Below are 122,449 nucleotides of genomic sequence, written 5' to 3'. Positions count from 1 at the left end.
AAGTCTTGGGTGTGCCGTAACTAAGGAAACTAAGAGTGCCGTGGTTCTCCTACACTGAGGGACCTTGGGAGATGTTCTAGACGAGAGGGAAAAAAATAAAGTCAATGTCTATTACAAAATCTTAAACGTGTACATTCCAGCTATCTGACAATCATGAATTCTTTCTTTCTGTTTGTTGGAGGGCATGGCATCCAGGGCTTTCTATACAACTGGGGGTGAAAACACCCCATGCAACCCTGAGGCAGTGAGGACTATGGCTAAACGGGGCCTACTCATAAGCTTCCACACCACAGGGGCCCAGTCTCCTGTTTACGTAGACTGGCGGCCTGATTCTTCCTGGTTATGCAGAGTGGGCAGGGTCAGGAGACCAGTCAGAAGTCACGGAGAGAGAATGCCTTATGTCATGGATCTGCCTCCGACTTTGTTGTTGTTGCTGTTTTGGAATCGACTTTTGAGTGCGCAACGACGCGCAAAGCGAATATGCGTCTGTGCCTGTGGGCCTAATAGAGCGTGAGAAAGGGGTGACCCGTGTCACGTGCCCCTCGAGGACTTCGCACCAAGAGCGCTTTATGAATTATGAAAACAAGCCCTGCCTTACCATCTGTATCACTCAGTCATTTGCAGATGATAATTTGTTGTTGTCATATTTTCTGTAGGCAGTTTCTCTGCATTATTCATACTTGAGAAGAGGGGTCTTGTCTATACAGTGGCTCCCTTTGGGCACTGCTTCATGTAAAACATCCTCGCCCCCACAACGCAACCAGACAGTAATGCTGTCGCAGAAATGAGTTTTGGAGACATATGCACTTGAATATGAGCTAGGAAATTTGCCCTAGGCCCTTCATAAACTGAGGAATTCAGTAAAACAGAGTGCTCTTGTGATACATTTGGTAATATATTAGAAATAATACAAAAAGAAAAACGGTATTACCTTTGAGAATAAATGGCTTCTGAAAGGTAATGGTTCTAGAGAGCTCACTGACTTTCTTCAAGAGTTCAGCAAACCAAACAGGAAAATATAGATTTTTCACAAGTAAGAAAAGCTTTGGAGCGTCTAACAGAATCAAGACCTCACAGCGTAGCAATAACCGCTTCACTTCAAACAGGACGGTTACAAACAAGAGATGTTCAAGAGTGAAGACATAAAATCTATTGCCAACCAACGTGTTCCATGATTTGCTTCATCTCTCTCGATAAAAGCACATATAATGACACAAGCAGATTTGACACCTACTGTATATTTCACCATTGGTTTTGGGTAAATGGGGATTAGTGTGTTTTAGGTCAAGGGATGCTTAACAATGGCCCAGCCAGTTGCATAATCGAGTGTGATATTTGACCACAGAAAACACTGTCACACACCCAACTGTCAAGGGCATGAGAGTGGAACAAGAGCTAACACATGTCAACCTTTTTCATATTCATTTGAGCATCTTGTTTTTTAGTTTGAATTATTTTAATACCCACCCCCACCCCAACTAAATAGGCCAGTTACTTCTAGACTGATAGTGTGTTTCTCTTCAACAAAAGCATGACTTGGAATACCCTAGACAATGTTCAAGAGGCCTGGCCTATTACAGCCTATCCTGGGCATGACACTACTGAGGCGAGAGAGAACGGAACATGATGGGCAGTGTCCCTCCATCCTGTTCTCGTCTCTCTGATAGGACAGGGCGTGTCCTCCTCTCTGCTCTCTCCGTGTGCTGGTGTTGGGGGGGGGGGTACACTACCTTGTTCCAATCAGAGGTTAGCACTCCCCGTCCGACACCAGGAATATCATGGCCTCCTGTTTCCCGATGTCGGCCATGATGGTGGCCAGCTGGTTGAGGTTGCCGCTGTGGAAATGCTGCGTCTCCCACAGGTCCAGGATTACAGAGGTGGGGCTGGCTTTCGACGCAAAAAAACTCATGTGTCTGGAGAGGGTGAAGCAGAGAGAGGCTTCATATATTACAATCACATACTGGCAATCGAAATAATCTTTTGTTGTACTACCAAATCAGAATTGATAGAATGTGGGGTTTATTAAGTTATGCACATAGAGGATGCAGACTAAGTTTACTATGGTACATTATGCTTGCTGTTGGCTGTAATACACAGAGGAGGTTTTTGAGAAGACTGATTATGGTTTTGCTGCTTTTGCTACCTTAGATCAACAACCAGGAGACATCTTAATTGGAAAAGTAAGTTTATAAGCCCCCCCCCACACACACACACGTTGAAGACATCTGATATTAATTGAAACAATAGGTTTGGAGGTGATATAGTTCAATAAAACTGCCCCAGCTGTGGCAAGCACACATCTCGATTTCCCCAGGAACTGTCCCCCCTCTAGTTTTACAGGATGCAGTTGCTGTCCATTGCTGCTGTAGCACCTCTAAACCCTTAGGTAAGAAGTGTGCTATGAAAGTAACGATTGGTCGTCAAGGTACTAAAACACTCCCTGCTTCTCAATATATTCCCTAAAAAACAACATCAAATACCACTGGGTATGTCAAACCATTTTTCATTCAAATTTTGAAACTTCAAACTTCTAAAAGGCGGCATGTGCCCTAATCTTTTCATTGATGTTAAAAAAAGGGTCTTAATTCCACATAAATCCCATATGAAGACCCACACTTAAGTAGGAAGTGACCTTCTCCCTGCTTTGGACCTGAACCTTTTGGATCAAACCCAATCAATAAGAACAAAGCAGAGGCCCTGGCAGGCTGTTTATTTGATGTGGAGCGCAAGTCGATCCCACAGGTACCTGAAGGGGCTTGTTCGATCTAATGGCGTTTTTCTGTTCTCTTAACGTCTGGGGCTTTCAGTACTGTTATGAACAGCACATGTGACAGAGCACTGGGAAAGATTATAGCATGCTTGTGAGGGGTGTGGGTGTGTGTGTGTGTGGGGGGGGGGGGACAGACACGTACAGGGCAAAAAGGCACACAGTCCTTCAGTTTCACCTTGAGAACTGCTAGCAGCTAACTCAGCTGTATTGCTAACTCAGTACACTCATCCCAAAACACAGAAGCAACTGTAATATAGAGAGGTGTTAGCTAGAAAAAAAGGGGTCCAACTGCCAAAAAAGGGAGGAGAGCCTAAATATGCAATCACATTTGAGGGGAAAAAAAGGGATCTTTACAAACGGCACATATTCATCTCTCCTCCCAATTTCCAAGAAGGAGATGGTCGGAAATATTCAGTTTTTTTTCTAGCAAGAATATTCTGGTAAAAGGTGTTATCATATGAACAGCACAGTGCTGAGACCAGCCTCGGCCGTTCACAGCACTGCTCACGCTTCCCTCAGTGACGTGAACACGGAGGGAGAAAATCTGGCGTAAAGGTCCGTGGTATTTTGAGCCATATTGATTAGTCACGTTCACCTTCGACTACTTGTTCTTACATTTACACTCTGCCTCTCATTCTCTCTCTCACACACACCCCCCCCCCCCCCCCCCCCCCACACACACACACACAGAGTCTGAATGTCAAGGGACCTGTTCCATTTACAGTATAAATTGCTGTTAGGTTGTTTGAAAACACCACTGAAGCTGTTCCTTTAAAAGAACTTAATGAAAATCGATTTAAGTTGAGCAAAACATTGCTAATTGAACCTGTACTGCACCAATTCAATCTGTAATTAATTGGGGTAAATAAAGCTTATTGGACAAATGAAGTATACCTATTTGATTCCATTACATGGGGGAAGTTAAATTAGAGGATAATTGATCCCAATGTTCTGGCTCTGTCCTGGTAAAGGCAGTTTGGTCTGGATGATAAAGCAAGAGAACCCTTGGAGAGAGGCTGGTGAAGGAGACGGGCACAGACCCAAATAGCCCCCTCTAACGTCAGCCTGATGGACAGTTAGCTACCTGTCCACTTCCTGCCATTGGATTGAGCGAGGGAGGATGGAGGACGAACAGGTTTTTGTGTTCAGCACATTTCTGGGAGGCTGTTGGGCTGTCTAGTCTGAACATGGAACAGAAGGATGTATGGTCTGTTATAGAACGGTAGCATAACAGACTGTTGTATGATTTCATATCGCCTATTGTCCTGATAAAACCACAATTAATCAAGCTGTTACAACATAGTATTACGTAGGAACTGATAGAGAACTTAGTTCAGGAACAAGATGTCCGAGGTTAGATGATCAATCAAAAAGAAAGTATGAAAAAAGTATGACCTATAATTCTACATTTTAATTTGATGGAATTAATTCTTCTCAAACCATAACCAGAGTTTGTTATCTTAAACATCCTGATATTTTTGTCCAAGCAGAGTTAGTGTCTAGCGGGCTACCTGTCCAGTTTGAGTCTCTGGGCCAGCATCCTCCAGTCAGCTCCGTTGGGGCAGGGCGTGTCCAGGCTGCTGCAGATCTTCTGTCTGATGAGGTAGGGGATCTGGAAGGCACTAGGACCTGCCAGAGCAGTGGCGTTGGTGTCCAGCATCAGGAACTCCGAGTCCAGAGCTCTGCTGTCCTGCAGGGCCGGTTTAGAGGTTACACACCCACATACACGGTACACTCTTCACAGAACACCCACTGGCAGCTGGGGTGAAAGGTTGCGCAAGCGGCGGGCGTGTCTGAGGCGTTACCTTGGCGATGTTGAAGTCGAGGCTGAAGCTCTGGCCCTCCCCCTCCACCTGCCACACGCACAGCTGGCAGGTGAGCTGGCAGGTGGTCAGACTCAGACGCTCCAGAGAGAACGTGCAGTGCAGGTACCGCTGGGAGCCGTTCCAGATGTGGTAGAACGGGATCTCCTGCAGAATGGGCCGACACACACACACACATGAAATACGCACGCGTACATAAAAGAGGCATACACACACACGTACATAAAAGGCAAATACACACACACACACAGTGAGACCCTGTCGGGAACACACCATTACATGACCCCCAGCCAAGCACACATCCTCAGTGTGTTAGTGTGTTTGAGTCTGTACAGCTGAGCATGCAGACCCCTAGTCTCTCTGTGAGTGATGCATGTCTGCACACGTGACAGTCTGTCTACTACTGTCACACGTATCATCCACTCAGGAACTCGTTATTCCCTCTGTACGCACTCCCAGCACACGGCATTAAACGCGTTCATTCTTGAATCAAGACGCTGTAATGAACTGCAGTCAATGTATACTGTTAGTTGCCATGCACCTTATTTCCAATGTAATCTGCCCGTATGCGAGTGTAAGAGCAGTAGATCACAGTGGAGACCGCAGCACAGACTCCCTCTTTAACAAAAGACTAAGGCGCCTACCAGGGAATGTTTGAGAATGTATTCATGGTTAACAATTTCCACATCTCTCCCTGTTGCTCCATATTCATGTCTCATTTGCATATCCCATGAGAGTCCGAGAGGTAACTCTGACAAAACGAGGGTGTGACAATGGCTCACTCTGCCTCAAGTAAAAAAAAAAAAAAATGATTTCAGCAGAGAAAGAGAGCTGCAGTGCCGCCTCGTAGCCAGGTGGGGGCACTGTTACCCAGGCACACAGACCCAGGTAGGCCAGTAGAGAGTGAGGAAGAGCCAGGCAGCTTCAGGGGAAGGAAGGGCCATTTCTGACCGCACTGCTGCTATGGGAATAGCACTTCCAAATGAACAGGCACAGTCCAGAGGAATAAGCCTCTGTTCTAGGCACATTGTTGTCACACTGGCTTCCTGCCTAGCACAGACCGTGTGTGTTCTCTTTGGGGACCTGGTGTTCAATGCTCAGAGTTACAGCCAGCACAAACACCCCCCTCCCCCTCCCCAACACACACATATACTGTACACTATATCTCTCTTTCTGTTCCTCCTCTCTTCATCTCCCTCTCTCCCTCCCTGGGCTGTAGTGGGCGAGGCAGGTGTGGAGTACGGAGGGAAGGTGGGGAGGTGGAGAGGTTCCAAAGCCAGGTTGTGAAGTTCCACATATTAGCATACTGTTCTATATTTCATCTGAACTCCCTTTGAAAGATGGCCTCCTAGTATAATCAATCAGACTGGGGCTGGAGCAGGGGTCTGCTGCACACACACACACACACACGCAGGACTATTGTGCCAAGACCTCTGTGGTTATTAAGCAGACATTTCTGCAGTGACAGATGAAGAAAAAAAAAAAAAGAAATCCTTCATTTGAGTGAATCATAAAAATGATCAACTGAAGCTAAACTTCAAAAATCAAAACTGCTCAAATCCAGTCTGGGCTGTCAAGAGACCATAGTTCACTCATTACTTAGACATCAGCTTGTGTCATCATCTCAATGTCATTTCAATAATTCCTCGAGATATCTCCCCCTAAAACCTGCCATGACGGTGATGCGGGAGGCATCACTGGTAGACTACCACAGGCACCGACACCTGGAAACTCTGCTAACAAAAGATAAACAGCCTCCACAAATCTAATCTGGCATTTCTATTACAGAAAAGAAAATGCTGTAACAGCACATTTCCCCCCCACCCCCAACCGTCAGGGGCAGCACCCCAGGCCCAACACCAGCCCCCAGGGGCCAGACAGCACCCCCCCCCCCCCCCCCAAACTCACCTGGTAGCCAGCCAGCAGCTTGCTCCTCCAGTGGGCCAGGGGCATGTCGTGGATGGACAGGCGCAGGTTGTGGTAGCTGTCTCTGAAGAGCAGGATGTGAGGCTCGTCAATCAGGCGCCCGCCCAGCTGGCTCTCCATCTGCACCACCTCCTGATGAGACACGCAGCGGGGATCAGAGCGCCCACAGACACACACACACACTGGTGGGGGAATAGGCACGGTTTAGCATGAAGAGATATGTGTATGCTTGAAAACACATACACACGTACATGCACCGCTTAGGACGGTGAGATAGGGCCACAGTCACAGTCTCAACAATGCTTTAATGTCACCGCAAGGTTACTTCTCTGGCTCTTTATATATATATATATATGTGTGTGTGTGTGTGCGTGCCTAGCACCCATGAATTGCATTAGCATGCAAATACAGTGGGCAGGCAGGCAAGCAGGGCTACTACCTGTGCTGTGATGAAGTAAGTGAACAAGCCATTAGTCAACGGCTCATTGTTCCCGCATGGCGAATCTCCTTAATGCCATTTTTGTTTTCGTGCCAGGAGAGATTTGTAAATGCATGCTTAATATTTTAATCTCTGTGGGACTGGCTCAGCAGACCATTTGTTGCCGTCCGAATGACCATCTGGAATGGGCGGATAATATCCCCGGCATTCTCTTCTGATCGATCAATTTATTTTGATGCCGGCGCTTTGCGCCGAGGGGGCCCTTAAGATCAGCACCTCTGGTGGCGCCCCAACCCTGCCCCTGTGTGTGTGTACATCACAGGCAAACATTAAACCGAATACTAGATGTGGTAAAATTAGTATTTAAGGAGACCTTGAAAAACAAACCAAACTGTCCTTTTTTCTCTCTCAAACGGGAGAAGGAAAACGGCTACTGTGAGGAAGATCTATCAGTGAGAATGAGAGTGTGTGTGTGTATAGTCTATAACAACAATCCCAGGAGGGGGGAAGTGTGTATGGATAATGACCATATGTTGAATGCAGTGGTACGCGGGCGTGTTCGCCCATGGTGGGATGTGAGCGAAGACTCTAATTAAGACGGGAACAGCGGTGATTTCTATCTGCACGCCACAGATTCAATTTTCTGCACTCTTTCCCCGGTTTGGGCTAGACTGATTCCAATTACGCTGGAATGGAAGCTGGTAATTATCCATTTGGAATCTGGGCCTTGCTGTAGTATAGAGATCTCTATCACAGTGAGGGAGAGTATAGTTCATTATGACACCATGAATACCTAATCTGGATGTTTGGTTAGTGCATTCCACCCTGGTCATACAGAAGCCCACTCACTTCCTCTCAATAAACCTACTTTTTAATAACGTTCGTTTCGATTACTCCATCTTGTTATCACGTCTGTTCATCCCTCATACATCCAGAGTACCAGAGTATCAGTAACTCCTACTGCTGTACAGTACATGCATGTACAGCACAGGTGTACCAGGAGCTCCTAACTGTACAGTAGATGCATGTACAGCACAGGTGTACCAGGAGCTCCTAACTGTATAGTAGATGCATGTACAGCACAGGTGTACCAGGAGCTCCTAACTGTATAGTAGATGCATGTACAGCACAGGTGTACCAGGAGCTCCTAACTGTATAGTAGATGCATGTACAGTAGGCAGGAGCCCAGGAGGCCGCCCCCGGCCCACTTACCCAGAGAGAGAGGGGGGGGGGGGGGCTGAGGTCTAATGAGTTAATGACTAGGAGCAGAGCATCCTCCACAGGATTCACCCCCCGTCTATTATGTCTGATTCAGAGACAAAAGGCTACTTTACGGAGGCTAACTGGGGGGCTGGTTTAACACTGTTCTTAAGCACAATTATACGTATCCCAGATAAGCGTTGCAAATTGCCAGCGGTGGACTTTCATCGGGTTTCTGACCCATCAGCAGATCTGTCAGCCTGGTAATAAGAGACAGGCAGCACACTGCCAATTATCCCATTATCAACATCCACTAGCGTGAATACTGATCCATGGGGGGGATGGGGGGTTAGGAGGGGGGCTAACATGATAGGACAGGGACCACAACAAGCTGTACTACACGACACTCCGGGCCCCAGACCCAGGACCATGACAGAACCACGGGCCTGGAGGTGTCTGGGACAGGAGGGACCAGGAAAAGGAGAGAACAGGGGCAGGAGAGACCAGGGGCAGGAGAGACCAGGGGCAGGAGAGACCAGGGGCAGGAGACACCAGGGGCAGGAGAGACTAGGGGCAGGAGAGACCAGGGGCAGGAGAGACTAGGGGCAGGAGAGACCAGGGGCAGGAGACACCAGGGGCAGGAGACACCAGGGGCAGGAGAGACCAGGGGCAGGAGACACCAGGGGCAGGAGACACCAGGGACAGGAGAGATCAGGGGATGTGCTGTGGTAACAATCTCGTTGAGAAGGCTTTAATGCAGTATAGTAGTGAACAGCTTAGTGCGTGTACAAGTGTGTATCAGTGTGTCTGTACATGTGTGCATTAGTGAATGTGTGGGTGAATGTGTGTGTGTGTGTGTGTTTGTGTGTGTATCCGTTAGTTTGTGTCTGTGTGTGTATGGGGATGATTCCAGCATATGTTCTGGGCTGAGAGAGTAATGGCCCTCTTTACGCCCCATTATCCAGTTAACAGATGACAATGTTGGGACGCTAATAGATGAGAAGCTTAATATCCCTCTATTATTTACTCTATCAGTGAAAACAATGCAATGTTTGAATTACGATATCAAATCACGCATTAGTCAACAACTGAGAGAAATCACATTAGCCTTTTTTTTTGTATTGTTCCTTCGTTGAAAACGAGGACGGCATGTTTTTGGTGAGACTGACCCTCTAACAGGAGATCGTCAAGATGCATGAGATGGGCCAAACGTGTGAGTCGAGCTGGAGAAGACCCCCTTTGTTCTGACAGAATTAAAGATAGCCTGTGGTGTGTGTGAGGACTGTGAATTTCACATCAGCCAAGGCCAAGACCACCCCCTGATGTTCAATAAGGACGGGGAAAGCGAGGGAGGGAGAGATTAAAAAAAGGGAGAGAGCGGGAGCTGCTCAAGAAAATGAGAGAGAGAGAGAGAGAGGGGTGGGGGGGTGGGAGAGCAGCTTTAACATTTGCTTCTTCAGGTCACCAGAGTGCTGAGCTTTAGAAGGAGAGATAACAGGATTACCGCGACCATGGCCACAGTTTCCCCCTGCTCCCCCACTTTGCTCTGCACTCATCCTCCTATCCTCCCCAGCCCCTCCTGTCCTCGGGCTGGGCCCCTCAGAAGCAGCTCGGAGCTGGGGCTGTGTGACGGACCAGGTCTGGGCTCCGCTGGGGGAACCAGGGAACAGTCCCACAGTTAATCTCTCTGGGCTGGGGCTGACATAACGAGGTTAGCTACTGCACCAAACTCTTATACAACAACACACAGCAGGCCAGTAGACAGGGACATGCACCCCACCCTAACCATTTAAAGGCATTAGCTGTAAAGAAGCACTGAGAAAAATAGACAATACAGTTCAAAACACTGAACACTGCACTATGCTGCATGAGTCACTAGAAGGTCATAAACGTCATCACACAATACTCGGTATGCGTTGAGTTTCCAATGAATAACCCCTCTGCGGTAGCTGTAGGAGATCTATGACGGCCACTAAGTGTATAATCAGCTAATTAGCAATAGACATAAATCATGGGGAAGATGCTGAGAAGATACATGGGAACACAACTTCCCAGCACTTTAATAACCCCATAAACTCCCCTCTCACCCAGCCCCACCTGCCTCCGACACGTCCACACCAGACTAACCTCGCGTTCACATCCGCCCATCTGTTTCCACGCTTGCTCTGGGGCTGAAGAAAAAGAATGCATCCAGTATGTAAAGAGAGAGAGAGAGAGAGTTGTGGGTGGAGAGAGTGTCGTGGGTAGTGTGTTTGTCAAGGAGGATGTGACAGCACCCCCACACCACACACACACACACACACACCACACAGTCTCCATCAGTCTGAGCTCCAGTGGCCATGCCCGCTACACTCAACCCGGATTAATAACTACAAATAGCAGGCACTTGTCTGCCAGGATACAAATGAGCTGACTGTTTGCGAGGGAAAGATGCACATTCTGCTTGATAAATCCTCGTACCGACGAGACGAGGAGAGGGGGGAAGGAGGACGCGAGATGGGCTGAGGGGCAAGCGAAACATCTTATGAAAACAATTCTTCTTCAGCCGAGCTTTTTGACGGAGCTAAATGCCTTGTTGAACTTCCGTGGCAGCCATTCCAGGACGTGTGCCGTGGCACCTGCTGCAACGCATCTGTCTCACCTGGGGGGCCCTCTGCTCTTTCACTTGTTGATGGAGGGACACCTTTAGCGGTTACACGCTCCCTCCATCAACTGGGATGTTTTCTTTCCTTGATGCATTGAAGAGAACACTTCAAATCGTGGCTCTTTTGAGAAAAAAACCCCACAGTGAATAGCGACACACCACATAAAGCCGTATGCAAAGATAAGCTCCTCATTGGACGGGAAGTCTCACCGTGTTATTCTCTCATGCAGGATGATTCATAGTTTAAGGTCAGTAGGAACAATGGCAGTGCAGCGTAGCCGCAGAAGGCCTTACATTTTCTGCTGCGAGCAGCACCTTGCTTAAAGGTTCCTAGAACACGGTAATTAGTTATTAGCCTACAATCACCCACATATTTAGATATATTACCCTGGCACAGTATCTATCCATTTTTTCATATCCTTTTTCAGATGATGGCGGTTTTCTGGTCAAATGAATTCACAAAGGAGGATTTTGGGATGTGGAGGTGTGTCAGCGCGTGTAGGGGCTTAGTGTTTAACACAGAGGGCAACAGAGGACGGCCTATTAATCACATGTAATGGTAGATATATATGTTTTATGACAGGGAGTCCCACAATGAGCTGAAACAATTACCCTCATTACATGAATATTAATGAAAGCATGACTTCTGTAGTCAGAAATACAATGCAGAGAGTACAAAGGAAATTAATTGAAACATTTTCCCTCCAATTCAGTCCAAATGAGCCTTTGGGAATTTAATGGCCATTTAACATCACTTTAAACTCACTAGAATTAAAAACTATTATATTTCTGATGAATTACTCAACGGACGCCGCTTTTTTCCCTCCCTTCGGCAAGTCCTGGGAGTTCTGCTGTTCAGCGGAACCTCAAGAGCTCTTCAGAGTTTTACCCCAAACTTTGTAACTAGGACTGACAGAGGGAGGCTGGTTTGATCAAGAATCTGTACAGTACAGTGTCCTATTCTTCAAATGCAAACACACGTCCACACACACACACACGCGCACGTGCGCGCGCACACACGTGGGTGGACTTGTCACCAAGCTATTTTTGACCTGAGCTACTTTAATCTGTCCTTATTCTGGTCATCTAATTAACTTTGTTTAATACTGTCTCAGTGTTCAACTATTGCGTGTGGAATGAGAACTGCGGAAGCCTCAGTGTGCATTGGAGAAAATCGGAACAAAAATCGTCAATAACTCGAATACCACACTTATGTTGTGTACCCTTCATAAAGTCACCAGGTACAGCTTAATATCATATTCGGTTTCCCAAAGTCGTTTCCCAAATTCCCCCAGTGGGGCTTGGTATGTTCTGCATACCAGAGGGCTTAACGACATGGCTCTGAGACCAACACAGTGCTCACTGCTGCCAAGAGGGTTTGCAGGTGTTTACGCTCCTTTCAAAGAGACTGAACAACAGTGGAGCACTTCCTTAAATCTCTCTCTTTCTCTTTATTTCTCTCTTTCTGTCTCTCTCTCTCTCTCACACACGCACACTCCCAGGGAGGACGGCACCACGCTTGCCTCTGCTGTGTGGCGCCAGCCCTGGCCTGGCCAATCATAAGTGGGACACTCATTAAATATTAACTTAATTGGTCCCGGCAGAGCCAGCGACCATACGGCGGGCATCACACGGAAATGTCACGGTCTCCCCTGAGTCCCCACACACTTAGGATCAAAGACAATAACATTGGTTCTAATCTGCTTTAATTGGGAGATGAGAGATTGCACTTTGCCGTGTGTCCGCCGGCCTGGCTGGCTGGCTGGCTGGCTGGCTGGATGGATGGCTGGATGGATGGCTGGATGGCTGGCTGGCTGGCTGGATGGATGGCTGGATGGATGGCTGGAGGGCTGGCTGTATGGCTGGCTGGATGGCTGGCTGGATGATGAAGGAGAGTACGTCGGAGGACACTGACAGCCAGGGATGGCGCTGAGGAGTTCAGTGTCGAGCGTTGCACCACCACCACGCTACACGGCTCCAAAGCACAGCCCACAGGCAAGGCAGGAGAACACAGAACATCCCCTTTAAAACCCAGAGAGGTGCTTTTTCATTCTCTATCCCAGTTGGGAGGGGTGGGCTATTGCTGATTTGACATCCTGTCTGATAGGGGATGCCCTGAAGCACTCAATGTGAAACTGCAACAGAACTAACACGGGCTGGAGCTAGAACACACAGTATCCCTGAGGATGGGGTGTAAAACACCTTCAGCACAACACTACTGTACCACTACCACCAATCCGCTAATACACCACTGCTACACCACAATTAAGGCTAATGATAGCTACTGCAGTGGCAGTCTAATCATGAATAGCGCATTTTAAATATGGTGATTAGTGATTAGGCCAGACCTCTCCTGGGAAGTTTAATCTGTGTTTTGAGTGGTTAATGTAGCCACTAAATGAACTACTTCCCTCCGTAATGACACTGAAAGAGCAAAGTGGAGTCCAGATTACTAAGTAGCAGGGCTGCATCCTAAATCAACCACATGGAAAAAAACTACAAATCCCAGGAGATTCTGTGGCTGACCACAGAACCTGGTTGACTGAGAGACAAGGAGCTGATGTACTGTGGTAGGTAGGGGGAGATGGAGAATGTAGTCCACAAGCTTACTGTTGGTGGGTGTCGGCTTCCCTCGCTGATGAGTGTTCAATATAACTGCTTTGTCTGCTCAAGGCAAAGCAGAGGTCCTACTCACACAGGGTCAGACGCTCCCTCCAACTACACCAGCCTCATCACATCATACAGTATTCATATCCAGCAAAGAAGCTTGTTGACCTCACTACTTTAAGTTCTGAAGTTGTTATAGTTCTTCAAAGCTCAGCTCTGAATCACCAGCAAATAACTTTCCAAGACATGTCACCTTCTTCCTTTAAGAATAAAGGGAAGTTCAGCAACCTGCCTCTTCCCAGAGCACAGCTGCTGCCTGGGCCTGGTGGAGGACTGGAGGAGCGTGGGGGAGGCTCTGGGTGTAGGGGAGGAGGCTGGTTCCAGTCATTCACACCCCGCGCTGGAGCCTCTGCAGGGCTCTCATCTCGTCCTCGGCTCTCGGAATGTGTGAGCCCTAATTTCAGACTGAGGTGCCCACTCTCTGCCTTCCACCCCCCTTCCTCCTCCTCTCCCAGTAGCCCCAATCGCCGCTCTACAGCCCCTCCAGAAACCCTGGCACTGCCCCACTCCTCTGAGAGAGGGTCAGACACTCCTGTCGGCTGGAGTGGATTGGAGTGGGAGGCGCCACTTCTGGCAGACGGGGGTGACAGAGAAAAGTATTAAAATGGAGGACGGTGGGTGGGCGGGTGGAGGGGGGTGGGCAGCATGGGGTGCTGGGCGAAAGGCTCTCCTTTTAATTTACTAATTAACCATGCAAATGAAATCTTAACAGGCTGCTCAGAGGCAGGCCTCAGGGGAAGTAGACTGGCATTAGTGTTTGATTATACTCTGTCCACACAGAGAGAGAGAGAGAGAGAGAGAGAGAGAGAGAGAGAGAGAGAGAGAGAGAGAGAGCAAGGCGAGAGAGAGAGAGAGAGAGAGAGAGAGAGAGCAAGGCGAGAGAGCGGAGGAGGACAAATGGAGGAGAGGAATGGGGAATGTCTAGGCTCCTGACAGCGTGACACAAACACACACACACCATTTCATCCGGTCACCGAGCAGCCATATGCATTGTTACAGTACATTCCTACTGTACCAATCACACACTAGAACACTGCATATGATATATGGCATTTACCCTAGGCTTGTTTTGCTGCTTTGTGTTTGAGTGCTTTTGTCCCTGCTGAGAGATAGCCTGTGCTCTAGGACACAATGGCCAGCAAGCATCACCAGGGTGAATGCCACAAATAGACAAAAGATGCTGCGAGTCCTAGAAAACGTGAACAATTTCCAGCACTCAAGCAATCACTAGACCCTTGTGGAAAATACAACGCAAACATCCACTCTTGCCAAATCGCCCACACACTCCTCTCGTCCGTCCTCCCGACACACTCCTCTCCTCTCTCTTCCCTCCTCCCCACACACTCCTCTCTCCTCCCTCCTCCCCACACCCACCTCTCCTTTCCACCCCACCCCACACCTCCACTCCTCCCTGACCCTCCTCTCCCCTCGTCTTCTCTCCTCCTTACCTTGAAGACGTCCTGCGTGTCGTCCATGCAGTACACCCTGATGTTGTACTCCAGGGTGGAGCAGTAGGCATCGGAGAAGAGGACCAGGCGAAGGCGCTTGGCGGCGGCCATGTTGAGCGACTCGCCCACCAGGGCGAAGCGGCCCAGCTGCTCCGAGAACACCCGGCAGGTCTCCGCCTCCAGCTGGCAGTAGTAGGGGTCCGACGCCAGCTCCTCGCCCATCTGCAGCACGTCCTGGGATGGGGGACACGTAGGGGTCACAGGTCACAGGGGCGCAGGGGGTCAGGGGTCAGAGGCTCCTGTTCACCCCCCGCTGTGCGTGTTCATTTACAGTCCGTTTTAGGGTGCTCAAAATGGATGAGCACACCAGAATCCCTTTTAGCTCCAAACCATCACCTACACACACACACACTTCCCTACACACACACACACACACACACACACAGAACTACAGATCCTATAGAACACTGTCAATTTACTAAATAATTCATGAACAAGGTATTCAATTGACATGAAAGGAGACTCCGATAGTTTCCTGGCAAGAACAGATGTCTCTAAAAAAGAAAGAAAAGAGACACAGAAAATCCAGTACATATTGGATTATGGGGATTTTCGTCGGCCTTTAGGAATTTGTTCACAAATGTGGTAGGAACTTACTGCTTCATCCTCCAAATAACACAATTAGCAGAGGAAGGAGAATTGCCTGTTCCACAAAGCTGTGCAAGAACTACCTACATAGCCGACCCTTCCATTCCCTGGAGACCTAGAGGCACACTGGTGAGACAGCATGCTTCTGATTATGTCATCAAAAGTAGAACCTTACGAGGTATACAAAGATAAGACACAGAATTACAAGTAAAACCAATGTAAACCAACAATTCAAATAACCGTATACTTGAAAGTATCCTAAGTATTGTATATCAAATCAGACAATCCATAGTTACACTGCATGTGCTCTCTGATTTACCACAGAAACTGAGGGCAAAGTGAAAAACCAAGTTATGAGCAGTAATAGTAGATCTACAGTGTCTGAAGATGACACTGTTAGAAAAGATGTAACTGTTATCCTGACAGACGCATTGGGCCCAAGGTGATGATACATTCGCTAGAAGTCCTCCTCCCAGGTAAACTGAGTCGTTCTGTCCCTCCTGCCTAGTGCAGCTGCTAAACACCCCGCTCTTCCTACGATATCACTTCCTCTGGCAGGATCGACCCAATACTAGTCCTCATCAATGGAATTAGTAATGACACCGTTCATTTCCTATGCAACCACAATGAAGTCTGACTTTTTCATCATCTTAATATTTCTCGGACTGCACTGGAGTGAGGAGAGATCCACTGGCTCAATTACCCATCCGCTCAATATCCACATGCAATTCATTTCCCCATCTCCCAGCCACCCTCGCTCGCTCTCTCTTTCTCTGTTTATCTCTGTCCTTTACTCAGTGCTCTCCACCCCTCTACCCCCCCCCACACCTACCACTTTAATTCTTCTTCCTTTCTGAGATGAGATCTACCCTGTTTTACCAGCTCTATACACCTCCCATCTCTATCTCTCCCTCATGCATTTTCTATCTCGCTCTCGTCTCTTCTGTCCCTCTCTCTTTCTCTCTATCTTCTCCCCCGACCCCTCCCTTTCCCTCTCTCTGTCTGTCTGTTCTCTCGTTCCCAGGTCCACCTGCCCCCCCTAAGCCCCCACCTCCCTCCAGCGGTGGTGGGCCAGCCTGCCGGGCTATATTTGGTCCAGCTGATGATTAAAAGTGCTGGTCTAACCTCAGCCTCAGACAGGCCAATCCATCCCACAGACACCCCACCACCTCCCCACGCAGCAGGCTGAATAATTTATGCACAATATCGAACATGAAAGAGGACCTACTACCCCCTGTCTCTCCTCTAACACCCCCCAAGCCCCCCCCCCCCACACCTTCCACCCTCACCAACCGCAATCACCTTGCCTTGGTGTTCCGCTATTCCATCACCTTCCCAGTAACGAGAAAGCCCCCTCCCCCGTCCGCCACCCTAACTTCAAACCAAGACCCCCCCCCCCGAACCACAAAGCCCCCTTAAGTGATAGGGAGAGGGGCCATAGCAATAAACCTTGGTGTAGATTAGAGGCAGATTCACTGACACGGGGCCCCGCTTCGAGGCTCTCAGACGAAAAAACGGTTATGAGATATTCAGATGGAGCTAAGTGCTGCGGTGTAGGTGCTAAATGATATTCTCACTGAAATACTTGCAAGCCTGCTGCTATGGGATCAGAAGTGATAATGAATAGAACTTCTAAATAGAAGAGACACCTTGGAAATCTGGATTTTCTCAGTTAATCACCCTTCCATGCACCCATCCCATTCCTCCTCCCTCCGTCCGTCCGTCCATCCGCTCATCTATCTGTCCGTCCATCTGTCCATCCCTTGTGTACCAGGCTGGGGCAGGGCAGTCCCATCTCTCTCTCTGCAGTGTATTCCCCAGCTGCTGTGCAGCAGGGTTAATGTGTTCTCCATGGGCAGTCCCCGACCCACTCACCTCCCACACGCCCTCATAGTTCTGCTTCTTGAGGCGCACGGCCCAGTTGTCAGGGCTGGCGTCGGAGCAGTGGTCCATGGTCATGATGACGGGCCGGGTCAGAACCACCCCTGGGGGCCCACAGCTCACGATGGGGCTCAGCAGGGTCTGGCAGCCCGCCAAGGGTAACCTGGATGTGGACAGAGGGGCGGGAGGGCAGAAGGTCAGGGGGCGGTAGGCGGGACGGGAAGGGTGGGGGAGATGGATGAGAGGAGAGAAAAAGAGAGCCGAGACAGAAAAATGGAAGGCAACAAAAAGAAGAAAGCATGAGCATAAAAGTGCGAGATAGGGAATTTTGCCACCATCTGAATGCACCCTAGAAAGCAGAAAGCAATCAAGTGAATTCAAAACAATAACTCAACCTAGCTGCGGTGAAACGACATTATTCAGTACCATTTTACATATGCCTTCCTCTGAAAAGGCCACAGTCTCTGAGGAGGTAAACATGAAAACGGCAGAGCTCCAGCAACAGAAGCACCGCGCCGGCCGGCCGCAGGGCCAGGGAACAGGGCACGTCAGCGGGGCTGAGAGCCAGGGAGACGCACCTTAAATCCTCCTTCCTCTGGACCGTCAGGTAGATCTCGTAGATCTTCCCTCTGGGGATTGCCTCGGGAGGAATGAGCAGGCTGATTCCTAATGCAAATAACAGAGGAGGGAGAGACGGCAGGGCTCGTTTTGTTCTGTGGGAAACAGAGCTTTTATCATTCCACAAAGAGGACCCAGCCACACGCCCTAAACTGCGTGGATGGGGAAACAACAGCACATCCATCCTGAAGGTCAGAGAAACCCCTCCACCAGCTACACAGGCCGGTGTCTCTGTCTCCCCCTCCCTTCCCCCACAGTTAACAATTAGTGGAAACAAAAGGCCGTATCGAGACATCTTTTAAATGTCCTCTGCCCGCCGCATACTGTAGCAGATAATTGAGACAGAGGAACAGACCACTCAGAGGAAATTGCCATCCCCCTAGAGAGAAGGGAAATACACCTTAGAGAGCAGCTAGAGCTGGCTAAAAGCAGGCTGAGTGTCGCCATTTGTGTGGATGCTCATCGTACAATTATCCACTTTAAATCCCATTTAAGATTCAGATCAAACAGGGAAGACGGGGGGGGGGGGGGGGACTATCTGAAGTGCCATTGCACGGTTTGGTGATGCAAACATCCTCTGGAGTGCTGTTTCGAGTGTATGTGTTCTCAAAACAATGTATTGTGTTCATAAAACATGTCTGCCTGTGTCTGTTGACTTTAAGTGTCTGAATGAACCCTGGGAAAATGTGTGACTGGATATACGCAAGCTGTGTCTGGGACCAAGTGAGTAGATGAGTGCCCAGCTGCAGTCGGGCTTAAGGTAATCCATGCATGCAATAACCACCAAATGAGAAGGTGAGAAAATGAGAAATGAGAGAGAGATGTGGAGTAAGACAGATGAGTAAGACAGAGAGAGAGACAGAGAGAGAGAGAGAGACAGAGACAGAGAGTGAGTAAGGGTTAGGGTGGGGGGGGGTTAGTATGGCTTGCAGACCAGTACAGAAATCCACTCACCCTCCAGATACTGGCGCTAGTCGTGTTCTACCATCTGATTGCACTAATCAGGACGATGGCTAGAAACACAGGCCAGAACCTTGGCTTTCTGTTCCGTTATATAACCCCATCATTCAGCTAATGTGAAGCGGAGGAGAGAGCCGAGAGGAGGAGGGGACAGCAAAGCGGGGACAACCACGGAATACTTTTATCTTTTATCTGCAGAGGTCCTTATGCTCAATCTGGGCTCTTAACAGACAACCAAGGCTCGTCCTTAATGCCCCTGGCGTTGGCCATGAATCTGACCAGCCATGACAGAAAGAAGTGGTCTAATTGGGGTAATTTGTTCTGTGGTCTATTCTAGGAACGTAACCCTGTGTTCTCCAGCACTCTGATTCTCTCCTGGCAATTAGTGCTCTTGTTCATATGTCACTAATCATATATAAAAGTACCCTGCTTCTTACAATAATCCACTGTTCAGTATAAAGTAGATAATAGGACTGCTAGAGAATGGGTGATGGAAGTTAACGTGCACTCATATTTTGATGATTAGGGTACTGGAACATTTGCCCATTCACAAGCAGATTTATATTTACATGTCATCATATTCAAATGTATCAAACGGTACAATGGTTGTGTAGTCCATCTTTGGTGTAATAGGACGTGCGTTGGTTCTCTCTCTCTCGCTCTCTTTCATAGCTTCTTTTCCTCACATACACGCTCACACTCTCTCTTTCTCTCTCGCTCTCTTCTCTCTCTCTCCCCTCGTTTCAACCTCCTGTTCTCTGGCCCTTTGGGACCACTCACCGTGTCCCTGGCAGAGATAGGATCTAGTCTCAACATCATGATGAACCCACGGTCAGGCAGGCAGTTAAGGACCAGACTTAATTAGCGTGATCAGCTCCTGCCTTGGCCCAGGGACGGGATCGAGTTGCAACAGTCTTAGCTGAACCCATCATCAGTGTGAAACCACTAGAGCTGGGCCTAGCACAGGGCTGGCAGAGCACAGGGCTGGCCCAGCACAGGGCTGGCCCAGCACAGGGCTGGCCCAGCACAGGGCTGGCCCAGCACAGGGCTGGCCCAGCACAGGGCTGGCCTAGCACAGGGATGGCAGAGCACAGGGATGGCAGAGCACAGCGCTGGCCCAGCATAGGGCTGGCTTAGCACAGGGCTGGCCCAGCACAGTGCTGGCCCAGCACAGTGCTGGCCCAGCATAGGGCTGGCCGAGCTAAGAGGGACATCTTCCCAGAGAGGATGAAAACATGGCTAGGACTTTATTTTACTGCGTGCTTTGAGGCAATTCCATAATTTAATTCTTCCATCTCGTAATTACTACAGGAAAAAGAGCTATTTATTTAGTAACCGTTTATCTTTTTTTACTTGTATCTAGGTACCATTTCCTAGAGAGTAAAAAAACAACAAGCTTTAGGCAGTAATACTTGAGAGCCTGTGATTCATCCTATTATAATGTTCCGGTTAGGCCCATTTGTTATGCATGGAAGTAGTACACAAGCTCTCTGCAGTATCCTGTCTACCAGGGAAGCACCCACCTGTGTTGGGGAGGGTCAGGCGCCCCCCCAGGAAGTTGAACGTTCCGTAGGTGGCGTTAGCGACGTCGCGCGGCAGCGTTTTAAAGTAGGTCTGGGTGGACAGCCTGCTCATGAACTCAGCAGGGTCGGAGGTCAGCTTGCCGTTGTGCAGCGTGTGGGAGCCGTTGGGCAGGGGGTCCAGGAGAGGCCCGTTGGTCATGGAGAACTTGGCGGTGTTGTCGTGGCGTGAGCGCAGGGTACCTTGGTAACTGGTGGTGGTGGTGGTTAGGTCAGGCTGGATGGTAAGCAGATGGGAGTTCTCTATTAGAACAGAAACAGACAGGAGCACAAGTGAAGATCTCCAGCCATGGTGGTGGTGGTGGTTCCTACGCTGGCCAGACACTCAGAACATTGTGGGTAGAAGAGCAACTGGAAGCTGTCATTAGAAATACACAGCAATATGCATACACACACACACACACATACCAAGAAGCACACACAAACACAGACACACATACACAGATATACCCCCCTCCCACACACACACACATGTATATATATATATATATACACACACACATGCACACATGCACACAGACATACACACACACACACATATACATACATACACACAGACATACACACACACACACTCAGACAGACAGACAGTAATTTCATCCTAAGCCAGTCAATTATTTGCCTCTCTCATGCAACCACAATCAATTCCAAACAGAAGTCAGTGGAAGCTAAGCAGTCGCAGTTTAAAGAGGCTTTCTCATTGTGATTTGCAGACTCCACTTTCCACTGCTCGTAGTGACAGTACTTGGGGACAAAAGCAGACAGTTTTCACAGGGGCATCAAGCCCCACACACAGAACACTGACAACATAATGACACTAATGTGGAGGAAAACAAAAGTCAATTCCTACCCTATGCCAAAACACACTACCACACTGACACATTACTGTACCACATCAACAGACTCAACACACCCCCTATTCCGACACCCTACTCTACCACAGCGATACACTCAACACTACCACACCGACTGATCGAAACACCGCCACGACGCGACACCAACACAACATACCCTCAGAACACTCACACACACACACACACAGAGGGCGAGGCGGACGAGGAGGACAGAGGGAGGGTACCCGACGATGAGACAAGAGGTAGAACAAAGAACAGTATCCTACTGCTGCGAGGGGGGGGCGGCGGCCTGCCGTGGCGAGGCCGGGGCGCCCACACACCTGGCTTGCTGGGCTTGATGCCCATGGGCTGGAAGCCAGTGGTGAGGATGGACGAGTCGGCCACGTCGGCATCCAGGCCCTCCTTCTTGCGCCGGTAGACCAGGACCACCACGGTGAGCAGCAGGGTGAGGCAGAGGGCCACCGCCACCATGCCCACGTACAGAGCCACGTCCTCGGCCCCGCTCGCTGCTGGGGGCGGGGGGTTGGGGGGGGTAAGGGAGTCGGGAGGGGGAGAGACAGAGGAGAGATGGGTTACATTTGGGTAACGTTCCGTTTTTCTTTTCTTTTTTTTTGCAGTCATAGCAAGATGAAGGACTTTTCGATGCGTCAAATCTTATAACCAATTTACATAATTCAGACTCATCCACCACATATTTCCGAGTGAAGACAACTGGAACAATATCGGTTTTTGGGTCGTTTCATTGTTTACATCAGTCACATGGACATTCGACCATTGAACGTTTCTTCCTGGTTGTCACACTGTACACCAGACGAGGTAGAGGGCCCCCAAGGGCCCATCAATAGATAAGTGTTCCAGTTCTGTCCCTAGTAAGTCACACAGACATGTGCATTTCACCAGAAGCCCTGAAGACAACTCCCAGCATCCCCTGGCACTCCTGCTCAGTTCCTCAGTGGGACTGTAGAATTACACATCCACCCCAGACGAGAACAGGAGACAAAAGCAGGATTTGCTTACAAAGAACTTCAAAACTTTTTTATTGACGTGCTCTCGTTCTCTCTCTCTTTTTTTCAGTTTCCCTCTCTCCTTCTCTCCCTATCTCTCCCCCCCCCCCCCCCTCTCTCTCTGTGAGCCCCCGGCGTGGGGATAAGTGCTAAGCTAAGCCCTCACAAACAGCAGACTTATTCCTAGGCGTCTAATAAGAGGCTGGAGTTGGAGGCTGGGGAATGGGATTGTCCACGGCTGTCTCCGGGGCCGGGGCTGAGGGCTGCGGGAGGGGCTGCGGGAGACTCTCCTCACAGCGCCCTGGAGGACCGCCGCTGTCGCTGCCAAGCACGGAGGCGTATTTCTGTCTATTGAACGCTCACAGTCAATGTTGGGACAGATTCACCGTCACTCTGAGTGATGCACCAGTGTGTGTGTGAGAGAAAAAGAGGGAGAGGGTGAGGAAGAGAGCGTGCGAGAGAGAAAAGCGAGTGAGGAAGTGCAGAAGAGAGAGAGAGAGAGAGAGAGAGAGAGAGAGACAGAGAGAGACAGAAGGAGTGAGAAACACGTGTAAAAATGTTTAGAGGCCAATTCAAACGTGGCCATGATTAGACATGACATATTTTGGATGAATCCTTCCGTCACTAGCTGTTTGTTTCTGTTACAGTGTACAGCCTAACTTTATCTGTGGAAACTGTGTTCATAACCTTGGAAATGCACCAGCTTGACAAGTTTTAATTGGTGTTGATGAATCTGTGACTGAGAATGGTGGTATATAATTAGCAGAAAAACCAACACGTCTGAAGAAAAAAGGGAAAAAACGACATTCTCCAAGGGCACATCATTGTTTTTCTCATCCTCCTTTGCCATTTTTATCTTATGGGAGTCTTCTCAGTGGCCGTTAAAGGAAACACCAACATCTACATCTCACTTATGTCTTATCTAAGTAATGTGCTACCTTAAATAACAGGAACATGAAGCCAACCGTCACAGAGTTTTAATGACAAGACGTCGATTCAGAACGAGTTAGGAGAGACAAACACGGGTATTGACATCAGGTCATGAAAGCCTTTTATAAGTGACATGCTTATGGTATGGTTTACGGCCCCCTCCATAACAACCCCCCCCCCTCCCCCCACTGGATATTGAACAGTCCCAAACGTATAAGCTTGGAAAAACTCATCTGGAGCACGTACCCTAAGTGGTCGAGGCTATTTAGTCCCCTTCAGCTAATTGAAAGAACGCCCCAGAGGGGATTAATGAAGCGTATCTTCGTATTGTGTGTACGTTTTAGAGGTCCACTCGTAAAACAGCGACTTACTGTGACGTGAGCTAGAGAGTCAACAACAACCCATAGCAAGGAGATTGTGTCCCCTCCACATACACACACATACACTGCTGATAGCGTAAACATGGCCCTGGATGTCTCATGTTGTTTGCCGTCTAAGGGCATGCCAAAGGCACCTCACTGACCTAAGAGTGCAGAAACCTAATACCGCTCTCCGTCTCCTCCCCCCTTTCCCCACCTCTGTCTCTCCCTCCCCCTCTCTCTTCCTTAATCTGCAGGTCCCCCTGTTCCCCTCTCTCTTCCTTACTCTACAGGTCCCCCCCGTTCCAATGTTCCATCCTCAGTGTTTAACCGATCGCCGACTGTCTCAGTCTCTTTCCCTGTCTTTCCCTCACTCTCTTTCTCTCATCCGCCTGATCTCTCTTCTCTTTGCCCCCCTTCTTTCTCATTTGTTCTCTCTCTCCCTGTCTCTCTCTCTCTCATTCTCATTCTGCCTGTAATCTCTCCAGACTTATCTGAGCATTGCTACCTCTGGTTTTATCAGTCCCAGCAGGTGTGTCAGACGAGTGCTCGTCCATGCTAACCTGAGCCACGAGCAGACATCGGCCTGGGCCCCGCATGGCCCCACGTATCGATCTACACCGGAAGGGCCAACAATTGAACGAACGTCCGTCACGCTTTAATTGACACAGCTAATCAAGTTTTATAATTGGATGGCTCCTTTATTTCCCCTCCAACGCTTTCTCCCTCCCTGCCTCCCTCTCTCTCTCTCTATCTCCACATCTTTATCTCCATCTTTTACTCCCTCCCCCTCCATCTCTACCCCACCTCCATGTGCTTCTGCCCCTCTGCCTCATTCAATTATCTTTCTCTTCCACTCAACATAATTAGAAAAAACACATTCTGTCCCCCTATAAGTTCTCTGTGTCTCTCTCCCTCTCTTCCTGTGTCACCATGGTATCTTTATGCCTCTCACCCTGTGTCTCTTGACCTAGAATTGTCTTTCCCACTGTATCTCTCCCCATGTATCTCTCTCCCTGCGTCTCCCCACTATATCCCTGTTTCTCTCACCCCGTCTCTCTCACCCCGTCTCTCTCTCCCCGTCTCTCTCTCCCCGTCTCTCTCTCCCCGTCACTCTCTCCCCGTCACTCTCTCCCCGTCACTCTCTCCCCGTCACTCTCTCCCCGTCACTCTCTCCCCGTCACTCTCTCCCCGTCTCTCTCTCCCCGTCACTCTCTCCCCGGCTCTCTCTCCCCGTCTCTCTCTCCCCGTCTCTCTCACCCCGTCTCTCTCACCCCGTCTCTCTCACCCCGTCTCTCTCACCCCGTCTCTCTCTCACCCCGTCTCTCTCTCCCCGTCTCTCTCTCCCCGTCTCTCTCTCCCCTTCTCTCTCTCCCCGTCTCTCTCTCTCTGTCTCTCTCCCCGTCTCTCTCTCTCTCTGTGTCTCTCTCCCCGTCTCTCTCTCCCCGTCTCTCTCTCCCCGTCTCTCTCTCTCTGTCTCTCTCTCTGTCTCTCTCCCCGTCTCTCTCTCTCTGTCTCTCTCTCTGTCTCTCTCTCTGTCTCTCTCTCCCTGTCTCTCTCTCCCTGTCTCTCTCTCCCTGTCTCTCTCTCTGTCTCTCTCTCTGTCTCTCTCCCTGTCTCTCTCTCCCCGTCTCTCTCTCTCTGTCTCTCTCTCCCTGTCTCTCTCTCTCTGTCTCTCTCTCTGTCTCTCTCTCTGTCTCTCTCCCTGTCTCTCTCTCCCCGTCTCTCTCTCTCTGTCTCTCTCTCCCTGTCTCTCTCTCCCTGGCTCTCTCTCTCTGTCTCTCTCTCTGTCTCTCTCTCCCTGTCTCTCTCTCCCTGGCTCTCTCTCCCTGTCTCTCTCTCCCCGTCTCTCTCTCTCTGTCTCTCTCTCTGTCTCTCTCTCTGTCTCTCTCTCTGTCTCTCTCCCTGTCTCTCTCCCTGTCTCTCTCTCTCTGTCTCTCTCTCTCTGTCTCTCTCTCCCTGGCTCTCTCTCCCTGTCTCTCTCTCTCTGTCTCTCTCTCTGTCTCTCTCTCTGTCTCTCTCTCTGTCTCTCTCTCCCTGTGTCCCAACAGTCCTATTGAGCCTAGGAGGGGCTTCAGGGCAGGCTTATTATGAAATACTCAGACCAGAACACTCTCTGCTGACTCTGACTAAGGGGAGCTTGTCATAATCCCCGTCTTCACAGAACACCAAACGTCTACAAATCTGTAGACGTTTGGTGTTTCCATCTGTAGACGTTTGGGGTTTCCAAACGTCTCGAGTTTTCGAGTTGGAGCTGGTATTGTACCCAAGTCTGTGTGTCTATGGGTACTGTTACACCCCCTGAAATGCCACCCCTACCCCCCCCTTCCTCTGTTCCGCCCACGTTGATAAATAAAGGCTATGCAGCCTCCTGCGCCTCTCCCCTGGGCATTTATCAAGAAGCTGGAGAGTATATTTCATCCCATGGCCAGTCGCAGTCATTTCCCCAGAAGATGAATAACGTTGGAGTTCTTAAGGTCATGGAAATATGGCCAGTAAAACTCTCAAAGTGAACGTGACCATTACTGTCTCCACAATGCAGTCGTTTCATCCCCATGGACGTCACAATGAAATATAGTCCGGAAAATAAACGCTTGCTCGTATTTCAGCGGCGAGCCCATTACCACGCTCTGTTCCTCCAAACAAACCAACGATTAAACGCTAACAGCTCTGATGTCAAATTAGCAAGCCCATCGCCACATACGAAAACAGACACATAACAAATTTGTACTCAGACGGTACTTTGCATCATTTCTAATTTGCCCCAAATACAGTGTTTTGCAAATTGAACGTCTGACTCCGTTACTCAAATTTAGTCAAATAATTATTTTGATGTTGTCCTAATTTGACACGACCGTTAGGACAAGCCTCTTCTCCTCCACAATCCGCTAGGTGCCCTCCAACACCTGGCAGCCATTTTGGATTTGGCTCGGCGCCAAGTCGTTCATTATTTTCCAGCAGAGATTTCTGGGAGCTTTATCTTCGTGGCTTCTAAAACCCATCCAGCCTGGGCTAAGGGTTAGGAGATGAAGCACTTGGTATTTCCTGCAGCTTCTGCGAGAGATGGGCCCGGAACATTTTGGTAACAACCTCGCATTCTCACACACGCTAACTGAACAACAATACCCTGGTCTGACACGTGGTGTTTAATGAGAGAGTTTAGAGATACGTTTGTGGGATGCTAAGACTGAGGAAAGTCAAAGAGCCTGCATGCCTCACCCAATAATCACATCATTAAATCCCACAGGGAGCAATAATGAGGGCTTCTGTTTGAGAAGGACTTTCAGTTACAGTAATAGCTCGGAGACGAGACTGCTGACTGGACTAACCATGCTGATGTTTGGATCATTACAATATAGTACTTCACACAGCTATGGGATGGAAACTCTAGAACAGACTTCAGAGGGGCCAACACTGCGATCCACACTGTGTGTGTACGTGTGTATATGTGTGTGTGTGCGTGTTTATACTGATAGCATTTCTGTATGGGCGTGTCTTCACTGTGGGTAGATGCTAGTGACCTTTGATGATGGTCCGACTGAACTCACTGGATCACTGCTACACACACACACACACACACGCACCAGACGTCAACATCACAGTCCAGATGAAGCCCTCTTGGCATCCCATGCAGGGATGATGTCCGTCTGAGGGGGGATTCATAACGTCTTCATTAGCGCAGTGGGTGGAGTACACTATGCTCCGTCCCCACGAAACCACGTGTTCCGCAGACAAACGCCCCCTGATCACGCCAGCCCTACTCCGCTGGTCACGCGCCGTCACACAGAGATGCCTCGTCCCCCGGGCGGGGCCGGAGAGCGCCGGCGTGGCGGTGGCCTGCGTGGGGAACGCCAGTGCTCCCTCTTTCATGTCCATCTGGTGGCGGGGCGAGTCCCACGGTGCTGTGGTCCACCCAGCTGCCACCTCACAGCCTGGACACTGCTAATCCTGACAATATGGCTCCTGTTAAGAACCCAGGAGGAGGGCTGGCTTTGCTCGAGCCGAGGATGGGAAGTATTAAAAGCACACAGTCGCGGCACGTGCGAGATCACGTGCGCACACACGAGGATGGCGTGTACACGCACACATGAAAACGCGGGCGTACGCACGCACCGACATATTTACATTTTGTCATTTACATTTACGTGTAGTCATTAAGCAGACGCTCTTATCCAGAGCGAGCACATATGCGCCCGCCAGCACGCACGCGCACACACACACACAGACAGACACCTCCTGGGTGTATTTTTTCACGGATGATTTGACCTCAGCGTGGTGTGATATCTAATCTGCCAGATTATGTTTTATAATCCGACCAGAGAGACTGTCTAATTCTCCCCCCCCCCCCCTCCCCCTGGTGTTAATGACTTTCGAAAGGTCACAGGTGGAAGGAACATTCCTCCACCTTCCTCATACACCTCCTGTTCCACTGAGCACCACCTCCTGCTCCCGGACTCCCTGACAGACAGTCTTAGGTCACAGCTCCAGCTAAAGGAGCTGTGTTCTATTCCCTGTAGCATGCAGCACCTGTGTGTGTGTGTGTGTATCTAGTGATGCTACCTCAGCAGAACCCTAGCATGACATTGACTGCAAGACACTCAGCTGGTCCTGAACTGATACTGCTGGAGTACAGCACCGACGAGTCCCCAAGGTTGGTACTTACTCTGGGGGCACTGCTCGCTGGTGCAGTTGAGGGACTGGAGGTCGAGGCCCTGGCAGTCTTTGCCCCCCGTGCCAGGCGAGGGCTGGGTACACTCCCTGCTCCTCCACATGGAGCATTCCGCCCCGCACGCCGACCACTTGCTCCACTCACTCCAGCCTCCATCTACTGGACACACACACAGAGGACACAAGGTCAGGGAGGCGCACGCACGCACGCACGGACGGTGGCACACTCAGACCCACACACAAGCACGCACCCACACAGTCACATAAAGCCCATTCCAACATCCAGTGCGAGCGGGTTCATGAATCTGTTGTGCCTGATGGTGAAGAGTGAGGCAGACAGACAGACTGATCAAACACATGCGGAGCTGTCTCATACAAACAAGTAATAACCCGGCTAGAGAACCCGCCTAAAACACATTAAAACACAGTCAAGAGGCAGGAGGAGTCATCAAAGCAGGGCTGAATGTGCGAGGCTGTGGTTTCATACTGGGCTACAGTGATACATGGAACCCAGCAAATCATGTGGCTCATTCAAACATACTGACGACACATACACACACACACACAAAGACACACATACAAATACAATAACCATAGTGTGTCCTGTTGACGAGCGTAAACAAACTCCATCTGTCCCTGCTTGCCATGCTTGGCTCTCCACATGAAAATAGTGTGGGTTGTGAGACCCCTTCCACCCTGGGTTTAGCTGTATTCTGGAGGTGCTAGCGCCCAGATGTGTACACTCTCTGCATTCATCCCGTGAAAACCTACCAGTGCCTGCATTCCTCATTCACCTGTTGTTATGGAGACACACACAAATACGCTTTCCATCCCAACCTATGTTTAGCAGTTTAGGAGCATAGGTGTCGGACATTATAGAGAGGGTAGATTTAATAGCGTATGCTGTGAGCTAATGTCAGCAAACTAGAGAAAGAAAGAGAGAGAGAGAGAGAGAGAGAGAGAGAGAGAGAGAGAGAGAGAGAGAGAGAGAGAGAGAGAGAAAGAGAGAGAAAGAGAGAGAGACGGAAACAGAGAGAAAAAGAGAGATAAGGAGAGGGGAAAAGGAGAGCAAAAGAGAGAGAGAGGGAGGGAGGGAGGGAACAATAACGACATTGCACACAGCCAACTCTGATAGACCCTGCGGGATGATACCATTATAATAAACAACATGAACCAGATGATAATGAGTGTGCTAGCGCTCTGAGAAGTCCGGGCGCCAGGCGGGCGCCAGGCGGGCGCCAGGCGGGCGGGGAAATATGGCACCTGCCGAGTGTCCTGCAGAGACGGAGGCCATTTTGCGAAGGTGAGGGTAATAGTATGTGCAGCTGGCCGGGGGGGCCGGCTGGGAGTGATATTGGGAGTGACACGTTAGCTGGCCTGGGGAAGGTTAGCTGAGGGCTAATGGGAACATGCGGCGTAATGAGCTCTCAGGGGGGAGACAGCCTCGCTCTCCCAAGCGAGGGAGGGAGACTGACGTGAATCAGAGAGCCCGGAAACTCATACTGTAACACAGACAAACACACCTGCGTACACACTCTCGCAGCGAGGGGGGAAAATGCGTACATAAACACACAAACACACACACACACACACAAAGCCATGGAGGACTGCCCCCCGCTGACCCGAACCAAGATGCTTTAGTCCTCATTAATCCTGGCGTGTGTGCAGAGCGGGGGCCGTGATCCTGGAACGTGAGTTTGAACCCTGGAGGTCAAAGTTTGAGCTCAATAAAACATAAGTGGAGGTGTAGAGAGCAGGGGAGGGTCCAGGCTGCCTAACGGTATTACACTGTGGGGAGATAATTATGTTATTTAGGCTCCAGGTGTCTGCTGGGCTCTGGTCTGTCTTAATAGGCACGGAGGGAACAGGTGGAGAATATGCTTTCTGTAAATGAGAGGGCCCAAGAATGTGTGAACGTGAGCGAAAGAATGAATTGGTGTGCGAGCAGGTTTGCGGGTGAGTTGGTGTGCTTGACTGTGTTTACGCGTACGTGTGTGTCTGCGTGTGAGTGTGTGCGTGCGTGAGCGTGTGTGTGTGTGTGTAGGAGTTGCTGACACAGCTCTGGTCTCACTGCAGAACATTCCATTTGGCAGAGAGAGCAGAACCAATCAGATAATTGTCCTTGTTTGGCATTGAGTGGACTGGTCCAGGCGGCTGGGCCTATTATCCCAGGGATGAGTCTGATTGAATAGGGAATTACAGCCTAATGAATATATTATCATAGGTTTCACATCAACCCCCCCCCCCCTCCCCCCCCCCCTCTCCCCTCCCCCCCCCCGGTTTATCCAGACGAGTGAAACATGGAGATGAGATCAACATCTGGCTTGATGAGGTGACGGAACTTAAACTTGTCTTTACCGACACAAAGGCCAGTGGCCTGTGCATCAGCAGACAGGAGAGCTGGAGGCCTGTGCATCAGCAGACAGGAGAGCTGGAGGCCTGTGCATCAGTAGACAGGAGAGCTGGAGGCCTGTGCATCATCAGACAGGAGAGCTGGAGGCCTGTGCATCAGCAGACAGGAGAGCTGGAGGCCTGTGCATTAGCAGACAGGAGAGCTGGAGGCCTGTGCATTAGCAGACAGGAGAGCTGGAGGCCTGTGCATTAGCAGACAGGAGAGCTGGAGGCCTGTGCATCAGCAGACAGGAGAGCTGGAGGCCTGTGCATTAGCAGACAGGAGAGCTGGAGGCCTGTGCATCAGCAGACAGGAGAGCTGGAGGCCTGTGCATCAGCAGACAGGAGAGCTGGAGGCCTGTGCATCAGCAGACAGGAGAGCTGGAGGCCTGTGCATCAGCAGACAGGAGAGCTGGAGGCCTGTGCATCAGCAGACAGGAGAGCTGGAGGCACGCGGTTCGAAAGAAAGGATGCAATATTTCAAACAACGACAAGAAAGGAACCAGAAGTGGGGTTTTTTACCACTAAGTGATTGAAGAGAATATAAGTATATATAAGTATTCGAGGACTTGGAGAGGTATTGTGGATAATGACAGAAGGAGCTCTTCAAGTCAATGAAGTAGTTAGACTTAATGGACGGTCTCTGTTGAAGTTATTCTTACCCATGGCCACTTGTGCATGCGCGCACACACGCACACACACACACACACCTATTTAGAGGAAATAGATCTAAGACAGCTGTGTTTCCTTTGAAGGAAACACAGATGACTTCCAATCATTCAACACAACAGGGTTTAGTCATGGGCCTGGGGTTGGGAGAGGCGATGGAAATGGGGGGGGGACGGAGGGACGGAGACGACAACATAAAAGCCTAGTAGCAGTCCTGCTGTTCGGTCATGTTGTCAAGGACATAAGTAAAGTCGCCCACCTGCTCTTTACTGGACGGCAGGGGGCAGGAGGGTCCATCAGAGGTGGGTCCATACAGACACAGCAGACAGGCCTGGGAGTCCTGCAGACCCCTGCAGCTCCTCTGTCCTTCACACAACTCCGGGAGGAACACAATTACCTTAGAGACCAGCAGGTCTACTCTCTCCTCCTCCCCCTCCCCCACCACACACACACACACACGCGCGCGCACACATCCAGGCCCAAACACACACCTTTCACACAAACACAAATCGGTTCCGGGTGTGAACCTGAATGTTTCAGCCTGAACGGGCCAAAACCTGTTCTCTGTTTGACAGGAGCCTGATCCCCTGCAGCCCCATGTACTCCAGAAGCAGGTCTACAACAATCCTAACTAAAAGCTTTGGATCTGTGGGACGGCGTGATGGAGTGACACAAGCACGTGTACCGGCCGGACTCCGTCACGTCAGGGCTCTCAGGAGCTTCATCCTCAGAGCAGACCTGGTCCTGGGTGATACAGAACACAAACAGGCTGTGGAACATCCACTGCTGCTGGCCCTCCGCATGCTGGTCGCTGTCCTAATTTATTAATCCTAATTTGTTTACATCTTATCTATTTCCGACAGAGCTTTATCCATTCTGAGGGAAAACACTCTGAATATAAAAAAGCACAGAGGACTCAATCCAGTGTCATTTTAGACATTTCTCGACGGTGGCTTTGACGAGTACCGCGCACATATAAACACACAAACACACAGTCTTACGTACCAGTCTGCCAGCCTGAGTCTGTTTATTTTCTATCAGGCAAATCAATCTCCCCAGCTCCCCTGCAGGCCTCAGGGATGGTTACACTATTTAAATAATTCACACAAGTTAGACACCTCCTCAGGTTGTTTGTTAGTTATGGGATTACATTTGTTGTCCTCATTTCTCTGCTCTCATTGGACTGTTTGTTGGTTTAAGTCATGGGCAGAAATGCTAGTCTTCAATAGATGCCTAAGAAAACACGTTTTTATCGTAAACACACCGTACATCCGAATCATGATATATATATGTTAATGACAGCCATGAGCATACCGTTTGTAAGAAACTCCCCACTGCGCCGCGAACCTGCCAGCCCACCAGCCTGCTAGCCTGCCAGCTTGCTAGCCCTCCTAGCCACAGTATCTGTAGGAAGGGTTGGTGTGATCTCAGACTCAGCTCTGGCTGCCATTTAGTCATGGCTGTCTCCCTCGGCTGTGACCACAAGTCAATGTGGCGGCAAAGTCAATGGAGACAGGGATGGAGGAGGGAGGCAGGCCAAGAAAAGGCAGGAGAGAGGGATGGAGGAGAGGAGCAGGCCAAGAGGGAAGGCAGGAGAGAGAGATGGAGGAGAGGAGCAGGCCAGGAGGGAAGGCAGGAGAGAGAGATGGAGGAGAGGAGCAGGCCAGGAGGGAAGGCAGGAGAGAGAGATGGAGGAGAGGAGCAGGCCAGGAGGGAAGGCAGGAGAGAGAGATGGAGGAGAGGAGCAGGCCAGGAGGGAAGGCAGGAGAGAGAGATGGAGGAGAGGAGCAGGCCAGGAGGGAAGGCAGGAGAGAGAGATGACGTGAAGTGAAAGGACTGGAGTGGGAGTGTGTAAGGACATGTGCGGTTCATCTGGCTGGCTTCTTGTCTTGTCTGCCTAGCTGGCTGGCTGGAAAAATGCTCGACTTGGCTGGCGGGCTGTTTTTGCTCTCTGATTTCCTCTCCTGACAGTCTGTCTTCAGCGTCAGAACTCCCCGGGCCTCTCTCAGCATGGGGCCCATCTGATCCCACACCAGTACCTGCCAAAACTCTCTGAACTGCTCCAGTACGAACACTCAAGACTAAAATATGGACCGGACAATTTCCATCCATCTTCTGACAAGAACCTACAGTAGAGAATCCGACATGTCTGTCAGGGGCCGGCTATCACGCCGTCCCCCAGTCTAACAGACTGCTGGCTGGGTGTGGCTGCTACTTCTGTACAATACAGCATCTGCTGAATCGAGACGGAGAACGACAGCCATGAGTCTGGACAGCCACACAGCTGAGAGGGAAACTGAACATTGTTGTCCAACACAAGAATACATGGCCATAGGCACTGGGACACAAAGCTGTCTGTTGAAAATAGACATCAAATTATAGTCATTCCAAGTCCGGTTGATGTAGAATTCTTTTTTTGTCATTAATTAAATGCAGAACTCCGTTTCCCCCCTAAAGGGTGTTTGTGCAGTGAGTCTGCAGCAGTTTAGCATGGCTGTCAATACTGTTGAGACAAAACCAACAAGGCCTACAACCATGACTTAGACTTAGTGCTTGAAACATAAAATGGATACGAGAGAAGAGATTTTATGAAGAAATGTTATTCTAAAATTAGACACTCTGCAAAAACAAAGCTGTTTTTTTAAACAGCTTGGATGGAATCCACAATAATTCAGCTTGGATAATTAATGAATCTCGGAAACTAGACCACCAATTTATCATGCAATTTATGGTATGTGTGCAGTTACACCAACTGCACTCAAGCTACCGATAACTACCGATTTCTTACTATCGACCATCTCCCCCCCAAACGATGAGAGGTGTGGACCCCAGTAACCTGACTGTCACAACCCGCCAGGCCCAGTAATAATGCCCATTACAACCCTCAGCCCTCAGAGAGTTAAGAATGTTCTGTGCTACACTGAACATGTAATCCTGCCCAGGGTCGTCCTGCCTCTACAACCATTCTGTAAATGGAGATCTATACATGGAACCGCCGTCTTTTCTGATAAATCGGAGAGGATGTCATTTTTCATTTGAAGGGTTGCGGTTGTTGGGTTGTGTGTGTCTGTGGTTAGACTGAGGGTGGGTGGAGGGGGGTTGGCTCTGAGGGGTGCACCCAGGGGTAAACAACACAAACAAGGTGCCTCTTCTGATTAGAAAGCGCACCGCCACCTCCACCCATCCAGGCTGCCCCTGGTGGACCCGTGGATCCCTGGAAAAGACAGCTGGCTCTGTCTGACACCTCTACTAACCTCTTAGAGGAAATTAGAGAGAGCGAGAGAGAGAGCGAGAGAGAGGAAAACGAAAGGGAGGGGGAGAGAGCGCGGGAGAGAGCGGGAGATAAGATAGAAGAGAACGAGAGAGAGAGAGGCATAAAGAAAGAGAGAGAAAGAGAGAGAGAGAGAAGAGAGAGGCAGAGATGAGAAGAGAGGCACCTCCTGGCCCCTGTCAAGCCAACAAAAGAGCAGCTGGAGGTATGATGGAGGTCATGCCACCTCTATATCCCTCATCAAACGAGCACCAAAGAAAGTTGCGTCTCTCCACAAGTCTCTGCTCAGACGTCTCTCTAAGGGCACAGTGCAGTCAGTCTTAGTGTACCCTGAGGGTTCAAATTACACACCAACTCCAGGAGCGGGCCCCAGCACTAGTACAATAGACCAACCAGCGCTAATCTGCTTAGAAGCTCACCAAGATTACCCCCACGCGCCCCTCCCCTCCCAGGGGCGCACACCCTTGGGTACCCCTGTAATACCATAGTCCCCAGTCCTAATAACACCCCCATTTACCCAGAGATCCCTTCGCTCCTGCCCGGATTACTGCAGTCTGCTACTTACAGCTCTATTTTCTTCCAGGAGTTAGTTCGAGCCCCGTCTGACGCCAGGTGTTGTCTTTAGGTTACCTCTACACGAGAGCCCTGTGCAACACCACACCCGGGACGCAACGAGGGAGATAACCTCCGCTAGAGGCAAGGGGAGAGGAGGAAGAGAGGGTGAGGAGGGAGAGAGAGAGAAAGAGGAGAGGCTGGCACTGGCGGAGGTGTTGGGTTTCCCTCCTGGCTGTTTCCAGAGTGTGGGAGACGCTCCCCTGGTCAACCGGACGGCAGAAAGGCAGGCTGTGTCGGGCGACCGAACACACACGTCCTCCCACACCTTCCCAGTCTGAGCAGCCATCCCCCCCACCTCGTTCGCTCTCTTTTTGCCGTTCTCTTGCTTCCCCTCATCTCTCTTTTACTCCCTCCTCTGTTGCTCTCTGTACCGCCTACACGCCAGCCACTGGACGTTTCCCTCCCACCGCATCACTCTCTACCTCGCTTTTTTTTCTTCTCCTTCTCTTTTCATTTCATCCCTGCCTCCTTCCATCCCTTTCCACAATCCTTCTCCTTCCCTCCGTGTCCTCGGTTTATTCCACCCTCCCGCTCCTCCTTCCCTCACTCCGTCAGGAGGCTAATGCGGGGCCTGTATACGAGGCAGCCTTCCATCTCGGGCTCTGCCAGGGATCGATATCCTGTGCTCAGCATCAGGCACGCTGCTCAGCCTCCACACAGGGGAGACGGGATGGGAGACGAATCAAATACGCCTTAACTCCTCACGCGTAAAACCTGGCGCACAAGCTGGGCCATAATTCTGCTTTTTATTGCTCATATTTACAACATGGCTTGAGCACTATGCAATAACAGATGTACTCGCTGCCCTGACACAGTGTCCTGGGGATGTCTCTTTAAGGAGGCAGGTGAAATTGACATGTCTGCAGATGGGAGAGAGAGACATATGAATGAAGTCTAATGATACAGTACTTCATTAGCTATGAGGGTTGTTGTGAAGATTAAAGGTCTCTGTTGATGCCACTTCACTGAAGCCTGTTTAATCACACAGAAACTAGCTAATGCCCTGCCAAGTAAAATGACAAATCATCAGCATAATAATAAAAAAAGTCAAAAAATTGCAATCAAACTAAAACATGGACGAATGCTTCTAGCAGCTGATGCAAAAAAAAGAAGAAGAAGAATGGACAGCCACAAAAAGCGAAGCCACAGGAAACGGAGCGCCACAGGACAGGAAGTGACCTGGGAGTTACCTGGACAGGTGGCCGTGCAGGCGCTTTTCTGGACACTCTGGCCCTCGCAGGAAGTGCCTCCGTTCAGCGGGGCGGGGTTGGTGCAGCTCCGACTCCTCTTCTGCCAGCCACGCCCACAGGAAGCACTGCAGGCCGACCAGGTGGTCCAGGTCGACCAGCCTCCATTAACTGTCCACGCCACGAGAGGGAGGGATGACGGAGGGAGGGAGGGATGATGGAGGGAGGGATGATGGAGGGAGGGAGGGGGATGACGGAGGGAGGGAGGGAAGGATGACGGAGGTAGGAAAGGGAGGATGACAGAGGGAGGGAGGGAGGGAAGGATGACGGAGGGAGGGAAGGATGACAGAGGGAGGGATGATGGAGGGAGGGAGGGGGATGACGGAGGGAGGGAGGGATGACAGAGGGAGGGAGGGAAGGATGACAGAGGGAGGGATGATGGAGGGAGGGAGGGGGATGACGGAGGGATGACGGAGGGATGATGGAGGGAGGGAGGGAGGGGGATGACAGAGGGAGGGATGATGGAGGGAAGGAGGAAAGGATGACGGAGGGATGACGGAGGGATGACGGAGGGGGGGAGGGATGACGGAGGGAGGGATGATGGAGGGAGGGATGATGGAGGGAGGGGGATGACGGAGGGAGGGAGGGATGACGGAGTGAGGGATGACGGAGGGAGGGGGGACAGAGCAGTCAGGATTACCCGACATGCACCAATGAGAGAGGTGTGTTGCTAAAGTCATGGCGACGGTATAGACAGTAATGTGTACAAATCTCTCTCTCCCAGCACTGCAATTACACGACCAACAGCCAATAACAGGGTGCACTTCCTGTGTCTACATCAGAAACACAGTGTGAGCCAAAACAAAAATCACTTCCCTCAAGACAGGGTGTAAATTATTCAAGTTTTTCAAACTTTCATTTCTGATTTTAGGTAATCCCTAAAAGAATCTAAATCAAAAAGACCCCATTCTTCTACCATATAACAAATCCATCAAAAAAGAGAAAATCAATTTCCGACAAATAAGACTTTAACTACTTAACAGACTACTTAATAAATGCCAATCCACTTTAAAGCCGTCAGAGTAAAAAAGCTATCATTCATCTGCACGCTGCCAGGTAATTTCCTTGGCATTTCCCACCACAAAGTAAAGTCCTGACTCTACAGCCGCCCTGGTCCACCCACAGCACAGATCCATGTGTACCACAGTTCAGTCTCCCATCACAACCAGCCTCTGGTCTTTGGCCTGCTATTGCCACATAATTGACATAATTATATCCTGGCAGTTGATTGGATCAAATCAACGAGGTGAAGTTCTAATCAACAGTGTGCTCTATTTAGTCTCTGGGACAGGACTCCCAGCAACCAGAAATCTGCTACCAAATTACCTAATTTGTTGACTTGAACCATGGTTCTGTTCTCTTGACGTGGTACTGCCCTCCTCTCCACCCCCCCCCCCACCCCCCCTCTCTAATTTCCCCCTGTGCGTCCCCTGCGCTCTGCGCTGTGGCTGAATCATTTCCTTGCCCTCTGTGAGGGATTGATTGCCCACCATGGCGAGAGGTAAATTGCCAGGCGACTGAAGCGCCTGATTACCTCTTAGCACGGCCTCACCAGCCTCGCCAGTGTGGCTCATTAAAATACATCTCCGGATCTCGTCCCAGCTCCCCTTGGAGAAGACCGCCTGTTACTAGAGTTCAGCCCCGGCTTGGCTCACCCGGTTCTGATCGCCCAGCGGCTCGCAAAGAGGAAGTGTCGTCTGTCACAGAGGATACCTTAACGACAAAGTCATGACGGGTCTTCTGAATAGGATCCCTGAATCTGGGATTTTGTCACAATTAATGGAACCACAGAAATACATTGCACACCGCAGGTGTAGCGTAGGTTGGAAGAAACTGGGAGGCAAACGCCCGTTTCACGTCATTTGTCCCCAATTTCATGGCTCCAAGAGCGTGTATTGACTGATCGATGATTGACAGTCCAAAGAAAAGCATACCTTAAAGAGCAAATGTGATGGGCTCAACAATCATTTCTACTTCTGATTCTGTCAAGAACACCAACAAAAAACAATCACGGGGCAAGCTTTTCAATCACAGCACAAGAACATGTCAGCATGTGCTCTGTATTATCAGAGAGCAATCACTTCTCTGGCCTGTTCTTCGTCAAGGCTGATGGAATGGCAGTCCATTTGTCCCAGAGAGGAAACTGAACTACTCTGCATTAACCAGTTATTATTCTCGACCATTACCCGTGAACCTAGAAGAAATTGGCCAGCAAATATTTTTTTCATTCATACCCGTTTCCCCCCCCCAGTGATCCTGAACATAGACTATCTTTGATGGGGTGTACGACACAGCATGCACCCATTACTATATCCTCTCAGACAGGCTGGGTAAGCGAGGCAGACATAGTACCAGACTGTGCCTCTCTCCCCAGCGCACAGAGAAGCTTTCATGATGCTCTCCCCAGCGATTACCAGCTCCTGTTTGCTTGTAGCTGAGAATTAAGGCGGGCGCTAATGTATGCAAACGTTAGTACTGCCTGCTCCCTGGGAGTCTTGTGTGCTGGAAAATATGCTGTTCTTCTGCATTTTAATAAAGGTCAGTCTGCTTATCAAGCCAAGTCATTATTTACAGTTTGCTGTTAATTCAATTTCCTTTCACATCTTGCCTCTGGGTGGGGGATAGGGTGTGTGTGGGGCAGGGGGATCTAAGACCCAGGCTCTCCTCTCTGGGCTGTGTGGCCTCGTACGAGGGAGGGGACGTGGTGGACTTGTGTAGCCGCACCTTCCCCCTCTTCATGTAATGAGACAACTTGGGACAGACTTGGTTTTCCAATGTGGAGAAATCATGACTTTGCGGCCTTATTGTTCCATTGGTTTGAACGCAACAATATGTATCCACCGCCACATGTTGTAGAGAGAGGCTGACACCTTGACAGGCCAGTCAGGGTGACCGTCTGTGCCACAGTAAGGGTGAAGTCGTTTGTGAATGCAGGGTCAGAGTTGTGGCCATGCAAGCACAGCAAGGTCTCTCTACACAGGTCTGAGTGTTCTCTGCCTCGCCCAGAACAGGCTCCGACTCACTTGTTCCACTGTGTACAGAGCGCTGACTCATGCTTGCTGGTGACAGGAGAGGGGTCACCTACCGTAGACGAGGATGGTGGCGGAGGTGCTCTTGCGGCGGGCCACGATGTTCTTGGCCACGCAGGTGTAGTTGCCCGTGTCTGCCAGGCGGGCTTGTTTGATGATGAGATTATGGTCCGCCGTGATGAAAAAATTGGGGTCACTGGCCGGGTCGATCAGATCCTCGTTCCTCGTCCACTCCACCTGGAGACACGTTGCTATGGTCACTGCCTGCTTCAAGAGGATCAGGGTTCACCCAGTAGCTATGGGCGGCATACACTAACTGGCAGAGGCTGGGATGTGACTTTGTGCAGAAACAAGAGAGGCACGGATGAGAAGTTCCTCTAGAGAAGGAGGGGCGAACAAGACCACTGAAGGAGGGATGGCAGAGATAGAGAGAAAAAGAGAGATAAGGAGAGACAGCTATATGGTGGGAGGAAGAGGCAGAGGGAGAGGGATAGAGAGAGAGAGAGAAAGAATGAGAGAGAACTACAGCGAGGGAAAGAGGGAGAGCAGGAGACGGAGGAAGAGAGCGAGACAGAGAAGGAGGGGGGGGGGGGGAGTGCAAACACAGTCATGAATTATGGATGTGTCTCTCCCAGAGCAGGAGTTAGGCCTCGTGGCCAGGTCTGACTGATGTGACGAGCCGCTCTGATATATGGCCTCCCAAAGATGTAAAAGTGATCATAAATCAATGAGAGGAAATAATTGGAGGTATAATTCTTCTTTCCAGGGGTGGCCCCATCCCTTATATCATGACGATGACCCTACACGACTAAAGGTCAAGTTTTGCATCACTAGACCTGATAGTGGAGGTGCATTTTGTGGGAAATTAAGCTTGGGTTAGGGTACGACGATCATTGGTCTGTTCCCATGTCGGAATCGACCCTGTGTTCTGTGTGTCTAACCTCAGCCGGTGGTATGCCCTCCGGAGGATGGCAGTGGAGAAGCACTTCCTGGTCCAACGCCACCTCCTTCCCCATTGGCTCCTCCTCAAAGTTCTTCCTCAAGTCTGGACACCGTGAAAAGAAAACACAAACGAAACACGAATCAGACGCACTGAAATTTTCTCATTAAAATATGCAGGGACCGTATGCAAATACCCCTGATGTTATCTCATCACCAAAACATCACACAGCTTTTAAAACATGTTGTCAGTAGCTCTATGTGAGCAGATTCTGTTCTGAGGTCCGTATCTGTGGTGTGTTTTTTACAGTCTGCAGGCTGCTTCATGCTGGATGCCTGAATACTGCCAGAGGGCTCAGGCATCAAAACCAAAGCAACACATTATCTTGGTCCCTCCATCGCCAGCTTCCCTCCGCTCTCCTCTCTTCCCCTCTCCCCACAACATCTTCTCCCTGTCCCCAGCCCCAGCTTTAGCCCAAGCCCCAGCCTCAGACTGGGGGGGGGGGGGGGGGGGTATTTACCACTGTGTTTCCCTGTGCACAACAGTGTGAGATCTACCATTTATCAACAGCCCAAACTACGTTGTGGAAGCAATTACCACTTTATTTCAAGTGGGGTGGGCCTTGTGGGGGGGAACTAGGCATTGTGTTGTATGAATCAGACCAGTTGTTAGGGCAGCAGCTGTAGCATTGCTGGTAGCGTTCGGGCAACCTTGAGTCCTTTCACTTCCTGTTGTGACTCACAGCAACAACAAAAACAGCATGGCACCACACTGCCAACCAATGAGATTGCTGGGCTTCCTGAGACAGATTCTATAAAGCAGATGTTGGGCCTGTCCTGAGCAATCATGCTTAGAGAAACACTGAGATGAACAGATCGCTCCTTGACATTTAATTTAATTAAAGACGATATAATGGGACTTGAGGTGACGGAAGATCTAACAGTTCTGGAAGGCTCAAACGTGTGGGAGAGTGTGTGCACGCATGTGTGTGTGTGAGCGTGTGCATGTATGCGAGTGTGTCTGAACGTGCGCATGCCGTACACACGTGCACGTGCACGTGAAAGAGTGCCCTCATCCTACATGTGTGTGACTTTGTGAGGCACGCGTACAAGGTTGGCCGATGCGTTTTAGGAGCGCCAGGCATGTTCTGTTGAGACAGTGTTACGTTTAGCTGTCTAGAACTATGCATATTTATGCCTGAATTAATAGAGGCGGATGCTATAAAACTCGGATGCAAAATGGCTTCTCCTAATGAAGCCTTTGAGGCTGCGGCTGGGGAAGTCTCTCTGTGTTCCCTCGACAGATTTATGGCGGCGGCACAGTCATAAATTTCAATTCATTTTTTTTTTCATTTTTTATTCCAGCTATTTTCATCATAGGGCGTGTCACTGATATACTCTATCTACTGAGGATTTGCCCATGAAAACCCTAATTTAGTGTGCTCCTTTTCAGGACTGCCTCCTAGCAGATGTATTACCCCAGATCCCGGTCTGATCATTCTGCTTATCTGCGTTACCTCAGGAAGCCCATTTTAGCGGAATCTTAATCACATTATAACAGTGTGTGTCTTCAAATGCATCCTTGACTCTGTGGGCTGACTAGGTTCCCCTCCTTCAGGCTCCTTATCCTCATGACAGACTCTCACAACATCATAAACAACTGAACTAAACATGCGGTTCTTACATCGCTCTTGTAACAAGTGTGTGACAAGTTAGTCTATTTCTTGGTAGCAAAAAAGGAGTTTTCGTTCTTTGCTTACAGGCAATCCGCACATATGCTTTTTGGCTCTTCTGGGTTCCTGTAGTGCTCCAGGCCACACACTGGCACCAGTACTCATCCAGGCCGAAGATCTTCTCCACCTGCTGTCTGGTAATGTCGATCTTCACCTGCATGATAGGCAGCGCTGCAGAAAGGAAACAAGGGGCAAAAGTTAGCACTAACAGAAAACTTCCATCCAATCAAAACACCCCTCTAGACAATCACATAGTGAGCTTCCTCACAATTTAGCTTGTAAGTGGATAACGAGCAGCAGGAGGAGGAGTCTAAAGCTCCGGGAGAAGCTCACTGAACCCAAGCCGACGCTAGAGTCCTTCCTCTGCAGCACGGGGCCCACGCAAACAAGCAGAGTACCGTAATCAAATAACAACAGTGCTTGTTACCCGGGGAGAAGGAGAGGAACTGCCGGGAGCCATCGGGAGGGGGGTTCCGAGGGAGGTAATGTGGGCCTTTGTCACGGTCATTTGTGAGACAACAAGGGAATGAGAAACTTTCAGCGAACCAACAGCTTTTTTTCTCTTCCACAGGAGTATGTTCATCTCTGGAGGTGAATGTGTTGTGCTCTAACCTTAGAGGCACCTGGACAAACAGTGTTCATTACTGCCGAGCTGACAGAAGTCGACTAGCAAGAGTCTCTTGTTATGAGCACGAGTGGGAGGTACTACAGAAAACAGAAAGTCAGGCAAACAAAATGAACAGAGATAGATGTAGAGGTCTTGGAAAAAAAAGAATTAATAATAAAGAGATGAAAGATTATCGCAAAACTGTGTTGAAACTGGATGAACTGTTTTTTTCTTTCTTCTTTATTTAATCAAATCTAGTTCTACTGTTGTTTCATGTTCAGGAGACAGTTTTTCCACTGTCATTTTCTTCGCTCACCCTTCTCAGACCAGTGGTAGTTTTCCTGAACACTGACCTTGATCGTGGCCAAGTGTCCTACCTCCACTTCCACACACACAATCCCTACATAGCTCTCAAAACACACACACACACACACTTAACACACACACACACACACAGATACTCCTCACTTATGGAACGACAGCCGTGTTTTCACTAGGCTCTCTCTCAAACCCCTTCTCCTCTGCCTCCAGACCTTGGAGAGACTGAATGCTCAGACCCGACAGCGCGGGGCCACGCTCCCTCCCTACTCCACCCCGGCATCTCCTCCAAATTGACACACCGACGCGTCCACCCCGCCGGCTCTGTTGATCTTCATAGAGCCGGGGTCGCTCTCCTCTAACTGTCATTTAGCTGAAAGCACTTAGTGTCACTCTCCAGCGGCCCCTCAAGCCCCCTCTCTGTCCAGGACCCGTCGGGCTCAGGTTCCTGTAGGGAACTCATCCAGGAACTTGTGTTCTAAGTGGCAGCCATCAGACCGGTGAACCTATACCGCAATTACAGTCCTCTGCCGATGTAAACACGTGATGATACTGCCGATTTTCCTCCTGTCGAAATTGACGTTTTTTTTTTTTTTTTTTTTTTTTTTTTATCAAACAAATTTGGCATTTCAAAGCGAGTGGGGCTATGACATGACCCGACCCCCCCCCCCCCCCTCCCTCCTATCGTAGTTGCCGTCTTAATGGAGTAGCTACTCCCAGTCCTCCATAACCTGAACCCCCCCAGATCACATTAGTTGTCTAACATGGTCTAAATTCACAGAGCATTTAGGGCAACAGTGCTCCAAAACTGTAAAGTCGTATAAGCCTGACTCTTGTTAAGCAGAGGCTAGGTGTGAAATGACTAAAGATCTTTCTGGAGATGCAAAGCATGAGCAACAGTGGAGGAGGGTGAGAAATATGGAAGCACGCAATCTGACATTCTGATTGGCTGGCTGGGTAATTGCATTTGGCTTTCTTATCGCTTTTTCTCCTCATAATTACACTACCTGCATCCTGTCTACAACACCTTCCTGTAGCACTCTGAAACACTGTGATGACTCACTGTGTCCAATTTCACTCCAATTAATGAATGAGACAAAATACCATCTATTCCTGGGGTGTCACAGCAAAACAAACTGCACCATAGTTGTACAGCACTGAGAAAAAGTAATACAAATCATTTCAATTTGTCTCCTGGTTGTTTTTATTTTACCCTCACTGAACATTCAGGTACATGGAATCCTGATTCAAACTGTACTTTTTCTGAAGGTCACCTTCATATGTGGATTCCCCTCTGCACCACTACACAAAGATAAGTCTGGTATATACTGTATGTATTGATTCATGGAAGCCTACCTGTAATTGGAAATAGCTGGGCTTCACAAAGTGCCCTGACTACCCTGTGTTGCAATTCTGTCAGTATTGATTAAAGGGTCTGTCATGCTTGCATGGTATGTGACACAGAACCTGCCTGTGGGAATCTTAGGAGATTACACTCTAACCACCACAGCAACCATCTGACAGTGTCTACATCACAGCCCCTCTTAAGTAATTAAGAAGTTTTATGATTCACCCTCCACTGAGTGTGGAGTTTCAGCTCATCTCAGAATCAGCCCGTACTCCAAACTTCCCTGGGCGTCCGTGCAATATTCATGACCAGGGGAGCGACACCACTTTGAATTCTGGACTCAGACCGAGCCCCCTCTCTCATTTTTCATTCTGGTGCAATAGGTCAGCTGATGCGGCTTATGCACTGGCGAGCGCATGCTGCCGGGGTTACAGGACTCCATATGGAAATGAGAAGGGTTGACCTGGCAACACCCATCAACATACACACTTTCTCACATACACACATCTATCCAGACACATACACACACACACACGTGCTCCTCAATGCAATGATTGACGGTTAAAGTAAAAGAATCCCATTATTTGGCTATTTTGTTGGCAACTTATTTTATTCACTGCAACATTGTTGGTTATTTTCCCTAGCCCTGGGTAAAATGGAGATTTAGTTAAGGCACTGACGCTTAACTTACATGACCCTGTCAATCACACTATGGTGACTGAGACTCAGGGCTGGGGCTGGGACTAGGCTGGGGCTGGGACTAGGCCAGGGATGGAATAGAGGCTGGGACTTTTGTACACAACAATGCCACTGGAATGTTCTTACTACACTACCTCCTCTCTCAATGATGTGGCCAAGTCCCACAGAAGCTGTAACTGTGACAACTACTGATAGGAGTCTGGATGCTGCTCGTCTGTCTGTGGCATCCAGATGAACATTCACAGCTGCTCTCTATCTGAATGTATGAAGGGAACAGTCAGATTGCTGAATGCAGACTCTCACCTGCAGAGACCAGGGCACCCACACGGCGTGGGAAGGGAATCTGTTCTACATGTATTCTGTGTGTGTTTACAAATGTGTGTGCATATCTACATAGACTGTATGTAAATATATCCATCCGTGTGTGTGTGTGTGTGTGCACAGCCGTCTACAGATGTTCCTGGCAGCGTGTGTCCTGGGTGTGTGTACGTGTGTGTGTGTGTGTGTGTGTGTGTGTGTGTGTGAGGTCTGGGTGAAGACGCTCTGGAGTTCAGAGGGGCTCCACACACAGGGTAAACATCATTGGACTCAATCCTCCATGAGTCGATATCGGGCTCGTCTGAGACGAAGACTTTCTTTCTCTCTCTCTCACTCTTGTTTTCGCAGGCTTTGACCTCAATTCCGCAGGGGTCATTTGCTTATCAAAAGCAGGGACTGGAACTGGCAGGTTTGAATGTGTGTTCATTGTGACCAAGGAAATTCAATTAGGTTGCATCCCCACTGTGTGGTGCTGGGCTTCATGAGTGGATGAAGGGGGATTAGGGTTGGGACTGTACACCTGGGAACACGCCACGGAGAACAGAGTTCATGCTGTGTGTGGGGACAGAGACAGAAAACAACGGGCTCTGTCAGTCAGCAGACAGGGTGTGACTGTGCATCCTGTTTCCTGTTAGAATGGATCCGGTTTTCCTGTTAAGACTGTTTCCTGTTTGTCTCGATCCTGTTTCCTGTTTGATTGGATCCTGTTTGACTCGATCCTGTTTGGCTGTATTTGCTTCTTGTTCCACTATATCCTGTTTTCTCCTTAGGTTCATCTTCCTCATCTACGACCACGGTTATGACAAAAATAATGACCATAAAGTAACATAACATGAAGTGAATATCATTTTTCAAGTTGTTCTTTGCAGGTAGTTTGCATTCATAGGAAGGGCTAAGGATTTCCTAAGTGTGTGATCAATTTCTTTGCTATGGCAGGGTTGCAACTGATATAAAACCAATCAACGTAAAAAATATCCCCAAATGTAAATGACCCGGAATGGGCCACTGTGCCAAGGAGACCACTACGTTAGCACCAAGGACACAAGCAAATGAAAGCTACAACCTGCCAACTCTTCTCCATTAACATCCTAAATAGGTGGGTGATGAGTGGCCTCAGTTAGCTGACATTGAGGGATAGAGAGAGGGAGATACAGAGAAGAGAGAGAGGGAGAGTGAAAGCGGGGGAGAGAAGGAGAGAGAGGGTGGCAATATATGGTGTCATTATTACTGTCTCCAATCAGGAAGACTCTGGCCTTGTAGGTGACGCATGGCTCTATTAGAAAGAGAGAGAGAGAGAGAGGAGGAAGAGAGGGGGGCAGGCCGAGAGACCTTATTGTTGAACGTGCTGTGGGCCAGGGGCCCCTGCCAGCGAGGTCAAGCCTTAGTCACTAGGCCAGACTTTTGGGTCAAGGCCCTGCCTCTGGTTAGAACCAGCTTTCTGAAGCGGCCCTTTTGATTGAGCTGTCCATTCTCTACAATGGATGTGCCTAGCGAGGCCCCCAATGGTGCCCTGAATGTCGTTCTAGATTATTCATGGCTGACAAACAGGCAAGCAGGTACTGTGGCGCGCCAATCTATCCAGCTAGGTCCAGGCCAATGCCACTTCAAGGAGAGACAGGCAGTTGCTCTGTTTACAGATGCTGACTCTGTCTAAGAGACGAATGGAGGTAAGAATGCTGTGAAAGATGAAACACTGGTCAAGGAAACCAGAGAGACGAGGTACAAAAGGTGTCTTGTTGTGAGTCATGACATTTTGCTTGTTTAATGACTTGCTAATGGTCTTTGAGAAACAACTTTTTCCACTGGTATTTCAATTGCTTACTTGTAACTAAACCCGGTTGCGCAAAACGGTTATGCGTTGTTTACAGATGACTCAGTAATTCTCCACATATTGCAGTCAATTACAAGAATGAAATGTTGTTCTGGTGAAGGATGTGAGTCACACGGCAGCATGTGTTCTGTCAACACCTCAGTCGGGGGAGCAAATCCTTATTTTGCCGTCGCTCAGTCATCTTTATTAATTGTGATTTGCACAATCCTCCAAGCAGCAGAGAGTGAGACTTCTCTCTCTGACATTAGTCTCGGCAGTCACAACACCACACCACCCTGCTCTCACCATGCTACTCCCAGACAGGAAATCACAACAATAACAACAAGCATGTCAGACAAGGAGATCAAGACCAAACAAGTTTTTAGATGCACAGGTGTTTGTGGGGTTTAGAATGTGTAAATGAACTCATTGCAGAACTTCAGAATAGCTCTCAATAAACTCTGCATTTGCAATGTGTAAAGACCAACAGCCCTAACTAACATCCACCTATCGTTTGCCTGTAAAGAACAACACACAAAGGTTGACATTTCACTTTATTAACCTGGTGTTCCTTCCCTCCCCCCCATCCTTACGTCGTTCTCTCGTGAGGTTGCCTAACCTTTACTTTCACCTAACTGCACGCTTATCCTAATAAACAAATACGCCGCTTTCCCACAATCCCCCTGCTTGGTAATTACTCTTTATCTCCCAGCCTGACCCTGTGATTGGCAGGAGCCTGCCATGGGGCTCCAGGGTACGGGGACTGGAACCTCCGCCCAGACACCCCCTGCCCCCCCCCCCCCCCCCCCCCCCCCCCCGCGGGTCTTTATCTGGCCGACACACCTGCTCCTTCCTGGGACGCTGTCGGATGGGAGGCCTGGGAGCGTCTGTCTGGCTCCAGCTTCCATTACACCTCTCTGAGTGGGCGGATCTGATAGCATGTTAGCCACATGAAAGCAGTGATAATTTGCACGGGCTAACATGTTCTCCCTGGTTCTTCTCTAACACGGCCTCGGGCGCTGGAGTAAATAAGAAACCCTTCTCACAGGTAGAGAGGGGGGTAGGGGAGGGGGAACGAGGCACAAGTGGAGCTCCCATCTGGTCGGTGATTGCTTTGCACCATACAAATTGCATTAGGTTTTTTCCCCCTCCTCTCCCCCCCCCCCCTCTCCCCTCACCCTCCTCGCCCTCCCCCCCCCCCTCCTCACCAACAGTTGGTCCCTCTTGGCCCCCTGGACGGCAGAGCAGGGAAAGACGGCAGGCAGGGGTTTGAGCTAATCCGACGGAGGTGTGTGGGCGAATGTAAATATTCTGCACAACAAGAAGCAAGATTCTGAAAACAGCCTAAGGGAGTAGCCAGGCCAGGAAAGCCTTTACCCACAAACTTTACACAACTATTTTCCAGGCGTTTTGAGAGGCGTTCTGAGTTATTAGAATTCTCGTCTCACGGCATGTTTTCGCATTTCTATATAATGTTATATTTATGAGTGGCGGTATACACGTACGTTCACTCTCCAATATGGCCGTGTAGCTCTCATGCATACTTTAATAGGAGTGTCTGACTGTTTTGATTTCATCTTGGTGTCTGAGTATGTGTCTCTTTGTACAGCCAGACGGCCACAATGACTTGACTTCACACAAGGTGTTTTGAAGGTGCTTATCTAATTCCAAACCACATCATGTCGTACGTAAATGATTTGCGTTGTAGAAACGTCTTTCATGAGGTAGGTTCTAAAAGGCAGGTATTTCCTTTTCCATCCAGAGAGGGCTGTTGCTTCCTCCTCGGTCACAGAAATAACAGCACTTACTATGTCTCAACAGCGTGCACACACACACACACACACACCTCACACTGATGCCGTTGTCTACCTGACAAAAACGAGGGCTGTGATTTGGTTTGTTTGAGCACACAGAGATGTGATGGTGAATTGGCTCCTTGGGGCCACACTCGCGGAGCGTAGACTGTCAACTGGTGAGTTCCTGTGCCCATCAAGGAATCTCCACAGACTATTTAGCTGTCATGTCCCCATCCCTCCCGGAATCCCTATTTTTAAACCAATCTGAGTGGAGCAGGTGTTGATCGGCAACACCAACTCCCACTTTGGCGCCCGCCCGCCCTCCCTCCCCCCTCAGCGCTCAGTCACAGAAGAGGAATTTTCGTTCTTTGAGTGAGAGCACAGGAAGTTTGGAACAGGGTAATTACACAGCCAGTCAAAAAAAAGAAGAAAAAAAAAGCCACCATTGTATAACGATTCTAACAGTATGCGTGGCAGGTGGCCGGGCCAGCTGTCAGTCTGTACTGTTACTTTTGTTGATTCTTATCCTAAACACAAGACCCTATCCTTCAATTTCCTGGTTGTAGATGAAGAGCCGGGAGGACTGTTGGTATTTCATTTTGTAAAGCTGCTCATAAACTACAGTAGGACTGAGGATCAGTTTGTCCTCTCTCGGATCACACCTTCGATGTAATAATCTATGATGGTAAATATCACCAACAGACAGACAAACACGCATTCTGTACAGAGAATACACACAGACCCACACATATACATACATACATACACACACACACACACACACACCCACTCAAACAAATCAAATGTGGTGTGATTGCATTGATTATCTATCCGTCTCACAGTGGGGATTTTGTCCCTGAGAGGAAGAGAACGAGACGTGGCCAGTGTGAAAGGATCGGTGCAAACACAGAGCATTCCAACTTTCAACAAGAGCACAGCTTTTGTGCGAGTGACAAAACTGTAATTACTTTACAGAAAGCCCCGGTAGGGTCTGACGAGACATGGCCATCTGTGGGAGGACAAAGGCTCAACTTTTTTGCGAGGGTGATTGGAACCCCAACGTTGTTTGTTGACATACTATAATTTATTTTTTTCCTCTATTGTTCCGCTAATTGCTGAGGATTTTAGGGTCGGTTATAACTGCAGTTCGTGTCTGGCTAGCCAGAGGTGCTGACATATCTGTCTAATGGCCAAACACCTGTAGGGAAGGAAGGATGTTCCGCTTGTTTGCTGGCCTCAATCACTGCTGAGACAACCTGTTTAAAGAAAATGCTAGACAGCCTTATCAACTGGGGCATCTACTGCTGCTTTTGAAGGACAGGTTAATAAGTGTGGTTGTGTTGCTGTATGGCACTTTGAAGAGGAAAACCAGGAGGAAGTACCAACAGTCCTTCAGTTCAATTTCATGTCACCCTCATCACTCCCATGTTGTTAGGGGCAGGAATCTATCAAAGTACTATAGGGAAGGCGTGGGCTGGTTTTATACACACACAGAGACACACAAGCACGTACGCACACGCACACACACACACGACTGCGCTGACCTGCAGAAGAAGCCTAATGGAACGCGTTGGCAGATGTGTCACAGGAACAATTGACCTTGCCATCTGTTTTCCGGTGCCTCGTCGCCAAACCCCCCCCCCCCGCTCCTACCCCCATGTCTCGGACAGGATGAAATACAAGTCCCATTATGGGATGCAGCTAATAATGCATTATCAATTAGCCCCCTTCTCCAGTGATCGATGCAGAGCAGGTGGAACAAGGCCATTCCCTTCGTTTGGGACTATATTATCCTCATCAGCCTACTTCTCTTATTTCCACCTATTCATTACCGTCTGGCGAGCAGGACTATCGGCTTTGGCTTAAATTGTGTCTGGATTGTTCTTCGATATCCCATTAAAGATCATGTTTAATCACTGTTGAGGAATCCCACTGCCATTACGGGGACTCTTAACTTCTCAACCTGAATTTGTGTGAAATTTTAGTGACTACAAAATGAAGGGGAGTTATGCTCTTTGTTGTAGTGTTGAGAGAGAGAGAGGGAGAAAGAGAGAGAGAGAAAGATCAGAGGATGAAGGGAGAGGCTTCTGGCTACGAGATCCAAGTGTTGAAGTATTAAAATGTGCTCCTGACTAAGTCCGGCTTATCTCCACTCAGATCACACATCACTGATAAAATGCTCAAATCCCGGATTCGGTCAATCAGAAAAGACATATTTGACATAAATGAAATCTTGCCAGTGTCCAGAGACAAAGCCTTGGGACAATGGCGCCGTAAAAAATGATTGGTTCTATTTATGGGAATAATGGATAGAATAGATTTAACAGATTTACGGGGTACGTGGAATGTGGTATTTAGATTTCTTAGGATTGATGAGAGGACAGGGGATTGGGTTTTCCCAGGAGCGAGGAAGAGGTTACGTTCCTGCATTAAAGGTTAGGATTCATAGTGTAGGAGCCTGTGTGTGTGTGTGTGTGTGTGTGTGTACGCATAGTCTGAGTACTCGAAGTACAGACTATGAATCTGGAACAGCCCCAGGTGATCCTGTGCAGCACTTGATTATTCTGGTCCGTGCGTTGTTTTTCTTTGTTGCGCAGCTGTACGCAATCATTTCAATCAGCCTGAGAATCTAATCTCTGGTTGTCGTTGGAAGACGCTCGTCGACTTCTTTTCAAACATGTCGTGTGCAAAGTGTGTGCGGATTTTCCACCTGAAAGGGTTTCTCTGCAGTCAGAGGGGATATAAACCGCCCCCATCAACGCCAGATGATGAAACGTAAACACAATCAAATAAACCTCTCGTCTCAAATGCCAATCTCACCCCCCCCCACCCCCCTCTCAACACTTGTCTGATGGCCAATCATACAAGGGAAGAGCATCTCCTAATCTAATGCAAACACACTGTCAGCATCGATTTCCTCGGCACAGGATGCATCTATATATTTATTAGGGCCTCGCCTCTCATCTTCATGTCCTCGCTGTTTTCGATGAAGAGTGGGAGGGAAGCCTGGGGCGAGCTAGTGTGGGGGAGGGGAGAGGAGGCTGGACCGAGGCCACACCATGATGGAGTGGGGTTTAGGGAGGAGGGGGCAGTGCCTTTGAAGCAGCCACAGCCACACTATTGAGATAAGTTACTGAGGACAGGTAATGAGAACCAATAGACTCCTGGGGATGGATCAATAGCGGACATTGATACCCAGAGAGGAAGGACAAATTGCAACGTTTTTTTTCCCTTCCCTCTCTTGACAGTGAAGAGAGGAGAAGAGTGAAGGGGGGAGCTCCCAGAGCAACATGGGGGGGGGGGGGGGGAGAGGGGGGCAGTATTCACGCCAGTAGACAGAACCGTGGTGGAGTTCATGTCCAATACACTAGAGAAATATCCCCAGAGGTTAGGTCAGCGCTCTCTGGTCCAATTCACCACATGGGTCCTCAGAAAGCATGCCATTACCTGAAGCACCTAGCAGGCTCTCCACACGGATGTCCCTGTGCTCGCGTTGCAAGGTGCGCCTCGTTGTCACCATGTATCTCGGTGATCTATGAAGGGGTTTGAGGTTCTACACCTCCATCTGCCAAACTTGTTAACAAATCCATCGAGTGCCGCATGGATGCTGACGATGAGGACCACTCTGCCTTCCAGGGTGTCTGCACTCAGCACCAAGGACGCCGAGAGCCGGGCGTGACGGGGGAGAGCAGAACCCCAGGAAAGGCACTGGATAATCAGTTCTTCTCCCCTGTTGAATGTTCCTGTGTTCCGTAGCTATTGTTCTGCTATTAGAGTTCTGAGTGTTAATTCTATTCGCGGCTCCGTCTCCTCATTTACACAACAAAGAAAGGCGGAACGGCCTTGATTACAATCCCGACCGTCTGCAGAAAGCCAAGCAGAGAGTCGAGGCTGAGATATTACTAAAACCCTCTTGACTCTGATTGGCCAGACACATGTGGTGGGCCATGGCACACGCATCCTACAGGCGGTGGTTTACCAGGATAACAAGCAGCCCTCGTACCCCTGGCTCTCTACCAGAGGAGCAGGAACACAGAGATCCTGAACTCCCTCTGCCCGACACTTAAAAACTCTCAGAAGAAAGAGCCCCCAGAGAGAAGAGAGGGTTATTTTGGGGCCGAGAATTTTTTTCGTACCATTTCACACTGTATAAATTGTCAATCAATTTTTTTGTCAATTTTCGGGCATGTCTTCCAACTGTCGAATTCCCCTCCAAACGGACCTTGTTGTTATCTGCCAGTTTTTAGTGTTATAGAAGGCCTGGTTGCCTTGGAAACAGTTAAGAGTTTTGAGTCCACTGTGATGGGCAGGGCGAGAGGACACACAAACATTTGCACACGCGCGCGTGGCTGCATGTGTGACTACACACACACACACACACACACACACACACACACACACACACACACACACACACACACACACACACACACACACACACACACACACACACACACACACACACACACACACACACACACACACACACACACACACACACACACACACACACACACACACACACACACACACACACACACACACACACACACACACTCAAAGAAGCACACAAACGCATGCACTTGTAAACACGCGCGCACACAAACTCACAGCCCATAGAGGATCTGTCTAAGGCCTGTTCACGGAGGATGAGAGGCTTTAGACGAAGCCATCAGCAAACTCCTCTGGGCAGCGCTGACATTAAACAGCAGCGGCGTTGGAGAGATCGATGGGAGTACCTTGGAAAAGCTATACCGGCGGACATCCAGGCGTCCTTCATCTCTCCACGGCCCCAATATGACACATTCATCACAGCCGGGAGCCTGGGCCAGACTCATCCAGGGAGTCATGGAGAGGCCTTGGAAGCTCTCAGACATTCTACACAAGGGCTGGTGCTGCAGGAGCACAGAGATGCCCCGTGATGCCTTGGAGACGGCCATGAACCGTGCCTCAACCGCCTTTTTTTTTTTAATTTTATGGGAGACAAAACCCCCAGTCAGTCTTCAAGGTGGATTGTCGGAGTGGCAGTGGGAACGCCATGTTTCATTCACACAAAGGGTTATATTCTTTGAATGCAGACAACGCAGACAACGCATCGACACTTCTGTGCCCTGTGTCATGGAGTTAAAAAGGAGAAGAAAAAAAAAACAGTCGAGAGTTTTTGCTGACGTTCTAAAAGTGACACAAATGTTAAGTGTGTTCTATATTTGGGAATAGGAAGATAAAATATTAAGCGCAAACACTTTGTAAAAAAAAAAAAAAAAAAAATACTGAGAGCAGCACCGTGCGTTTGTTTATGCATCTCTGCTCATCCCTGCTCAACTTTAAACCCTCGGTTCTCACCTTATGCTGTTCCTCTGGGTGTGAGCACGCCCTTCTACTGTGGAATCATGGTCATGAGAGAGATTAAGAGAGTGTGTGTGTGAGTGTGTGTGTTTGTGTGAGCACACATCTTGTGTGTGCGCATCTGTGCATTCGTGTGTGTGCGTTCTTGCTTTCCCCCAAAGCTAGTCATTTTCGCATCGGTTGTTCACAATCATCTGTCAGGATGTGAATTGGAGGTTTGAAGTTACAGATCAGTTCTGAATCCCCAGCACGTCATTGACACGCGTGTTTTTCTGCCAGGCGGTCGACTGAGGCTCCGGAGAAAGGAAAACAAACAACCATTATGGGATGTGAGCGAGCAGGTTTCCACTGCAATGTCTGGGAGAAACTGACGTGCATATTATTAAGGTGACAAACAGATATGTGGATGAGTCAAGGGCTTGACAGACCACCATAATCACTCGGAAATAACTAATATGAGCTAGCGCACACAGAGGCACTTAAGGTGATATAATCACAGAGAGACAGATAGTAGGAGTAAACCAATGCTTCATGAATATCAAAACAAGGCTGCAGGTACTTGGCAGCCAAATAACATCCCAATCTCATCATGCACAAAGTAGGGACACAAACACACACACACACACACACACACAGGACTAACTGAGCTCCGGAGTACCTGTGGCAGGGTCGATGGTGCGTTCGATCAGGTGGTCGTCCTGATGCACCCACTCCCCGTTGCATTTGAAGTAGATCTGCGTGGCGGGGGTGGAGCGGCAGGTCAGGGTCACCGGCTTGTTCTTCACTATGTACTCGTCTTCCGGCTCCACCAGGAAGTGAGGTAACAGGTCCGAGAAGGCTGCAGGAAGGGTTGCCGTGGCAGTGTGCTCGGCACCTAGGAGGGGAAGGGGAATGGGGATGGGGGGGGGGGGCAAAGAAAGGACCAGTTTAACTCAGAGGAACAGAACCTTCTCTTGGGAATGAGTCGGAGGCAGCCTTCAACGGCTTCTTTTGTGTTGAACAAAGGGACACGACAGTCACATGGCCTCATTGCTACCATAGTAATAGTACCGGTGAACAAAGTACGTCTCGATCCCAATAGCCCTGTGAAGTACTGTACGTTAGTGTGGCCTTGGTCGATTCCAGCTCAACACAACGACGCACATTCACACACCCGTGCTGCCCTGAGGTCAGATTCAGGTGAGGATGGAAAGAGAAAGACAGGTCGGGGGTCGTCTCTTAATAACAGCCGAGCTGATGACTCACTGGTCATTAATCCGTTACTCTCTATCCACGAGACAGTGATCAGGCCTTTTCACCTAGTGGGATACAGTCCTCCACCCTAACCACCTGAGAGAGGCTGGAAAGGGGAGAGGCCTCAGTTGAATTGTCAGGGAGAGTCTGAAAGCGTTGCCGTCTCTGCAAACCCAGACCCTGAAAGGCGCAGCTGACATTTTTACACCGTAACAGCAGAGATGGACGTTATAGGAGGTAGATTCACATAAACCTTCACCTCCACAGTACAGAGTTGTAGCTCAAAGGTGCTTTATCCCTGATGAAGATCATAGTGGAGTACATGTGATCAAATAAAGACTGTCCACACCCCCCCCCCAACTGCCACTCGAGACCAGTAAATCTCCAAATAAACCGGTTTTAAAGCAGTGTAATATTAATTTACAAGCCTATAGTCCAATAAGGGAGACAGACGCGATCTTTACCACCTGCTATATACCTCCAGGACCCAGGACAGGCCTTGAGACCATACCTCATAACAGGACAGCAGGAGCTTCCACTGACCTCTCCTCTCTGCTCCTCTCCTGCTCTCTCACCCACTCTCCCTCTCCCTCGTTCTTTCTCTCTTTCTCTCTTTTCTCACTCACTCACTCTTTCCCTCCCCCTCTCTCTCTTCTCTGTCTCTCCCTCTCTCTATCCCTAAATGTCATGCTCTCTCTCTCCTTCTCAATGACTCTTTCCCTCCCCCCTCTCTACTCCCCGCCCCACTGCCCCCTCGATCTCTCTCCAGCTCATCTTGGCAGCTTACTAAAGCCCAGTCTGGGGATAAACAGCATCTCTGCACAGACGATATGATCTGCTGCTCCAGCGCCCCTGACGCACGCCGTCTCCACGTCTCCTCCTGTCTCCCCCGTCTCTCCCTCCCTCCGGGGTCTCTGCCCCTCGCTGGGTGCGGAGCGTCGCATCCAGGAGGGTGGGACACAGTGAGGCGCGCGGCGGCCGACACCGCTGAACCCTGCTAATGTATCTTGTACGTGTTTAACTCTTAATGAAAGCTAAATGTTCTGTGTCCAATGAAGGACATACATCACTGTGAGACGCGTACCTCTTCACCCCCACTTTTTGGCTCCACATTTTCTTGTAACAAAGTATTATCTGACAAGTGATGAAATATGTCATTAATACAGCAACTCCTGTCCCACAACAAATGGACAGTATGTCATTAAATACTGCTGAGCATGAGCATATTTATATAAGAGATGGGGGGGAGAAGAGAGAGAGAGAGAGAGAGAGAGAGAGAGAGAGAGAGAGAGAGAGAGAGAGAGAGAGAGAGAGAGAGAGAGAGAGAGAGAGAGAGAGAGAGAGAGAGAGAGAGAGAGAGAGAGAGAGAGAGAGAGACAGAGACAGAGACAGAGACAGAGACAGAGACAGAGACAGAGACAGAGACAGAGACAGAGACAGAGACAGAGACAGAGACAGAGACAGAGACAGAGAGAGAGAGAGAGAGAGAGGGGAAAGCACAGAGAATCTGAGAAAACAGTCCATAGTTGATATTTTCCTGTAATTGCTCAGACGGAGGGGTAAAACTTTGCAAGTGAAAATCTCAGCCTCTGCAGGTCAGAGGTCCAGGAAGTGTTCTGGTCCTCATGAAAGCTGCTCCTCCTAATGGCCCAACTCCTAGCCTGGTGACCGCAGCCATTATCCTGCCGCGCTGACCCCCCGTGCACCCTCCACACCGGCCTGCTAAAGCACGAAGGCTAAGCTCACCTCACACCTGTCAGGTTAATCATCTCACAGGAGGGACGGCCAACACAAGAGGACACGGTCGGAGAGAAACAACGAATTAGAAAGAGCGGTATCTCTCTTCCTATGCCGGTCCGTGGACCAGGCCCCGGGAGAGACGTCCCATGAAGAGGTCCTCAGAGGAGATCTGATCTCTGGTGAAAGACGCGCCATTTCTGTTGTCACCACCAGCTATATATTAATGTCTGTTTTACTACATGCATTTGAGGTTAATGAGGTTAAATGTGCGATTTCTTCTGAGAGGCATATTCATGTTTTATGGGACTGCATTCCAGTCACGCACAGCTTTATATGTAAGCCATAATGGAAGGTTGATGCTGAGTAAATTGGCTCACATTATTGTCATGACACACAATGTGCTTCAACGACACATAAAAAAACATGAGCAAACACACTTGTGCACGTGCACACACATGGCACGGACACACGGACACACACACCCGGCTGAATATCAGCCACTTAACTGACTCCTCACAGGTCAGTGCACAAATCAAATAGACACAGAGTAGCACTATGGGAATTGCATTAGAGACTCCTGTGTGTGATTGGCTGGGACCATGATTAATAGATCAAGGCTCTTGGCACATTGTTGGGACTGTGGGCACAGTACCCTCACACAACAACAGCACAATAATCCCTATCTTCAAGGTCTATCAGGAATAATATGTGATAACGGTCACGGAACCGAAGCAGAAATGCATATGGAGTGTGCAGGAGAAGAATCTCCTGAAGGTCATCGTTTTTTTCCCCCAGTTTATTCAAAAAATGAAAAAACAAAAATGCATGGGTTGTTTTTATCTCTGAGGCAGTCTAATAGGTGGTGACCTCGTCTGAGGCTGCAGCTGCTATTCTCCAGAGGAGACCCCAGTGGTCCTAAACACACACGCACACACACACAAACACACGTGGGAGTGCACCAGCTGTCAGTGTGTTGAACCGAGAGGTCCAAAAAATATGTGCTATACCAGCCCCCAGCCTTGTCCTTTCTATGTAAAGTATTCCGTAATACTCACACTACTAAGACTAACATATCTAAGTATTCCCTAATACTCACACACTACTAAGACTAACGGCTCTATGGGTATAAACATGATTGGGGGGGGCAACAGTGGATATTACCACCTCTCCCCCTAAAATGCACACAACACAATACTAAGTTGTCACTTTCAGTGTGTGGGGTGGATTATTCAATACACCAGTGTTTTAATGAGCGCAAAATGTATAAAGAAAATGCTTCTGTTTCCCTTTCATGGCCCTATCGCATTGCGTGACCTTTTGGAGCCAATTAAATGATTTTATCAGTGTCATGTCCCCTAAGGAAGGCATCATTGAGCAATCACCGGGCATCATTTACATCACAATGATGAACGGCAGCTATAACATGTTTTTTATGACACCATCAGCGCTTTACAATGTCTTCCTAAATTAATTCAATTAAAATTACCATCCGGAATATTAAACCATTTCATGTTCCACTGCCTCGACAACACAACCCCAAAAAAACCCTCTTCATCACAATTGATCAGTGCGGTGATACAGTAGACGTGCTCGTCTTTCAAGGTATTTTTCACTCCTTCGTTCATTTTGGGCTGAAGTCTTCCCACAGGGCAACCTGCCCTGCTATCCTCACAGTGTACACTTGGCACAAGATTTTTGGAAGTTGTGTTTCGGGAAAAATGGCAGTAACTGGGTAAGCCTTCATCAATATAGAGGCGGAGAACGATCAAACTGAGAGTTATCCGTGAACAGATATGGACAGGGAGAAAATGTGTTCACTGCAGCATAGTATGTAATTTTCCCTGGGGTTGACTGATGTATGTGTGCCCCCGGTTGACAAATATTTACTCCTCCACGTGTCTGGGATTAAGAACGAATCTTCCAGTGCAACAACCATCCTTCACTCCCACAGACAAGCACATATGCGCACACACACATTTCTCTTTCCCGCTCCCCGAAAAACTCAGAATGCACCGGTTTTCAAGCAAAGAGGGCATTTGGATGTCCCCCAGTCATTGACAGGCTGGATTGCTGACTGCTCCTGCCAGGTAAATGGGTGTTACTCCTCACCTGTGAATCATGCTGGGTGACTGCTCTTAAGAAAAGTGTGAGCCAAACTCTGTTAATAACACCTGCAAAGCACCTTTCACACATCATTCACAGGGATGAAGAGTGCAAAGACACGCGCTCTGCAGTACCCAATCAGAGGACTCGACAGAGGAGGGGAGGGGTATGTTAATGGTTGATAGGCACATACCATGTGGGCGATTATCACGGTCCTTCCGCTTGCATGAATAGGAAATTGGCTGCTAAGCATCGACTCTGATGCTGTGCTGTACGTCTCCGTGTGCATGTTAATTCACTCAGCCATTAACGTCGCCCTAGAGCCTTGTCGCTACGACGCCCTCCATTACAGACACTTAGAATGTGGAGTCGGATGCAGAAACGCACATTGCTCTGTGCGTCACACCAGGGAAATCAAGGTGAAAGTTAAAACAAACCAAAAACGAACGCTGTGAAAGAAATCAATAACTGCAGATAGGGCTGACGCAAATATCAATCTGGCGAGCAATGCCGTTTTCAGAGTGGAAACACACAAAGGATAAATCGGAGGGTGAAAGCACTAATGGCCTTGTTGCTGTTAAACTGATGTGTCTATCGTCTGTTCCCCTTTGTGCCGTTGTCACCTGTGTTGATGGTTTTTTTCGGCGTGTTGCTTCGTCTCAGCTGGAGAGAGGAAGGGGGAGGGCTGAGGAACTAAGAACGAGAGGTGTCAAAACCCTTCTTCGGGAAAAACTGCAGTGGCATTCACAACCTCCATCCCTCGCATTACCGAGCTATCGAGACAACTAAGGCAACTTGAGTTTTTTTCTTGTTTTTGTCTCGTGAAGAGAATGCCATTTTAGAACTCTTAGCACATTGCAGGAAAGTGTGTGAGACTGCAAAATGGCTGACAGGAAGCCAGACTGAGTGGCAGGAGGAACAATAGCGAGTCAGGCTGTTCGGGCTGGACTGACCGGGATGTGCTCATTATAGCCTGAGAGGCACAGATGACACGCTGTGAGGAGCGTACATGTCTTTGTTCATCTGCAGATGTCTTCCTAGGCCGGCCTGTTTCACGTCATCCATGCTTATTACACTCTCCTCAAGGACCATGTTTGTCCGCAATGGCTTCATCGCCGTTCACGGGTGTCGAGTCAGCCTCAATATCCTGGGTGCTTGGAAAGATGGAAAGGAGAATTTGCATACTGTGCTGTGCTGTATTTAGGCATATGACTTCATGTCGTATGGGAGATTTTATGGACTGGTGAATTAAGAATGTAGACATTTAGCTGGTTTATGTACAAGACCTTTGATCTGAGTCTCTCTGATGGAGCTCAAGAGCTTAAGAGTCTCAAACGAAAAATACATCATTTGGACCCAGCGGACGACAGCAATGAGGTTTCATTATTCGTTTCAAACGGGGTCCGCTATGAGTCTTTATCTCTATAAATTATTGCCCTTCCTTCAATACCGTGAGAATTTCAACAGGAAGAGGGAGGTTTATTCAGCAGAAGGAGTAAAACACTGGTGTGCATAACACTCATCAGAGCTGGGTCTGGCCTTGCCGCCAGTGGCAACACACTGTATAAAGCTTTCCTAACAAGGTCAAGATTCTCAGCTCTGGGAGAACCAGGGTCCCTCCTCTCAAAGTCCTTGGATATAACCGGCCAGTTAATTCATCTGGAGAGAGGAAACCATATACTTGAAGGATTCTACTGCACAGAACCCGCTTTAATGAACCTTGGCTTTCATTATTCCCCGGCTTGTATATTAACTGCTGACTCAAGTTACATGTGAATCAGTTTGGTTCCTACTAAACGGATCAGAACAACGTTTAGCCCAGGAATGCAGATCCCCAGCAGCATCTTCACATGGGTGGACCCGTGTGGGAGGACCTGTGTGGGAGGACTATCTAAAGAGCCATCGAGTCGCGCGCGGAGACGCCGGGCGACAGAGCGCCAGGCGTCCCAGAAGGCTTTGAGGATCCTGGCTCGTCCGTAGGCAGACACACGGTCCCCCCCCCTCCTTAGCATCCTGGGCACGCACACGCTGGAGGATTTGTCATCCCCGCACGCTTAGCCGGGAACGAGGTTAACCGAAAACGAGTTGATTACAGAAGCCGGGACAAGGGGGGAGAGCGAGAGCGGGAGAAAGCGGAAGAGAAGGAGAGACAGGGGGCGGTCTTAAATCTTTGAAATGGATGTTAGGAAATAAAGGGAGGAAGACGAGAGACAATTTGGATGACTATGTTAATCCTTTATCTAATTACCGGGTGTGCCCACAGCAAAAATGAAAGGTTTTCACACTGCGTATTTCACCACAATAGAACCTTGTGAACTTCCTTCTGGCTTGAAAACTTATTGAAAACACTTATGGGTTATTAAGTTAGGAGGAGGTTTGAAGCCATAAATCACAGACTGTCAGAACAATGCAAATGATATTCCAATTTATTTACTGTAGATTACAACTGCATGTTGCACCTATTAGAATTCATAAACATTTGAAATGACATGAATCTAATGAAGCTCTCGTTTTTTCTCAGATTGTCAAAGCTTCTTTTTAAAGCATATCATGTCTCCAATAAACTGTTCAGATGTGGCTGAGGAATGGCATGCATAGCAAAACAGCACGCAGCATGAGAATAAGTCAGCCATCCAGCAAACCCTCCTTCCCAGAATGACAAACTAGCAGAAGGGGAGAGTAACTGCTGATGTCTGCAAAATATAGCTAATGTTATTCAGCCCTTCTCTGAAGGCTTCTGACACCAAACACAGAACACGCGAGGCCCACTGCGACACTTGTCAACCGACTCACCTGCCTCACCTCCACTACACCCCCCCCCACACACACACACACACACACACACACATCCCACCAGGATCTCCCACCCCTCCTACCACCGTGGGCTAGGCCAGAGGAGTGGGAGATGTCTTGGGTTGACTAATTAGCGTGACAAAGAGAAGACGCACCTCAGCATCAAACACAAAACCACAGATATGATACCTAACAAGGCAGAGGACAAAGCAGCACCTGTTCAACTCTAATTACCTCAACACAATGGCGGTGTCAAGCTCCTCGTTGCCTCAAACCCTCGCTAGCTGACGCACCAAGCCAGCGTGTGCATATTCGATGTACACAGACCAGCATGGAAGCCTGTCACCTAAACAATGGTGGAGGGGGGGGGGGATTCTCAACAAAACACTGCCAGTGAATTTGTCTTTTTAAGGAGATAGCACCACAGTATCATGAGGTAGAAAGCGGCACATCTGTCTGTGAAATGCCTTCCCACAAAAGGTTTAATAGAGAATTGGCTTTACCCATTGGCTCCCATTGACAGGAGATAAGACAGCGGAGGATGTCATTGTCTGGGGCCTCAGTCTCTTCGTATCTTCCGCACTAAACTCCCATTTCAGACATCAAACACCATGCCCATTGAGCATCAACATAGAGATATGGGTGAGGGCTTCCAACACACACGCTGAGCTGTCAATATAGGCCAGACTTGCCATCCAAAAAACATCTCTTTTTGCCTATGAAGTCACTTGAAAAATGTGTGACGGGGGCGTTTATCAAAAGACAAAATGCTTTTAACACAAATGTCACATGTCGGAAGGATGGCAGAGGCTGTGATTCACGTGCAGCGAACCTGAGAGAGAAATGGAGGCCCGGTTTATGTAGATAAGAGGGAAGCTGTCTACAGATGAAAGACAAAGCTGGTCATCTGATATGAGTTCCCCTCTAAAGCAAACGAAGGCATATCTGACCACGGCGCTGCTGCAGCAGCAGCGGGGGAAACTCATTTCAACCCGGGCAGCGTTCGGATTATTCTCTCCACCTTTTAACGTCCCTGACGTCAGACTGAGATGAGGGAGAGAAAGTAGACTTCACAATCAATGAATACAAATCAGTTTGGGAGGAACACATCTTTTATTACACACCCCCCCCCCCCGAAGGAAAAAATCGTTGGGTTATTCAACCCCATAGAACTTCAGATCTGACATGGCCTTTGTGTGGGAGTGAGTGCACTGTACTTTTTGCCTTTGTTACATTATGTAAATGCGTTGCCTGAACCCGACAGTGAGGATTGTGTCTACAGCGGTGGCTCCAGCTAATGACTGACAACCATGCTGGCCTTGACAGAATGATAATCTCCGTATTGAGCTTTAACCGAGGGAACATTGACTTCCCTGGCACAGTCAATCCCAAGCCTTGGCTGAGGTAATTACTTCCAACTCACAAATGTGTGATCTTAATAGATCCATTGGTAGTCACGCAGGCTATCCTAAATAACTCCTTATTACCAAGTAATGCACTTGCACGATGGAACAATCAAACTGAACCCACTCTCAACGACAGCGGTTGCCCTCAATGATAAACATCATCATGCCTATTAAGAATGTGGACATTGCCTTACACAAGGGCTCAATGAAAGTTTGGCGATACACATTTCTTTTTGTTCTTTGATAAAAGAAGGGGAGGAAAACATCTACGGCGCGCAAAATGCAAAAGTAGTGCAGGAAAGACCACAGAGTGCTTAAATCACGCTGCTGTAAATGATTAATGTCACTCGAGGTCTCTGCTGACCAATGTTCCTGCCCCACTCAGCTCGAGTACAACCTGTTTTCTTACCTGCGGTGAGTGAACTCAGGTAGCCAGCATTATTCCATTGGCCTCTACATCCACCTTCTACATCCCCCCCCCCCCCCCCCCCCCCATTCTACTTTCCTTTCCCCCTGCCCCATCATGTGGAGCTCTGATATTGTGTAAAAGAGACGGGTGTAGAGCCCTCCTATGAATACTAAACAAAACACTTTCCCTTCCTTTTAAGAAGGAATCTTTATTCATAATGATGGCTGTACACAGCTAGAGACACCAGTGACTCGGTACTGTGGTCTACATCCTGATGCTGCCTTTCTTCCGGTTACAGTCCTAAGACTGTAACTGCAGTTTTTTCCCTAAGAATATCACCAAATGTTACCTTTGGAATGCCAAGGGAGTCTTTAATTGGAGGCAGAGACGAGAGGCTTTGTGTGCGAGCGAGCGAGCGAGCGAGCGAGCGAGAGAGAGAGAGAGAGAGAGAGAGAGAGAGAGAGAGAGAGAGAGAGAGCAAACTCCAGTTGTGCGGTGTGTACTGAGGGCTCCTGACTCACGGAGGGCCCAGGAGCAGGCAGCGTCTGTGCCAGCGGCCCGCTGCAGACGCTCATGCTGCTTTATAGGCCTTGATGACGCTCTGACAGCAGGTGGAGGCGAGGCGGGACAGGCAGTAATAACACCTCACCACAAATTGGGGGAGAAGACAAGCCCAGTCTGATAACAAGGGAGCGCCCCTCCTCGCAGGGAGGGGGTGAGGATGTATCTCTCCTACCTGCCCTCCCTCTAGCTGTCTCTTCCTCCCATGTACACCGGGACAACTTTATCTGAATCCTTTTTTATTTAATATATATATATATTTTTTCTTTCTTCTTCCACACAGACATTTTAACATGGCTAACTATTTATTTTTCTCCTGTTCGAAGCTGTCACATCAGTGATGTGTAATTTATGGCGGCGGCAGAGGCTAACTCTCCCAACAGGATGATTTTTCAAAGACGAACACACCAACTGGGAAGAAAATGGCTGTCAAAGCGGTGGTGGATAGTTGTGTGTTGAGATGTAAATAGCTCTACAAAAGACGGCTACATATGCTGCTAAAGATTCTAACTGTTTACATCAAGTAAACAGGTTGAACCAATTATACTGTACCACAAATAAATTAAGTAAAAAATGATGGAGGTGTTAAAATAATTTATTTATGGGATTCAAAAGGGTCAAAAAGCACGTATTTTTCTTTTATTATTAGATTATATTATTGGGCCACTGGCTTGTCATTTAATTACAGTTGTTTAAGTATTTAAGGGTTTCAGCTTGGTTTTGAAGACAAGACTAAAAACGCAAAAGTGGTGGTGTTGGATTTACAAACGATTCTACTCTGAACAAAGTGGCTTGAAGTCAGATTAGGATGGCAATTTATTTTTCTGCCGAGGAACTAATTCGGGAGAGTGCGTGTTTCTGGGCAGGCCTTGTCAGCCATCACACAAAACAGCACCACAGACCGCGCCGTGCCTCGCTCTTCAGCAGGGGGCCTCACACCCAGCGATGGCGTCCTCCAGCACGCCCTCCCTCCAGCTTGATTAAGTTCTCACAGTACGCCCAGATTGATTCACACCCACAACACATTGTGAGCGTTCAGAGACAGAAAGGTCTGCTTGAGTGACTGACAGACACACAGAACGAGACACATAATGAGTCCCAATCTGTGCAGTAACAAGAACTCTGAAGCCAAGCTGAGACAGGCGGCACACACAAAACACAGAGGAAAATTGAATTTGCCATCACACTGGTCAGCTTCAATCTCGCCGCCCATGTAGGCTATAGAGAAGTAAGTGGGTTACAGCCCTGGTGCACAATACATACATTCTCACCATCGAGCCACCCGGAAAATCTCCCCATTGTGGCAGCAATGTGGCCCGTGTGGCGCGTATGACAAACTTATAGTGGGATCAAATGTGGCACGTTCGCTTTGTTACCCTGACACAGCCAATAAGTCCTTCTACTCGACCCGTGTTTTGCAAGGGGAACAACAGGGGGCTGGACTTGAGACAGAGTGGGCACTTCCCTTTCATTCTCTCTCCTTCCCTCTCCTTCCCTCTCCTTCCCTCTCATTCACTCCAGATGCCATAAAACAGCCATGCCTTGCTGTGCTCTCCACATCACTGGGGCAGTAATAGTCTCCCGTCCGACTCAATAGCCTGCACGAACAATGGCAACACATTAGGTGACCGCCAATAAATGTAAAGGAAAAAATACATAGAAATAAAACTAATCTGGTTGAGTGCCTTCATGAGAAACACACCTGCAGGATAGTAACCCTTGGAGAAGGAGGGTACAGGGCGGAGGGAGGCGGACGTAGCCCAAGCCTGTGAGGGGATGGAGGGAAGTGTTCTGAAAGGAGGGCGGATTATAAAAAAATAATAAAAAAATAATGAAATCTGTATATTGGCTTTGTTCTTGCTTGTTCGCAAAAGGGAGAAAGAGAACCCCGGTGACCGTCTGCAATTAGATGGGTTATTTTCTCCTGAAAATAACTAGCATGGGTCTGAAAACAACTAGGCTCAGTCTGAAGGCGTTTGATCGGTGCTCGGCTAATTGAGTGGTACTCAAGGCTACATCTACAGCTCACGCCTTTGAAAAGCAAAGCAGGGTCACAGCCCCGATCTGGGCAGGAGAGACAAGGGGAGTATGCCCTAACAGGCCCGGTTCTGGGGGGGAAGGGGGGAGGAGGAGGAGAAGAACAGTGGTGCGGATGAGACGTGTTCCAGTGACAATTCACAGTCCTGAAGCGGGAAGCAACCCTCAGATGAAACATGGTGAGAAAACTCTAGCTCTGACAGCCACTTACGGCTGGCAGCCATGACATCCCCCTCGGCCCTGAGTATTGGGGGGGGGGAATGGATTTTGAAGTAAAAATAACGTGCCAGTTCCTCCAGCAAAGCTGGGACACAGTCGTCGACAGAGAGAAGACATGGGTGAAGGCAAAAGGCTTTAATCACAACACTACATTACTGTACATTTCTCATGGAGAACAGATCGTTTATTTTTCCAGTATGCTTCATGTGTGTAGTCACAGAATGTTAGTCACCAAAACAAAGAATTAGAACTATATTCAGATGAAAGAGATCAATTTATTAGACGCTGTTCCAATCAAAGAAATCCAAATATTTTTGCATACGTTTTTATAATGCACATTAAGACAATGTTCCCTTTGCCAGATGTCAAGAGTTCTTGTGTCTGTTTAGTAGAAGGCTCGTCTCTGTATGTCACAATGTAAGTCACCATCTGGTGCAAAGTTTGTAATTCACGGACAAGGCCATCAAAAATCATTTCACGCTCAGTATTGTCTGCTTTGGAGAAGTAATTAAAACCACATCTGTCTTAAATGAACTGTAGGAATGATCTTCTACAGAATCGGTGTGTGCATATTGTTTTTAGAATACGATGGTAGCAGTTTTCTAACCCTGAGTCGGCAGAATGCTATATGAACTGGAGTAGAATCTTTACAATCAGGATCCTAAACAGAATACATCTTCACCATGGAGCATAACATTTGCTGAGTTAACAGAGTCTGATTACTTACAAACTCATGTTATGAAATTTATAATGCATTTAGATACATTTATGTGCTCACAAAAACAAATCACATTTCCTCCAGTATCTGGCCAACATCTTAGGCTCCGCAAATGATCATGCTGCGTTATACGCACTGGATTTATGTCAACAAAACAAGATGGAGCAAGTGACCATTCACAAGTAAAAGTCTGTATTGATATTGATCTCTCACCAGTCCGGCAGAGATTTTCTGTTGACATTCAAGAACAAAGTGCCTACGGACAAGACCTCTCTCGGAAATCCATAGTGTGCGAGGATATTAAAAGAGGCCCCTTCACGAGTCATTATGAGCAGAGAAGGCCCCTGTCCCATGGCCCCAGGATGTTTTCCATCACCACCCAGACCAGCTGTCCTCTCCTCCCTTGCAGTCTGAGCTCGGGCAGTGTGTCTCCTGATGAAAGAAGCCGCTTGGTTTTTTGTTATGAAGGATCATGGTTCTGATGGCCACTGGCACCTCCAACTCTGCCCCAACTCTATTTAACCCCTGTCTTCTGCTTTCTCTTCTTTTTTTCTCTCTCTACAGAGGAAGGACAGATTGCTTGCTATTTTTTCTCTCACCTGGGCTTGGGCTGGGCTCCTGACACCTGCTAGCGGAGTGTGGTTTGGTGTTCCCCGTGTCAGCTAACGTATGGCCCTGTTGATGTGCTGTGACTGGGCCGTGCCGATACTACCCAGCATGCATTAGGGCCAGCTGCTGGGTCTCATCTGTCTGTGCATGTGCCCATATCGCCCCAGACAGACCGCAAACACGAGCCGCTCCAGACCTCGCTACCACGCTCCTTCTACCCACCCCGTCATTCCTCTCGCTCTCTGGACCTGGAGACGAATGTAAAAAGTACCCACTTTAATTGACTCCTAGACAATGGCTGGCGGAGGAAGAAGAAAGTTGAGGTAATTGCAGTCTTGATTACGTACGTGTCCCCCGCTGTAAACTAATCTCACATTTCAAAATCTGTCTGTTGTCACATTGAAGTGGCCTGTTTGATCCCATTACTAAACTACAGAACAGGAACAATCAAACAAATTAGCCGCCTGACTCACGCGTGCTGATTACGAGGCATCAGATTGTGATTGTGTGAAAACAAAAAGAACGGGCGACGATAAACACACCCACCCACGCAGGCGTCCCCTCCATGGGTGGATCGTCACCTGAGCGATTAGCCGTGCTTGCCTTTGGCGGCCCTGGCTGGCCGGAGGAAGCCAGCCTGGACCCCTGCCCTGCGGAGCGAGATGAACGAGACGCCCTTTTCAAAGTTTGAGGCCCTCGAAAACCCGTGAAAGGTCCGGTCACGCCCCTGCCCACGTGAATGATCACTCTGCACCTCCCCGGTAATGTGCTGCGGATGATGTATCAGGTCACATTTATTAGCACTCCGCTACCACCTGGATGGGAGCAGCAAGACGCCCATTAATAAAGAGCCGAAGCTGAGCTCTGGACCCCGGCACAGGCCTGCTTCTGCAGAGGCCTTCACACACAAGCAGATAGGGAACACCACAGAGAGACTAATTGGCACAAATTGGAACCCTGGCCGGTCTCTTATCCCAACCCCCCACCCACCCACAACTGTAAATCACTTTTTTATTTTCCTCATTAGCGCCAGGAGAGCAATGCTAATGTCGTTTCCTGGTGCTGAGCAGTTGGAGGGCAACTCGGACACGGCGGTGGTTTAAATATTTGGTCACAAACAACATTTCCAGTACGCAAAACCATGTTGCCATGCTGCCATCCACGTTGCCATGAATCTAGCTTAGCCACCAGATCAAACAAAGCTGTTCTGATCATGTTTATGGGTTGAGGATGGCCTTGTGTGTGGCATGTTTCAATGTGGGCGGTGATTTCAAGTTGTCTCAAGGGCCTTCTTAACAAAACCTCTCACTTTGTGTGTGGGAATTGTCACATTGAGGTATGAGGTGAATGTATCAGATTTATTTGTCCTTCCCTTTCATCAAGTAGAAGAAAAAGCCATCACCAGTCGAATGGCCCTATCACCCGTGTTTCACACAGACCTCTAGCACATGCTGCTTGCCATTCCATGAGATAAGCAGCACGCCCATTTAATATAGTAATATGGGATTAAAAACTGGCCAAGCTGTGAGGTTGTTTAAATGGTGTGGTATTAAAGACCCATAACATGACATCACTTATCTGGCAAATGACTTCAAAGTCCAATGACAGCGGCTTTCCAAAATACATGCCAAATGACTGACTTAGGAGTCATTTAGGATAATGGTGACTGTTTGTCACAGGAGATATCCGCAATCAATGTGTTTTAGACCCATCAGCCTCCAAAAGATGTGTGCGTGTTTTTGAAATGGGATGGAAATTGATGTTATATTGGCATGCTATCGGGGAACATGTAGTTAAACCAAACATTGCTCTCTCTCACACTCTCACTGCCCCCCCCCTCCCTCTCCACCTCTCCCGAGACAGAACCTCCCATCCTACCACACCTCATTCTGATCCTCTTGAAGCTTTTACAGCACTGCATTCTACAACAAGGTAATCAGGAGACTAAAACGATGCAACAGATCACGCAAAGAATGTGTGTGTGTGTCGGCATGCGTCTTTGTAACAATGTGCGACTGCGTTTGTGTATCTGTGTTGAGAGGTAGCAACACAAATCAATTTGAATCCATCTTCCACACAGAAATGACTTATTTGTCCAATCCATTACACTGTGTTCCATTCTATTTTCAAAGGCCCCAGAATTCCCATGCTGCTTGATTGAAACCACTGCCACTGGGGAAAGCTACACACCACTCGGAAGGGGCACAACTCTGAAAGCGAGGAAATCATTGATTTTTAGCAGGAAACCATCAAGCCAAATCTGGGTAAATGAGAGTGTGAGATGGTGAATAGTCTATTGCAGCAGGCTATTCAGCTGCCCTGGTATTCTTCTAAAGAGGAGCCTGGGCACCCAACTATGCTGAAGGCTGTGGTAGTGGAAAAGGAACAATTGTTCTATTTAAGAAACAGCAAGAAGATATTTTTTCCCAACCAAAAACATTGAGTGGTTGTGTATATTCATCCTATTGTGTATTCCATGCCGAAGGTTTGCACCATAAAAAATAAGCGTCTTTGATGTTTGTTTGATTAAAAATATCTTGAGCCTAATCCCCCATATGAATTGTTTGAAAATCCAAACTTGAATCCACAGACTTGTTTAATACTAAGCTTCAAGCTCAAAGTCTTCTCGGGGTGCGTAACTCAGTATGTATTACACGCTTTGCTTCCTGGGTGGAGAATTAACCAATTAACAAATAACGCAGGGACAATGCTGCCACAAGTTCCGAACCATTAGAGGGAAGAACCTGTCTCTCCATAAGACTGAAACCCTCACATTGTATACACAGAAAGGTCACACAGTCTTATCTTCCATTTTGAACCATAATATCAGTAGTGATGTTAACTGTTACCTTTAGAGTGTGACAGCTTCAAGTGGCCTGATATCAAATGAAGCTACTGCACCACGTGTCAAGATTTGTGTCCAGAATTGGCTAATTAATCATGAGAATTAATATTTCATCAATTGCAAAAGCTACAGTAAACATGAGGGAAAGGGATTCATCAGTTGTGATTACTATGAATACCTGTCTTGGGAAGAGGCTTGGTAATGTTGAACAGGAGATAAATATTGACACAGGAAGAACTCTCTGGTAGAGCTCTCTTGTAGAAAATGTCCTTGTTGTGGGAATGTGTTTTTTTTTCTTTGGTGGTTGGAGTGCTCGAGATGATAATGTCTCTCATGTTGATGGCTCTCCAGAACTGCTGGGATTATGATGGAGCTTTATGGAAGGTGTGTGGGTGTGTGTGGATGCGTGTGTGCGCTTGTTTAGTTGTTGTGTGCATATATCAAAAGAACATAGAGAAAGTGTGTGAGAGTGAGACACACAAGAAAGAGAGAGAGTGGGAGAGAGAGAGAGAGAGGTTAACTTTAATTGTAGAACATTATATCATCATCCCAGTTACTGTGAACAGCAATGGCATTAAGCTATAACCCAATATTATTTATATTGGCTAGAACTTATATATTTGTGAACAAAATATAACATACTAAACACCAAGCAGATGTACTTGAATTTCAGCAGCTGAATTTCAAGCATGAAGTAGACACACATTGTAGCAGTATAACTATAAAAACAATCACATTTTCAATTTAGTCAGAGAAAAAACTATTTAGTCAGAGAAAAAAACAAAATACGAAAATTGGACGGTTAATTTCAAGCCCAGCAACAATCTGCGAGGCCTGGAGAGTTGCAACCTTTACTGTTACTCATCAAAAGAGATGCTTCATGATACATTTAAAATGTTGTCATACCAACCTCAATTCAAGATCTTTCTTGTTTTCCAGATTGCATGTTAAAGTAGCTGAATGCAAACAAAAGACATGTTAAGCCTGTTATAGTGTCCCAGTTTGTCTGAAACATTTATGTAGCTCTGTTGGGCTTTAACATTTTGAGATTTCACACCTTATTGAGTTGGCTGGCCCAGGGCTACTTGTTAGCCAGCTAGCATGGACCTGAGCCAGACGCCCGGCAGGGGAATCAGAGGAAACATCTGCCTGTAACGACCACACATAAAGCCCATACACAGCCCTGCTAGCGTGAGATACACAGTAAATCAAGAAGTCTTAAGGTATTCCGACCTACTCAAGAGGAGACCCAGGGAATTCATTTACAGCACACTAAACCGAAGGCTCCTCAATCCAGATCTCTACTGTATGGTTTACATCTAGATATACGCAGTCAGAAACCAGGCTCAGGTACCACTAGTGTGTGCGTGTGTCCTAAGCATCTTAAGTTAAAGTGATAAGCAGTGGTAGCGCTGCACTGCTTCTCCACAGACTGCCTCCAACCATCGCAGGGGGAATTCATTGCTCTTTCCGACTGTCAAGAAGGAAGAGGAAGGGGGGGGAGTGTATTTAAAGGATTCTCAGAGCCTCTAATGCTATTTATTACATCTCCTGTGCTCCAGCGAGGAGTGGCTACATGTAATGGTAGCCATAGATCTTTTGGTCTGGAGACAACCAATCAAGATGGATCCCTGTTCCACAACGTGGCTCGAGCGTGAGTGAATCCTGTTGACCGAGGGACATTATTTAACATGGGCCCGGATTGACGCTAAGGAGCATTAGGTCCCAGGGTTGTTAAAGCGCTTGTCACACTCCAAAGGCATCCATCTGCACAATGTCGGTTACAATCAATAGATAAGGAATCGTCTGCGATGGAAACCAGCGTGGGGCATTACTCACTCTCTCCAATCCCTGAGAAGCCCCTGCACCCCTCAGGAGAAAAAGCAAAGACCCCCCCCCTTGATCCTGGGGAGACTTATCTTTCAGCAGAGCCTGATGATATTGATAGGCCCCAGCAAAGAGCACCTTATCGCTCACAATCACTCAAACAGGGTTGCCCTGTTTTCGGTGTGTTGTTGCATTTTCACAGTTCTCAATTATTTTCCCATGAGGCAGATTCAACGCCAAACCGAAGCTGAAAACCCTAAATGGATATATCTTGCTTTCTTGCTTTCTCTGAATGACAATGTTCTGTGATCCACACTGTGACACAATCGGTGCTCTGTCTGAAGTACTGTAGGCCAAGCATGGTCTTGTGAAAACAGCCGATCTACAATATTGCTCCAAACTGCATGAAACGTGCAGCGCAGAAAACATGTGGACATGGTCAAGCTTTATAGCTTTTTCTTTGTGTGGAGAGGAAACTTCTTAAGAGTAAATGGGCCGAGCGCTATCTCGAAAAACAACACCAAGACGTGGACTGAAGAATCAAAGCAGGGATATAAAGCGTCTCATATGCGAACATGACAGTTGGCTAATGTGCATTACTGCCTGTGAACGACTGAGGGCCTGCATGCGCTGCATACTAACACCCTCTCAGGAGAACAGGTCACAACACTCCTACTACAGTAGATGACACTGGCTGCCATTTCAAACCATGACCAAATCTACTGACAGTCTGACACGCTACAGGAATTCAATCAATACTCTACGCCGTGTCTCGTTCCTATGCACAAGGTTCACCACCCGTACACACGCCTCTTTAATAGCGGCTGTGTTTATGTAAAATGGAGTGCAGTTGTACACGCGCATATTGTTTTCTTGCTTAGTTTAGCAAGGAATTGTGTCTGGTGCTGTAAATCACTTCAGTTCCATGACGGAGCCTGGAATTCCTGCTGTGATTTCTTTACACGAACATGGATCACATCCTGGTCGAGGCATGATACACGCACCCATTTATTTCCGGAAGAACCAACAGACGATGGAGATTCTCTCGAAGAAAATTGAATATTTAATTTCCTGTTTAAGTGGATTACGGAGGCATCATGTAAAAATGCTCTCAATTATTCATGAGGATGCCGGGGAGGAGGGAGGGAGAGGACGACAGGCATTGCTGCAAAACAAGTCTCAATCTTTTCGCCTCAAGTGTTTGTGTAGAAGAAAACACTTTAAAGTTTCATTTATCAGTCAGTAATTGCTCTGTTTTCAGGAAAGGAACAAGAGTAATTAAGTTGAGTGAATGCTAGTTAATGAGTGGAAGTACAGTGCAGAGTCTTCCACTATTCTACGGTTCATGGTTCTGACGCTTGCGGTCAGTTGGAAACACAATGCAGTTGCACTTTCCAGATAACACTTTTCATAACAAAACAACCTAATCTCACAATAAAATAATGTCAACGATAAAAAGGGTGCTAAGGTTAAGTATGAACTTTGACAAACAAAAATGTTCTGTACAATGTGAGTTTCTTTGTTTTGTCGTTAGATATATTGTCACCTTTCAGAGTGTTGTATCTCACACTTTGCATGTGAATACTGGAGACCAGCCCAGAAACACCAATAAATCATATCACCATTGTTTCTGCTTTACCTACAGTAATATGAAGAGATCTTCATGTCATTCTTCAAAACGTCACCGACCTAAATCCACTCAGCAACTCGATAATAAACACAAACCCAGTTTTGGAAGAACATAAACATCAGATTTCAGTAGAATGTAATAACTGAAGAAAAGGGCTGAGGTTGTGGTATACAGCACCATGAAACTGATTAGAAGAGGCTGAAGGGATGAAGGGATGAAAAGATGGGATAACAAAAGATGGACCCATCTACTTACTGAGGTAAGATGACAGGTCATAAAAACACCAGCACTTCGAGGGCTCCACAAAACAAAACAAACCCTCTGTTTAAGAGGATGACTTTCAGACTAATGCCTTTTGTACCTCAGGAATAAAAAAGAGAGAGCTGGAGAAACACGTATGGATTAGATCTCTTGAAGTCACAATCAGAGTCTCAAATTGCTATCTGGCCAGCCCAATTTGTCAGATTCAGTAGAAAAGCATCATTCTGACAGAAGATATTGATTTGCAGATGGTCCTGCTCTAAATATCTTCCCATTGTGATCGGCCTGGTACAAAGGCTGCCCTCTGGATAAGCACACTGCTCTGCTCAATAATCTCTCAGCAAAATGCTCTCCGGCCAATTTACAGTAGTTTTTTTTATTTCTTCAATGCTGCATCAATGTTGTTCTGTAGAGCTATTGTGCCTGGACTCGACAGTCATCTGATCCTCCCAGCAAGGCTTTTGAGATTGAAACAAGGAGGTCTGGAATGGAGTCTTTGTGTAACACATGACCTAATCTCAGAGAGGCTACGGGTCCTGCAAGTGGCCTCACCCCATCTCTCTCTCTCTCTCTCTCTCTCTCTCTCTCTCTCTGTGTCACACACACCTCCCCTTACTCCATTACTAGGTTCTGGCTACCATGGGTCTTATTTCCATACATTGGTGAGATTCGATTACTCGCCATTTTCCAGCTCATTAATGAAGAGTTATGCCGCATTTGTAATGAATGTGTCCAGGTTGAAACGTGATCGAGTTTCCGGCTCCACTGAGTGCTTTTAGATGATTGCTTTCACCTCTGTGGCTGGTTTTACTGGTGTGGCAGGAGGAAGCCACTGAGCTCGAAAAACAGAACAAATAGGAATTCTTTTACATGATTAAGGAACCGTTTCTTTTTTTAAATACAAATCTGAAGTAATTTGTGATGCTCTGAGCGATGACATTTTGAGTGATGAAATTAGGAGGAAACGTGCAGGGTGGTGAAGTAGCTATTTGCCAAGGATCTAGAATTTCATCACAGGAGAAACTGTAGTCCCACAAGCCAAAACCGTCCTTTCAGGGCGAGTTTGCCACACAAAGTATTGAGTTGGCCAATCCCTGATGTGTTTCGGCAAACACGCTCCAGCTGGGTATTGTAACTTTAGAAATATGTAACTCTATCATGGCATCGCTCTTTCTCTGTGCTCTTAGCAGGGGGGCTCCGATCCACAAACATCCAGATGATGAATTCAAGCCTTGCATAATGGTTCCTGATGTTGCATCAGAAACCAACAAGAGCCCTAAACAGCCCAAACAGACACACATTCAGTCAGTCTTTTCACTCTGAAATCTGTGGGCATTCATCCCCAGCAGATGTGGTGGTCCTTTCATATCAAAAACATCCACCGCAGGTTGGCTATCAATGCTGACACGGTTGGCATCCTTGCTCTCTTTGTCTGTCATTCGGGCATGTTTGTATCTAACGTGTCATTAGAACCTTAATCAGAACGGCACATGATAGCAGATTTTTTACTTTAGGATGAAGTATTACTTTCAAGGCTCAACACGACGATGCAAGACATCCGAAAGTTGAACTAGGACTCACTTTTCTTCCACATTGCGTGTTTTTTCCTCGCTTTCATGTTTACCATGCAGTGTGGTAAAACATTGGTGAAAAAGAAACTTACCAGGCTATGTTTGGTTGAAGAAAAAAGGAGGGCCTGTTTATCAGTTGAGGATTTTATAGATCTCAGAAGAACCACGAGCACACCGAGTACCACAAGTACTGAGGAGGCTTCCAAATCACTTCCCTTTGAGAACAGAACGCATGCATATCTGCCTAATTTATATGTACAAAAACGATTATCTTGTCAAAATGTGTGTGGTGTCCGTAACATACTCTCGTTTTCAAATGTATTACCAGCAATGGACTTACAAGTCGTGTTTACACAGAACGGAAAAGCCCTGAAGATGACAGCTCAAAAGCTCTTTCCGTGTAAGGGAAGAGGCTCAAGAACTTTAATGAAGTATGGAGTTTAAAAGCCTTTAGAAATATTACAGTTACAAACTTGTTTTGAAAAATATGTACTTCCATGCTGCTGCCACTCCCCCCTCCCCTCCAAACTTCATTTTCATCCATGCCCAGTTGTGTCATGAACATGGCAGCACCAACAGCAAATGGACTGATTAAACAGCTCTTTCCCAGCATAGAACGATAATGAGCTGGATTGGAAAATAGGTCAAGAATGTAGGGACTTGGCTGCTCCTGTTATACTTAACCCTGACAGTGTCAACTCCCAGTCTGTATAACCCCAATCCAGGCTCCAAGGTATCTTTCTCTCTCTCTCTCTCTTCTGCTCCCTCTCTCTTCCACCCTGTCTCCCTATCTCTCCATGTCTGTTAAAAGCTCCCAGCTAGTGCTCGGAGCCATAATTTATTCCTAAACCCATGAAAGGATTCGTCAGCATTACAATGCTCAGAGACCATCACTATTGGTAAATATGTCAAGTGCGTCCGTGACAGACCGCCCCCCAAAATAACACCGGTCTATTCTATTACCACCGTCACGTCCTCCTCCCTTCTCACTTCTAAAAGCCCAGTGAGTGTGGGGCCCTGCAGTGTGAAAGATCCTGTGTGTGGGGATGACAGTGAGGTGAGATAGTGAAGAGGTGTTGGCATTCCTCATGAGGAAGTGTGGAAATGTGCAGAGCGGAGAGCATTAGAGATTCCCTGCTGGGCCAACGGATGGGTGCCGAAGGAGGGATAGATGGGGAGAGAGAGAGAGAGAAAGAGAGAGAGGGAGAGCTCTGGGATGCTGTGTGGAAAGTGACCTCTGAGCGGAGGACAGAAACAGAAAGAGGAAGGCAGTGAGGATGGAGGAGAGGATGGAGGTCCACAGGGAGCAGGAGGGAGAGGGAAGCAGTGGTGGGTCACCTTCTCTGGAGGGAGCAGCTGTGAACATCCAGCCCCAGGGAGGAGGGTCAGGCACTGAGGCTCACAGTCTTAGAGACCGAAGCCCAGCTCTCCCCTCCTCTTCCTGCCTTCACCCTGCCCAGGTCTGCAATAACACAGCCAATTAGGAAGCCCCAGAGAGAAGCGCGCACACAGTCTCACAGTCGCCTCGCGCTGACTTGGCAACCAGGATAATAGCTCAGGAGAGTCCCTTTCAGTTGAGCATGGAGAACGCCTGCAATTACCACCGAATATCTCCATTCTCTGGCTACTTCATGCCAAAACTGGTGAGGGGAGTCTCAAAGTGCAGCTTATGCATCCCAGGTGCACACTAACCTAACGCCCCTAAAAGGAACTGTCCTACCATCCATGTTCTGTGTTATTTGCATAGGATTCTCTTTAATTCACCTGACCACATGATGGCAGCACTTAATGGCATGGCACCTCTCAGGGGAGGCACTCCTCACCGATGCTCTTAACGTTACCTCCATCTTTCATTCTTCTGGCTTGGTAGGCAAATGCATGGACAGGATTTGTCAATAAATGGACAAATGGAATAAACTGACTTTCATGATCCATGCAGTCGAAGAAGTGTTGAAGATTGCCCCCTCCCACCCCCTTCCTGATTGTCTGGTGGGTCACAGTGGTCCTCTCCTTCACTTGGCCCCCAAGGCAGGAAACCTCATTAAATACCAAAACTGAACACACTCTTCCCACGCAGGTCCTGACACTAATGACCATGTTTATTATTCTCCACTATATTCATGCTGCTGTTCCAGTAGTTGGTTTCAATTCTTTTCAGCATTTAAGAGAACACGGTCTAAAATGACTGAGGCCGCGAACTGTAAACGTTGACTTATTCTCCTTTCACGGGCGGCCAAGCTTTGGACAGACAGCTATGGGTTCCAGCATAGCTGTCATCTCATAGATTTGAAATCCCTCTCGATCGATTGCACTAAAAGCTCTAATCTGATTGTTAAAAGAGCTGATTTGACAAAGCTGTTATCAGACTGATTTAAGCACCAATCAATACTGCATTATGTGTGGTTGTCCTTTTTTTTACGTGGTTGATGCAAGTTTTCCCAAGGACGCACTGAGTGGCGTTGTTCACCCCCAAAGCCGTTCTCCTTGTTCAGAACCACACATAAAAAAAGGATGAAGGATGCACAAACACACACCCTGCACAGCACAGTAAGTACTGAGCCCAGCTCTGATTATCTTTCGTATAAACAAAGAAAATATAATAACAATGCATATATTACTGCTGAAGTGGAGAAAAACCATTTCAAGTCATCTGCTTGTTGATGTTCCGCTGACAAGCCAGGAGTGCATCGACAGACTCCGAAACCCCCGTCTCCGATCTTGAGTCGCTGTCGTATTCTGTTGGAGTTGTGCAGCGATCTGTGTCGTTTCACTAAAGCAAGGGGGATCATCTTTCAGAGAAAGACGGGGAATGTGCCGAGATGAGTAGATTCTCTCCTCTGCCTCACTCCATCTTTTCATGCACTTTGGTATTCATGAGGCAAATGCATTCAACATTAGGAGAGAGGAATTGATTGCCAGCAGCTGAAGACTCATCTTGTAGGGACTGCATGGACGCCAACAGTGAAACCAGGAGAATCTTCAGCCCGGCCATGTTTCCAGTGGTCCAAGAGGAAAGCTACCTACACGCCACAGACCGTACAGCAATCTGTGGTCTTAAGCACCAACGTTCCCTTGACTGGAGATCAAAACCCAGACCTGAAGGCTAAACAAGGTTCATTATCAGCCACAACACACAAAGTAGAACTTCTTTCATGCTTTTCCGCTAGCATCTTAGCAATTCCCGGAATTTTGCAACCCTGATCGGGCGTCCAAGTCCTGGCCAGACACACAGGCAGGACTGTGATCGGTGATCCGGGGTTCTATGCAGAGGAAACCCTTGTGAGCACAGGGAGAACTCCGAGCACTGACCAGTGCCCTAAGCGGGGAAACGATACGAGGACCTTCCTGCTGTGAGTCCCACCGTACCACACCAAAGTACTGCTAGCATCTTGGCACCAGCAGCATGCTTTATCTGCTAGCATCTTAGCAACAGAAGCATGCTTTCCCTACTAGCATCTTAGCAACAGCCACAGCACCATCATCAGTAGTGTTTGTTGAGGGCAGGACTAGGGCTAAAGTCAGCTTCAGGCTCCACATCATGCCTGGGCAGTGATGGCCAATTAGGTCCCTCAGTGATGAGACTGGGCCGGGGAGCAATTAGGAGTGTAGAGGAGCCAGCTCATTACCAGACCCATTCCATCATTGTTCTGTGGAAGCTGGAACTGCAGCTTTAGGATTCCAGCGATGCCTATTAAAAGACACAGGGTGGTGTCAAAGTCTAGTAAAGGTGTAATGTGTTGGTTAGCTATAGCAGGACGAACAATCAGATTCTCAGGCAGTTCGGCCGCGTCCGTTACGTGTGGTTTTTCATTTGACATTCAGTGTTCTCCCCGTCAGAGAGAGGTTATGTCAATAGGATGCTTCTAAACAATGTATGAGTTGACACCTGCTGATGTTTCAGAAGCGATAGTGTCGTTTGACGGACAGTGTGCTGCTCCTCGTATTGATCTGGTACCGTCGCAGCGAGTTTACTCTGGTATGAGGATACAATCAAGTTTAAACACAGTTTCACAGGAAACAGACAGGCTGCTTTCACAGATGGCCAACTCAGATATTGCAAATTCGACGGTGAGGTACTAGAAGACCACAAGGAAATAATGATCATCTGTAAAAAAATAGGTGACATTCAAAATAAGTCCAAAAGAGGTAAATTAGTATTCATATCTCAGACATGAAAGAGCAAACAATAGAACTGCATTTCAATCATCCACTGTACCAAATTCAACTTTGTAGACATAACGATATGGCTTCGTCCTTCAGGACGATCCTGATGAGAAAAGCATTTTTTCTGATGTTTGATATGATATGTTTTGAGAGAAAACTCATTGCCATGGATTTTCTAATCAGCAAGACAAGAATTCTCATCAGGAGGGACAATAACATCAACAAGAATACAGTTAGCTTTTCATATCTGACAGCATCTCTGCGTTAACAGCTCACAAAGTGAGAACAAAAAAACAGATTTTTTTTTTTGTCCTGGAAGTGATATTTACGTTGTTTGTCTCCAATTATGGAAGTGTTAAGTAGCTATATGTTACTGAGATAACTGCAAGTAGCAGCAACTACTGTAAATATTGAGATATTGGGTACAGGAAATCACATTCTTTTTCCTCACATGGCTTCCGTGAAAGTATATTGGGAGGCATTTGCAACTCCACTCAGGCAAATGTCCTCATTTAGGATTTGGGAAGCCATCCCATATCAGTTGCTGAGTGAAGAAGCTGTTGTAGCTAAATGAATAAGATACCGGAGAGCTTCATTAGGCCTATTCTGAAGCCTGCTGGGTTACTCCCCACCGCCGCACCCACCATGCCAGCCCCCCAAGCCAACCCTCCTCCAACTCCCCTGGTTGGCACCAAGGGGCAGGTGGCACTAAGTACTAACCATATGGCATCCGCCGCAAGAATAACAGTGAAGGATTTGCTGTTTGAGGCATTGATGCTGCAGCTCGATGGAGATCAATGATGGGCACTTATCACCTGAGGATGAGGATGAGGGGTAGGTGTGTGTGTGTGTGTGTGTGCGTGCAATATGTCTGTGTTGCCTGTATGGTGCAGTCTGCTGAGCATCATATTTCTGTGTCTTGTTCCATCCAGGTTGCATCCACTGCAAATCAGTTCACAAGGGTCTGACTCCAACCCATCTTTTATCCCGCACAATCAACGCTCCGCACAACTCAGATCAAACCTGTTTCACCAAAGTCTAAACTAAAGGACTGGCAGTGTGAAAGAAACATTGTTTTTCCAAGCCTGTTTACCCGGCTGGTCTGGAACGCCAGAGTGATAAGCAAGCTCTTATGGAAGAGAGACCTATCCAACGACTTTCCGAACATTGATACAGTGTGTTATCAACCACTGCCTAGATAGCCCTTTCGGAATACTATAATCCCTCTACGAATTAAGGGTTTCCAAATATGCAAACTTGATCGTACATCGAGACAGCTCATCCAGAAAGAAAGGAAGCCCATTGCTGCATTCACTTTCAGCAGAGGTGAGCAAACACTGATAAAACTGAGTAACAGTTATGCCTGCATACATCCCTGGCACAGACGGGCTGTGGAGCCGGTGACTGGAGACGGGGACAAGCTAGACGGATGACGATTCCCCACAACCCGGTGTGACATTGGAAACCTTTTTTGGGGGAATCATAACCACCCCAGCATCCGTCTGACAGGGATGTCACAACCGAGACACTCCGTGTCGCCTACATCTTTTGGAACGCAGAGTTGATGTCAGGAATGCAATATTTATCCTGTAAGTGTCGCACACTCGCAGTCTCTCCCTCTCTCTCCCTTTACCTCTTTAGTCGTTAATTCTTTAACATCACAGATGCTCAAGTACCTCTCTCTCTTTCTCTCCCTCTCCCTCTCCTTGCCAAGGTATCAGAATCTCAGGAAAACAGACCTCCACCCCCAGGTCTCCATGTGGGTGGGGATATTCAGACAGGGCTGAATGGAGCAGGCAGCAGCAGGGGCCCACAGTGTGCCCACGTGTTGGTTGAACCACCTCACACACAGCGTTACCCTGGCACCCCCTCCCTTTGCCACACAATCTCTCCTGCCCCCGCCCCCCCCGCGCGCCAGCCCAAGGATAATTACGCCGCACCTAAAACGCACGGTTGCGAGGCTCTCACTCTTTCATCCAGACATTTTCGGGGAGGCAGAGCGTGAACAGCCATCGTGTAATTTCCCCCTCGATGACACATGCCAGCTCTGAATGATCTCGACGGTGTTCTCACCTGCCCCCTCGCTTCCCGCGCTCAATTGTTCCAATTCGGCATGCAGATGTCGCATCCCTCCGCCCTCCCCTCGTGTCGCAGGGGTGCCATTCGATGTGCACCTGCACTCTGCCGGCGTGCAGTGGGCATAACCGAGCGCAGGATGTCTGCTCCGGGTCCTGACGCCTCTCAGATTTACATTCCATTAGGCTGCTTGATTGCGTCCACCTGGCCTTGCGACCCCTTCACCCAGCCCTGCCTTTGCTCTGGCCATCTGTAGAGGGACGGCTTGGGCCCATTGACTGAAACTAGGAGTGATGATCTACGCTGATATACAGGCATTCACCGTGTCTCTGCAGCCTCGCTCTCTCTCTCTCTCTTTTTATTCAATCCTTTTGTCTTTCTCTAACGTCTTTCTCCTTCTAAATGGTCTTTCTCTGCCCGTCCTCCACCTCCTCTGGTCGACTGGTCATGCACTATCAGATGCATCGTCTTCGATTCACCATCACCGCATCTGTGTCTCCTCCCTGCTCGGTCTGTCTCACTTTATGAAACCTTATCCTGCCCCCTCCGCCCCTCCATCCTCCCACCCCTTAAACCACCTCAATCTCACTTCTCTCGTACCATTTCAGTTGTGTCTGCTTAGTGTCTTCTGCGGTTGTTTGTGCCCTTCTACTAAGCTACAACAATGTCGCTATAATCTGCATCTGAGTGAACTCAGTGGGGTATTCCTATGAGAGGTAAGGGGCCTGGTAAAAAAGGATTTCAACAAAAAGTTGTTCAAAGCACCAAAAGCTCACAAAAGTTACAGCTTCGGTTTTGAGTCATGTTTGATACTTTGACCGAGTTTCCAAAAAAAAAAAAGACAACACCACGCACTTCACAGAGATGAAACGCAATGGAGCTCAGATCCTTTCATTGTTACTCCAAAATGAAATGTGAAAGACGACGCGAAGAGTTGACAAATGGAAGGTTTTATCTATGAAAGCTCGATGCAATACTTTGGGTTTGTGTCCCCCTTCCTTACTAGCTCTCACTGCTGCATCGTGTGGCCAACTGATTTTGACCCAAGTCCAACATTTAGGCCATACAATACCTGCCTATTATGAGTATTTGGATAGAATGAACAAAGATTATCCGCACATTAAACTATTATTCTATCTTGTAATTCAACAATAGTTACAAGGCCTTTAGTGGCCAAATTGTCAGATTGTGATGGAAAGCATACCAATAGGAAACCGTTGCGCTAATCCGTCCTGAGAACAGGTGGGGATTTGTGCATTCAAGAATATCAGAACAGAGCCCAAGCCAGCGCATACTCTCTGTTCTGCATTCCTCCATTCCAAAACAGATTGTTTTCCCTCCTCTTGCCTTCCAACTAAACAGTTATTTGGCTGAACAGACGGTTGTTTCAAAAGACGACAACTGTTCCATCATTTCTGACTGCCCTTGCATGAAAGCTGCGGAGGAAACACAAAAGGGAAAAGTTGATGGCAGTTCACTGTTGTTAACCTCCAGAAACTTTAACTGCTAAATTATAAAAATGACTTGAATAATGGAGAAAAGGTCCTTCCGCTCTTTCTTTGGTCACATTCACACGGTATCTCTATTATGCAGAGTGTGAAAAACAAAGACCTCATCAAAGTTAATTTTGTAGGTATTGAACCTTTTCAGCATCTATTGTGTCTGTGGGACAAATCTGTATGTCGCTACGTGCGTATGTGTTACAAGATAAACAAAGAACGAATCCTTGTTTGGTATGTTAAATATTTCGACATCCACCCTCTGCCCTTTAAAAAACTAACTCAACAGACCATTGCAGGAAGAGTGTGAATAGCTTTCAAGCTCCATATTGACTGCTAAGAAATCTGTTCTTCAAATCTTCAATCAACAGAACCACCAATGGACACTGCATAACATAATTATCAAGGTCCTAACATGGCCCAGTAGGGTAAGTCTATAAGGTACAAGTAATCCTGATATTTTGTGAAATGTGGCAAATTAATTCCTGAGTGACTACATGAACGGTATAATAATCTTGAATTAATCAAATTAGTTTATTACCGGATATTTTTTTCCGCTTGACATATGCTCTTCTAATTCAGAAGTGACTGTCTCAAAATAGAGGTTAATTAAAATAATTAACTTGATACAGGAGCAATTCATCATTGTTACATAATCTTACTCAGTACAAAATGAGTAACTTGCAGCTTTTGTTGAGTTACATTTTTATTTATATTGGGAACCCGCAAAGACTGTGGCTCGAGATACCGCAGACTGCGGCCTGTGTTCAGAAGGGTTTTATTTTATTACTTGTATTATTATTTTTATTGATTTTATGTAAAGTACCTTGAGCTGCATAAACTGTACTCAATTTTGGGTCAAAATTGAGGACAAAGAGAATATTTGTCAAAGTTTGTTCTTCACACAGATGACTAAGGAAGAGGACATGCGTTGGTCAGGGTCAAGATGACTCACTGTCAAACACAAGAAATAAGCCCACTGATTAATTCATGCTAAGAAGACTGAGGGTGAACCACCAGCATTGACTGATGTTAGGCCTAATTCAAGGGGCCATGAAAATCAAAATCATAGAGGCTCACCTTGGCCTCATAATAGCTTTAAGCTCAAACCCTTGAACAGGTTCCAGCAGCTCAGGGCAGCTCCGTTGAGGCCCCTGATCCTGGTTTCCCCTGATCCTGGTTTCCCCTGATCCTGGTTTCCCCTGATCCTGGTTTCCCCTGATCCTGGTTTCCCCTGATCCTGGTTTCCCCTGATCCTGGTTTCCCCTGATCCTGGTTTCCCCTGATCCTGGTTTCCCCTGATCCTGGTTTCCCCTGATCCTGGTTTCCCCTGATCCTGGTTTCCCCTGATCCTGGTTTCCCCTGATCCTGGTTTCCCCTGATCCTGGTTTCCCCTGATCCTGGTTTCCCCTGATCCTGGTTTCCCCTGATCCTGGTTTCCCCTGATCCTGGTTTCCCCTGATCCTGGTTTCCCCTGATCCTGGTTTCCCCTGATCCTGGTTTCCCCTGATCCTGGTTTCCCCTGGCTGCGACAGGTGTGCTGCTGGCCGGGAGACCGGGGGTAAATGTTTGCGTACAGAGGGCGAGCCCAACCGCGACTCAAAGCCTGCGAGCGCCTCTGATTTACGAGGTAACATTTACTACCTATTGAGCTAAATTACACAAGAGAAGGAGCCCAATACGCAAACAAGCCAGCCATTTTGAGTTGAAGATAAAGATGGAAGATGTTATGACGTTATACGTTATTGGGTACTGTAAGGGTGAGATTTATGACTTTATATGATGTGTGCATATAATGCATAAAACTAAAGGGCTAAATTAAAACAACACCTGATATGCGGTGCTCTCCTGTGTGACAGCGTCATTTCTATCAAATGGCATCACTCACATCACGTCAAGCTGTCCTCTAAGTAATTGCATGACCAGGGAAGACACAGGACTGTGAACATCCATCAATAAATCAATACACTCTCAAAGAATATGACTTAGTAATCCTATGATTTAATCGCTGAAGGCAATTTGAGGTGAGAGGTACAATTCATCTAGATATGAGCATTTTACGGTTTGAGGTAAAAACGTATTTCCAGTGTTTGGAGTCGAGGGCTGAGCAGTTGGAACTGAACATCGTCAGCTCTGCATGACGTACCGACAAGCCCTTCCACAAAACATTCACGGAAAACGAAATGACTTGTGCATACATTGTGAAGTACTTGAAATTACCGAGGCCAGTGAAAGTAATCACAACGCCGACGCACCTTTGATATTTCGGAAAGTGGCTATTTGAACTTAAAAACAGACAAGGCATCCTATCATTTGACTGGTAATTTTCCATTACCATCTAAAGCAGGAAAAAGGCCCTGCTTCTGATCCTTGGACTGATTGAAATATGCTGCTCATTAGTGTCTATTCACAGAATTCATGAATCACAGCATGTCAGAGACTGACGGCTCACCTGTAAAATGGCTCCACTCATTAAAAGACAGATAGCTATTATAATTTTTTTTGCTGAATTCATTACCTGTTCAATTGTACTACCACCTAGATGGAATCACTTTATTTCTACCCTTTACAAATATATATATTACGTGGGAAATGAGTGTATTGAAATGATTTGACATATTCAATCTCAACTACTGAACCTTTCACTTAATACGTGAATTTTATGTTGACGGTTAGCATCAATCTGTCAAAGGACTTGAATGAAGCAAGGAAATCTGTCCAAAAGAATACAAAGGACATACAATCACAGTCATGTTACTCCTGAAAGCTGGTGGAGAGAGTCCGCCAGGAACAAATGCCTGGATGAGTTTGTTGAATAACTGTTATTCCCTTATCAGCATACCAACTATACCCTTATTTAGACAGCTGAACAGGACAATAACCACGGCACAAAGTCACGGAAAGATGTACTTCCTGTCATTCGGACGACTTCCTCTTCCCTGAGTGGTTCGCTGACCCATTTCCTTTTGGTGTTTAAACCAACCCGGTAAACACCCAGTTTTCTTCAGTCTCATCATGATTCTGATGCGAGCGTCCTCTCTCCCCCTCCTTCCCCTCCTAGTTCTCCACTGTATATCTAGCGTGAGACCGAGTCAAACACTATTCAAAATAACTTTTCTTCAGCACGTTGAATGGAGAAGTCTTGAGAAGGGAAAGTGATAGTGCAGCAGCTTGATGGGGGGGATGACGGCAGGTTCAAGGTGGCAACAGAAAGAGGAGTGAGAGATTTATGCCAGACGTGTGTTGACTGACAAAGAAGCTTCTCAGCGCTCTGCAGGAGACCAGTCTAAAATCTCCTCATACATTTTATATTAATGCCAGAGATAACCAAGGTTGTTTCCCTCAACCCAAGGATCCAGTATCTCCCAAGTTCATTTAACACATCCGAAATCATGTTGAAGCTCCAGGGTTTTTTTTTTTTTTTACGTTCTTAATCTCTCCAAAACTCGCTAGATGAGAATATGTTTATTCCTGAGTGGAACTGATGAGATTCCTGCAGTGCAGCTAGCCTGTGTAGAAGCCTGGTTACAGGATGAAAAGGCTGCTACGGTTAGAACTTTCTCCTGTGCACCTGTAGGTACTGTAACCTTGCCATTTCACCAGATAATAAGATGAGCTGCTAAAGTGAGGAGGAGAAGACGTCTGATCTCGCTCCAGAGTTCACTCAGTTTTAGTTTGTACCTCCGGTATCGGGATTTCAGCAAGATAACAAGTCAGACACAAAAAATGTTTTCTCTTCCATGGAATGTGAGAGCTGACTGTCAAAGAAATGTGTGCTTTGTACAGGAGACAAGGAGAGAGGTGGACTTGTGGAATGTGGGAGCTACAGAAGCAGCTGCCGTCAATGTACATCAACTGTGTCACTTTCTGACAGCAGTAACATGCAAGGTTTGTACCTGGTAGCATCACGCCTTGTCTATTTAAAGGCCCTGTGAAGCTTTCTCCTCCACTGAATTCCAATGACACACACTATAGGATTCAGCAAGACATATGAAGTGGGTAATATATCATATATAAAGCTATATGTGAAGACTGTGGTGTAATAGCAACTCTCTAAGAGCATAATACTGTTAATATCATAATTGTGGAATAATTAATAATAATATCAAACTTGAAATGTTCCATGCCGTGTCCTCTGGGTAGCCCTACAGTATCAGTCATTAGCTCTGATTTAGTTTTCCAAGGAACGAGTCATACATTTTAATACATTTTGGTAATACAGCTATTTTATTAAGCAATCAATGAATATTTACATTTTACTATGGGTAAATTGCCTACTCCTCACCAAATTGATATAAAATTGATAATTGCTTTTTAAAATGTTTAAATTGCTATCCTGGAAATGTGTAGCCTACAGGCCTATTTCTTTTTTTTTCTTTTTTTACTGAAAAAGCTTGCAATAAAGGGCAACTTGAGATCAATATCCACACAAACAGTGTATACTGCTTGAAATACAACATGAGGTTTGACATCAACAGCTTACTTTGTGTTCTCAGTCAAAATGGTCGCTTCCTCATTCTCAGAATGCTGAAACTGGAAAACATGGCTCCCAGCAAGAAAGGAGCAGAAGCAGTTTTTTTGATCCCTGCTTGAGCTCCACTCTTCACTTTCTAGTCACAGGATGCAAGAGCAGATGTCTGGCATTTAACAGCCATGAAAAACAGTAGAGAACATTCTTGGGAGAGTGACAGTGCCTTTGTTCTTAAACAGGGCTGTTTCAGTTGTCAAATAAACACACCAACAGACACACATTCTAAAATCTGTTTTTCCCGCCACACACAAATGACTCAGACACACGCACAATTAAAAACCTCAGGAGACAAGAGTCTGATTGTTTATCTGTGTCGAGGCATACAGAATTGGAATCCAGCGCCACGGATAAGACATCAATCTTCCTCAGTGGGTCACGTAAATAATCTGATTACGAACAGAATCATTTCCCCTTCAGAATGGTTTTATCTGCTCGTTCCATGGCTCATCACCAGATAACTCTGAAGGCACTTGGCACAAGATGGCTGCCAGCCTCGGCCCTGTGTCACAGCAGCGTCACCGGTGTATCTCACATGGAATGAGGTCATAGTCACTCTAACAAACTTTCTGTTCCACAGCGTGTGTTTGTGGTTTGTGTACCACAAACACACGCAGACACAGTTCAGAACATGACGAAAAGGGGCTAGACAAAGTATATTCTTTTAACCAAAGAAGAAAAGCCTTTCGATAAAAAAACGTCAAAAACTATCAATATTAAAAAGAACACACGCAGTCCAACAACATTTCATTGCATTATTTAACGTACAATTTTGTAAAGGAACCAGAAGAATGTTCGGAAGTCTCATAGGTAAACACTTTATATAAACAAAGTAGGCTCTCTCTGATGCTGACGTCTGTGAACTGATCTGACCCGTGGAACACATGGGTGTATCTGACAGGGGTTTGAGGAGGCTGTTGTGTTTCTCGTCTGACCCAACAGCTGAGCACATCAAAAGCTTCATTCAGAAGACCACCACAGCGACAAAGCCAGTCTCTTGAGACACCAGATGAAAGGACTCATTTGGTAACAGTGTTGCCTGAGGGACACTTGTCTCAATTCAAATAAGGTCAAAACGAGAACAGTCTCAGACAGCAGTATGTGATAAGATACTAGCTAAGATAAGGGCAACATAAGCCCTCATTCTCCCCTTTAAACATGAATTATGAGCTGGATCCTCGTACATGAGACTATGCCTCTTATTGCCATTTACCTCCAATGAAGAGAACATGAATCACTAGAATAACACAATAACGATACATAAATAAGTGATGAAAGCAATAAAGCAGAAAATGCAAAAGTTGGGCTTATCAGACCAAAGGAGGAGCCGAATGTTTCCTCTGCTGGTGCTGTGATAAGAAAACCAGACATCAATGGGGGGAAAAAATACACACAAAACCATAAATCACCGTAGATGTAAAGCTAACATACAAGTGCTTTTGTGTTTACGCTTTATACAGTGGGCAATCTCTGCTCTGAAGCTTTATCAGCAATACTGTGCGGGGCGGTGGTTTCAGAACCGGAACCCAGGCCTCAACCTTGAGTTAGACTCCAAAGACTCTTACATCGTCACAACATCAACTGCCGTATGAAGTCACAAATATTGCCAGCAAATATGGCTTGTGAAATGACTATGGCATTTAACATTCATCACACCTTTTGACATAACATGGCGAGAATGTGGCAAAAAGACGACGATGGAATAAATGACTCAGGGTGCGTGTGAGATGGGTGCATGTCCTACCAACGATGCAGGGAGAGAGAGAGACCTATACCCAGTTACAGTAATGGAAAAAGGTGTGATTCCATCAGCTTAATGCCACCTGTCCACACAGAGGGGAGAGGAATGAAGGATTACAGCAACACTACTGTCCATCAACTGTGTGCTCGAGCCCATCCATATTGGAGAAGTCTTCTAGCTCAGGACGAGAGGGGTGGATCGCTAGACTTCTGTCTCAGGGTAATCCCATCATTTTGATCAATCTCTGAGGTTAAGGGGCGATTCAGTTATAGACAGAGAAATGTATGGGCATCTGAGACTTTTCTCCGGCTTCTGAAGCACCCATGGTGACCACGCATTGTGGAATCTAAAACATGATAAACTAGCATTACCGGTTCAAATTCACAACCAAGTGACAAACTTAACGGCATATTTAAGCAAATATTCCTTGAAATTCTCATGTATTCACTTTAACAGCTTAGAAGTCAAGACCCCCACACATAGGACTGCCAGGTCCATAAGCTGCTTACCTCTACCTCTAGTAGCGACCAGAGACTGAAAGATGATTCAATGATTCAATAAGTGCAGCCCTCAGAAAGATCATACCTTCCGGTATTTCACCGCTGCAAAGTCTGGGCAGAGATTGAAATCCACTATGACACACTGGACAGCTGCTGTTGGCTGGGGACATGCCAGAGAGGTGGATTAGGACCCAGTGCCCAAACGTATCCCGACGTTGCCGAGTCGTTGGGCTGACAGGCCTCAGGAGCAAGGGACGGGAGAAGGGACACGGGACGTTAGAGCATCACTCATCGTTGCTCTGGACCCAACCTCTGCTCAAGTATGAAAACATAACTGTAATGAAACTCCTATCGATTGGAGTCTCTTCCTTTTAGACAAATTGCACTCTTTTCTCTGCCTCGCAGCCGCGTGAAAGGCAAATGCTGTAAAAAGGCAAAGATGAACCCCCTAAGGACGTTGTTACTGATGCTCCATCATGGCTGAGGCACCTCAAGGAATCCCTCAACACAATCTATTTCTCGTCCTCCCAAATCGCCTTTTCAGAGCTTCAAGTATCTAGACGGCCATAATAAACATGATTATTTATCCTTGTATGGCCAAGTGCAGTTGACAAGACAGGTTTTTCCACCTGTAAAGTATGTAATGCATCAGCCACAGCAACAGATATTAATTCAACACGTAGCTCATTATAACAGCATTGTTCAGGCAGGGCGTCTATATTTCCTCTACATACTGTATTCCTCAATACCTCTGAAAAACAAACCAATGATCTGTAAAAGCCTTGATAGCTGAAAACAAATATGATGGAAACCTCTTAAGGTCTATTCAGCTATCGGTGGTCATTAGGAGAAGGGCACAGGGAAGGGGATCTATTATAAGCAATTAGAACACAGCCAGATAGAGTGAGAGGAGACAATGCAGAGGGTACAAGCATGTGAGGGCTAGACAGACACCCTGCGTGTATAGCCATCTACCCTGTGTGCAGTTCGGCAGCATTTCTAAATTAAAGATAGGGAGATAACGCTGCCGCGATCGCTGGCTGGTATCTGCGAGCACCAGGGAAGTAATGAGACTGGGAGGGACATACATCACCCTAGCATCTAGGGGTCAAGGATCTCTCCAATAAAGTTATAGCAGTTATGTCTGGTCTTCCCTTCCATTAACTGTTGCCGTTTTGGTGGTGAGGAGGTGGCAGGGCAAATGGAAACAATGATGTTGATGCCAGTAGTGACGCTCTCATAACTTAATTTGTGTGACAGTTACTCCTACAGTACCTTCTATATGTCATTTAGCTATTAAACAACAACATTTTACGGTGCATACAGTACTGAATATATTGATATTTACACATTCACCGCCAACAGTTCCTCTCTGATGAGTTATTTGTCATATTTTTTACACCAGATCATGGCCAACTACGTCAAAAAAAATGAACAAGAATATCCCAACTCATACCGCTGTGCTACCAAATGCTCACAGGGAAAAACAAGTTGAATAGTCTTGTTGTTAGTCTGTGCGTGTGTGGGAGTGCTGTGTGAACACTTCTGTTCTCCTCCACTAGAACTTCTAACTTTCAGTTGGCTTTCCTCTGAGCGGCTCTCTCAATATATGAAAAAGAAAGGCAACATAGTCCACCTGCAGAGAATGAGGGATCGGTTAAAACGATGTCCGCACAGAAACATCACTAACATACTGAGAGCGGAGATATAAAGACCAGCCAATATCCTCTTCCCGCAGTGTGTTAGGATGAAACAGTGATCACAAGCAGGAATTGGATAACTATAGAACATCCCCTGTCTAGTCAGCTGGAGGGGGGAGGAGGAGGGGGGCTATACAGGGGATGAGGATGGAACCACGTTCTCTGAAAACATGCTACGATTGAGCACAATAAAGCCAAACAGATTATTTTTTCAATCATTTGAAAAATAAACCAGCTAAACAGGAAAGGCAGCTTTGACTCCAATAGCCAGATATATCAGCGATAAGTGGTATTCAATTGAAAAATAAAGTTGACCCCGGAGAGAGGATGGAGTGAGGTTGTAGCGAGGATGGGGTGAGGGTGGAGCGAGGCAGGAGAGAGGCTAGGGCGAGGGTGGTGTAAGGCTGATTCCGATCAACTAATCAGTAGGCACTAGGCAGTTTATCTTGCAGGTGCGTTCCCTCGAGCAGAGCCGTGTCCCCTAAGACCCCCAGGCCTTGCGTTCCCAAGCTAGCCGTGTTGTGACAGGGCATGTCCCAGGGAGGGTGGTACTGTGACCTTGCTGGTACAGGGGAAAGCCCAAACCATGAGACTAGGTAGAATGACATGAGCCATGGAGGTCTTTACTATGAGGACATTGTTTAAACGGTGCCAACTTACATCTGGCTAATAACAGACATATTGGCAAAATAATTGCATTTCACACATTTCTCCATAGGGACTAAGTCCACACAATTCAAAAACGACCCAGTTCCACATGAGGCTAGGTTGTCTACTGTAGCAACAACAAGCAAGCAGTCATACTTTAACATGGGCTTGAAGCATATGCATGAAATATTAATGGTTAGACCCATTCTGCCTTAGTTGACAATTAAACAACCCATTACTATCAATCATTTTACCCAGTTAGTATGGAGGCTTATATGCCTCTCAACTAATGAGACACAACTGTAATGAAACAACTTTGGCAAATGAGCTTGTCTTTTAATCCAATTAGCTTTGGATGTCACATCCATTGCAAATTAAAGCACAGAAATATCATTAGCTTTGCTAGCAAATAGATGGAGGCCCACCAAGGTAATGGAGTGTTTCGTCTTTGACTATATGAGGGCTTCATGGCTTCATAATAAGGTTCTGTGATTTTCTTTTAATTCACCTTATCGTTTATCAAATTCCGAAAGTTAAAAAGACCCATTTATTCCGACATGCCTTTTCGTAACTTTTTTTGACTGTGGACATCCAGTAACATGAAATACAGAGGTACCCTAGTGTACATTCTGTTTAAGTTAAATTAATTCAGAAAAAGATATGAGATATAAGAAATGATACTGAACAGTACTGTATAAATACATTATATCTTACAGGAGATCACAAGGGAAATCCATTCAGCTCCGTCAGACAAATTAACTTGATTTGCATAGCCTCGAGGATATTACAAAATGTGTTTTTTTCCATTTGTTTTGCTTTGTACACATAGCCCCTACCTTCCTCACCTTTTGGATTTTCAGCCTGATGAATTAAACAACAGCAGACAAAATATGCGGTCATGGCTCCTCCGGTATTTGATTCCCCTCAGCTTAGCCTAGCTTAGCCCAGCCTGGCTTCATTAGCCAAATACATGAAAGGATTGACCTTGTCCCAGATGTGTGTGTGACCCAGCTTGCTTGGTGTTTGAGTGTGTGTGTGTGTGTTCTGTCCTTTTCAGAGTGTATTATTGTATGTGATAGAAGAGAACCGGGGGCTTAGCAGCAAGCACACCAACCCATAATTGTTCCTTGGCTCATATCTGTCATCGTGCTTCTGACTGTGGCCACTGCCACACATCTCAGTGAAAACACCAACTAAAGCCTGCAGCTCTAATGGACCTCCTCTCTCTCTCAACATCTTTCTCTTAAGACTAGCCTTTGTTCCTCCAAGCTCAATCTGGGGACACCATTAGTGGGGAGGGAGACAGTGATGCTTAGTGACAGCCAATGACTTTTCTGGTCAAGAGAGCGCCCCGGAGCCATAAGAGTGTCACCCTCCCCCTCCCCGCTGTGACTGGATACAGCCCGTTCACCTTTGTTCTAGCTATCTCAAAGGCAGACAGCTAATTGTGTGACAGAGGTCGAGGTAGGGAGCAGACTCGACAGTCTGAGTCGTGCCACTGTGTAAAGCCGCCTGCCTGACTTGTCAAACATACTGTACTGCTGGAATCTTGTGAACAAAAATTGGGAAGGGGAGGAACTCTTCTTTCTGCTGGAAGTGGCATTTTTCTTTTTTGCCGTTGTGACTATTGTCATCAAATTTAGGGCCGAGCTCAAATTCATGCAGAAATACAGCAAAATGTTGCCGCGTCTGGGTGGGGTGATAACAGAGACAACATGGCCTGTGTGGAGTTGATAAGTCAGACTCAGTATAAATCAAACACCTTCTGGTGGGTGGAATCACTTGTACAGTTGCTGGGCGTCATCACATGTTGAGAGAGGATAGAGGAATTCACTACAAAAATGCACCATGCTTCAGTGCTCCATAATGCTACCAGTCAAAATTTTGTGTACGGTAGCTAACTTATACCAACATGTCACTGATGAGTGGGCTTGTTTAACCTTGTTACAGTGACGTCAACGCTGTTGTTTGTGGTGCAATACTTGCATTTAATTTCATGTTCTGGCTTGTATTCTAACACAGCACTCTCCAATGCTCAGACCAATGTGGACTGACTAATGAACAACAAACAACATATCTCAAAGCTACAGTGTGTAGAAAACAACCCAGACCCCTCTATAGGTGGTTAATGGATTCACTTGGCCGCTTCCTAGTTCTGGGACAATGGGTCCCAGTGTTTGCTTTGGGTTTTGGCAGGCTTCACTGGGCTGTTGAGCAGCATGCATCCAAACTGGCTCCCACCAAGTGGCAGACTATCTACACTGGTTGAGCTCTGACATGCATTCAATGTTAAGTATCTGAAGAACGAGGAAAAAAAGAACAGTTTACCATAACGGCACTTTAGTTTCTAAAAACAAGATCCAAACAAAAGGTGAGATTCTGTGTTATCCATCCAAAGGCTAAAAACAAGCTACTCCATACGTCTATTTGGCTCTATAAATACCTTATGGCATTAACTATTTTCTGTAAGGGGGTGCCGCAGAAGCTGTGGTGCAAAAACAGACATGACACAGGAGCCAAATCTTCTTTCTGAGTGCTCCTCTCGCAAGCTCCCAGTGCCCCTGCACTAATGCACACGGACGGCTAATGTATGCCATTGATTAAAGTAATATAATCTAACAGGTACAACTTTCTTGTTAAAGGAAGACTGGAGCCCGCCCAGGCTAAAGAAAAGGGCCGCTGGGACAGATTGGCAGACGGTTATCCAGTAAAGAAATTATATGCTTTCTTATACATCGGGGCTGGTTTTTGTACATTTTCATCTTCTCCCCTTTTGAACACGACTGGGACAAATCCTTTTTTTACAAATCTGGACTGAGAGTTGGAGACTTTAAGGCAGAAAGCTCAATGTTCAAAGAACCATTTTCTTGCAGCAAATGAACCTCTCAAAATGATTACCCAGTTCTCGCATTCTAAGGTCTTGCGTCTACAGACATACAGCTGCATTTTTCATCCAGTCAAGCTACTTTGATTATTCTTTTTTTATTTTTTATAGTTTTTTCCCCCAGCTGTCACCTCCGAGACCCATTGCCATGACAGCTCTTTAGAACCATTTCAAAAATGTGTTCTGGGAGGAGAATGAAAGATAATAATTGGATAGAATTTGTTTCAGCCTTGATGTGTGAGGTCCCAATCCTGTGTCACAATATGGAACAGTGAACGATCTAGCGTCAAAGATGCTCCCAATTTATGTTTCTCCTTGTTGACACCTAGTCACTTCCAGGTATTGTGGACAGAGGGGAGTCAGTGTTGTGGTCCAAAGTCTGAATCGAGGAACGCACAGAGATAGGAAATTGTGATGATTCCCAAGGAGAAAGACTTCAAAATCATACAATCAATCGAGAACCGTACCAAGAAAGCGTTACAACAGAACATTATAAACAAGTCACGTCCAAATCTTTCAGCCGGGGTGTGTCATTGTCATGAGTGTGGTAGGAGACTCTTCACAGTCCTCCTCACAGTCCAGTGTGTATATCTGGTCCCAGAGACATCTCTGGAAAGAACCAAGGCAGATCAGCGGCTCTGGTTTAGGAGCTGTGCCTTTATGCACGCTTTTGTTGGTGTGTCTTTTATTGATTACCTATAAAACCCTTTCAAGTCTGTTTACAATACGCAGTGGCATATATAACACCAGATAATTTAGACGTGCTTTAACACTGTATGTATGATGTCAAACACAAAAGGCTTTCAAAAGGGACACTGTCCAGAGTCAATAACTGAATAGACGTTAAACTAAACAGTGAATGTGTACAGTCTTCAGAAGCGAAGGTGTTATGTTAAAAATAATGATCTTTAGGCCGGTTTCTCTGTGGATAATCTGACTAGTTGCTGAAATACAGCATTTAATAACAACAAAGAAAAGAAACACCCAAAATCTTTTACCAATCAATTGATCCAAAACAATCAATACTTGGATAAAAGCGTCTGCTAAATGAATAAATGTAAATGTAAATGTAAATACAAAAACATCACCTCAAATCAAGACTCGAAATTATCTAACCCTTGAAGAGTCCAGTTGTTGTAAAAAATTCAGAAGTTTTGGCATCTTATTTTTCCCTTTTCTACTTTTTGATGTTTTGAAATGTTATGTTTCGAATTTGAACACCTGCATTTGAACACAAGCAAATGTTTCTAAAAAAGCCGAAAAATGATATAAGGGCCTCCAAAAACCCTAAAGGAAAAGGCACTTAGTAAAAGGGTCGACTCCCATTGCTGCCAATGTTATCATTACTCATTCTAAAAGCGTGAGGACTTGAATGTGTTTCTGTGGGCCCCGTACTCCTGGCCTCGCCAAGAAAATCTGCTTCTTTGCTTTAAGCTGAGAATCTGTAATGTTCAGTCCCCATTTCCAACCAAGGCGGCTTTATGTGAGGAAAACAGTAACAGAGGAGGGGGGGCATTCTAAGACTGGGGGCGGGTGGGGTGGGGTGGGGGATTCTACTGCTGATCGGGGGTTTGGCTTGGTGCTGTTGCCGTTTTTGTATTCTAAACCATGGAGCAACACAGGAACATTCTGGAAGGGTGGGGACTCTAGGCTTTCTTTTGCTGGTTTAAGTCCCAACGTGCAAAACAAGCTGAGGTGTAGAGGTGAAATTAAATCCAGAAGGGGGAACAGACCTTAGATCCACAATGTCAACATGGCACAAACCTTTAATCTGAGTTTTACAACAAAATCTGTTTTCCCAAAATAAAATAAAGCAAACAGAACCATGGTGTATTAATGTTAAATAATTAACCAGCTATAGCAGCTAAATATAACATTCCAGGCTCCCGTCGCCCAACACGCCCAACATGGTTTCTGGGGTAAAGAGTGAGCTAAGATGCTGAATTGTGTTGACTCAGTTGAATTGCTTGCCCAAGGCATGAGTGTCTGGACACATGCACATAATGATGAAAGGTCACTGTGCCTCCCGTCTTGTCAACAAAATCGCTTTGAGAGAACAGAATCCAGGCCCCCTCTAAGCCACACATCTCTCAAATACCCTTGCCAGTCAAGCACCAGCAAGCCGTCTGGATAGCCTTAGGTCATTTCTAATTATGTGTTGCAGCATGAGTAATGGCAATGAAGCTAAAAAGTAGCTCTAGTTGTTTTGCTAGAGCAGTTTGTCAGTGTTTTACACACACAAAAAAAATAGTATAATAATTGATGAGTCATGATGCATTGTATTTTTGGGGAAGGAGAAGCTGACCAAAGAACATTGGCAAGTACACACACACACACACACACACACACACACACACTCTCTTAATCTTCTTTACTCTCTCACTCTCTCTCCCCTCTCACTCTCTCTCCTCCTCTCTCACTCTCTGCTTGAGGAACAATCAATCAGATTGCTCAAGGTCATTCCCCAAGATTAGACAAAAATTCATATCCACCACTATGCTCGGCAATCACTGTGGTTTGAGAGGAGTAATGCATTAGAGCAAATATATTCAACATTCATATTAGCCCATTTCACCATATTGATTTGACAAAAAGATAATAAATCATTGTTACAGCGTAACATTTGAACACTCTCAGTTTCACAGAATGTTAAGATGTTATTTTTCTCTTAGATGGAATTTCTAAATTCATCCCAGTTAGGCTGGCTCATCCAGTGATGACAGAGACCCAGCTGTATCAATCCTCATCCCGTGAGTCATCTTCTGTAGGCAATTGATGAACAATAAATCAATGGCTCATCAATCAGACATTCAATACATAGTTTCCTTTATTGTTCTACCCAAAGAACAGTTGCCTTGCAGCTTCCGGTTAAACTCATCCCTAATCACCGCCGTCATCTTCAGGACCCCTCAGTCCCCTATGATGAGGAGGTAGAGACTCTCCCACATCGCTCCCTGGTGGCTACCCTGAGAAACGATTAATCCGGGCTGTTCCGTCATGCATTCAGATGAGCAGCGTGTTACTGCCACCTGGGCCAAAAGAAAGGCCAGGAGAGGACCCAGAGGAGCGGGCACGAGCCCCGCGATGAGCTGAGCCAGGACACCTCCGGGGGCCTAAGCACTTCCTCTGGCATAGATTGATGGCCAATTAACCAGTAGCAGAAAAGTATTGACGATCAGGGGGGGGGGGGGGGGGGGGGGACAGGAAGGACCCTTAAACATGATGGCGGGGAGCGGGGGGGAAAGAGCGCTGCATTCATGAGGACACTCCCGATCTCCAGCAGCATCCATCCATCACTCTACAATTATCCATCATTTAATGCCCCTCTCAGAGAACACATTTGTCTGCAGATGTGCAAAATAGACAGTTCATCTCCTGATATAAAAGGTGGTAAGCCACTGGAGCAAAGAGTCAGGCGTTATTGTATAATACCACAAATAATAACGGCCATAAGGATAATATACAGCCATGTGATTCATCCACATTTAGAGCATTTGACCTAATGCTTCCTGGTATTAGGACAGTAAGCACCTCTTCAGTCTGATTAGATGTTGATGTGGCAGCTTAAAGTTAAAAGCACCTTAGCCAGCGTGTTTCCTACCTCCCTGCAAGTCTGACCTTTGACCTCAGGACAATCAACTCTGTCCTCCACGTGTACATGTAGCCCTCCTCCTCCCCCCTCCTCCCTGCCCCTCCGGTTGGACAGTGCAGATGGGCTCAAGGTCAGCATGATGTGGGCTCTCCATGAACAGAGAGACACTCTCCCTGTGGGAGAGAAGCTTCTAGAACAGCCTCCAGAGAAGGCAAGCCCTCAACTCCACATGCTCATTTACATTTAGTCATTTAGCATTTAGCAGATGCTCTTATCCAGAGCATCCTGAATTATCATTGAAGATTCAAGGCTGATTGGCTGATTGGTTGACTGGTTGCTGTGGGCACCGCACGTTAGCAACAGTAGAAGGCTGATGGAGCACAGAGGGCAGTCTTCAAGCCAATGACGCTGGCTCAGAAGGTTTTATTTTTTTATTATAGCCTTATAGTTAAAGGTCAGGGTTAGGAGATAGGATAATCTTCTCCTGGGTCAGTAGTTAAGGTTATCTACCTTGCTGGAGTAGAGGCCATGCCCACTGCAGGAGGCAAATCGTCCCAGCTCAGCTCCTGCACACAGGCCTGAATCATAGAAATGGGGTAATTGAAACAAAAGGGCAGATTTTGACAGAGATATAGTGGCTTTGCGGAGCCTCTGCACTGACTGCAGAAAATAACACCTCCCACCACCTCCTCCCCCCCCCCCCCCGGTTCATCCTCCATAGGTCCACCCTGCCTCCGGCTGGATGCCCTTCCCTCTCTTCTCAAGAACTCCATTTGCAAATGATGGGGTGAGAGTGGGCATATTAAGCCTTCCAGGAGATAAGGAGCGTGGACATTTGTCATCAAATGAAGCGTGTTCCTCCGTCGCTTATAGCTGACCTGTGTTGACATGCACCGTTTGCCTTGTGTGCATTTATGCCAAACCATTGTCAATGCCTCTATTAATCAAAGTACCACTAAAGTTATTGTCGTGTATTTGCATTTTGCATACACACATTACTATTGAACTACTATACGAAATTCTATTGAACATCTTGATTATTTTAAGAAACTGAGTGAGATGACCAGAGGATTGAAGCAATTTGTCCAGACAACAAATCATGTGTGAAAAATGTACCATCTTTCTTTTCCACTTTTAATTCAGCAAGCACTACGAGATCCCAAATAAGCATGTGTTCTCTCCAGAGTACGACAATCTTTTTAATTCTTTCCTCGCTTTCATTTTTTCCCAAAGTGTAATTTCCCCCGCATGCTGCTTACTGCAGTTGTGCATCATGCTAATTCACTGGGCTGGTATCAGGGGTTAAGGAAATAAATAATTTTATGTTAAACTGTATTCCCTTTGTGAGCAAGTCTTCACTTCCCATGCATCATTTGAATTCATCTCTCGCAACTGGGGAACAAAAAAATAAAGATGTGTGTGTGTGTGTAGGGGGGGGGGGGGGTCTCTGCCATGTGAAACACCATGCCCTGCAACACCATGCCCTGACTTGCCAGGGATTATCCATGTGACAGAGAAGAAATGGTTCTAAATTATTTTGACCAGGAGGCATTTTCCCTCCTAATAAATTATGTTCATGCCATTTTATTCTCCCCTTATCTCATTAGTTACTGAGTCAATGGAGGTACACAAAACTGTTCATTAGTGAGTACAGTTTGAGAGCAAAACCTTGTGTTGATTCAAGTATAATCAGGTTAGAGACCAACAAAGACCCAAGTCACAGGAGACACGGCCTGTGCTCAGTGATTAACAGCAGAACTAAAACATTACATTATTGTACTCAGGCTTTTCGCTGGTTGTGTCGTATTGACTGTCTCCTCTCCTCATCACAAGCTCGTAACCCTAAGGATATTGCTCTGAGGCAATTGTTCACACCAGTAGAATGCAGACTGATATGAAATCCCAAGTTCCCTTACTGAACCAGACAACGGTTGTCTGGCAACTCTCTCAATGGGCAAAATAAAACAAAGGTAAATCCAGAATATTCTCTGAGTGTGCATGGAGAGCTGGGTTTGTGATGAGGAGAATATTCTCCGTACAGTGAAAGGACCACATAGAAAAATAACATTCTGAGGTCTGCGGGCAGACACACACACACACTACACAAAACTATCAAATGTATTTACTTAAAAATATATACATAAATAACCCCCCAACACACACACTGAAGTAATCCAGTCCTTTGTCTTCAGACTAAATGCACATTCTACCAACCTTGGTTTACCCATTCAGACATATCACTCACAACACAGTGAAAACCAAGCACCCCGTTGCCTCAAATTTAGACTGACAGGTCTACCTTTATCCCTGAATTATGTTTCCTGGCAAGGAAACATTTAAAAGAACAAGACAGCTTTTGATACTAACAAAGTCCGAGTCAGCATCTTCCCTACATACAGTATGGTTGCATGCCTTGTGTGATCTCCAACCAGGCTGTCCCTGACATGATATAAAATGAGCTGGCTCCAGAACTATCGTCTAATCCATTTTTGGAACTCACCCCATTCAGTACGAGCAGCTTGTGAGTTCTTACAGGAGCCTATAGCCCTACACGTGTTGGCTGCTTTAGCTGCGCTAATTCCATGCTGAAAAATAGTATATGAGAAACAGGTGCCAAATATCAATCAAACACCATCAATTTCAGCATATCATAAAAAGGGATATTTACTTAGCTTAAAATACAGTCCCTGGTGCAGGAATGTTTACTTAATCTTAATTAATTCATAATTATTCACTAATTAATACAAAAGCAAATCCTTTTTAATTCATCATCTCATGTATTTTGGGTGTCCTGGAGCAAGAGAAGCAATTACACAACTTTTAACATGTTTGTATTTTGTCCACAGCCTGGGAAACAGTCAGGGAAACAATCATGGGGCAAATTAAGTGTGGAATTCCTTAATGTGGTGAGGACACTCAGTAGAAGCTTCCAGCACAGTCGCATGGTGGGGAGCGTGCAAGGCGTACCACCAACATTTTCCACAAATTTACAGAGCCACGGATTTAAACGATGTTTATGTTTACATTTCAATGTGAATGATTGCATTTCATCTACCAGGTAAATTGTACACATTCATCAAAGCATTGGCCTGTAGTTCACTGGATTTTCATCTAATGCATAAAATGCAAAGTTTAACTCAATTTGTGGCTTGATAAGGAATCAGTTGACAGCTTTTTCCATTTGTTGTATCATCTGGGACATTATACAAGAGACCTAGGATTTCATAGTGTTGGAATGATTCTTGCAGAATGAATGTTATTTCTTTCAAGACTAAAAGATAAACAATTGTCTATCTGTCTGGTAACTCTTCAAATAAATATTGAACATTGACATTCAACGATTATTGTTAAATAGATATACAACTGTAAGCCTAATTATTCAATTAGAACATTGCAGCCTAAACCCATACAGTATATTCAGGGAGTTGATACACAGCTTCACTTATCCTGCCATATTTCACGCCCTCGTCTTCTTCTTTAGAGTTGTTGATTGTCTTGTGCATCGAAGCACATTTGCATGCAATTTAAACTACAGCCTTTGGGCTACACCGTTAAATCAGTAGCTCATCAGCAAGAATAGGTCGTCTACCAACTCCGTAAAGCTGTCAGAATACTGCGAATGCAGCAAGAACGGGTCGCCGGCCACAAGAAACGTGCTTTCGGATGCTGCTGCTCATCGCCAGCGTAGCACATTTCCATTCACGGGAATGCTGCTTACAAGCTTACAAAGGGTTTAACACATTTTTGCTGCGGTGCTTGAAGGACAGCAGCGCTTATGTTAAAGATCATGCAAGCATGCCAATTTGTGTTCGTTAAAAGCATGTGATGTTTCCAAAACACAATCTGTTTATTTAACATATTTGTTTAACTTTTATAATTAAGTCACCATTCATTTAAAGAGGCAATGAACGATTGTACCGAGGCACATTAGCTTGAGATCACTCAATTTACTACTCGTGCAAAAAAAAAACACTTTCGCTGTTCAATACCAGCGTGTCCGCGGAACTATCAAGGTTGCATAGAACTGCCCTGAATGACACGATTTAAGATAATCGTTGAAGCCTAAATTCGATACATTAAGGCTAATAAAGGACAGTAACGACTATTGCGCACAAACGAATTGGTCAAACGTGACCCGATATAACTTCTCTGATTAGCCTATCCAGCTGTATCACATTGGTCGTCAGAAACTGTCATATGTTTTATTTTGACTGAACATTTAAGGCCTTAAATACATATCTAAATAAATATGAAGGTAAATTGAGGCACGGCCACAAGCAAATGTACGTTTAACTTACCAATGCAGGTAAAGCTTGCAAAGAGAAGCCAGGGCATCACGAGGGTGGCACCGAGTCTGCAGCGGACAAAGGGCCCCAGGTGTAAGGGCATCATGTTTGTATTACTTCTCCGTTTAAGTTTCAAGATTAAATAAGCACTTATAGACTATTTCTGAGTCCGAAAGATTTCTTGAGTCGTTTAAAGAGCCGTTTCTAAGCGCCTCTACGTTAAAGTCCTTCCTCAGCACGCATCTTCCTCCAGTAACCTGGCCATTGGTATCCCCGTCGCGCGTCTTCGTTGCTCAGAAACAACGCATCACAGGTGTGGTAAATAAAGGAGCCGTTGCCTCGGTCTTTCTGTCTTGTGTTCCTGTATCTTTCCAAAGCCGTTTTCCCGTTTAGAACTCTGTGACGTGCCAGCGTCCGGCGCTTTGTGTACCACTGTACCGCCTGTCGGTTATCCTCCTGTAAAAGAATACCTGCTCCCGAAATGAAAATTGTGTAAATTAGCATTAGAGAAAGAACATCTGCTTGCACGGCAATGCAGGAGTGAGTAGTCGGAGAGCCGCACAACAAACTGAGTGCCAAAACCAGGACCGGAGTTTGCGTCTGTGTCGGAATGGAGTGAGAGAGTCGATCCTTATCAGTTTCTTTCTGATCATGCATGCAGAGAGCCCAAGTTTGGACTGAAAATGTGCGTTGTTGCGTTGCTTTCACTTATTCATGTCCTGTTTTTTAGTTACCATCTTAAATAATAACTGTCAAGCCTGACTTGATATCCTATAGGTTGCATGTTTTGTGCAATTCCATCCACTCCGCCGAGACATCCTTAACAAGCCAATTCAGGTGATCTATATATGTACACAATGTATGGGAAAGATGTTAAGGTGTGCAACATGGATCAAAGCAGTGATTTGCATGCAGATATATGTTCATTTGGATGATGTATACAGTATGTACTGTTCATAGAGGACTCATATCGATGATTAACAGACATGATCAGGCTTCCAATACAGAGTTCTGATTCTAAGAAGCGCTATGTTTATCCTACATTCTAAAACCGCGTTCCGTAAGAACACAGGCATTTGCAAGCTACCTTGTCGTGTCTTTAAAATGTTTTATCTGCAGCTACAGCAGTTTATTGTTAACTTCTTAGTTTACTCTTTGGATTAAGACTTTGTTATATGTGCACTCCCACGTACAGTAATGAATCAGTATAACCTGAAGAAACAGGTTCACAATTTTTACAGCTAATTATGTTCTTTGTACAGAGAGATAAGAGACAGAACCTCGCTATTGTAACAAACTCATTAAGACCTCTCGTTGTCTAGCACAGCATGAGAAAGGTCAAAATAACATCCATTTGGATGACAGTGGTAAATAACACACACGCACACACACACACACACACACACACACACACACACACACACACACACACACACACACACACACACACACACACACACACACACACACACTGAATCCCACCACCACCACCATTTATGATCATCTTCCATTTGCCCCAGGATGGGAGAGGGATGGGAAGATAAACAGCCACACACTTTTCTGCATCATGTGGGAAGAATAGTATGACTCAGTCTACTGTAAGTCACCAGTGAGGTGGTTTATAAGGAGCTGTGTTTTGTTCTCCTAATCCACTCAATGTCAATTCAAACAGTAGTTGAAACCGGACTGGGTTCTTTTCGAATCTTCCTTTTCATTAGACAGTGGGTCTGAAGTGTCTTTGCACACAGATAAGATATCTAAGCTAATCAGATTTAAGTGCAGGCTCTGAGGATTTGTTTGAGTTTCTGTGAATAGGTGGTATATTCGTTTGATTTCTGTTGAATCTGAATATTTGGTGATTTTCCATTGTGTTGTTGCTTTGCCTGAGATTTGAGGACAGCTGGCAGGTCCCAGAGTAGTCGGTTTTGTTTGCTGAAACAAGGCAAGATGGTGTGTGTTGAGACGTAGAAGATAATGTGTTCTTCCAGAGCTTTCCTTGTTATTGACACAAACAATCCCATCATGTGAGGAGCTAGGCCGGGAGCTCACTGTCCTAAATTTCCTCCAGCACTCACTACCAATGAAGACTCATAGCCCTCTAGGGAGTTGACGCATACTGTTGTTCATCGATTTGTGGTGTTGTAATTAATTTGCTCCCCGTCACTAATTTGAGTTACAATACCCGGAGATTTAAAACAGCTTGTTCATCTGCAATTAATCACATATCTTACAAATAACCTCAATTTCTCTCCTACTGTCTTGAATAATTCACCACTGTCATGACTCTCCAGTCTACAGTTAATGATCTATAAACATAAAGAAAACATGAGGCTCATTTGTATGTCAAACGCTACAAATTTCTGTTCTCCCCCCCCACACACACTCTCTTTTCACCTCCCTCTGACAAACTGAGCAATTATGGCAAGTTAACGTATTCAAGCCATAAAAGACAAATGATTCGCTGGGTCAATAATCTTCGACCCGAAGAAGGTGTCCGGTTTGAAATTAATATTATTTTTGTTTACAAACAACCGCGTGGGTCCCTTGAGGGAGCTGCACTGCAACGGTCTGTCTGCAGCCTAGATCAGGAGAAAGAGTATCAACTTCCTCCAGGACCACAGACTCACAGCCTGCTGGTTTGTTTATATCAAATTAAACTACAATGCCACTCCAGAGGGATATAATTGACCACAGTCTGAGATTGAATGACTCTAAAGATCTTAATAAGCCATCAGTGGATTTCATATTACATTGCAAACCGCTTATGAGGCTGCAGACCAAGGAGGTGGAGGAGTTTGAAATTTGCATGGCACAGCATTTTTGTAATTAATTATCAAAGGAAAATACTCTATGATGATCAATAGATTTAATGAATTTTTTAAAATGGGAATAGAAAAAATTAATTAGAGTCCCATAAACCTCGGTGATATACAAAGTAGATATTGATTACCGGTACTAGGTAAGAATGCTGGAAAATCAGCCTCTCCTAGATACTTCACAACAGCAGGTTCTCCCATCTAAACATAAACAGCTACTGTTACACAGCATTTTGGGGTCGGAACTGGGAACATCTGATCAAGGGAAGATCCTCATAATGCACGTGCAGTATTATTAGTGGATGACTTCCACCCTGTAGAATTACACCCAATGGGAGCAAAAGTGCTTAACACCATACTTTACAGAGATAGAAAGACATGCATGTCATACAACGGTTTGGACTTTGTGAAATTCAATTAGTCCACGAGTGGAAACCAATCATCGTCCGAGTGATATCACCATCGATTGTCAGTGCAGTTGGATTTGATTGAGTGGGAGTGAGAAAAGGAACAAAAGACAGAAAGTTTCAAAGACAAAAAATTGGGAGAGAAAGATAGGCATTGTTAAAGAAAGAGAGACAAGGATGGGAGTGATATTGAAATAGAGTGAGAGTGAAAGAGAGATAGAAACAGAGAAAGAGAGACCAGAAGAGAGAGAGAGATGAAGGGGGCAGTGAGAGTCTCTCATCTCAGCAACACAGACTGCTGATGAAGCTTAACTGCAATATCCTCGCACTTCAGCTCTGATGATTTCTCAATTTTACAGATATGACCTGAGAATATAGTTTGATGAAAATGTAAAATGGAATTACCACCAAATCAAACCACCAATATGAAATCGGCAGCATCTTATTCCACCACTATAAATCAAACCCCAAAAATGTTTAGGACAGTATTACTTGCTAAAGAAGTGGCTAATGTTTTCCACCTTTTGTAGTGTTCAATTACTGGAGTCATATATTATAAATATGGGGATAAATATATGTACACACTTTGATCACCTGTGGTTGTTTCTCCTCTCTCTCTCTCTCTCTCTCTCTCTCTCTCTCTCTCTCTCTCTCTCTCTCTCTCTCTCTCTCTCTCTCTCTCTCTCTCTCTCTCTCTCTCTCTCTCTCTCTCTCTCTCTCTCTCTCTCTCTCTCTCTTTATGTATGACTCACTACCTGTCTCTCTCCCTCCTTAACATAGTGGGCCTTTCTCTGGGTACTGGGTCGATTGAGAGAGTTGGGATTTTGGGCATGGGTGCCCAATGAAAACACCTCTATCCTCCATTCCAAAGAAGTTACTGTAAATGAGGAACGCAAACAATTTATTCATTGAATGTGTTTCCATCCAAAATGTATTTTATTTATACTAAAATACTTCTTGAATGGCATACATTATGATGATTTCATTCCCCCCCAGTCATGTGGTCATAAATACATTTGCATTCGACCAGTGAAAGTAGACTAACTTCCAACTTGTCCAGCTCATTGCATACCATCTAAGCAGTTCAACTCAGTGTGTTGACGACTCATCACTTACAGACTCTTGTTGTTCATCCAAGAAGCATCAATCAACTGTGAAGGTTAAAGATATTAATGGAGGGGAAATGCATCATGAAATAAAGGAGATGTGAAGTACTGTTAACTTCAGGTGACTCATATTTTCAATAACAGAAGGCAATGTTGAAGTTCTGTTTTCTTTTCTTTTTTCCATTTTGTTCTTGTTTACCACCCTGAATATCAACTGGGAATATAACTATTTGTAAAAACAAAACAAAAAAACAACAACAAAGAAACTCAAACATACAGTAAACTTTACAGTATACATTTGCTTTGTTATAGTGGAAGCATGTTTGTGGATATATATCTGTTATAGATGAAGCACGTTTAGTATATGCTCATTTCTCTAGAGTTAGCTCTTTAAAACACTTCCTACCATTCCCCAAGCAACCCTTTCCACACACGCACACACTTTTATTCATCAAATTTGTTTTCCTGATCTCAGTTTCCTTAACCGACAAGCCTTTGTTGTTTTGAATGTCACATTGTGTAAAGCAGGGAGAGGTCCTTGAATGATGTTGAATGTTTTACGACTCAGCTGTGGCGTCTGACTTGTTCAGAGGGAGACAGAGCTGCCTTTTCCCACCACACACTCTTCACCTTCATCTGACAGGCTGTAAAAAATAATAATCTTGCTAACACTACATTTAATTTTCACATCTAATGAAGGATTCAATTATCACTGCAGATATGCTTGCCCGTGTTCAACTTCTCGCTCAGAGATCCTTCTAGAACTATTGGAGAAGGGTGTGAATATGCCTCAACGTTGATAGTTGGCTGCTGTTTTCTGTGGCTAGCTCCATCGATGGAAGAAACGTTGGGACCCAAAAGGCTCTTTGGGGACAGACTAGGATATTATGAACATAATAACCTTTTGACTCAGTGGTCTCAAAACCTAGTGTGCCTTACAGGACAGAAGGTGTCATGTGACGGAGATGAGCATGTGTCATTTCTACTGAATACTGTAAAGAAAAACCCTACCATCTGACATTTGACATGGACATAGATACTGTTGCTTTGGCAATGGAAATAGATGGATTGTTCTGTCAAAGACCTTTCATTGTTCAATGACACTTTCATTAATTAGCCACAGAGAGTGTAATGCATTTTGTATTCCCAAACTGAGTTTTGTCTGCAAATCAGTTGGAAGACAGCATCAATAGAAACATTAAACATATAATGTAATAGTCTGAGTATACAAAACAACAATATCATTGTATAGTCTATATACTCATCAAAAACGAATGACCAAATAATAATAACATCAACTGGAACACATGAATGTTTTTAAATCTGTGTCATACCTCATCCTCTGTGGGCAGGGGGTCCTGTTTGTTTGTCTTACCACGTTCTCAGAAATGTGTCAGAATGGTTTCGACATAGAGACCAATCTGAAGGTAAGTGCACATATTGTTCACCCCACACACATCCTGCTCATTCAATTCGGGGAAATTGCTCAGCTTCAAAAAAGGTTGTCATTATTTTGTCACTCAGTGTCCCATGTGACATTTATAGAAAATAACTTCACCAGCTTGAAGAAACACCACAAAGTAAATCTGAACTCATGAGGGGGGGGGTTCTTCCACTTGAAAACTTGCACACAAAAAAACATGAGGAAGTGAAAAGTCTATATTTAATATGAAAAAAAATTCAATTTAAATTCCATTTGATTCCAAGGATCATTTGAAACTTGTTTTAATGAATGGGTAATGAGTGCAAGAGAGCCTTGACTAGATGTTATCTTTCAAATGAACGGCAATTTAACGTGTGTGTATGTTGGTGCTGGGTGGAGGGGGTGGGGGTGCAGGAGGAGGTGGTCGGGGAGTAAGACTGAAGGGTTCATCAGCACGTGTTGAGAATGAAAGGTGTTTAAAGTCAATTTGTAGTTTTGTGCTCATGAATGTTGGGATTCTTATGTACAGGGTCTGGTAGAAGCAGATATATCAAGGTGTTCATATTGAATCTGCACAAAGCTTAATCAAGCAGGATGAAAAGATATCTCAGGGACACACACAAAGTGGCCCATCTCTCAATTCAAAATATTTGCTTCAGGATTGAAGATGTACTGAATTAGAAGGAAGTGCCTGAGCTTTACTTTACTGCGAACAATAAAGTAGACAGGTTTTTCAGTGGTAAATAATGATCTCCCGTTGCACCTCTTCTCTGTGACAATATTCAGTCTTGCAGCTATATGCAAAGTGTTGGAATAATAAATGAGAATATGGAGATAACATGATTCATGGCTGCCATTCAAATATATGGTTTTACATTCGTTTTTGTCATATTTTTCACAAAACTAATGTTTGCACACTACTTTGAATTAATTCATTATTAATTATTGGATGTGTCTGAGGAGGAAGTAGAAAACAGCTACATAATCAGCCATCATAGCACGGTTTGAAAGACAAGGAAACAGATGCCCAAAACCTTTCAAATCAGCAAATATTTCAAAGATTGTTCCTTAGGCTTTTTATATTAGAAGTTGAAACAATCACACAAAATAAAGATGGCAAAAACAGTTCCAAAAGCCACAACTGCCGTTCTCTGAGAAGCCCTATTATCTTCTATCTCCTGAACCCCTCCATCAGCAGGAACTGCCTCGCCCGCGCTCGGCGTACTATCACCACATACAAAGACAGATGTGGGCTCAAAAATGTCATCTGCCTAAAACAACCCGAGGCATTAAACTGTACATACTTTCTTCGTCTCAAAACATGAATAAGAAGAACACATCTCACCTGTGATCAACAGTAAACACATTAATGGTTGTTCTGACAATGAGGATCAGCATAGAACAAACAGGATCTTCAAGAGGTGTGTTATTAATTCTAAATCGTACAGCTGACTAGGTTGTGTATCAGTGAGAATGTCTGTGTCACATAGTTAAACCCCCGGCAGCTATCGAGCTTGTGGGTATCATCCATAGCCCGCAAACAGAGCTGAAATTGATGAATGATGCAGCTTGAAAGGACTTGTTTGGAGTTCACTGAGACGATCCGTCCCAAATAGATTTTGAGGATCACATGTCAGCAGGATACAGAGATACTCTTACTGGAGCAAGGTTGTGTGTGTCAGAGAAATTGTATCCAGCTTCCTGGCGAGGTTCATTTATCTCCCCGAGGCCCTGTATTCCTTTATAGGACTTGTAAAGTCAAAAGGAGTGTTAACAAATTAGGACAATAGCTAGGAGGCGCAGGAGGAGATGTGTTCAACTGTATTCCGAATGTGGTTGAGATGGAGGAACCAACACAGGCATTGTACATACTACATCTGAAACTTAAATAGCACAAAACGTGTTGGTCTACTACAGCAGTGAGAGTTGCTGAGTGGTGTGAGATAGTTAGTAATGTGGGTAGGTCAGTAGTGTGGGTGGTCAGTTGTGTGGGTAGGTCAGTGGTGTAAGTTGGTTAGTAATGTGGGTGGTCAGTAGTGTGGGTGGTCAGTAGTGTGGATAGGTCAGTGGTGGACCTCACTTTAATGCTCTGTTGATCATATTGGTGCAGTGACCCTGTTACATTCCTCTACAGAGGCAAAGGTCACGACACTGAATAAAGTGCAGAAAGAGGATAGACAAAGACTTCCTGGACTAGATTTGTGTAGTCCTCTTGTGGTCTGCTGCCATACAAGGAACACAAACCTTTCCCCTCACTGGGAACCATATCCATCACAAAGTAAGGAGATACAGTAAAGAGATGAAAAGATAGAACTCTTGTCTGCTGTGCTGCGGGTGTGGAACAGACATTGTTTTTACCCTAGATGAACCTAGAAATGTCTGGAATCGAGCTGAGTAGCTCCCACATGCCATTTGGAGTTATTTTACTGGCCAGAGTTTAGGTGAGAATGTTTAGAGTGTTACATACTGAGGCATCCACAACATCCATAACCAAAGCATAAATGCTTTTACTCATTTCCAGCAATGGCCGGTGAAAGCCAAAATGCACCTGAGACCAGGAGAGAACACAAGGTCTTCAATCACCGGGCTCTACAGTTTAAGGACAGGTCTCAGTCTATTACAACCAATATGTGCCACTTAACAGCTAATTTACAACCCATCTGTGTAGCATTCCTGTCAGCCGCATAGCCTATTGTAAATCATAACTTTGTTGTTTGTGTTTTATGGTTCCACAGTCCAACTTAAGCCAAATTTCATCTTTATTTGCTGTTTCTCTGGGATCTCTGTATTTGCTTATTGGTTTGAATGTCAGTGTGGTTTGAGCACACTGACTGAAATGATCTCAAAGACATACTGTACATGATTTAGACGATGCAGAATGTTATGGCATATCATTGAATTACACATAATAGTATACAATGGCATGACCTTTGTTTTTCTCTTCCATAGTCACAGAAGAGGGTCTGTTTGAGTGTCAGGATGATAACCTCGAAACGCAGCGAGCAGAAAACACAGAGTGACTGTTCGGTAATGCACAGAGGATCTTCAAACAGCTTCAGAAACTCTACTCCTCTGTGTACTCTCTGCCCACATCACTCCAGGGCACGGAAATCATCACAGCGGCTGTTCTTAAAAATCTGTCTTTTGTCTTGGTGTGTTTCAACTAAATAGATAACATGTAATATCCTTATTTAGTCAAATAGCCTAAGGAATTGAGTGAGGGAAGAAAGAGCTAAAAACTTGTTACATCCACCACAACACACTGAGAGCGCTTTTAATGAAATTCTATGTTCTGGCTAGAGAAACAACCCCTGTGTCCTGGTGAACCTCTGGTTCCCGACCAAGAATAACCTCTGTGTTCTCAAGTTAATATCAATTAATATTTAGTGAGGACTGTGGAGGATGGCAGTAGTGTAGGCTGCATTATCATAAACATTCTCCGTTCATCTCAGCGCGGGTGCTCTGTGGTCTCTTTATGGTTTTCGTGAGGTCAGTTGATTGTTTCCCAAGATAGACAGCACACTGGAGCTCAATCAACCTGCTGCCTCCCAATGATATTGTGTAATACATGGGATCAGTACAGTAGGTGCTTCAAGTATCTGGTAGACACATAATCACACATCTTTTACCGCTCATGGAACATGTACAGCATGTTTCCGTCTCCTTTCAAGCACAGGTCATTAGCTTTGGTAAGGGACTCTCATGATAAAGATGTACTGTTTACAGCAAGTCTGAGTTCGGATCATCGTTAGCTTACCGCTAACGATTTGACCTACTTCATACCCAGTGGGACTGGTTTGCATTTGCTGATGAAGCCAAAGAAGAAAGCATTGCTAACTGTGGGGAAATGATACCGGCCTTTGAAAAACTAATACAAAGAGTAAACAAGTTGTAATGGTTATGTTCATGAATAGAAAACCTAGAAAAGGCCTGACGAAAATGATACGATTTTGAGATGATAGACACAAATATAGACGCTTATGGTTGGCTATTTTGTTAGATAAACCATCAGCATAATATTTAAAAAATACAACACATAAAAAAAAAATCCTGATTTGTGTGGAAATATTCTCCACAGATTACTGTGTGGGAATTTCACAAATATTAGAACCGCACGGTATCCGGTTTTCAATTTATACAAAAAATAGCAACAAAGCCAAAATGCTAACAAACAGAAACCCCCATGCAGTAGAAAATAAACAGCCCCAGGCCTGGTGAAGAGACTCAGGCCCAGATTGGAGAGGATGTGAGCTTTCCCTAATGGCTGCCCAATCTGCTGGTACCTGTCCCTGATGAGCTCTCCTCAGTTTTACACTAGACTGCGTACATGCACACACACACACACACAAATGCATACACACACACAGCAGATTGTTTTTGTTTCAGATGCATGATTATTTGATTAATTGTGGAAATAGTCAATAAAACTAACCAACTAATTTTGAACATGCCGTCAGCTGTGCTAGACCCTAAATGGACATTGTGTTTCAAGTAGACAGGATGTCCTAAAAGACTGACATAAATATTCTGAACTAAATGGAAATTCTTCCTTTCCTGTGTGCCGTGTGTGCCAAGCTTTACATCATGCAATGAAGACGAATGACTGTGACTGAAACCCAGAAGATCAAAGACATTCTGGTTTACATGGAAGGGATATTACTCTGCTTTGAGCTTTGCACGGTGCCCTGAAAATGATGTCCCTAAACACACTTCTGGAAATTATCTACTAGGAAAGCAAACTTTACGAGTCAATACGACCCCACTGACCAGAGCGGAGAACCTTGAATCACTCGGACTTCGGTCTTTCTTCGGTCAAACGTGTCTTCAAGAATTCAGGAAATTAGCCACTATACCAGGTAAAACAACAGTCCTCCAGACTAAAGGTTAAAAAAGTACTCCTGACTCATTTCTTCCAATAAGCCCCTGAAGTTTCAGCTTTACGCAGTGCTGACCTTTCAAATGTGCCTAAAAGAAATGACACCTACAAATGAATACATCTCCAATAACAGATTTTAAAGGAAATTTAATACGAGGGAGGGAATACCGAGAGGAGAATCTCACGCAGCAAAGATGGCATACATTACAGTTGAACATGGAAGCTCTCCTCTCATTTCAGTAATTGACGTGTTTTGGAGTGTAGGTTTTTCCACGCCTCAAAGCATTTAACGTTTGTGTCAGTCTCTCCGCTGCCAGGGCGCAGGAGGTTACGGAGACGTGCCACAGACGTTGGACTGGAAGCTCTTTGCTATTGAGCTAATAAATGATGCAGAATTTAGCCAACAAACATGAATAGAAACGGCAGAGAGGAGATGAGAGGAGTACCATCAACTCTGGATGAAGTACCATCCAGTAGAGACATGTATAAAATTCAGAGGTTTCTTAAGAGATTTTTGACCTTTTTCTTTCTTGCCGCTCGTTTAATTTTGAAGACAGGAGAGGTCTCCAGCAACTCTCTGGAATTGTCTCATCTTCTTTGCTCTCTAGCACACGATACACACACAGCCTTTGAGAAGAGCAGTGTTCAGAGAGAAACTTGACAAATCTGTATGCCAGGGCAGGCTTCCTTCACCTGGGAATACTAGCCTCCACAGAATGCACTTGTTCAAATCTGGATGAGCCACCCCCACCACCAACAACTTCAATCTGTTGGGTTGGAGGGAGGGGGGCAATGCTTTCAGCAGAGTACGGGCTCAAGATGAGTTATGATCATCACACACATGTACATACACATAAAGCAGCGGGCCTCATAGACAGAGCCCTGTAGGGCGTTGAGAGTGGAAGTCTACACTGGGGGTCTCATTAAACCCCCCCCCACACACACACACACCTCCCCCCCCTCACACACACACCTCCCTGGTGAATCAACAGGAAAACACAGTAAACTACGTACTTAGACAGCTGAAACATGGGGAGCTGTTTTTCACTCCAACTTGTATTATTTGACAGTAGCTCCTGGGATGCCATTCCTCTTCCACCACCATTCCAGAGTGTTCTCTGTAGGAGCCGGGAGTTGAGGGCGCCTTGGAACCTTGGGACATGTCTAGGAATCGTGTCTGTAGTTCTGCTTATGCCATGCATCGGCAACATTCTCTATAAGAGAATATATACAGTACTGTGTGTCAATATATAGCATGTGTCAAGATAATGTTCTATTATTAGGCAATGATAACACTTACTCTTTAGTGCACACAATTTACGATGGTAGTGCATAGCAATACCTATTGTTACTCAGATATGAGTATGTAATTAAATGGTTCCTAAGGGATTTCTTAGCAATAACTTAATTAGTGTGCACTTATGGTCAAAGTTCTACAGAATAATTTTACCCGTGTTTACCTGTGTTAGCACATTAGTTCTACGCTCTATCCCACAACACAACCATCTCAAAGTGCACTTACAGTACAAATTGAAATGTCTCTCCTCAGAATCTGTTCTTGTTTTCTAAATTGTTCCTGGCGGATGCAAAACAACCAAACAACACATCTCTCTTTCTTTGCCCTCTCAATGTTTTTTTTTTTAAGTGAAAGAGATAGTTAAACACTATCATTAGTCCTGATCCTAGGCATGGAGACTTTAGAGCTGAGGCTCTGAGAACAACAAACAGAGATGGATTCATGTTGACTGGACGTGGTATTATTGCTGCTTCCTCTGTTGAAGCCAAACACCTGGTCAAATGTTCCCCTGCCAAGATCATAGATGACACAATCTGACAGAGTTTGCAATGACAGACATTACATTCTAGTGACCATCACGTGCAGCACTCTAGTGATTATTCAACAGAAAGATAGGGAAACAAACAAATACTCATTACCATAAACAATTGACTCTACCAGAAATTGTGCTTTGTAATGTATTTATGTTGGTTTCAGTTTTGTAAAACAAAGAAACAGAGGAAACCTCTTTCTGGATGGCTTTGTTTGCTATCCACTGATACAGTCTTGATCCCACACAAAACAGTGATGTAAATAATAAAAAATGATATTCCTCCTGGCAATCCCGCAGACTGTCACCAGCATGTGTTACTATAAAATATTATGACAGCTGAACACAAAATGCTCTGTAGAGTCCCAGCTCTTTGAAACCTCCCTAGGTCCTTCTCTGGATGAGAGGCACAGGGACTCATTGATAGATCCCAACCCACTGCTCCTTCTCTCCCACTCTATGATAATGAGTTCTCATTCACCTGCTCTTCAGTAATGGCGCTGTGGCTCCAGGTGCAGAGCGGCTGTCCTGTCATACCTCAGCAGCCCTTCCTCAGCACACAGCTCCCCTCCAGCTGGGTGTGTGTACACTTTGGAGTCAAGATGGTGTGTTCAGGAGCCCCCGTATTGGATCAGACATGGAGCATGTAGCTCAGGCAGGAATGTGCCGATCCCTCCTGTCTGAGTGTAACGTGTCGGAGATGCTTAGACTAGCTCCTCACCATCTGCAGATGACAGCTGTGGATATTTGAGGCTTGGCCATATTGTCTTTCTGGACTGATAGGCAACAGAGTGGAGAATGTTTGGGGATTAGAATTTGTTTTGGTTACGTCTAGACATCAATGTAGGTGTTGCTTCAAAGTTTGGTTGCTTCAGGATGAAGGCGAAAGGGACTTATAATGTTCCGTCATGCCTAGCTGACCGTGGGTCTGGATGAATCATAACCCTGAAATGTACCGATGAGTTAGCATTAAAAGCTGGTGAGTGTGCTCTTTCCTATGCATTTCTAAAGATACACCGCCCAGAAACAGCATTAATACAATTTCACAAATGCTCGGGGAAGTATGTATGGTACATCCTTGACTTGCATTTGGACCCAGGCAATCAATAGGAACAGAATTATGAAGCAGTGAAGCGAGGGATTTTAATCTGGGACTAAATATCCAGCAGTGGATCAGTCTCAGACAATTTCATACCTCCAGAGCCCTTCATGAAATATGGATTAGGTGGAAGAGGAGAGGATTATGAAAAATAAAGGCATTTCTCCCAAACCTCCCTCTTCAATGGAGGCCAGATGAAAAGTTTTCAGATAATGGGAAGCTGGAGGATTTTTCATGAGTTTGCATACAAGATGTACCATCTCCCAGAGGCTTCGTTTGGGCACTGGTTTAATTAGAGGGACCCCCTGGTAGGATGGCTTTCAACACTGACAGTGGATTTCCTGAAAATGACCAGATTCTCTCCGTTTTTTCCTCTCTCTATTTCTCTCTTTGTGGGATGTATCATGATCATTGCCTCTGATGAGCATGGGTTTTGTAGAAAGAAAAAAGAGCTGAGATGTGAGGAAGTGAAAAGGGGATGTCACAAGAAGATCATTAACACTAATACCTCCATTTGCTCCTTTTATTTACCTTGAACTTCCATCAGTAGAATCAGGAGAGCGACAGCAAATGAGAAGCTCAGTTGAACCAGGGGTGTAGCCACGGGTAGGCCTGGGTAGGCATAGGCCTACCCGATTTGTTCTAAGGCCTACCAAAAAACGAAAATATATCAAAAAAATTATGCACCGGGTGCACATCGCAAAGTAAATAAGTAAAAAAAACTGAAAAGATGCCTATCCATATCTTTCTAGGCCTACCCAAAACGATGATCTGGCTACGCCCCTGAGTTGAACAGCAACCAAAACATACTGTTCCAAACATTGTATTTGTGTCCCGGAGTGTTTTCATTTGAAATTCTCCAGGAATCTTGGATCTGGTTGTTTTGATAATATTGGGTTCTGAAAACAATCTTGCCCGTGCCTGACCCCACCCACTCCGGCTGCCCACTTCCCACATGTGCCTTCCAGGGAATCAAAACCACTTCTGCATCCCCTGTGTTCAGTATAGAAACCAGAGATGGTCAACAGGGAGATGACAGGAAATTCGACCAGCACTTCAAAACATCAATGTGATGGCAGACATATTTTCAATGTTAATTTTGTCAGATTGTCCTCATATAGGTCAAATAATAATAGCCCCAAACACGTCATACCTTATTTGGACTCTCTTGACAAAACTGAATTAAATGATATTCATTTATATCTCCTCTAAATGGGGTAGATTTCTATATGGTAAATATAAATAATGATGATAGATTTAGACACTGTCTAGACCCCTTAAAAACCTCATTTATTGTTGCTTCTCTGAATGTGGATCCTAGATTGTCTTCATGGAGAAATAAGCTTGATATCTTTCATCAGGGAATTTAACATGGAACATTACAAGATTGTGGGTGCAGATAACGGAAAGGACAGACTGGAGCACTGATAAGCATGATGTTAGTTAAAGGTCTTATGATATTTCAGGGAAGCTATACGTGATTTTGTGTACTCTCTCTCTCTCTCTCTCTTTCTCTCTCTCTCTCTCTCTCTCTCTCTCTCTCTCTCTCTCTCTCTCTCTCTATCTCCCTCCCTCCCTCCCTCCCTCTCCCTCTCTCTCTCTCTCTCTCTCTCTCTCTCTCTCTCTTAGTCTCTCTCTTTCTCTCTCTCTCCTACCCTGCGTCTTCCCTCCAGCACCATGAGGAAAATGTGGTGGGTGATAGTCTTTCAGATAATTAAATCTTAACTTATTCCAGAAACAAAGATTTCCACCCCATCTACAGCCCCATGTTTGTATTGACATCTTATCTGTATCTGATCTCGGGAATCTACATACAAACAGTGGAACCAATGAATAGAAATAGGGTGCATGGTTATTTATACGAAACACAAAGCCGACCAATACAGTGTAGCTGTAGGAATACACTCTGCCCTGAAGACTGGCAATAAATTATACTCAACGGTGCTGAATGAATATTTGGGGGGTTCGTCTGCAGGCATTTAGATCATGTGCACAATGATAGGAACAGCAGTGCTCCCTCTTTTACAGTTATTTTGTTTATCGTGCACGGGGAACACTCTTTAAAGGCCCACTATCTTTTCAGGTTGTTTATGTACCATGAATGGACTTTACTTATCTTAGTGAGGATATGTACATCCTGGTTTAATCCCCACATATTCATAAAAAAGATTTAACATATGATTATTCTGTATAGGACACTTAAAAATGCATACTTGGATTGAGTATGATCCTTCAATACTATAATGCTTACCTCAACTATCAACAAGTACTACCAGGAACATTGTGGGATCTAATGGATCTAATGACTACATTCCTAAATGTCTCTGCAGTAATCTCCAAGGCCTAAATAGCCTCATGAATCAGTGATTAAGACCGGCTGATGTTGAAGATGTAGGCTCTAATGTTTGCTTATGTGAGAGATAAGTCACCTAAACAGGTTAGCATTTCAGATGGAGGGTTTCTAAATGAGCCGTGCACTGTTAATTAAACTCATTATACCCGATATCTCTATTTACAAAAAAACTAATACAAATTTATGTGCGGTACAAAGATGCTTGACTCAGGTCACTCGGTTCCAGGTTGCCTCTCAGTAGTAGTAATAAAAACAACAAAGGAGGAACTAAATCACAGGACACTTCTCTTCTTTATCGTCGTGACATCAAATGGTGACTCAGTAACTGGCTAATTTGACCATATTTTCCAAACGTCAATATGTTTCAGGCAGCTTTGTCCCCAGAGTTTTATCTTTGTAGTCTTGTCTGCTATGCTATGCTTTATGGTGTATGCAGTTACACAGTACTGTGCTATTGTAAAAGCAGTCTCTGAGATTAGTGCTGTCAGTGCTGACTTGAAGCCAGACATCATTTGTTACACTTGTAGTTTCCCGTGTATTCGAAAATATATAAACACAGCATGTCCACTAAATACATCATTCAGCCCCTTTCAAGGGATTTATTCATGATATACAAGTAAGTCATACACAAAATGTGTTTTTACACTGCTTCAACAAAACAGACTTGATTTCAGGGACCAGGGTGTTGAGAAACTAGGTTACAAACATAGAAAAACTATATTTTCTTTACTTTAGCAAAGGCAATTCAGAGCTTGTCAGTAGTGCATAAAAATGCCCTTGATGAAAAATTGTACAGTACACAACTATGGACCCAGCTGTGATGAGAACTCCCCTGACCTTAATTAGCTCTGTTCATGCCATCACATGAACCCATTAAAGTGACTTTAAAGCATATCCATTTCATTTCCCGCCATTTGTCGACACCCCTGCACTGGGTAATGACAGTTGAAGCAGGGGAGGAGGCAGTCTGGGTTCTGAGCTACGGGTCACCACACAAAGACAACGTTCCAGACACTCTCCCTGTCTACTCTGCCCTGCCGATGGTTTGCAATCAGTGGCTGAGATTTCTCTGAAAGGCATCAGGGTTCTTTTGAAAATGCCTCCATCAAGGATACTTGTTAATTAGATTCATTTATGAGTTGGTTCTTCAATATTCATGAGGATTAAACACACGACACTCCAATTAGTTAAATATTAATGTGTGTTTGTTTGTCTTCTTTGTATCTCCATTTCCGAAACTCAGACTTCCTCTGTAGATATGAGGGCGAGGAGACACAAAGAGAGAGAGAGAAGGGGGGGGGGGGACTGACAAGACAGAGAGAAAGAGGTAGGGAGAACGCTAATATTAGAGTTGGTAATACTTCAAATGGAAATTCCTCCCTCCAAGCATGGTGAGCCAACAGGGAGTGGTGGACCATTGCCTCTCAGGAAGTACACTTCAGCCACAATAACATTTCACCCTTTCTCCCATCCATCAGCACCTACGAGAGAGGCTAACGGTCAACTTTGTTTTTGTGAACACTTAGGGTTGTCAAGGAAACAATCCTCTTGTACAGAACAGATACAACGCAAATCATTTTGTGAGATCCAGGGGAATTACTGTAGGAGGAAGCCTCATTTGTTCACACATAACAAACATAACTTACTCACAAACATCATAATATATGTTGATCTTTTGCAGTATATTGAGGAGAACTGAAGTGAAATCCAATTGAAGTGTTCTGAAGAAGAACAAATACACCAGAAATACTTGTGTGCCTCCTTACTGGCATTCTCACTGCAGTAACAGCTGTTAGGATCAGAAACAGAAGTCAGGAAGTTTTAACTGTTCAAGCAAGGAAATCAAGCATCAGATACGCAACCCACGACGAGATAGAAATTGAGCCACATTCTGGCTAACAGAATATGACTGACAGCACATGAGTTTCTGATTACATGCCTGACAGCTTGCACTTATTGAAAATGATGAGGACAGATGTTTGCTTTAACTCTTCACCAATTGCAATTTGACTTTGTGAAAATGAGAAATTAATTGAAACTAGAGAGGATACAATTTCTGGGGAAATTGTAGGGTGTGCTTGCTTGCGTCGGTTGCACAGGGGTCTGTATATTTTATATAAAAATGCATCGGGCCTACTTATTATTTATAAAGATTACATAGATTTAAAAGCATCTTTTTTTTGCTGCTCATTTACAACTCAAAATACGAGTGAAGTGTAGAATGAAATATGACGTCTTCTCATTTCCCCTGCAAGAGGCAGCTGACAGGCTGAATCAAAACGAATACATTTGGCAGACCGGTGTACAAATGGACCTAATCTCTATGACTTAAACGTCCTTTTAAGTTGTCCCTTCTCGTGATATTTTCAGGCATTTAGCCTACTCATATTGCATTCATTCATTAATAA

The 122,449-nt window shown here is 46.2% G+C and overlaps 1 protein-coding gene across 1 annotated transcript; it reads right to left on the bottom strand.

Moving 5' to 3' along the window:
* Positions 1-1,491: 1,491 nt before the first annotated feature.
* Positions 1,492-104,258, bottom strand: unc5a (unc-5 netrin receptor A). Its single transcript, XM_067247590.1, has 16 exons — positions 104,148-104,258; positions 55,214-55,429; positions 42,341-42,484; positions 40,583-40,686; positions 39,698-39,878; positions 36,556-36,723; positions 28,415-28,579; positions 21,725-21,967; positions 20,548-20,847; positions 18,025-18,112; positions 17,441-17,609; positions 14,918-15,151; positions 6,502-6,651; positions 4,576-4,740; positions 4,282-4,460; positions 1,492-1,913 (listed from the first exon to the last, which is right to left on the bottom strand). Exons 1-16 carry the CDS (start codon positions 104,239-104,241, stop codon positions 1,748-1,750), a joined length of 2,766 nt encoding a protein of 921 aa, XP_067103691.1. The 5' UTR covers positions 104,242-104,258; the 3' UTR covers positions 1,492-1,747.
* Between the last annotated feature and the right edge of the window lie 18,191 nt (positions 104,259-122,449).

This window comes from Osmerus mordax, chromosome 12 (genome assembly GCF_038355195.1).
Source record: "Osmerus mordax isolate fOsmMor3 chromosome 12, fOsmMor3.pri, whole genome shotgun sequence".
Taxonomy (NCBI): Eukaryota; Metazoa; Chordata; class Actinopteri; order Osmeriformes; family Osmeridae; genus Osmerus; species Osmerus mordax.
Note: the sequence above shows the minus strand (reverse complement) of the source record. Positions and strands in the feature narration are given on the sequence as shown.

What these genes read in the sequence shown, in the direction of transcription:
- unc5a (XM_067247590.1), bottom strand. Translation starts at nt 104,241, where the DNA reads ATGATGCCCTTACACCTGGGGCCCTTTGTCCGCTGCAGACTCGGTGCC. An exon ending in GCCGCCCCCCCCTCGCAGCA is followed by an intron (nt 20,848 to 21,724) that starts GTAGGATACTGT and finishes CTGTTCTAATAG; the next exon opens with AGAACTCCCATCTGCTTACC. An exon ending in AGCTGCTGGCTGGCTACCAG is followed by an intron (nt 4,741 to 6,501) that starts GTGAGTTTGGGG and finishes CCCATTCTGCAG; the next exon opens with GAGATCCCGTTCTACCACAT.